This window comes from Melopsittacus undulatus, chromosome 4 (genome assembly GCF_012275295.1).
Source record: "Melopsittacus undulatus isolate bMelUnd1 chromosome 4, bMelUnd1.mat.Z, whole genome shotgun sequence".
Classification (NCBI taxonomy): domain Eukaryota; kingdom Metazoa; phylum Chordata; class Aves; order Psittaciformes; family Psittaculidae; genus Melopsittacus; species Melopsittacus undulatus.
The window spans coordinates 17,591,733-17,735,911 of NC_047530.1; the positions used below are offsets into that span (position 1 = coordinate 17,591,733).

General features: G+C 40.7%; 3 protein-coding genes and 1 long non-coding RNA gene across 7 annotated transcripts; 2 read left to right on the forward strand and 2 right to left on the reverse strand.

Moving 5' to 3' along the window:
- The first annotated feature begins 25,076 nt into the window (after positions 1 to 25,076).
- On the forward strand, positions 25,077 to 43,267 carry PCNX4 (pecanex 4). 3 transcript variants are annotated; one of them, XM_005149627.3, is made up of 11 exons: positions 25,077 to 25,273; positions 31,086 to 31,812; positions 33,415 to 33,594; positions 33,686 to 34,200; positions 35,036 to 35,136; positions 35,284 to 35,406; positions 35,658 to 36,021; positions 38,625 to 38,728; positions 39,177 to 40,213; positions 40,624 to 40,810; positions 41,172 to 43,267. In XM_005149627.3, the coding sequence occupies exons 2-11, from the start codon at positions 31,124 to 31,126 to the stop codon at positions 41,421 to 41,423; spliced, it is 3,552 nt and encodes a 1,183-aa protein (XP_005149684.2). In that variant the 5' UTR covers positions 25,077 to 25,273; positions 31,086 to 31,123; the 3' UTR covers positions 41,424 to 43,267. The 3 variants fall into 3 exon arrangements, with proteins under 3 accessions (XP_005149684.2, XP_030905293.2, XP_030905292.2); XM_031049433.2 differs by having other exon boundaries at positions 34,061 to 34,200; XM_031049432.2 differs by lacking the exon at positions 33,415 to 33,594.
- Positions 43,268 to 45,396: 2,129 nt separating this feature from the next.
- Positions 45,397 to 65,648, reverse strand: DHRS7 (dehydrogenase/reductase 7). Its single transcript, XM_005149626.4, has 7 exons — positions 65,458 to 65,648; positions 61,185 to 61,337; positions 55,173 to 55,279; positions 53,998 to 54,237; positions 48,193 to 48,315; positions 46,334 to 46,549; positions 45,397 to 45,606 (listed from the first exon to the last, which is right to left on the reverse strand). Exons 1-7 carry the CDS (start codon positions 65,591 to 65,593, stop codon positions 45,571 to 45,573), a joined length of 1,011 nt encoding a protein of 336 aa, XP_005149683.1. The 5' UTR covers positions 65,594 to 65,648; the 3' UTR covers positions 45,397 to 45,570.
- A 4,008-nt stretch (positions 65,649 to 69,656) lies between these two features.
- On the reverse strand, positions 69,657 to 81,290 carry LOC115946588 (uncharacterized). Its single transcript, XR_004549547.1, has 3 exons — positions 81,142 to 81,290; positions 71,774 to 71,857; positions 69,657 to 70,668 (listed from the first exon to the last, which is right to left on the reverse strand). It is a non-coding gene; the product is annotated as an uncharacterized lncRNA (long non-coding RNA).
- On the forward strand, positions 80,841 to 111,212 carry PPM1A (protein phosphatase, Mg2+/Mn2+ dependent 1A). Of its 2 annotated transcripts, XM_034061733.1 has the most exons (6): positions 80,843 to 81,196; positions 95,603 to 96,454; positions 98,506 to 98,623; positions 103,572 to 103,680; positions 106,217 to 106,274; positions 108,396 to 111,212. In XM_034061733.1, the coding sequence occupies exons 2-6, from the start codon at positions 95,621 to 95,623 to the stop codon at positions 108,423 to 108,425; spliced, it is 1,149 nt and encodes a 382-aa protein (XP_033917624.1). In that variant the 5' UTR covers positions 80,843 to 81,196; positions 95,603 to 95,620; the 3' UTR covers positions 108,426 to 111,212. The 2 variants fall into 2 exon arrangements, with proteins under 2 accessions (XP_033917625.1, XP_033917624.1); XM_034061734.1 differs by lacking the exon at positions 103,572 to 103,680 and having other exon boundaries at positions 80,841 to 81,196.
- Positions 111,213 to 144,179: the final 32,967 nt, after the last annotated feature.

A 144,179-nucleotide genomic window follows, 5' to 3' on the forward strand; every position in this document is an offset into this window, starting at 1 on the left:
TTATGGCGAATTTGCACCTGAATAAATCAGATTTACATCCAGTTCTTGAAATTTCAAGGCAATGGAAGACCACTTCCAGAGCTGAACAGGGAGATGTGAGAGCAGCACGGCCTTTGGGTCAGATTCTTTTTGTTTTCTGATTAATTTGGAGCCCTGACTTCTTGGGAAATGGGTCTCAGTGTGACTGGTTTGGTTTTCATACAGATGACTTGGATCTAAAGGTCACTGCCTAGCTGTCACCTGCTAACAGTCAGGTTTGTTCACTGCAGGAGAGCCAGAGGGACCTGAGCAAGGACACAGTACTTTCCAGGAAAACAGGTACTTCTAAGGGGAGGCCAGGGGAGATAAAAATATGTGTTCCTCTGCTTACCTCAACACACACAGCTCAGAAGACAGCCCCTCATGTGTGAACTGGTTGTACTATGCATTTAAAATAAACGCAGAACTTCTCATGCAGCATGAGTACGTGTTACTGATTTCTGTACAAGGTCAATACAAGCCCCCCATAGGTAACAACTGAATTTAAGGCAAGACTGAACAATTGGCCTTAACTAGGGATAAGGGGAAAGAGATGAGTGAGCTCAGACAGTTCTCTGCAGAATCTGCTCAGTGCAGCTTTTTGCTCTTGTGCTCTCTATGTAATTCTGAACCCTACAGAAAGCCCCTTGTATTATCCTGAGTAGAAGTATTCTGTGCCTCAAAGCACCTAAAGTTTCCTAAACATCTTGAGTTTTCTGTAGCATGCTACCTCCACCTCAGAGGGAGAACATTGCTCTGCCACCCCATTACAGGTGAATAGCTCTCATTTCTGTAGACTGTAAAAGCACAATGTGATCAACACAAAATCAGAAAATATATGTGTACCCCCTATAGCTTTGCTTCTTTTTTATTCTCTGAACTTATCTATGCTTGTGAATAATACTTTTTCAAATTTCCATATCTTTCCAGATTTTAAAATACCAACTTTGCCTATCATCAGGCTATTTCAAGAGTAGAATTTTATAATGGAAGCATATTTCTGTTTGAGGGGCTAACTGCACTCCATTTAAACATTTAAACACACTTTCAGTCTCTCCTGGTCTAGCAAAAATTTTCCTTTGCAAATAATAGTACAGTTAACAATGTTAAATGTAGAAGCATCATAAATATTTAGGGCACTCACCTTACAAAGCCTATAGAGAAGATATCTCTGTGTCTAGAAGACATAGCTACAACACTGGACCATGTAAACGGACTCCATGAAATACAGATACAAGTCATGAGAAGTTTCTTAGCATTTAGGTGTCATCTCCCAGAATTAAGTTGAAAAAGATTGAAAGAAAAGGACATGGTTTATTGGACGTGGAAGCACTACATTAACAACTGGACCCGATGACCTTAAAGGTCTTTCTTTTCCAAACTAAACGATTCAATGACTCTATGATTAAATAAGATTTTGTTTGCTTTTGGTACACACTTCTTGCACACACAGAGCATTGCTATCCAAGTGTGGCAAGTGGGCTGCAGCTGAACAGAGACATAAGTTTTGAGACTGTGGTCACATTTCTGTGCTTCTGCCTTATTAAACACTGATTTTGAGCTATAAAATTAAAGGTTATTATGAGATTTTATAATTGATGTTGGAGTACACAGGATGGTGGAGGTCTTCTCACCCCTCCTGACCTGTTTATGTTCATGAGGAGCAGCTTCACCACAGCCTTTGCAGTGAAGAGGCATTAGTGGGATATTACCATTTCCAAACTTGCCAGTGCAGACCCAGACACCAGTGGTCAGACAGTTCAGCAGGAAGACTGTCATTAGTTTACTGACAAGAAAAGGGATAAACCTTCAAGCAAAATCCCAGACAAGGACTTAAAGGCTCGCAACAGAGACATGATCAGTTCTTTGGCTGGATGCCCCCAGGATTGTCTGCATTTACTTACCAGTCTCTTCTGTGGGAAGAATCCCAGAAGCAAGCTATCCTTGGAGCATCTTCGTTGAACCTCACTCAGCAGGCTTACTCACACTGATGGGAATGGCACTGTCTCTGCATACATCATTACTGAATTTGGCCCAGTGAACTGTAGTAGTGCTACAGCAGAGAAGTTTTGACCCTGTATATGACATCCCACTAGAATCAGTGGGATGTTTTGCCTGATAAAAGGATGCAGGAAAGACCCTTAGGGCTTTTCTGACTCCTGGCTCTAAAGAACAGTGAAACCCTTCTTAAGCATAAACACCATTTGCATCCAAGCATGTTGTATACACTTCCTGTAAAATACAAAATGAAAGCTTAGAGCCTGAAGAACACAGACAGATCTGCTACGGAGGCCTCACTTCTGCAACTGTCCCCTGGGCAGAGTTGTGAATGCTGGAGTCTTTGTCTAGTGCCTTCTTACTTAATTTTGTATAAAGTTGATAATCAAAAAAAAAAAACAAGCAAAACTTTGAACCTCCTCATCTGTGCACGCATGCAGACATTTAAAAACTACCAGTACTACCCCACTCCAATAGCTTTTGCCTGCAAAGTGTCATGTTTTTCATCTACCATTTAATTATTCTAAATGGATGTTGCTCTTCTTCCCATTATGGATCTTCATTGCTTCTATGAAACATTTGCATAAAAGGAACTGAATAATTGATAGAGGATGTGAGCAAGAGCTAGCACACAGCTTGGCAGGGGTTTGCTGGTAATCCCAGTGGGTCCAACACATAGCTCATAGCTTGTTTAATGGGATGGAAACTGGCAGGGTTTCCTTGTATCTCTGCTACAAAACTCATCGCTGCTGCACGACCTCCTGTACTGAACTACTTTTCTTGTTGATTTCACTGCTCTTTTCCTCCATTAACAGGAGAATTCTTAAAGGAAGTGATAGAAAATGATACACTTTGTGTTCACGTGCACCATCAAATACTACCTCACTGGACATCTGGTGGGCTTATTCTATTGCTTCTATAAAATAAAAAGGAGCAAAAATCTTAAATGGCTCATATTATTAAATGCAAAGCCTGGGTACAGCTTTCATTTACAAGTTTGTTTGATCTTGAATTCAAACCTGAGTTTGATCTGCTGGCTAGGTAGGGGATTTTCTCCTTTATTAAGAAGTTTTTGTTGCAAAAAGTCTATCAAAACAGTAGAACACATGCTATGCAGATTTTTTGCTACTGCTCTATAACAGAAGTCTTGAAGTCTTCTGCATTTTAGATGTCTCAGTGAGATGACTCAGAATTAATATCTTTATTTCTGAAATAAAAAAGCTGCAGAAGTAATACATCTAGTAAATAAAATACGCTTGGCAGTTGTCTGAGAAATTATCTAAAAATAAACTAAAATAAAATAATTTTTCTTTTAGAGCTTTCCACATTTCTAAGTATATATATATATATATTAATGATAAGCAGCAGTATTAGGAGAGCCTGGAAATAGCTGGAATGATTAGTATTTTGTTCAGTGAGGAGCCGCCCCAGCTGCTCTGACAAGCAAGCTGCCATTTTCAATGCAATCACTTTCGATTCTAAAGCACTTGCTTTGCTTTTAACTTTGGGCAAATCCCTTTTGATATTTCTCTTTTAAAGCAGATGCATTTCCATATGTCCATTAAAGTTTCCCTTATAGCCAGTACAGCATGATGTTCAGACTGACTTCCCTTATTCCTGGTGGGCGATTTGTCAAATGAGGCTGTTTTGTTTATTAAGTATACATGTACATAATATGAAACATACTTAATATCCTCAACCACTGTACAGATGTTTTTGTGCTCAAAGGACACTCAAAGTTTCCCTGATTTAATTAACCTTTATTTTTCTCCCATGTGTAAAACATTTTATTAATAACTACTCCTATTCCTGATAATTATGTTATTCCATGGCTCAAGTGCTACTTTCAAAAAGAAAGAATTTTCAGTATTCTTCAAAAAGAGAAATATTTGGGAATAAAAAAAAAACATTTCTTTTTTACAGAAAATGATGAAAATAACTGATCCAGTATCTTCTGCTCATTCTACCGTTTCTCTCCTCAGAACTGTGCTTGTTATCTTTCAGGGAAAAGGCTTTCTGCAACAAAAAGCTACTGCATGGCATATTTTGTTAATGTCTCAACATTTTATTCCTCAAAATGTTTTACACATCCTTTTTCTATCCTTATAAAAATAAGTAGCAAACAAATATTTATCAGTAGAATCTTTAAATTTCAGTTCTTATTCCTTCCCATCAATTTGGCTGAAAATAGGTATTTGCAAACACTGGTAGCCTAATTTCTTATGGCCTTTCATTTTTTATGAAGTGTTTTCAAAAGACTTCAATCAACCTTAATGGTGCATTTTTAGTTAAGGAAACAGAATGGAGAGAAGTCAATTTAAGCTCCCCAATGAACAACTGTGTACAGAAAAAAAAGCCATAAATGGGTTTAAAAAACAGAGCCAGTACAAGCAAAATGCAGTGAGCAGAGCGCTCAGGGAAGCCAAGATATAATGGAAAGAGTAAAATACTGCAGAGCTTTTTAAACTATATACAATTGGAACAATGGATTGGACCCAGACATCTATGTTAAACTGCTAGAAGATAGGTGAAAAGCAAGCTGCAATTCTGTAACTGGGGCTAGAGAATACTAGAATGGAAGGGCTTAAAGCTGAAGCAAATGAATGTGGGGTAGTTTAGCAGCATAGAAATCAAGTCAAAATTGGCATATTTCGCTGTTTAATGTACCATGTGAAGAACCATCTCCTGGCTTTCTCTATTAAAGGACTATTAGTACCAGTCTCCTTAATGAAGCTGCTTTTATGCCACCTGTGAAATAATAATACCTTTTTTTTTGCATACCTATTTTTACCGAAATACTTTAAAAGCATTGCATAATTAAGTAATGTGGTCTCTGTGGAATACATTATATAGCTACAAACCATATAAAATAGGAATACACGTGGGAAACTATTACCCAGCAATTGTTTAATTGTCTCCCATTATTTAAACATGGCATTAATAATACATATATTTTTCCAAAGCATCACAACCTCATTGGTAAAAGGGTAACTACATAAATATTAAAAATCCAAAGACTAAAATAACTCAGTCCTGCTAAACCAGACTGATCCATGCTCTCAGTTCTATGCACCCCACACAAACTACTGTACAGGGTACCAGAGGTTATTATTACCCATCTCATAGTGTATCAGTTAGATTTTACTTTGCTTTTATGCATGCTTACGGTTGAGCGCAGTTGTTTTTAATGTCTGCCTTGCAATGTGATTCAATCCATTTGGGTAGCTTAACGCAAAGATTTCACAACGTACACAGGGATGAGTAGCACTACAGCAACGGACATAGTACTCATTATTCTTTTAACGGGAATGTCAACAAGAAGAGGAATTAGAGAGGAAATCGTTGTAACTCCAAAAGAACATCTGACTAACCACTGCAGATGACATGTTTTTTCCCTTTTTATCCTCTTCATGATCCATAAAGCAGGATTTTTCCAAAACAATTAATTTGGTTGCCAAACCCTTCTTAATTCTAAGGAGATTTAAAACTCATCTACTTGGAGTCTGTCTCATGGAGCTAGACCCACAACCGGATTACAAGCTATTCCATCATATGGCTGTTGTTAGCCCAGTTACTGCTATAGTATATAATAGGACTGTTTAAAAAAAAAAAAAAAGAAGATATATAAACTTCCAAGTCTTCCTTACACTAAGCTCACTGGCACCTCTGCATTTTATTATTTGTGCTACTTTCTCAAGCATGATCTACAGTCCCCAAAATTAACATCAAGGCTCTAAATTAAACAAGTTCATCAATAGCAATGGGCATTCCAATCCTACAGCAAACCTGAGGTTTAAGTTGGTAAAATAGCTCTTTGTGTCTAGTGTTGGAGAGCATATGGCAAATTTCCACTTAACAGGAACCTTGGTTTGCAAAACAAACTAAGTCCCGTGTTAATTCTTTTAATTATTGTATGTGTGTGTTTGTGAAAACACAATCTATGTGTTGCTTCTTTAGAGAGAATTAGTGACCTTAAAAAGACAAGGCAGACTTTTGTAACATCACTGACTTAGAGCTGGGATCATGGCAATGTTTTCTTTCCCTCTGCTGGAGGTGCATAATGTTCTGTGCTCGACCTTTGCAAACCAGGATCAGGGCAAGAATTACGTAATGTCTACACCTGATAGCTGTGGTCTCAGGCTGCCAATGACCCCAAACAGAGCCCTCCTGAATTCAACACAACCCCCACCTATCTTTGTGCATGCTACCTTTAGGTGGGAAAATGGAGGAATGTCCTCAAGTCTTGTCCCAAGATGTCCAGACATGCTAGTTTAGATGTACTGCTGAAGTCTTCAGATTAGGATTTCACTGTAAGGTATAAACAATTTGATTGCTTTGCTCACATCCTCATCCTGTAGGTTCCTTCAATGTATTTCTTTTATTTATAATATGATTGCTATTAAGCTTATAGGCATAATTGTAGAAGCCCAAAGAGTGCAGCTGCATGCCTACCTCAATGCAAGATTAATAGGAACTGGTCTGAGAAGAGCAAAGGTCTTAGGTGAGTGCATTAATGGAAAAGTGTTTCTACTTCCATGAACTTAAAGAATTATGTCATATACTAGTATCCACTAAGGATGCTGCTTTAAACTTTTCCTTCACTGTCAAAATACACTCCTGGTGTGTTATTTTGTAATTGCCCCATGCATGGCCTCACTCAGATCCCACAGCATTAACCTAATCATATGCATGTGTGAGAACAAAACTTTCAGATCAGTAAATACACTCCAGAAACCAGAGTTTCTGCTGGTGTAATTTCTTTTTGTTCCTTTCATGCACCCAGCAACACATCAGTGCTCTTACTTGGCAACATTTTTCTACTAATTATTAATGTAGCAAATCTAAATAATTCCAAAACCTAGAAACTTATGCCTTTTATTAGTTCATTCATCCTGTACTTTTCTAACCCAGTTTGTGACTGGATATGACAGTGACTGCAAAAGATGCATTCTCTTTTTTTTATTATTATTTTTTTGTGCTGGCCTTTTATAACTTTTATTCCCAGGTTAAATATAAACTAACTTCACAGCAAGTGCAACACAAACAAGAGTAGCCTGGAACAACTCCAGAATTGACTGCCCAATATACATCAACACTGGCAAAATACATACGACAACACAGTAATTTGAAAGAAACAATGAATTCACTACAGAAGATGGAGTAGAAGTGGTGTTTGACTTGCAGCTTGCACTGATTACCGCAATACAGAATAAAGTGCAATCTGGAGAGAGTATCTTTCTGGGAATACCCTATCCATTTTGCAAACAAAAGGGATATAATACTCTAAGTCAAAGGGATACTCATGCACATGAAGACAAACATTCAAATTCCTATATAGCAACCCAGTTTTTACTTGGAGTTGAATCATTTAATTTAACCATTTAAAGTTTAGTGTGCTAGGAAATACAGCGCTTAAAGATAAATATTTAAATTCAGATAAACTCTTTTAAATTATTTTCTTCGGAACTAAAAAGCACTGGTATCAGATTTTCACCTTTGGGTTTCAGTTTCCCAGTCTGTAACAGGAATCCAAATTTATCCTGTCTAGTAAATGTCTCCTAGTCCCACAGCACCCCTACTCTGACACAGATCCTCTTTGGAGGGGGAAGCTGAAGTATGAGTTTGTGATGAATCCCAGCTTCTGAATCTAAGGTTAGATTTCTCCTCCCCATTCTTAAGCAGCAGCAAATATGGCACTCCCTCTTGCTGCTCCACTCACCAGTGTGTGGGATCTGTTTTGCCCTACTACAGAAAAGCACAGTGAATGCCCCTTCTCCACTTCCTTCTTCTTGCGCGTCTCAAGCCAACTTTACCAACATTAACTAACAATACCCCCCCCGGACTCTGGTTTGTTCAGAAACAAACTGTGGCACTTCATAGAACAAAAATCATTTTTAAAAACATCAGGTTGACCAGCTGTTTGGAGTCTCCCAATAAGGAACACTGCCCTCGGAGTCCACACTTGATGCTCCTACAGTCTCTGCATTGCTCACCGATCTGTCATCTGCCTGCATGGCATGCCGCCCCCTCTTAAGTTGGCCTGATCTTTATCCGGGATACGAAAGCAACATGGATTTGAACTGACAGTCTCAGTAACTGCAAGTGTCACTTCATCTGCTGGAAGTCCCTCTGCAGTGACAGCATTGTTTTTCTTGCTAGACTGCAATCTCAGGTTGGTATTTCACTCCCACTGGCCTTTCGGCTCTGTTTCAAAAGCCATCACAGAGATATTAAAGCAGAGCCATAGAGCTACTACTGGAAACAAAATAAAAAATGTTGCATTTTTAAATATATCATTTTAATGTACATGTGTTCCTTCCAGTTAGGAGTTACATGTTTGAGGTACCTGTAAATGTAAGAAAATTACCGTGTAATACAGAAACTAAGTCATGAAACTCTGTCTTAGTGTGACAAGGATTGCCCCTAAATGTAATTCTGATAAAGCCGTTTTAAAACAATCAGGTTAGGACCCAACTTTGTACTCATTAGTTGAGCAGTACCACGCTCCAAGGAACTCCCACTGAAATTAATGAGCTTTCTGCTAGAGACATACATGTGATCCTAGGTATCAGGATAAGGTTCCTTATCCTTACCCTGATACACTTATGTGGAACTACTGCAAAACAGCATTCACTGTATCAGGATAAGGAACCTGTTTTGCAGTAGTTCCACATGAGAATGATCTAGCTGGACTTGCTTTCTGACACCACACTGGGAACAGCTTCTTTTGGGGGCATCACAATTTATAAATTACTTCTACAATCCCTGACTCAGGAGCAGCCTTTTTCCTTCTCAAATTCCTTTTCATTTTAGTGAGCACATTTGCTCTGCAGCCCTCACAAATCAACAAGACATTGCTTTTTTGTTTTCTCCAGAGATCTGGGTGGCTTATGTACTGAACTGGGGAGAGCAAGTATTGGATCATCATTATAACCACAATTTATCTCTCAGTCAGTTGTTACATAGTGAAATGTAAAAATTTTAAATCTTTAATCTGGAAATAACTGATTTAGGTTCTTGTTTTCTAAGATGATCTGGTTTAAGCAAAGTTGATTGTATCTGACTGGAGAGATCTTATACTAACTTTCCATTAATTAGCATAATAGCACACTTACATTTGGAAATTTTTAATTAAAAAAAAAAAAACAAACAAAAACATACAACCCCCGATAAATAAAAATAAGAAAAAACAAACAAAACCAAAAACAAACAAATAAACAAAAAACAACTCCATAAACACAAAACAACTTTAAAAGAAAAAAGTGCCTTACACAAAGAAAACAGTAAGATGAGATTGACACTGACACTTTCTTGGAAAAACTGCTGTAAGTCAAAGCTTGCATCACTTCAGTGTATGCAACACAGCCCCTTCATCTTACAGTTTTCACGACAGTGAGCAGGGAAGTCAGGGCTGGTTAAGGGAAGGTTTACTGGGCACCAACACAGGCAGGCAGCCAAAGTGCATGATTCCCCTTTGTGCCTCTGCACTACAGCTTGTGACGGGGCAACAGCAGTAGCTAGGCCACTGCTTGCTCCCCAACAGGCAGCCAGAGATGAAGGGAGATGAAGGCAGAGTGGATCCAGAGAAAGCAAGCGGCACTTGGGACTGGGCATCCTCAGGGTTCTAGCTCTCCTAGGTTGCAGCAAGGAGGAAAGAGACACAAGCAGTTAGCTGGGCACTGCTCCCAAGATGGCACAACCAGGCAGTGCCTCTAGTACACATCCCTTGCCTCCAGACCCTCTGTTTTGTTCTTGGGGTTTTTTAAGTACACAGTCTGTCTTGTATATGCATCACATAAAAAAATCACTGATGTTCTAGTAAGTAACTTAATTCAATATGCTCATCTTACTTCCCATTTACTTCTTACTCATAACTAAAAGATTAAACACCAGCAAAAGTATTACACAGATGACATGCAGATGCACATTTGCAGCAGGGGAAATGTAGTCACTTAAATTGGTATTTAAGCATGTTAAAAAACTAAGGTGCTCATTTTTAGGCATCATAGCATATTATGACAAACCAAAAGAGCTACAAGAGCTCTGAAAGTTCACTGCACTCCTGTCTTTGTGAAGAAGGCTACAAAACTGAGACCACTTCTGTACATCAGGAGACTTCTGAATTATGTACTGAAACCTCTCCATGCTTAACAGAAAGTTCTTGAAAAAGTATCACACATGAGCTATACATTCTGCATAGGGATAAGGTTATAATTAGACATTGATAATTATATCCCACTTTCCCTATTTTATTATTTCCATTTTACAGGATTTTTTCAGCTTCCTTGTATTCTCTGTTCTTTTGTTACTATAGGGTCTCACTAAGATTCTTCTTCAGATTAAGCTTTAAAAGAAAACACATGCACAGCATAGCACGCGGTTTTCTCTACAGTGCAGAGAAACAACATGAAATCTGCAGCGGCAGAGAGTCATCCTAAACTACCCTCGTACTTACACTGGTATTCAGGCTCTGTCAGTCTTCCTCAGGGGCAGTAATAATGTTATAATGGGATCTGGAGACAAAACTGTCAAATTCTTTCCAAGACAATCTTCCAGGCTCATCAGCATAGGCAATCATTTCTTTCACTTCTGGAGTAATAGGAAGATTTTAAGCAGTATCTTTTGATTTGAGTTGGACTTGAAAAATGACATAGCTGGGGGCCTTATTTGAAATGCAACGAGACTGAAACGTAAAGTGCAATTTCCCATGCAGTCTGCAGAGAGAATGAGGCACTTGTCCCAGTTCTCTTAATTGTCTCTGATTGCTGTTTGTGTAGTACAGTCACTTCCCCATCTTCGAAATCATCTTCAAGGGCTCCAACATTTTTCACTTCACTGTTTTAAATCAAGCAGGACTAAACATCCACCCATTCAACCATTATGGCTCTTTTATGCTATTTATGTGGTTTGTGCTATTAGGCTTTAAAATTTTATTTAATTGGCCTTAACAAGTACTTAAGTAACAGGTTTGAGGACACATCACTGGGACTCAGCATATGTTGATTAAGGTGTGCTTAACCTGACAGTTAATATTTTGTACCATTTTCCCAGCAGCCGTTACTGTTATGGAAGAAGTGCTAATTTTCCAAAAATGGTCAGAGCTTGATTATTATGTTGGTTCTTTATTCACATGGCTTCATTATTTTGTTGGTGCTGCTCTGTGAGAGATGAAGTAGTGCTATTATTTCTACTCCCAACTCCTTTCAGCCTTTTGCAATCATTTAGGCACATGTGTGACATGACTCAGAGAAGCAATTGTTTGCCTTCAATGAGACTGCGCAGATAAATATACCCCAAAAAACACGCTGCTCACCTTCACGAGAGAGCACAGGATTTTCTGGCATCTGCATGGGAAGGTGAAAAAGAAACAGTAAAAATCACAGTCCTATGTCCCACCATATCTTCTTTGTTTAAGTAAATAGCTTTTATTCACAAGAGAAGTTCTGCCAGCTGGAAGTCCTAAAGCCTCTCTTATTTTGGGGGAGCCCAAAGCAGCCAGGAGGGAAAGGTATCAGAAATTTCGAAGAAAGGCTGCAGGTGAGTGGAAGCCAGAGAGGCCACTTTGGCCTCTAAAACTGTAAAGTCTGTTCCAATTTGTGGCTGGAATATTAGAAGCTAGTACTCCCTAGTTATTCGACACAGCAGAAGTCCACTTTAGCTTTCTACATCAAATTATTTATAAAGTCAGCAGGAGGTGGAGATAAACTATTCATTTTGTGCGTATCTATGTAAAAGGAACTCTCGGGAGAGATCCTCAAGGTCCTACCAAGAAAACAAGTGGAAACATTTTAAGAATGGGAGGAAGCATTTATAATTGAAACACCATAGTGTATTTTGATTAGTTAATTCTACCAGAATAAGGATATCACCTTTCCTTAGATGAGTGGGTGCACAAAGGAGAGCAGAGGAGGGTATGAGGGCTGGAAAAAAATGTGACTATCACCCCAGCATATTCTGCCAGCCTGCTGGACCTCTGTGGCCCCAATGCTCAAAACATCTTGACCTGACAGGAGAGCACCCAGGTACACATGCTACCTCTCTCCTTCATTTCTTCTCTAGCTGTCAAGGCAATACTACTTAGCATTGTACCACTACCAGCTTCTTGTGGAGATGCACCTAAAACACCACCTCCTCCAACCTCTTACTCATCAAAAGGGTTTCCAAGACCATTTATTGAGTAGCTTTTGTGTCCCTAACAGCACAGGTGCAAATGAAAGGCAATTTAAAAAAACTTTCACAATGTATCTAATTTGGACACAAAATCAACACATTAAAAGTCTTCCAAACTCTAAAAATTTAACATAAAAGATGGGATGGAGGAGCAGCTGTTGTGACTAATTCATAGAATCATAGAATAGTTAGGATTGGAAAGGACCTCAAGATCATCTAGTTCCAACCCCCCTGCCATGGGCAGAGACACCTCACACTAAACCATATCACCCAAGGCTTCATCCAACCTGGTCTTGAACAGTGCCAGGGACGGAGCATTCACTACCTCCCTGGGCAACCCATTCCAGTACCTCACCACCCTAACAGTAAAGAATTTCTTCCTTATATCCAGTCTAAACCTCTGCTGTTTAAGTTTCAACCCGTTATCCCTTGTTCTATCACTACAGTCCCTAATGAATAGTCCCTCCCCAGCATCCCTGTAGGCCCCCTTTAGACACTGGAAGGCTACTATGAGGTCTCCACGCAGCCTTCTCTTCTCCAGGCTGAACAGCCCCAACTTCCTCAGCCTGTCTTCATATGGGAGGTGCTCCAGTCCCCTGATCATCCTCGTGGCCCTCCTCTGGACTTGTTCTAACAGTACCATGTCCTTTTTATGTTGAGGACACCAGAACTGCACACAATACTCCAAGTGAGGTCTCACGAGAGCAGAGTAGAGGGGCAGGATCACCTCCTTCGACCTGCTGGTCACACTCCTTTTGATGCAGCCCAGGATACGGTTGGCTTTCTGGGCTGTGAGTGCACATTGCTGGCTCATGTTCATTTTCTCATTGACTAACACCCCCAAGTCCTTCTCCACAGGACTACCATGAATTTCCTTTTTGCCCAACCTGTAGCTGTGCCTGGGATTGCTCCCACCCAGGTGTAGGACCTTGCACTTGGCATGGTTAAACTTCATGAGGTTGGCATCAGCCCACCTCACAAGTGTGTCAAGGTCCCTCTGAATGGCATTCCTTCCCTCTAGCATATCAACCGAACTACACAGCTTGGTGTCATCGGCAGACTTGCTGAGGGCACACTCAATTCCATCGTCCATGTCAGCGACAAAGATATTAAACAAGACCGGTTCCAACACCGATCCCTGAGGGACACCACTCGTTCCTGGTCTCCAACCAGACATTGAACCGTTGACCACAACTCTAAGAGCAGCAGAGGAAAATCAGAGCAAAACAAAACCCTTCATTGACAAAATCTTGCTCCCCAGGTGCCTACTGGTTCAGGTGCCTCAGAAAATCATGGCTGTTGTGCTATCAGGAGGAGAAAAGGTTTCACACCACTCACTTAGCCAAGCAGAGTTTCATTCATTGCCCCACCATGTTGGTGGACCTTGAAGGTGCATAGTCTGTGAGTGTAATACCTCCAAGGGTGCCACAGCCTCCACTCACTCTCAGACTGAGTCCAGATCAAGCACCCTGTATTCATCTAGTCTGAAGGTTATACTGTAAACAAAGAAACAGAAATTTTGGTCAAAGGGACATAGCAGATTTCACAGTGACTGCTGCTGTTTGGGAACCTGGAAGAAGCAAGAGGTCTTAAAGAACACATACTTTAACAAAACACAGCAATTTTTTTGTATCTATACTCCTGAAACCCCCATACCAGCATTGAATGGGATCAGACAGGAACAGCCTGGAGCGACTCAGGATCCTGTGAAAAGGTGAATGCAGGGGATGCACAGTGAGATTAAATATATCCTGCTCAGCAGTAAGGGAAACTACTCATAAATAATTGTGCACCCATGGTGTGCTCATCTCTGACAGGATGCTCTTGCTCCAAACACTCAGCATCAACCTTATCCCACTGACTCTTGAGGACCCACAGTATTGCCAATCCTTGCTCCTTGATGGATTTAAGATGAGGCATTTTGTAAGGAAAATCTGCTGTCACCTAGCAAGAGATATTTCAAGACCAAACACCTCATAGTCACTTTTAAAGAGAAACCTACAGTTTGCAGTCTTTCACAGTAAGGTGGTGATCACATCCAAAGCACCTGGCTTCCTCGAACAGAAGGGACAGGCACCTCACTCACAGACTCTCCCCACAAGCACAATATCCTCTAGGTGACCTGAGCCCAAAGGTTCGTCTTTCTAATATGTCAAGGTCTCCTAATCCATTTTAGTTTCCAAACATGTCAGCATTTCCTGATGCATTCTGTGCTCAGCTTCAAGACCATAAGACCATATTGTGGGAAATGTGCTTCCTTACTCCTTTGACCTTGCGATGATCTGTTGTTCACACTGCAGGGATATGCACCTCTGTGGCCTCAGGCACTATGAAGTAGCATCCCCTGCACTTTTTGTGTCGTCTCTAGTGCTTGATCTCACAGAAAAGCTGGACACAAAGAGATTTGTGTACTTTTTTTAAATGGGAATAAAAAACCTCGATCTGATCTTGCATGAATTTATAGCAATTTTTTTTTTTTTGTTAAGCAAACAGCAATTTCAATTTCTCAGCTTCTTCACCAGGGTCTGTGTTTCCAGTTTGTGCTCCAGCTGCTGTAAAATAGCAAATAAAACTGGCTGCACTCCTACCTCGAGAGGGCACCAAGAGACAGTTGAAAAAAGGACAGAAGCAATCAAGCTTTACCTCAGGCACCAAATATTTCGGTCATGAGGATGTTCAATTACAGTAATTAGCAATAATCACATAAGCAACAGGAGCTTTCCTTACCTCCCATCACCCCTCCAAAGAATGAAGTCTGCTTCATTAAAACCTATGCTTCCTCCTTAATCCCAGGAATCAATTTATGGGTGCTTCCTTCAGAGACCTGAGGACCTGCACTCACCACCATGGCTTCCCAAAGCTGCTGCCCAGCGTCTTAACTGCAAAAGAAAAAACATATTATCATTAATCATCTGACTTCAAAATTGAAATTTTAAAAAGGGAAAAAAAAAGTCTAAAATGTTAACAGGATCTATTAAGCAAACCAGAGCCCATCGTCAGTATGACTACCACTACATTTTCTGCAGCAACTCTGACCTACTTACAAGAGATGAACACTGTTTATGAAGCAGGATTTGGGTTTTGTTTTTTAATAATTATGTTTTCCGCCTATCACCTGGTATCCAACCAGGTTACCCTGACAGTACCTAATTTCCAGGGGCAAAGCTGAAGTTACCAGTTTTAATGAAGGTTAAATGAAACCCCATTTTTTAAAGAAATGTCCACCTTTTTATCCTGGAAGCATCTCAGTCTGGTAACTCAAACACAAGGCCATTCTTTCACCCTCTGATCCAAAGCATCCCAGTGGAAAGGTGCAGGGCACTGTACTTGCAGGACATGCAGACAGAAAGGCAGTCCCAGGCAAGGCACTCAGCTACAGCCGGCCATGCAAGGAATGGAGCTGAGGGGTTAATATCTGCAGTCCAGACCTCTGTGCACCCAAAGAGATTCATACTGCCATGCCATGAAGACCCTATGCCATGACCTGCAGAAGTGAGAAGATTAACTATAAATACCCAAAATGAATTTTATCAACATTTCTACTTCCTTTCTTTGCTACATTGTCTTTATAATGTTGATATTCTAATTGCATACCTGCTTGTCAAATCTAATTTCTGGTGCTATTGATAAATTTGCAGTATAAAACCTGAAGGAAACCAAAGTAGTAAATTAAAAGTAAGTAGGTTATCTTCAGTGAGCTTGGGTAACGAAAGGGAGGGTTTTGAATGTGCTTAGATTTCTCAGTGTGGATAAAAGAACAGGCCTGGGTACTCCTGACTTCCAAATGGGCTGAAAATACAAGCTGCCTCTAACACAAAAGCATAAAAGCATATTCATTACTGACTCCCCAGAAACCAGCTTCTGATGTCCTTAATGCACTGTCTGAGCCATCCATTGTAGACTGGAAAGTCTAGATTCAAGGTAGGGACTGAAGTAACAAATCTTCACAGTTGGGCATACACTCACATCGTGAATTGATGACTGTCCAATGTGAATGGTAAAAGCAAAGGAAGAAACTGGAAGTTCTACCAGACTGCTCTGTGAGGCTTTAGGTCCCTCTGCCCCCAAAATAACAGGCAATATGTTAAAGGCAAAGAAAAAAAATTATATATTCAGAACATTTTTCAATCTTCTGGTTATTCCAGTCAGTGACATTTCCCAGCCAGCAGTTTCCTATATTTTGTACACTCAGGAAATAACATGGACACTGCTTCCTCACCATGGGTGAGCTGAGCACAGAGACCATAAGGCCTTGTTGTTGGAAAGAACAACCTTCCAGAAAAAAAACACAGTATACAGATGAAACTATGAATTTCAGTTATATAAATATACAGAAAATAAATGGTTCATTCATAACCAAGGGGATTCCATTTACACACATTTATTTTGGGGCAAAGTTGCTATCATTTAAACGAAATTTTAGGACTCAGATTACAACATGGAGAATTAAATTACTGCTGTTCCTTTCTTCTGCATAGGCTTACAAAGCTCACCATTGTATGGATTGCTTTTGTCCTCATTTCAGATTTCTGGCAGCCTCCGGAGCTCATGATGATGATAATCTGATGATGGTAAGATCCTGATGACAAGTTCTTACAGATATGAGGATCATTAGTTAAAAAATAAGGCAACTAACAATATGTGGATCTTGTGAGAACCTCAGGTATTTAAATCTCCATCACTCCAGCACTATTCTGGGTAGTTTTTTATAAAGGCTTACAACAGGTAAACAGCAATCTCACCAAGTTCAACCAGGAGAATTGCCAAGTCCTGCACTGAGGGATTAATAACTCCGAGTACCAGCAAGGCTGAGAATAACCAGTTGGAAAGCAGCTTTGCAAGAAAAGCCCTGGGAGTCTTAGAGGACCCCAAGCTGACCATGAACCAGCAAGCTGACCTTGCAGCAAAGAAGGCCAATGGGTCTTCAGGAGGTGAAGGGAAGTGACCCTTCTCCACTCTTCAGCACTGGTGAGGTCCCATCTGCAGTGATCAATCCAGTCCTGGGCTCTCCAGCCCAGAAGAGACACGGACACACTGGAATGAGTCCAGCAAAGGGCGAGGATGAGAGTTCAGGGACTGGATAACCTCTTGTATGAGAAAGAGCTGGGACTGTTTAGTGTTAAGAAGCTCAGGAGAATCTTATCAATGTATATAAACACCTGATGTGAATGAGTAAGAAGATAGAGCCAAACTCTGCTTGGTAGAGCTAAGTGAGAGGACAAGAGGCAATGGATATGCACTGAAACAGGAAACTCCATTCAAATGTATGAAGTTTTTACTGGGTATAAGGTCTAACACTGGAACAGGTTGCCCAGAATTTCAATCTCCATCCTTGGAGATATTAAAAATCTGACAGGACACAGCCCTCAGCAACCTACTGTAGCTGACCCTGCTCTGAGCAGGGCTTGGACCAGATGGCCTCCAAAGGTCCCTTCCAGCCTCAAAGCTTAGGTGATTCTGTGACTGCCTAGCTAGTTCTCTTCCCAAGTTATTGATGTGTTTTGCCACAGGAAGAGCAACAAGCTGTATCAACAAACTCTTGCCACTGGAAAAGCTGAATTGATTGCTAGAATCACACCAGCCAGCTGGAGTGAATGTGAGTTTCTGCTTGAAGGCCTGCCAACATAAACATTATTGTTGCAGAATCCGAGTTCCAGCCGTGGGCTATATGCCAGACTTCTTAATGTGCCTCAAGAATATAGACATCATTACCACAGTACCACAGTATTAGGACCCCAATAAGAGCTGTGATAGCAGTGGGAAGGGCTGGCTGAAATGGTGGTTGAACCTGTGCCACAGGCTCTGCTGCACCAGAAGGGGTACCGATGCTTTAGACCAGCCAGAAAATCATCCTGTGACAAACAAGAGCTATGAACATCCAACAGAGAGGCCTGGGAGAGCTGATTTTCTTGTACTCCGGGGAAAAGTCTCTGCAACTGTCAGATCCTCTGGTCCATTTCTATTCTTCCACCTGAAAAGCAGCGTTTCATGAACATCCATTTAATCACTGTGCTATTCCGTGACTGCAGGTGGAAGGAGAGTAATGGCCAGGCAGAAGGAGGTAAGGCATAAGCAAGATTGAGCACTGCTGGGAAGGGGTAGGCTGGCAGCTATGTATGTATTTACTGTGGCAGGAGATGGAGAGAATGAAAGGGGGCAGTTGACTCTTGTTCACACTGCATGGTGCAGTGCGTTCCCCGCCACCATTCAACTTGCTGTGTCCAGCCCCTCTGGCTAGTACAGGGACATTGTCCCAGCTGGAACACTGCATTCAGCTGAGCCTCAGCATGGAAGCATCCAAACCTCTTCATGCAGGGGAAATAGGAATGGAGAGAGAATGGTCCTTCCCTTCCATTTCCTGGTTAAATGATGAGCTGCTTGGTCAAGACAAGGGAGATTTCATTGCAAACCTTGCCTATTTGGCAGAGTGGTTTTGTAAGCTCCAGTTCCTGGAATACATTTTAAATTTTTTCAGGCCTAATGACTTCAGAAAAAACAACGTAGATACAACTCCTAAGGACACAAAGCTGAGAAGCATGGCTCCTCCCATCTCAAAATCATTCAGCCTAGTTTTTACATCTGTCACGTAAGTCAGAGGTGAAGATCTGCCTAATTATTTACTGAGCATTTGCAGATGAAAATACTATTCTGAAGTACATCAAGCATATTCCAAAACCAAGTTTTAGGCCTAATACTGTGGTCTGTTATATTAATCACAGGAAATTATTTTAACATGAATATGGTTATAAGTTTGACAGATTTAATTGCAATGTTTGCTTGCCCCCTTCCATATAGATGACATGAAATTAAACAAACTGGAGCTAGATATTAAAGGATGACTTATTTTGAAAAATGACTGCACATTTTTCATGAAGTTTGACAAGGTTATTTAAGTAGATCTGCTCAGGAACAAGATTAATCTTTACGCTGGCTTTATTTTTCATTTTGTAATATATTATGTCTCTCAGTGTTGAATTGTAATTTAATTCTAACCACAACAGTATTTTTGTTGTACACACAATAAATTAACATCCAAGAAAGGATGTCCTCTGCATTTCGTTACTGCTCAAGCAATTTTCACTTCAAAACATGTTATTCTTTACTGTTTTCTTGTCCAGTTCTGCACATCAGATGTCTGTAATTTTCTTCCTCCAAACTGCAAATACAGCCTGTTTATCTCTCACATCCAAAACAAGAGCACAAGAATAAAGGTTGACTAAATTGTTGCTCAATAGAACAAACCCTCCGAGATCCAAACCTAGCAAAGTTTGTAAGCATATATTCAATTTTAAACATGTTAGTATTTCCATTGCCTTTGAAATAATATGGTTTATGTTAATGCTCATATTTCAATTACGCACAGGCTAAAGAACTCACTGGAGAGAAGTCTGAGCACCTTCCTAAGCTGAGCAGACCTACTTCACTAAATGCAACCTCTGTCTTTCAGAAACTAAATTTCTTTACAGTCTTTATAAGGTAAAAAACTCAAGCTTCAATTTAAGATTTAAAATGAGTAATAGAAATTGGACATACATATTAAGTGAAATTTCAGGTATAAGGTCTTCTAATTTGCAAAAACAACTTCACTAGAAGTAGTTCATCCTCAGCAAACTACCTGTGACAAGTCAGAATTTCACTGATAAGCTGCTCAAATACTCCATTGTCTGTTCAGAGGTGTATCTAAAAATTCATCATGCCCGGTCCTTGAGGAAGAACAAGAATTCAATTCAAACTGAAAAGAGGCAGTGCTGGGAGAGGTTCTGACATTCAGAAAGGGTAGGCTGATAACAGAGAGAAAAATGACAGACTCAGTCTGCACCATTACTAAAATTAGATCATTTCTTTTGTTCTCCTGAACCTTCTGCTCTATTTGCCAGGAATCATATTAGCAACAGAAACTGTGAGAATCTGTCCAATCTTATTAGAGAAGCTGGACACAAAGAAATTATGAAAATCTTTTTTAAATGTACCTGCACTTAAAAAAGGCAGGCTTTTAGAACTCTGCAAGACTAGATCCGAAAACCTATGTCAAAAGAACTGGACATCAAACTAACAAAGCTTAATTAACAGTACTGCACTGTGCTGAGCACAGAACAGTATTTTACCATCCGCATCTATATATACTTACTGGTTTACTACTTAGGAAAGTGCTGGACAGGCTTAAAAAGAAGCATGCTCTTATCAAAAGCAACCAGTTCACCCCAAACGTACCTCTCCCATCTAAGCTGACTTTTCAATGCTGACACCCAAGAGTGTTGAAAGGCCAGCTCTGCTCTGGGGAAGCATTTTGATGGCTGGCAGTGAAACTCTTCCCTGTGTGGGAGATTTATCAGCAGATCTAACCTGTAATGCTGTACAAGCAAGTGATGATTCTGCTGTATACCAAGACACCATAGCCGAACTCCACGATATTGCGGGAATTTCACGTGAGAATCTTCACGCTGTGATCTTCCCTCACTGGTCTGCTTTTTTTAAGACATAATTAGAAGCAACAGGTAAGGACTAATACTTTCAGCCAGGCACATAAGGGAAATGCTCATCCTTGGGTGATGGGATCAGACTCCCTCTCTAGTCTGATTTTACTAAGATAGCAGATAAAAGTTCTTCCATAGCCTTGTTTGCAGGCTCATGGTTATGACATCTACAGAATAGCACATGACTCTTTCAGGCTTAGAAGGCCCTTAGCCTCCTTTCTCTGGGGTGGGCAGCCACCTGCCTACTTCACTAAAGGCAGTTCCTGGCACCACACCACTGCCTTTTAGTCCTTCTTAAGCAGGTACCAGCCCTGTCCAGGGCATCACTTCCCCAAAGGATTCAAGACATTTTATGCACAACCACAGACCAGATGCACTAAGCTGCTCAGACCTGCTCCTGGAGCAATGTTTCCTAACGTCAGCAGCTACTTAAAGAGCGTCAAACTATCCTCCAGGGACACCTATTTTGCTCTGTTCCCAAACTTGCACAAAGCCCAGATGTCTCACTTAGATCTCTGAATTAATTTTTTAGGTCAAGAATATTTTTTTAAGTCATTGCGAAGTTGGATGCAGGACAGTGGTGATCTAAACCTAGTCTTTAACAACTAGCAGGAGAGCATATGACCATTCTTAATTGGGTGAAGTGCTCAAGGACTGCTAAGGTCCTTCAGCTCCAGCAGTAAAAAGTTGTGTAAAAGACTGTTGCTGGAGTGAGGCGTCTTGCACATGATCTGTCTTTATTTATTACCACAACATCCGCAAGGGCATGGACTGTGGTATAAATGACAACTGTGAAGTCTGTATGGCCACAGGACTGTTGCACCCTGTCAGACTAAAAATACAGAATATCCCATAGTCAATCCTGGGTTGTCACTTCTGATTCTGGTAGTAAACAAATTTGCAGTGTGTATTTCTTTCTCTGTCCCTTTCTCCTCAGATCAGTGATAAATTCCCAAAACACAGCAATTCAAAGAGACTTCCAAGGCAAGTGAGTCTTTCCCAAAACAAAAAATATCTTACTAGATTGCTTTCTTAATCAGGACTTTATCAGCACTAAATTTAAGGAGGAAAAAAGTAAACAACAAAAGAATTCAGCTCACAGCTCCTTATTTTTAAGAATATCCTATGCAAACTAAAAGGAACCCTGTAAACTCAGACTGCTTTATACTCCACTGGGAGCAATTTTGGAAGAATACAGTTCTTATAAAATCCAAACTACATTATACACAAAACTGATACAAAATACTTTAATATTGCTTTAAATGTCATAGTAATTGGCTAAGTTATCAATTCTGAAATTAGTTGAAGTATATGTTTAGCCCCCATACAGGAAGGGTAGCTGAACGGGGGTTGACACTTGAGTTGATAAAACTCATTACATGGATGACTGTTGCCCTTAAGCTCTTAATGGTAGTTCAAAAATGACATCAAAAGCCTTTGCCCTCAGTAACATATACTTAGAGGTAGGAAAGGAGTACTTTTTCATGAAGTTTATTCTAAAAGGATAAAGTCATCCATAAAGAAGCAAGCTCCTTAGTCTGCTTTCCTGCCAGCCTAAGGCCATATTGTTGAAAGTCATTATTTCCAAGGGAGCCACAGAAAAGTAGTCACGGATAACACACATCCAGTGTACACAGCTTTCCAGAGAGCTACACAGATAAACACAAGATGAATCCCCTACAGGATGCAGAACAAAAAGACTGAGTAAAATGAGGAGTCAGATTTCACTCTGACATCGCGTTGGGAATGCCAGCCTACAGACCTCGATGTGATAATAATTATAACTTTGGGCATCAGGAAAAAGATAATAACCAACATCCATGATCTGATTTGGAAGTAATCTTTTTTTTTTTTTACCTAGCACTAATTATCTTTAAAAGAATAATTTCCTACAAGCTCTGTCTTTGCTAATAATCACTAAATAAGAAAAAGAATCTGTTTCTCCTACCCTTATAACTGTACACAAAGATGAATTCCAGAACAAAAATCACTTTTTGGTTTATCTTTTAAGATGAGAAAGGCCAGTAAGAAAAATATTTGCTCCTGCATGTATCTTTATAAACAAAGTAAACATTAAAAATATGGAAACACGCCTAATTATTATTTGGAGAATCTGGGCTAATAGCCCTTTCACAAACTAAAAGCAAGCAAGCTAAAAGCCAAGTCCCAGGTGTGCAAATAGTGTATTATAATTTTAAGGACATGAGGAGTTCCATTAATTTCAGTGGGATACTTCACATACTTGCAGTTACACATTGTGCTATGCATCTGCCAAGGATACTTGGAGGCTGGCAGAATTTACCTAGAACATTTTACACTGTTAGCAGGTTTTAACTTCTTTTATATGACTGAAATTCTTAGAACTCTTAAGAGAAATAAAATAGTATGCTCCCTCTCCAGTAAATAGCTTGGAGTTTGCATTGACCAAAATTCAGATTTATTATTTTGAGCAAAAGCGAAATCACAGGAAATGAGGACAGGTAAGAAGCCTCCTCTGAGTTTTGAAATACAAGTGGCAGAGCTTGCAACGAAATAAATCCACTGTATGTTCTGCTTCCCTACCCTCCCTCCCTTCCCCCACCCCCCCCCCCCAGCATTGTCATTTAGGATTTACCTATTCAAGAAAAGAATCATCATCTTTACAAAACTGTAACTGACTTGGTAAATTTGGACAGGATCACACTTGTCAATCAAAAAGTACACACCTGCTACTGACCTTTACTGAATTGTACAGATACACTATTTACCTTGGAATATCTGTGACATATGAACTCTTAAATTTAACAGGATTGCAACAGATACATTTGAAGGACAGGGTGAGTAAATCTTAACTCAAGGATCCTAAAAAAAAAAAAAAAAAGCATGTTTGGGTTTTTTTTTTTAAGATACTTGTTATTTGTCTTCCAGGAGGCTGCCCCAATGAGCTTCATTTAAAAAAAAAAAATACAGTAAATCAGCATTTTTCTTTGGAAGTGTTTCCACTGGATATCTCAATCTAACTGCCTTTTTATTATTTCTGAAGAATAAACATTAACAGGCTTATAAAAAGGCTATGATGCTTCTGGTAAGAACTGATTACAGTGAATCACTATATAAATTTTTACAGTTGTATTCATTATGGTTATTATCTGTGCTACATCAATTCTAAGCACATGTCTGTGTGTTACACTAGGAATTCACATTAAAATGAATATAACTGTAAGAATTTATATGGTGATTGATGTAACACAGATATTAAGGTAGACATGCACACCCTGGTGTTCTAATGAATCTAGTGAGTTATACCTTTTCGTATTATTAGACATGAATTATATTAAGCATGCTCACTCTGTTACATATTCTCAACGTTTAATGGGAGCAATTTGAAGGGATAAGCAGTATTGCAGTATTTGGATTTACATTCCAATTTGCCAGTGAATGCTTGTTTATTTAACCTAGAAGAAAACTGAGAATGCGTTTTCTCCTACCTGTGGCTAGAATCACTGTTCTCATATTGGATTAGCTACATATAAACACAGAAGGACACATTAACATTCAAGGAATATTTTAGAATCAGAATGCTGTGGATTATTTGTACTAAAAGTTTTAATATATTAGAATGTTGCATATTAATGTTGAAATAATTACAGAAACAGACCGATTGGGTTGGGTTTGCACTTTTGCTGATGTGGGAAGCCTACGAAAACGACCTAAGAAGTGATGAAAAAAACAGCCACTGAAACATCCATTCTACCTCTCAGAGGGACACTGGGAAACTTAAGAAACCAAAGACGTCTGGGTGAGAAGCTTATCAGCTGAAGAGGGATCAAACCCGAACAGCAGCTCTGCTGGAAGGCAGAACCCGTGCCAATGGCCAGAGAAGGCCCAGGAGTCACAAGATCCGACTGGCGCCTCTGCGGACAGGCATTTTATTCACCCTTCCCTTTTCTTCACCTCGGGGACCTGCTGGCAGGCCACAGCAAGAGAAATGCCTCACATCTCATTTTACAACCGAAGGACAACCGTTACGTGTGGAAAGCCAAGCAGTGAAAACCCGTACTGCTGAAGGAGGCGCTGGCAGGGCAGCAGGGGGCCGCCGGGTTCGGGCCCCAGGCTGCCATGAGGGTGAGTGCAGCGAGAAGTCGGCCAGCCCTCGTCCTGGCCGCCGCTCGCAGCTCCTGCACCGACTCCGCCAAGGAGACGCCCGGCGGGCGCCCAGCACCCCGCGTGCCGGGGCCATTTCCCACAGGCGGCTCAGACCCTTGTCGAGACTCTTTGCCACCGGCTGCCTCAGGCGGGCAAAATGGCGGCCCTGGCCGAGACGAGGGAAAAGGGGGCGGAGCCGGGAAAGGGCTGCCCCGGCAATACCGGGCCTCACTGCTGCCGTTAGCCACCCCCTCCTCCCCCTTCGCACACCCTGCCGTCCCCAGCGGCAACGGCAGCGCCGCGGCGGAGGCGGCACGACCGTGGAGGAGGAGCGTCCGGCTGTGGCCTGTGCCATTCATACTCCCTCAGGACAGTCGTGGGGTGGGGGGGAGTGTTCCGTCATCTTTCCTTCCACCGCAGGCTCAGCCCCGTTGCTCATTTCCCCCCACCCCGCAAAGCCCCTGACCTGCTCCGAGCCCGGGCCGGAGGTAGGTGCCCGCCTCGCAGAGGCTCTTTACCGTGGCTGTCTCTCGCTGGCCCCGACCGGTCGCCGTCATGGGCAGGCACTCGCTTATACCCGGGACGGCAGGAGCCGGGGCGCCGCAGGGCCCTTCACTGGAGCAGGGAGAGGCGGCAGGGCCTCCCCGAAGTGGGGAAGTGGCGGTGCGGGGGAAATCAGGGGCCAGTTGGGGGAGGCAGCCTGTCCCCACTAGCGTTGTCCCCTCCCAGGGGTGCCTCGGAGGACCCGGTGGCGGCCTGCCTTCCCCTCCGGAGCTGACAGTAGCAGAGGCTGCGCTTCGTTGATTACTTTGATTTCTTGGATGGGAAGCGCAGTGGCTCTGGTGGGAGCCCCTGTGGCAAGGTGCAGAGGTATCTCGGGAAGGTGATCTGCCGCCCTTCCCAAAAGGTGGTTATGGGATGCTCTTCCCAAAACTGGATGGAGCGTGTTGGCCTAAAACTTAGCATCCTTGGGGGAGGGGCATCAGCCTGCTCCGTCTGGCTCTTTTATTTGGAGCCATCCTGCAGCACCTGTGTACTTCAATCATGGAGTAGAGGTGCATGTCTGGCATGCAGGTGGGCATGGGGTGCACCAGAGTTTGTCTGAGCAGGGCTCCCCTATGCCTCCCATGCTGGCATTCCTCCCTCCCATGCTAGCAGGTGGTTTATAACCGTTGCTTAGTGTTGCATGAAAAGACCTGAAGACCACCGAGGTAAGTATTTTTAAACCCTATGTTCTTCAACAGCTTAGATGGCTGAGAGCTGTACATGTGTTTTGTAATCAGCTTGAAATAAAACCAAATGCACTGAGCTGATCCACCAGCAGTGGATGTGAAGGATGATGTTTGTTTAAACAAAAGTTCGTGCCCTCCTGTGAACTTCTGCATGAATTTGAGCAAGATTAGCTTTGTTCCCTTTTGTGATGAGGACATATAGAGGATATTGAAAGGGGGAACTTGTTAAATTACATTATGTTATTAAGTCCTTTTGCCATCATTGTCATGATAGTATCTCACACGGATCCCTGCTGGTGATGACAAACTGTTGTGTGGATTGTTTGGGTAACCAGGCAAGTTGTCAAAGTCAGGCCAGTCCTGTATGTTAGGAATGTGTATTGAAGCCAGGTCCTGTAAATGCTCACCAAGTGCAGTCTTGTTGCTAGGGCTTTGCATAGACACAATGAGACGCTCCGGAGTGCTTCTGACATCCTAATGTGCTACCTGACTATTTGGAAGCCAGGATAGTCGAGGATATCGTTTCCATAGTTTGTGAGCTTCAGTCTTGAGATTTTCATTTATAAATAAATGCAGTTCTTTTTATGGCTTGCTTTGGAACATAGCCAAGAAGAACTATATTGTTTACGTGCATAGCTTTTTGTGTCTCACACAAAAATGTCTATTGTTTACACAGAAACTGTAAGGGGAATGTTTTGTTAACTTTTTGTTAGCAATATAAATAGTCAAACACAAACGCAGACTAGAACTTGAAACCAAAATAGTCCTTCCTAGAGCAGAAAAACAAAGATGCCAGAAAACTTGTTTTTCAAGAAAAATTATGCACCTCTTGGGTCTGTTTCTTTTAAAACTTGACTTCTAGCGTTTGTGCACATACAGATCTTCTACTTCATGTAACTTTCACAGCAACTTATTTTCATGCCTAAGGTACCCATCTAAACAGTGTTTCTAAGCAAGATTGGCTGAATTGTTCTAGGTTTGTTCTTTTTAATTGCATTTGAAATTTGGTTTTAGTTGGGTGTGTCCCTGTTACATTTTCAAATTCCTGAGATGACTGTGATAAATTCCTCTCTCCATTGTCAACATGTGTCTTTTCCATTAAGACTGAGCTGCCTTCCCTTTCTTTTAGGAAACTTTCAGTGGCTTTTAATAGTATGACCAAAAACCTTCAATGGTGTCAATATTCTGCGTTCATTATTCTGTGTGTAAAAATTCCAAAATGGAATGGAATTACAAAATGGAAATAGAAAACTCATAGCCTGCAAGGAGAGATGTTACATAGGCTGTGGGGCCCTGCTTTCATTGTGGAGTGAATTGCCTTAGTGGACCCTGAATGCAAATTTCCAGTTGTGATAACACATATGAATGGCCCTTAATCTCTTACTTGTGCTGGTTTTTAATTTAGTCCCATGATGACCAGCCTCTACCTTTAGCCAAACAACTGACACCTGCTTAAATGTAAGGATCAGGTTGTTCTTGGGAGCACCTGAATGCAATCGGTATTGTAGAAAGAAGGGATTACAGTAGTTTTGAAGCTCCGTGGCAGCCGCATGTTTCATTTTTAATATCTCAGCAATTATGTCTAGTACATTTTCATCGTATTATACAGGAGCAGTAGAAGAAAGTCAGAATTTCAGTACTTCCACATCTACTGCATCCCAACCAATCTTTTTCTTAGAATTATTATTGGAGTGCTTTAGCACTGCATTTTTGTGCTGTTTTTTCACCCTGTTTCTTAGCTTGAGTATTTCTACCTGTCATTCATGGATTCTTACTTTTGTGACTACAAGAATAAAATAATATTTGAATATCATAGTTTCCATTTATATTCATTATTTCTACATTGCCTGATCCTCTAAATGAATATTCATATTTGCTTTCTATTTGATGATTCATAGTAAATAGCTACAGGTATCTATTTTATTTCCTTTTTTCAGCTTTGTCCATTGTCATATAGAAGCATGTATGCCAATTCGACCAAAACTCACAAGTATTGTGTTTATTTTTTTATTTTATATGTTTTAGGAAGTGGAATGTAAACTGTTTATTTTACGCATTGTGTAGTACTTAGTACAGTGAGACCCTGTTCTGCAGCTAGGCTGTGTAAGGAGAATAGTGAAAATGCTGATGTGGAAAACGGTTTTTAATGTTTCTACTAATATTTTGGGGTTTTGGTGTTTGGTTTTGGGTTTTTTTTCTAGTTTATTTCATAAGGTTTTGCTTTTTATGGGGACCTCAGTGTGGCTGTATTCTTGCACTCTGTCGTGGTTTAAGCCCAGCCAGCAGCACAGAACCACACAGCCGCTTGCTCATTCCCTCCACTTCCTCTGCCTGCTCTTAGAGAGATGGGGAGGAGAATTGAAAGAATGTAACTCCCACGGGTTGAGATAAGAACAGTCCAGTAACTAAGGTATAACACAAACCACTACTGCTACCACCAGTAATAATAATGATAAGGAAATAACAAGGGAAGACAATACAACTGCTCACCGCCCTCCGACCAATACCCAGCCTGACCCCAGCAGTGATCTAACCCTTCTGGGTAACTGCCCCCAGTTTATATAGTGTGCATGATGTGCTGTGGTATGGAATACCTCTTTGGCTAGTTTGGGTCAGGTGTTCTGTCTCTGCTTCTTCCTGGCTTCCCCTCCTCCCTGGCAGAGCATGAGACTCAAAGTCCTTGGTCAGAGTAAACATTACTGAGCAACAACTAAAAACATTGGTGTTATCAACGCTGTTCCCAGGCTGAAAGTCAAAAACACAGCACTATGCCAGCTACTAAGAAGGAGAAAAATGACTGCTACTGCTGAACCCAGGACAGTATCCACCCCTTATTCCGTACCATTCACATCATGCTCAGATCTCACATTTTTCAATATACCATCACTTTTGTCTCATATATACATATATATATATATATATATATATATATATATGTTTATCTCCATCTGCACACACACAAAGAGAGAAAGAGAGATCATTCCTTAGTGCACAGACCAATCCCTATAAAGCTGCTGAGTTCATCTGGTCCATGATGTCGGGCTCCATCTCTTATAACAGTCTTTTAGAGCAGGAGAGGCTGTGTGCAGTGTTGGGTTGTTGCCTGCTGATGATACTGCAGAAGTCATCTGGTTTCATCAGAGTTCGTTCTTTGTTGGAATGATGGTTGGAGGGAAGTCAGGGCCATCCACTGGTGATCTGAAGACATCTAGTTGGTGGGCTATAAAAGTATTACATAGCAGGCAACAGCATATAGTTGAGTTCATTGGCTGTTTTCTCCTAAAATCAAATCTCCTTGAGGTCCACATCAGACTTCTCCATCTTCCCGCATTACCCACCAGGTATATCTGGGTCTCTGAGCAAAAGCAATCCCACGAGTGGGTTTGCTGTTACCTGAAGTAGGAATAACCCAGATTGCCTTTCCCAGCAAATTCCTTATGTGACCACAGGAACTTTGTCCCCTTCAACAGTATGTAAAAGTTCTGACTGGTCTGGTCCAGCCCTGTTGGCAGATCCTCTGGTGTTGACCAACCAGATGGCTTTTGGTAAGTATGTATCCCAGTGTTTGAAAGTCCCACCATCCATTGCTCTCAGTGTAGTTTTTAACAGCTCATTGTACTGTTCAATTTTCCCAGAGGCTGATGCATGGTAGGGGATGTGATATACCCACTCAATGCCATGTTCTTTGGTCCAAATGTCTATAAGGTTATTCCAGAAATGGGTCCCATTGTCTGACTCTGTTCTCTCTGGGGTGCCATGTCACCACAAAATCTATTTCTCAAGGCCCAAGATAGTGTTCCGGGCAGTGGCATGGGGCACAGCGTATGCTTCCAGCCATCTGGTGGTTGCTTCCGCAGTGGTAAGCACATGGTGCTTGCCTTGGCGGGTTGGTGGGAGCGTGATATAATTGATCTGCCAGGCCTCCCCATATTTGTACTTCAGCCATCATCCTCCATATCAAAGAGGCTTTAACCATTTGATTTGCTTAATTGCAGCACATGTTTCACACTTGTGAGTAACCTGGGCAATAGTGTCCATTGTTAAATCCACCCCTTGATCACGGGCCCATCTGTATGTTGCATCCCATTCCCTGATGGCCTGAAGTGTCATGGGCCCACTGGGCCAAAAATAATTCACCCTTACGTTGCCAATCTAAATCCATCTGAGCCAATTCAATCTTAGCAGCTTTATTCACTTATTGGTTGTTCAGGTGTTCCTCAGTGGCCTCACTCTTGGGTACATGGGCATCTAGATGGCATACCTTCACCACCAGCTTCTGCACCTGGGCAGTGATATCTTGCCACAGTGCAGCAGCCCAGACGGGTTTACTTCTGCATTGCCAGTTGCTCTGCTTCCATTGCTGCAACCACCCCCACATGGCTTTTGCCACCATCCATGAGTCAGTATAGAGATTCAGCAATGTCTAAAGCCATCTGGATGGCTTTCACCTCGGCAAACCGACTCGATTCACCCTCTCCTTCAGCAGTTTCTGCAACTTGTCGGGGACTCAATACAGCTGCCTTCCATTTCTGACACTTCCAAAGCACGGGAGGGGCCCAGTAGACTAGATATTTGCCCATACAGTCCCACACACCCTGCCACTCATGACTGAATGCAGGACACGCTCACATGGCTGTTTACTGAAATCACTGATTCTTCTGTTTGTATATGGTGATCCTTACCAGGATTAATTGGAACTAGAGGTCTACGTCAAGGTATGATTAGAACTAGACCAGATGGAAGAAAATTTCATTTTTAGGAAAGTTTTGTGGTGTGGAAATGAGTTTGTTTTATTACCTCCCAAGAGCAGACTATATGCTTTATTTGTTGCCTGAAACTTCAGATTAAAGCACATGTTCACATTTCAAAATAGAGTCTTTTTCCAGTTCCAGTGTTTGCTTTGGAGTTGTAGCAGATTCTATGGGTGCTTTCGGATGATGTCTAACACTAACATGTCAGAATTCCACTCTAACTTGGTAATTGAAGATAGCACAAAATAATCCCCTGGGTAAGTTCTGAGTTCCAGACTCAGTAATGTTTCCTTCTTTTTCCTTCTGTTCTCTTACAGGAAAAATGATATTTATCCAGCATTCCTGAGTAATAAGAATGGGTCCAGATGTACCTCTGCTGAATGATTACAAACAGGAGTTCTTCTTGAAGCGCTTTCCACAGACTGTGCTGGGAGGTCCCAGGTTTAAATTAGGCTATTGTGCCCCTCCTTACATATATGTGAATCAGATTATTCTTTTCTTGATACCATGGGTTTTGGGAGGAGTAGGAACACTTTTGTACCAATTAGGCATTATGAAAGACTACTATACCGCGGCACTCTCAGGAGGACTGATGTTTGTTACTGCACTTATTCTTCAGATGACAAATCTATATGCAAAGCAGAAAACAGTGACAGTAGAAAGAATGCAAATTCAGAATACCCTAACAGATGAAGATGAGTTTGAATTTTCCAGCTGTATAGGTTCAGAGACAGTAAAATTTATTATTCCTGGCAAGAAGTATATAATCAACACCGTATTTCATTCCCTTCTGGCAGGGGTATTGTGTGGGTTGGGAACTTGGTATTTGCTGCCAAACAGAATAACCTTGCTTTATAGCAACATTGGAGGAACTGTTATGATCTTTGTATTTGGATGGCTCACTATATGTATAGGAGAGTATTCATTAATCATAAATACAGCTACTGAAACAGCTACTTTCCAAGCACTGGACACTTATGAAATCACTGCTCTGATGAGACCTTTCTACATTTTTGTCTTTATTGCAGTGGATCTTGCACACAGGTAAACCTAATGCAGCATTTAGCTAATTAAAGTAATGGGTATTTCATGTATTTTTGGTGAGAAAAATGAAATTATTCTTCTGAGGAAAATCAATTTTGGTATTTTCATCAACTGTAGAAACTCCAGAGAAAGAAGCAAGGAGAATATATGGTAAAAATTGAGGCATTACACTGTGCATGAAAAGTCGTTCTTAAATTTTTATAGCATTCCATGTAAATTAAGAAGAGTGGTTAGAGCAGTTTCTAAGTAGGGGACAACTAAAATTATCTCCTACTGTGTCAGTTTCAGTGTTTTTGTACCAGAGCATTTACATCAACATGCTTTTAAAGCATGTGTTTTGAAAACACATGTTGCTGACCTGGAATCATAGATCTAAACACCACAAACTTCAGGACTGCTGGGTTTTTAGCCAGGTTTCATCCTGGAATATTTTCTAATTTAGTCTCTGCAAAGTGATTGCAGAGGCTTTTAAACTACAGACAAAAAGGAGTGTGAATTTGGTTTCAATTAATGGATAAGCAAATGTGAATATTGCTATATCTTGTTATATGGATTTTGAACTTGGATTTTTAAATGCTTTTGTAATATACAAGAACTATGTCGGTCTGCAAATAGGAGACTTATATTTCCACTTCTCAGATGAGTGTCTTAGATGAAGTTTTTGTAGAATCTCTTAAAGCGAAATTTTTTAGATTTACTCTATGCATTCCTTCTCCCTGTCAGGTGATATTTATATCACTTTGTCATATGCATATTTTATGGTTGAGGCACTTCAAATGCATGTAAAAAAAAAAAGGCATGTTTGATTTTACTTGCCTTGCATTTGGAGATTTCTTTGTTAACAGTTTTACCCTAGTTGCCTCAGATCATAGTCTCAGTAGTATACCTGTGGCCTTGGACCCCAAATTCTTTTAATTTCCTGAGGAGAAAATTCAGACATTATTTAAATTCATGACAAAATTCCTTTAAAGCTTGCTTATTTATTTATTAAGAATTAGACAGAAACCAAATATATTACCTTTAACTTAAGTAGCTAGCTGGTAAACCATATATGACTTAGAATTTATGCAGATTTCTAATACTGATGTTTGTATTTTTACAGGAATATTTCAATAGTTTTATGCAGAAAATAATGTTTTATATTCCTAAAGAGAATTTATCCCTTGATGCACAGGCAACATGCCAGTTTTCTCAGAGTTAAGGCTTACCTCTTGGGCCTTGGACTTGCATAAAGTTTCACTTCAGTAATTCTGTAATTCTGAAAGCCTTTTTGCACAAGTATTTCTTGAGTGTATTATCACAACAGTATCAAAACTGTTACGATACTTACGTCAGGTTATGCAGATGAGTTAAGGGAAGGCTTCAAATCTATTGAATGAAAAATTAGCCTGTGTTCTGGTGTTCTAATTGGCATATTACTGCCCCAAGCATAAATGTATGTCCTTATTTTTGCTTGTAAAAGATAATAATTGAGGTTTTGTAGATTGAATATGCAGTGTTTATACTTCTGGATTTGCTGTAGTACTCAAAAAGTCTTCCCACACATTGGTTGTATTTCTTTCACAGAAGTCAAATACTCTTCTGTTTGATTCTTTTATCCAGGTTTGCTGTCAACGCACCCATTCTAGAACAGACAAACCAGATTTTACACATTGTATTTCTCTTTCTGCCATTCTTTTGGGCAATGGGAATTCTGCCCCCGCTTGATGCACTTTTTCTATGGGGAATGGAACAACTGTTGGCGTTTGGACTAGGAGGTTCACCTATGTCAAGTAACACAAAGTAAATGTTGTTTATATAATTGTAAAATATATCAATATTGTTTATAACCTTTTTCTTTTCAAGCAAATCTTTTTTATTTTCTCCTTCACAGGTTATTAGTAATGTTTCTCATTTCTGCTGGAACAGCAATAGCATCGTATTTCATTCCCAGCACTCTCGGTGTGATCCTCTTCATGACTGGATTTGGGTTCATACTGAGTCTTAACCTAAGCGAGATTGGTTTTGCCTTCAAACACACCATGGTCAGCCATTTAGCCTCCAGAAAATCTAAAAATATGCACAGAGGTCTTAGAATACAATTTGGGTGGAGGGAATTTATTTTTTATTTGACTGTGTTGACTTTTGCTCTCATAGAAGCTAGCCTGCTGCATCAGTTTGCAGGCTTTTCGTCATTTTCCAAAGGCAGTCCTCAGGCAATAGCAAGTTACATTCTGATCATATTACTTATAATTATGTGGATTCTTAGAGAGATTCAGAGAGTATACTTGTTTGGAGTCTTCCGAAACCCCTATTATCCAAAGGATGTCAGGACTGTGACTGTGTTCATGGAGAAGCAAAGAAGGCTAATGAAAGTTGGTGTTGTCAGGAGGATTTTGCTAACACTAGGTAGGAATACGCACTGTCTGTTGTTTGTTAGATAATGCTTGTAGGAAGATTGAAACAACACTAGAATTACTGTATGTGCAAGATTCTATGAATGACCTGAGAAAAAACAAATAGATGGAAATATTTGTTGATGTTTTACTCAGTTGTGCATTGAGGTTGAAATTACTGGATCAGGATATTTAAAAGTGGTCAGTGATGTATTATTTATTCCTTTTTTAAAGGGTAAGCCAAAAAACTTGAGCTTTTAAAAAGTCCAGCTTGGAAACCAAGGCCTTTTAAGGAGCTTTAGTTATGAATAACATCAGTACTCACTTTTGAAAAAATGGCTCCTATAGATCTTTGTAAAAGCCACTTGGAAGCAGTTGAGAATCTTCAAGGTGACTGAAGACTTGGTTCTTACAACTTACTAGTAAAAAGAACAGTCTTCTTTCTGATAGTTAGGGACAAACATATCTACTTTGGGGGAACTAAGTTTTGATCTGAATTATTTAATTTCATAAAGAAGGACCAGTTTGGGGAAGTGTATTGATAAGTGCTGTTCCCATGTTTGTTGTTTTTTACTTGTTCAAGTCTTCCTGTTCTCTTGGGGAAACAACAACAAAAAAGAATAGCAAGTAACAACTAAGCATCAATATAAATCTTTGCCATCTCAGGCCATTAGCGCAAATATACTGTCTGATAGCCTCAAAGTGTAGTACAAAGAGGAGTTGTAATAATGGAGGGAAGAGTCCTCTTTTTATGCTAAGATTTCCATTCTGAAATAAGACTGTTTACCTCTGTGTTTTTTAATTATGGATTTGAAAGGAAATCAATGATTGTTTTATTTTAATTACAGTGTCTCCCTTTGCTATGATAGCATTTCTGGCACTAGACCGGTCGCTACAGAATCTTCATTCTGTGTCTGTTTGCCTTGGATTCACAAGAATATTTAGGATGGTAATTTGAATTTTAAATACGTTAGCCTAAGAAATTCTCTTGTATGTGATTTAAATATTAAGGTGACTTGGAAGGAATATTCCAGGTCATGAAAGCAGAGATAGATAAATATATTTTTAAATGTATGTCTAATGTATCTCTATTTAGGTCTGGCAGAATACAGAAAATGCCCTAATGGACATAGTGGTTGTGTCAGTAGCACAAATGTTCGTGTTTAATCCAGACCTCTGGTGGAACAGGAACCTTGATACAGGAATCAGACTCTTGCTGGTAATTGTCATAATGTAAATCTGAGCTGATAGTTGTCACAGCCTTTGTTTCCTTGCCCTCCCCTATAAGAGAATTAGAGTCCAGAACCTAGCAAATAGAAGCTAAAAAACTGTGTACCATAAAGTCTAACACCAGTCAGTGATAATCATGCTTCATTTTTTTAAATTAGTGTTGATAAGGCAGCTTTGGCAGTGCTGAATACATTATGATACAGGATACAAATAAACATTCTTGTTGTATATATCTTGCAGGTTGGCATCCTACGGGATCGACTGCTCCAGTTTGTCTCAAAGCTGCAGTTTGCCATTGCTATTCTTTTGACATCATGGACGGAGAAAAAACAACGCCGTAAATCCACTGCCACCTTAATCACACTCAATGTCGTTTTCTTCCCAATCCTGCTGACCTTCATTGCCATCTCTGCACTCCTTTCTTCTCCCCTGCTGCCGCTGTTCACATTACCAGTGTTTTTGATCGGATTTCCCAGGCCTGTCCGAAGCTGGCCGGGACCTGTGGGCACTACAGCATGTGTTTGCTCCGATACCGTGTACTACCAGCAGATGGTTCCGAGTCTGGCAGTTGCTCTGCAGTCTGCACTAGCAGCCGGGAGCCTAGGTAGGTACACTAGCAACACTGTAAAGGAATGGAGCTAAATGTTTTAGGGAACAATTTTACTGAAGACCAGGAGATTCATAGCATCTTTTTAAACCACATTTCACAGCATAGGTTAAAGCTGATGTTCAGAGATTGTTCAATTGAGGAGAAAGAGAGTACTTTCATCCTTCTCATATCTCCATTTGTTACGTTATTTAAAAAAAATCAAACAACCTCTAGTTTATCACTGAAATAGGAGAAATTAAATGGTGATGAAATGGTATCAGTCCTAATTATTTTATACAGAATAAAAAAGAATAGTATGCATTCATCCCACCTAATTGGAGGGAATAAATCACATTCTCTTGACCAAAGAACCAAGATGTTCAGTCTAAAGAAAAGAAGGCTCAGGGGAGACGTTATCACCATGTTCCACTTTTTAAAGGGTGGCTACAAAGAAGATGGAGACTCCCTTTTTACAAGGAGACACATGGAAAAGGCAAGGTGTAATGGACATTCTCAGGTATAAAGTTACTCCCAGAGAGATTTGATCTGACATTAGAAGGAAAATTTTCACAATGAGAACAATCAGCCACTGGAGTAATCTCCTCAGGGAAGTGGTGGATTCCCCAACACTGGACATTTTAAGATTTGGCTGGGCAGGTGGCTAGACCATCTAGTCTAGGTCATGCTTTGCCCAGAAAGGTTGGACCAGATGATCTTTGAGATCCGTTCCAACCTGGTATTCTGGAATTCTGATTCTTAGACAAGGGGTAAATATCTACATAAGCCTCTTAGAAAATGACCTGTGACTAGAAAAATGGACTAATACTTGAAGGGAGTGGAAATGAACCTTAATGACATTTTTCTGAAGACTACTGGTGTAGAGAAAGGTATTAAAAAATAAAGCTAAGAAACTCTTCTCTAAAGAAGAGACACTTCAGTTTGTCTACTGCATATAGAAACCTAGGTATGGTTTTTATATATATATATATATATATGTTATGTATCTTATATCTATACATAATTTCAATATATACACATTTTTAATATATATCCCCATCATAACACCATAGCCATCATGACTGTGGCGGCATGTATGCCCCAGAATAAATAATTTAAAACACTAGTCTTCAGGGGATGAGAGTCTTCTCTTTAATGGGAAAACCTGTGAATTAATGTCTTCAAGCAAGAAAAAATGTGGTGTTCTCAGATGAGCTCAAAATGAAGAGGTACCACTTTGTGTCTAAAACCATCCTTTTTTCTGTGTAAAGTAGTTTTAGTAGCTTTAACAGCTAGCAAGAAAATAATTAAAATCTTTGCAAAATCTTAGCAAGAAAATGCACTTCATTAGCTCAGTGGGATAGAAAAGGTTACTTAAATTTTAACTACAGCTTAATGGTTGGTTTCACTGATTTCATCTTACAACATTCTAAATCTAAAATTCTCTGTGCAATTGAGTGGTCACTTGGATAAGAGAGACAGCAGAAATAGGTCATAAACTGGCAGCAAATGGAGTGCTTAAAAACAGCACCATTGTTTTGGAGAAGCTGACAGTAGGGATAACTTAAGAAATACACCAGTTGCTAGGAAGTTCGGCATTGCACTTCTACTGAAATAGATAGAAGAGAAAAAAAGTACCTTTTTTTTGACATGTGTTATCTGATTTTTACAATGAGAGCCAGGATGTGGGGGTTTTGAGTACCAATTACTTTGTGTGATCTGAAATTGTTCAGGAGTTGATGTCAAATTCCAGTTTATTTTGTGTGGCTGTACTTTTGGTGATGTCAAACAATACAGTGGCATCAGATTTATTCCCACACACAGAGGTATTTCAGAAAGACTACAGATGATTTCTACTGTATCTACTGTTAGTGTTCAATGTGTATGCTGCTAATTCACACATCTTTAAAGATTAGCAGGTGCTCTTGCTTTGCCTCTATTTATGTATCCATAAAATGGGTGTTATATTGTGTCACTGGTAAGCTGACTCTTGAAAAGAATGATTTACACTCTGGATTTCACATCCTAAGGGATATTTTCTAATCATTCCAGAATATAGACAAGTCAGTTTAGGAACTGGTAGTGTAGGTAACAAATTCCTTTGAGTTGCAGTTTTATTTCTTCCCTAACAAATGAACGTCATGCTCCACAGCAAATAGGACTGTTAAGATACTCATGTGCCATGATGATTCTTTAATGTGTTTGGCAGTCATAAGAATTTCACATCTCTAGGTGACATCAGTGGGAACTGTGTGGTTGGAAATGCAACCAAAGATGGTCTTTAACCATTAAAGTCATCTCTACAAAGGGAACTGAGGGTGACGTGACTTAACCAGAGTGCAGTGTGGATCCTGTAGTCCTGCAGTTTGGAGGGGTTCCAGGTTTTCCACGACTTTTTCAAACATAGCACTGCAATTGCAAGATTGAGCTTTGAAGCTACTTTCTTTAAGATTCCAGGGTAGTAGTTTAGCTGGTTTGAACTGATTTTGATGTTGATGCAGAAATATTTTGAGTTTGCAATTGAATTCTTCAGTTGGCCTGTAGAAAAGTTTTCATCAATATAATACCACAATAATACCATAGATTTTGAGTTGTTTTGTTTGTTTTCTTTCCTTGTCTAGGTCTCTCTCTACCTGGATCACATTACTTGTGCCGCTTTCAGGACAGACTGATGTGGATATTGGTGCTAGAAAAAGGCTTCACTTACTGTGGGGTTAACATTAAGGTAACTGCATGCTGAGGACTGCATTAATGTTTCTGAATCATAAAGATGTTTTGCGGTATAACATGTCAGCAGTGTAACTAATTAACCTGATGCTCAAGTTGATTAAGATGTGGGTTATTGCTATAGTAACTAGTTTTGCAACTGATATGCACTTAACAGGTGTGAATTTTGTTATTATCTAGTTTGTGACACATTAATAAGCTGGCTAATAAGATCTGTTTGAGGTGAAGGTTTCTTTATTTTTAGATACTAAGCTGGGTCTATTATTGTAATGAATGCTTTGCTATTACTATTATCTCTAGTTAGATTTGTAGGTTCAATTGTGGAAATACTGACAATGGAATGTATCTTCTTCAGAAAAAAAATTGCTGCAAGAAACCAGCTTGCTGGCATTTAAGGATATGAACTGGTGAAGGCTAAAACCAAATTATTTTTGTTTATGCTTTAGGGGTTAGAATTGCAGGAAACATCCTGTCATGCAGCTGAAGCTCACAGAGTCGATGAAATTTTTGAAATGGCCTTTGAACATCAGGAGCACACAAAGATTCTCTCTCCTAATCACCATTTTGGACACATTTTAACTCCTTGTACTGTTCTACCCGTGCGGCTGTATTCTGATGCCAGAAATGTGCTATCTGGAATAATTGACTCTCATGAGAATTTAAAGCATCTGAAAGATGATTTCATTAAGGTGCTTGTATGGATGCTTGTTCAGTATTGTTATAAAAAATCAAAAACATGGGAAAGCCCAGGCAGTGCCAACAAGAGCAAAAAAGGATCATTTTCAGAAAACCAGCGTAAAGGTGCAGTAGAAAGATCCAGTGCTCCGAAGGAAGAAGATAGCTTTAGTGTTGATACAATTGAGGACTGGACTGATGATAGTGATATTTTTGACCTTGAACCCAGTGGCAGAATGAAGGACAGAAAAGAGCCTGGGCCATTGGGAGATATACCAAAAGTACATCTGTCTATTCCAGGATCTGTAGAAACACGGGGCCAGGGCATCCCACAGGAAATGTCACCAGAAGACAAACTATACAGGGCTGTTGTGCTCGGGCTTCCTGCTGTAGACAAAGGGAAACAGCAAGAAGTTTTACCTCGGGTTGAATTTAGTTGCTCTTACTCAGAGCTATTGAGCATCCCCGAAGAATGGAGAACAGCCCCGGTTCCACCTTCCAAAGTAAATGAAATGAGGCAGAGGTTTCCAGAAGAATGGTACCACTTCATTTTGAGTCAGCTGGACTTCTTTCATCTGAAAGAAAAGCCTTACAATTTACCTGAAGCCCTTATGAAAGATAAAGCTTTGAAAGACTTATACATTCATGGAGTATTGTCGTGTTGTTTTGGTCTGTTTGGACTGGATAACACCGTGCCTGCCCCAAGCCATGTGTTCAGAGCATACACTGGTGGTATTCCATGGTCTGTTGGTTTGGACTGGCTAACCAGCAAACCAGAGCTCTTCCAACTTGCATTAAAAGCATTCAGGTAAAAGAAAACATTCCCTCAGATTATAAAATTATTATAGAGTCCTGCACTGTAAAAGTAAATAACACTTCACTAAGAGTAGTTCATATTAAAATCCTGTTGTTTAAATACATTTGTAGCTTCTTCCCAAATAAATAGTGCCTGTAGCTCCAGGCATTGGAGAGAGGGATATGGAGATTCTTTCCTTCCTCCCTTCCCTGCAGAAGCTGCCTCCAGCCCTGGAAATTCGCTGTGTTAAGTGGGGAAAAATCAATCCATTTTCATTCTCCCCATAATCTAAGAAAATTGTGATGGAGTCAGATGTTTGGCACTTTCCATTATCAGGGAGCAGGAACAGCATTTGAGGTGAATGAAAGATGTTTAAGTATGTTTATGTTTAAGTTTAAAGTATGACTTCCGGTATCTTCCAGATATACCTTTAAGCTGATGGTTGACAAAGCAAGCCTGGGTCCAATTGAGAACTTCAAAGAGCTGGTTAACTATCTGGAAGAATATGAGAACGATTGGTACATTGGACTGGTATCAGATCTGGAGTGGCAGCAAGCAGTTCTTCAGGAAAAGCCATACCTTTTTTCACTGGGGCATGACCCAAACATGGTAAGCAGAAAAATTACTAGTAAACAGGAGTTTGGGGTTTTTTCCCCACCGCTTTTGTGTTTTTTTCTTGTGTGTTCCAAAACATGAAGGCTGGGCAAAGAAGTTCAAGTTCATACTGGAGAGGAGTTCATATCACCGCTGTTGAAAGCTCACACTGCTTTGTTCTTCAGATGCAGCTATATTTCCTGATTATCTTTCTAGACTGAAGAACTGAAGCGAGGAGACTAGTTTACACACTTTGCCATTTTTAAAGGGATGATACTCATAGTATGTAGCCCTAAAGCTTCATCTAGTGCTTTAGAACCAAAATGCTTGGAGAATGTACTGAGTGCTGAATGTTTTGATCTGTTTGTTCTTACAGGGAATTTACACTGGGCGAGTTCTCACGCTTCAGGAGCTGCTAGTACAAGTGGGAAAACTTAATGACGAAGCTGTCCGAGGTCAGTGGGCAAATCTGTCCTGGGAGCTGCTGTATGCTACAAATGATGATGAAGAACGCTACAGCATCCAAGCACACCCTGTCCTGCTTCGAAACCTGACTGTGCAAGCTGCAGACCCACCTCTTGGCTACCCCGTGTATTCCTCTGAACTCCTGCATCTGCCTTTGTTCTAGAATGTCAGTAGCACTTTCTTTTTTAATTGTTATTTTGTATTTGCCATCTGCATGTTGGGAATCCAGTGTTTGTGTAACATTTATACACTGCTCTCGCAGTGGCGCTGGGTGGCAGTGCCAAGCCAGTGTACATGATTTGCACAGAAGTGGTGCTAGCCAGGACCTTTGGCAGGCAGGGAATTTTTAATACTTTTCTGGCTGCTGGAACATGTGAGACACCATGTGTGGCTGATGAGCCAGGAGATGCTGAAATTCTCTTCTCCAGTTTAGAGAAGAGCAGCATAATCCTGATCATTAACTATTTTTTAGTGCATTCTGGTGTATTTTTATTTCTTCTTCTCAAGACAGGTGACTTGCACTGACAGGTTACAGCTCATTGTAGTACCATCAACCACAGAGTTGGTAACCAAGGTGTACATACAACTATTTATATGATTTTTTTTTATTCTTGCCATTTTGTACTGAGTTTAGTTTTAGCGTTTGTTATAATATATGACTTCAGCTGATCTTCCTTGGCTGCAGTAAGTTATCTCTGTGCTTTAACAAAGTGAGTTGTGAAGGACGATTTGTACCAAAGTACTTGTTCTGGGGGCAAAGAGAATTTGTATATTAATGTGTCGGAATGCACACTGTGTTAACCTGTGTGACCTACTGATGAAGTAAACGTATAATTAGGGGAGGGAAGGAATTTAAGGCCAAATGCATTAACTTTATTTCTTCTTCCAATATCCATATATTTTATATATATATGTGTGGTGTGTGGGTGGGTGTATATGTTGTTTGCAGCCTACTCCACAGCACTAACCAGTCTTCCACAAACACTGCAAGAATTTGATAACGGGAGGCAGGATGGAAATGCAGCTGTCCGTGCCAGAAGTAATTTAGTTTTTTTAACCTTGCCACAGGTTAAAACATCATTTGGTAGTTGGTTTGTAACATTACAGGGCTCCTTGAAAACAGGTCTGGGTCATCTCTCCAGTGGCTCATTTACCCTGTTTGTTACCACCAGTCATTAGCAGGTAAGTGTTTTCTCTGTAGATTGGTAGTTACAGTGTAGTTACTGCTGCTTGTGCTGCCTGGGATGTAGGTCGTTGTCTGTCTTTAACCTGTAGAATCAATATAAATCAGATCTGCTCCATAACTGAACTAGTACTGGTTTAGAACACCCAGTGTTGTATTATCTGGAGCATGTTTATGACTCCTCACCTTTAAGACGTTTTTGTATCAGGTAACATTTGTCACAGAACTGTGTACTCAGCTGTTTGCTGCTCTTTAGATCAGTAACCATAGATGATTTTTTCAAAACATGCAGATGGTGCAGTGGACTTCAGAGGTGGTAAAGAAACCCCTGTCAAACTCCATGGTATAGCACTCTGAGGTACAGGATGAAATCCACACCAAACATTAGTGTAAGCAGCTTTTAGAATGTGATTGTCTGGCATACAGGAGTGTAAATAAGAAAGCACTGGTAACCAAAAATCACCTTGCTTGGCCATGAGCTCTATCTAGAAATAGAGACTCATGGAAGCCGATCTGGAAGGGCTTTTCGAAAGCTCCCATTTCAGCTCCTGCTCAAAAGGAGCTACTTGTGGGAAATGTATAACAAGATTTAGAACTTCCAATACCAGGAGTATCATGAACTCATCAAGTAGTTCACTCCACTTCTTTGCTGCTGTTCTTGCAGCAGTTGTTTTTTCCTAAATCTAATTGAACCTCCCTGCCTCTGTGTAAGCCTCTTACTTGTCTTCTGTACGGTCACAGAAAATTTTATTACCTTTTTTTCTTTGCAGCAGCAGTCTTTCATTTGAAGGTAGCTGTATTTCAACCCTCATTCTTTCTCTTCTGTAAACTGAATAAACTAATTGAGAAAAAAATGGAGTGTGCTGTTATCCTTTCCTCTTGTTTTCCTCTGGTTCTCTCCATCTGGTACCCAAACTACTTGAAGAGCATTGCTGGTAACTGGCCCTGGTGTTCCAGCAGAGATCCCGGTTGGTACCATATGGAGGAACAGACTTAGAAATGTGCAAAATTCCCGTCTGTGCATGGGAATGTGGCATCAGGCTCCAGTGCAGTGTAACATCCTGGGCCCTGCTGTCACAGGCAGTGTGTCCAGTTTGCATTTTCCAGTGTGTTTTGCAACAGTATGAATTCGACTGGCATGACTTTCTGGAACCCTCTTCAGATTATTTTGGCACAAACACAAGTTACAGCCTCTTATTCTGTATCACAGATACGTGCAGCCAGGTGCCCCTGTTAAACATACTGTTTTGTTTGTGTGTTCTTGAACTGTTTCTGCTTTGTTCTGGAGCATTTATTTATCAGGAATTTAGAGCATCTTCAAACCTGGCCTTCTCTCTCATACATGCTGCACTTTAGATTACCAACGCAGTACTAGTGCTGGACTCAGTGTCTAGGACCAAGCTGACAACAGCCCACTCCACTGTTCTCCCATGTAACCACTGGAAACCGCTGTTTTCTAATGAGGTATGTGCATCAGCTTTACTTAATTCTCATGAACATCTGCTTGCTTTAGAGGTTGCAATGTTCATCACACAGAGGTAAGGAGGAGACTTCATCATGGCTTTGGAGAACCAGTTTAAAATCCTGACTGGAGGATTTTCACCCTTTTTTTTACACCTTTACAAAAAAAAAACCATTAAGTATTGGAGACTGCCTTTGTCCCAGTTGTGTACCATAAAGCAACAGGAATCAGTTTAGTGGCATGAAGTGTTAGGGAGGTAATATTTGCAAATTGCAAATGCTTTTGTTCTTTTTGGAAAGTTTCTGCTTTTGGAATTTTCCTTGAACATCAGCTTCCTCTCTTAACAGGTAATTTTGTCATCCACTGCTTCCCGTCATCTCTGTTCTCAGACTGGTGGTGATCACAGCATGGTCCATGACAGCAGGTCTGTGCTCAATGTGTCCAGCAGCACCTGGCCTCAGCTCAGGCATGAGAAGTGAGCTCCCCCCTGGGCACAAAGGTTCATGCTGTTTGGGAAAGGAAAAGCAGAAAAACCTGGATGTAGACTGCAAACAAGCCATCTGTAGGGTGCAGTGCTGCCACATCTTCTGTGGATTAGGGCATGGAGACAAAAGCATGTGTGTTGTATTTAGGCACTGCATTTTGTCATGCAGACTTGCTACTGCCTCCTTAGCGTGTTCCACAAACAACAGCATGCGAATTGAACCTTTCTCTTTCCCAGAAGAAGGTGAGACTAGATCCTTGTCACTTCATTAGTCTTTAATTTTGTCCCTAGACAGTTGTTTCTATCTTTGTTGAGTGTCACACTGAAAACATCACTTTTGGCTTACTCTTTGCTGTAGCTGGAAAGTGTCAAATTCTAAACAGATTGTTGTTTTATTATCAATGATAGAAGTAAGAATTTTTCTTACTTGGATAGTGTGTGGCCTGAGGTATGTCTGAACATACCTCAGAGGATACTGTCAGCAACAATATCACCAAGGTTGTAGCTACAGGTGAGTTACCATTACAAGAGGTATTCCCTGCTGATAGCTGAACTGGGTGGCACTGGGATGGTAAATCTTTTAACAGCAGAGTCCTCAGTTCCTCCTGGCTGTTGCTGTCCAACACACATCCAACATACATGTGGACACTGCAGTGATGTTGATACCCAAAGGTTAAATACAGCTAATTGTTGTGGCAGAAGTAAAGGAATTTAGCCCTAAATATGCATTTTGCTCTCAGTAAAGAGGAAACACAATCTCCCTTTCCCGAAGGAACACTTCAGACACAAACTGCACATCCTCACCTGTTGTTCTACCTGTGGGCTTTTTTTTCTTTCCTCCATGTCCATTAGAAATGAAAGTGACAGAAAGGGGATCCTGTGGGCACAGAATTTTTAGCTTGCACAGTAAGTGTTTGCCAGTGTCATAGCAGCAGAAAAACTGCCTCTTCTGCCTCTGTTCCTATAAGCTTAAAACTTCACCCCGCAGTAGTTTGACATGAAACAGGTATGTTTAAAAAGACTTTTATTTAGCCAAGTGTATATCCAGCTTGATATATGTGTCAGCTTACATGATGACAAAGGTACAACAGATGATAAAAGCTGCAGTTTGCAGTCATACAACATGAGAACAGTTTCTCCACCTTAGCAGAAGAGCAATAGGGTTTTGTACAAACTTCTCCTTACTTCTTCTTTCTTGAATAAGAGGCATCGGCATCCTGGAGTGAGAATACATCCAGTCAGTATTTCCCACCCTGCTTGCTTCAGCATTTAAGTCCCTCACCCAGAACGTTATTTTGCTTGAAATGGCTTGTGACAGTGGGCAGTTACAGTGTGGAAGCAGGAAGTCTTAAGCTGCATGTGCCACCCTTATTTTTGCATTTCCTGCTTCTGAATTACTTGAACATGGGGTTTTGTACCAAGTTCAACTAAACCACAGTAGGAGTAAATACCAATTCTGTTCTGAAAGAACAGAGCCCTGTACTGCACATCCATCTTCAGGGAGGAAAATGTGAACAAAGAGCCCCAACAGACAGGGGTATTACTTAACATACTCCTGGGAGGTGCTCAGATTACATGCCTGATGTAAAAAATAGCTACAACCAGGGATGTGTTTTCAACTGTCTTAAATCTAAGTTGCATTCAATAATTTATCCTAGTGCCTTATAGCTCAGCTCTGTATTAATGGTGAGCTCTGAACGTGCAGCCCATGTGGGGAAGAATAGAGCAAGACTTTCTGACTTGGCTGTGCACTGCCAATGCTACAGTAACACTGGACAAGCAGGCATGTGGCAATGGAGTCTGGCCTGGCACCAGCTGCTGGAGAAGTGAGGAGTGAAAAGAGAAATTGATCCAAAATGCAGTCCCAACATTCCCATGGCTAAAGAGTCTATCAGCAGAGTAAAAAAGGCAAATAAGCATGGAGAGGAGAAGAATAAACCCTACCATTCCGCTCTTGAAGTTCTGTATCCTCCTCTTGCCCATTCTGTTCATCAGCCACCAGGCCCAAGTGGGCGCATACTGCCAGAGATAACAAACAGCCAGGTAGGGGTGGTCGCTGATCCAGGCCTCCTTCAGGTCGTTGGCTGTGCTCACCAGGGTGAGACGGACACAGCGGTCAGTCGGCATCTTGTGGGACTGGTCACCACTGTTCTCTATGGACTGGAGGGGAGAGAGCAAGGAGGGATTAGACCTGGATCTCTGTGAGCAACAGAGGGAAAGGAAGGGCTGAGCTCAGTGCCACAGTCACACTCCTCTCAGCTTTTTCACTTGGCACAGGTAGAATAATCCAGCCAGTACAGCAGAGACTGGCTCTGGGGAACCCAACCCTCACTATCCTCTAGTTTTCATTATATGCTACAAGTTGCTCAGTAACTGGGTTAGCAGATGAGACCATGTTCCACATTATCTTAAATATTCCTGCCAGCTCTGCTGTGCAGGCAGCCACCTCAAACAAAAAGCAAAGCAACAGGCTTATCCAGCGACAGGGGTGTCTTGAAGTCCTGTGCATGCATATCACTTACTGGACTTAAGCCATAGCCATGTAAATTCATGTACAAGTCACTCTAGTAATAACAGACTGCTCTACCAATCTGTCCTTGTATTTCCCAGAGCAAAAGCAATTCTGATCTAGATTTCGTCTTCTTCCTAAGGCTTCTGCCATGCTGAAATCTGAGGAATTTGTTTTGCAAGCTTTCCAGACTGCTCAAAAAGCACATCTTGTCTTTCACAGATGTATGAAGTTTTGCAAGCCAAAAAATCCTTTCAGAACTCAATTCAACCACAGGAGATTTCCCCCACCCCTACTCCCCTCACTGGTGGGTTATCCCAAGCTTTAAATTGACTGCACTTATGACAGATTACATTTTGATGTATCATAGTAGCCATTTTTGCCAGCTAATTTGTTAGGCAAAAAAATTAAATTGGTTATTAAAAGCAATTGTGCAGTTGGAAGGTTTTGCTTTTTCTCCCTGAACAATAGCTAACAGGAAAGGAATGCATGCCTTGCCCCAGCTGACTGCAGTGGCTTTGCCAACAACAGCATCAACCGAGCAGGGCATGTCAGGACTAGGGCAAACAAAAAGCCACCTGGGCAGGAAAGGCAGTATTTTGCATGCAGAACTGCATTGACAAAATCCTGCCTTTTTCCCCTGAACAGCAGCAGTATGGCAATTTTTACCAGACTGAGATTCTGTGTGTTGGAAGAGAGAAGGCAGAACAGCTCTCAAACTTTATTTTCATTTGATATGGACTTGATACCATGAATAATTACAAGACCATATATAGTTCTACGCTGACCAAAGCATTTCTTGGTAAGAAGGTGAGGTCAGTGTACGCTAGGAGGAGATAAAGAAAACCATGGAAGGATGTCCTGGGTTCAGCAATAGCAGCCATTTTTCTCCTTCTTAGTAGCTGCTGCAGTGCTGTGTTTTTGACTTTCAGTCTGGGAACAGTGCTGATAACATGGATGGTTTTAGTTGCTGCTCAGTAATGTTTACTCTGACCAAGGACTTCCTGAGTCTCATGCTCTGCCAGGGAGGAGGGGAAGCCAGGAGGAAGCAGAGACAGGACACCTGACCCAAACTGATCAAAGAGGTATTCCATACCAGAGCACATCATGCCCAGTATACAAACTGGGGGCAGTTACCCAGAAGGGTTACATCACTGCTGGGGTCAGGCTGGGTATTGGTCAGTGAGTGAGTGGCTACGTGGTTCTGTGTTGACGACTGGGCTTAAACCATGACAAAGGACCACTGATCCTGCAGCAAAAGTCAGGTTTATCTCAAACAGAACTGTGTCCTTACCTTTGCAAGATTCTCCGTAAAGACGTTTTGTATAATCTTCGACTGTACAGGCCCTGGGCATATGTTAATAATGCTGATCTCTGGATAGTCAGTCAGCTCAGTCCGAAGAGAATTAAAGAAGCCCTAGGAGAAAAGACTAGGATGTAATCCAGCTTTGCCATGTTGCCACATGTAGCAAGGCTTAACTGACTATATATTTACACAGTGACTCTATGCTGTAAAGGTAACAGTATTCCATTAAAAGCAATCCTACTGCTTTCTTTGGCTTTTCACATCCAGTGGCTGATATCTGCAATTACAGACACTGATACGTGCTGCTGACCTCTCAAATACACAGTATTTTCTCTGAACTACAGCCAGATGCTGCTGTCCCTATACAGAGGCCAACCCTGACAGCCTTGGCAGTGGAAGCGCCACCAACTTCAAGAACTACAACATTGTGGAAATCACCTCTTTCTGGTGAATTGCTCTTTGTGGTGTTTCTATTTTCAATTGTTTCTATTGAGTAAGTGGCACTGGTTCCATGTAAGAGGAGGAAAACTTTTCAGCATATTAAGTCAAAGATGCATCCTGATATTTTTAGGAGGTAACTCTACACTGCTGAATTCACTGCAGAGTTTGATATTTGCATTCACGTAGTTATAAATCTTATTTCAGCTCAGGAATACACTATCAGTGTATCTAGGTTAAACTATAATTACAACAGCTGCAAGTATTTCTTTCCTTTAAGCTAACAGGATAAAAGTTTTCTTAATCTCTGTAGAAGTTCATATTTAGACAGCAACTATTATAGGGAATGTGACCAGTTCAGGAAGGTGCTTCCTACCAAAGCTGCTGGTTAAGCACTGCAGAGATATGATTCAGCAAATACCTTACTGTATCTTATCTTCAACCTGGGTAATGACATTTCCCTTTTTATTCTAACACACAAATTTTTATCACAAAAGTGTGAGCACAGGCTGATGAACCTCTCCCAGTGTGCTAAAAATGTGTAATCTGTACCCCCATACATCTCAGGAAGAGGGCTGGCTGACCCAGAGCCCTTCGGAAATTGCAACACAGGGCTAACATCAGCCAGAAACACTCCTGTGCTGACACACGTCATCATCTGGGGCTATACACTAAAGCCAGGCCTCAAGCTGCACACTGGTGCACACATATACCCAAGAACACAGGTTCTAATTTCCCAGTTGCTGGTGACTAATTCTAGCTTATAGACTGCATACATGCCCAGCTTTTTATAGTGTGTGTATATAAAGTTAAAAGTACCTGCAGGCCCTGACTCTATGGTATCAGACCTTTACAGCATGTTATCAAAGCCTAGATATGTGCAAATTCCAGAGGATTAAATGCTAACATTAAGATACGTACGACCAGGAGTCTGCTTCTGGACACGTGGGAAAGCATGGGAGATCTGCCAACCACACAGCTGTTTTGGGTTAAAAACACAGGCCCTCCCCTAGATTGCCTCTTGCACTGAAAGAAAGGAGCTTTCTCTAGTCCTGGTGCATAACTTTGGACATTGCACCAATACGCTAGGCTCTATTCCTGTCTCCAGGCTAATACTACAGCCCTGACCTGCACTATCCACATAGAATCATAGAATAGTTAGGATTGGAAAGGACCTCAAGATCATTTAGTTCCAACCCCCCTGCCATGGGTAGGGACACCTCACACTAAACCATATCACCCAAGGCTTCATCCAACCTGGTCTTGAACAGTGCCAGGGACGGAGCATTCACTACCTCCCTGGGCAACCCATTCCAGTACCTCACCACCCTAACAGTAAAGAATTTCTTCCTTATATCCAATCTAAACCTCTGCTGTTTAAGTTTCCACCCATTACCCCTTGTCCTATCACTACAGTCCCTAACGAAGAGTCTCTCCCCAGCATCCCTGTAGGCCCCCTTCAGATACTGGAAGGCTGCTATGAGGTCTCCACGCAGCCTTCTCTTCCCTGAGGGGTCTTGGGCCCACTTATCTCAGGAAAGCCCCCTTAGTTCCCAAGTCACAGCACAACTTCTGTGACAAGACTGCGCCAGTCCTGCTGAGGAGAACATAACAAGTGTAAAGACACCAGACCCCAAAGGGGAGAGGGAGGCAGCTTGTGTCACGAGCATGACCACATGGGTAAGGGGAGGACAGAGTTCTGCTCCCTGTTCACGAGTGCTTTATACCCTCCTCACCCAGCACTGATGGGAAGCCCAGGCTCTCCTAGAAGCACAGCCTGAACAGTGCCCTATGCAGATGTCCTCCCTCCTTTAGGCAATCATTAGTTAATGAGCAGGACTGAGTAACAGCTCTCCCAGCCCACAATCCCCTGTCCCACCCTGTGGATCTGGGGTGGTGAGGAACAGAACCAAGTTCCATTTTGCCTGAAGAACACAAACACAAGATGTACTTGTTCAAATATCTGAAGGAGGCTTATAAGGATGCTGGGGAGGGACTCTTCATTAGGGATTATAGTGATAGGACAAGGGGTACCAGGTTAAAACTTAAACAGGGGAAGTTTAGATTGGATATAAGGAAGAAGTTCTTTGCTGTAAGGGTGGTGAGGCACTGGAATGGGTTGCCCAGGGGAACTGTGAATGCTCCATCCCCGGTGTTGTTCAAGGCCAGATTGGACAGAGCCTTGGGTGACATGGTTTAGTGTGAGGTGCCCCTGCCCATGGCAGGAGGGTTGGAACTAAATGATCTTAAGGTCCTTTCCAACCCTAACTATTCTATGATTCTGCTTCCAGGAGTTGAAAGGGTTTGTGTCTAGGAATGCTGTGATAGAAGAGGAAGCCAAAAACATCACTTGGTCACTTGTGACAACGCACTACATCAGCTCAAATGCTGGCAGGCTTCTGGGATCCAAGTTCTACCTAAGAACAGACACCTGCCTGCAGCCCTGAGTACCCACTAAGGTACACAGAGCTGCAGAGGGCACTGGCTGCAGCACACACCACTCTCCCCCTATTCTGAAGGGAACCCTGCTCACCTGAGCAAGTTGCAAGGTACCAAAAACTGAGCACTCGTTTATTGAGCTTATGTTATCTCTGGAAATCACCTTCACAGCAGCTGGAGTACACAGGGCTGCTGAGGCTTTTTTTTTCAGAGCGCTGTTTGAGTTGCACTGTCAAAGTCAGTGCAATTTTTATTAAAGGGGTTCAAAGCCAGCAAATGTGCAATGCATGCAGCTAGAGATCACAGCTAAGTCCTGTTTCTGCTCTGTGGCCATTCTGCTATCCCCCTCCATTTCAAGAGGTTTGCATGCCCCCTCCTTTCCCTGGGTCTTTCTAGCTTTGCTACCAAATCCTGGGAGATGCTAAAGGCAGCAAGGCTGAGCCAACTTCTGCCATGACAGAAACATTCAGAAATGTTTCCCTAATGACCAGAAAACAAAGAGAGTAGTGGCTGCTGCTCAGTGCAGTCCATGTGCTTATTAGACAAGTTCGTGATTAAGGAGTATTTTGAAGGCCACTGTTTCTCATCCACCCCACATGCCTTCAATTACATGAATTGCAATTAGATGAATGGCACATGATCTCCATGAGCACCATCACCACCAGGAGGGAAGCTGTACCAGTCACATGCAGACTCCTATGGCCTCAACTCATGTTCTTCTAGCACTCCCAGAACTGAAATAAAGGGTAATTTCATCAGTAGAACATTGTCATGAAGAATTCCAGTTAGCATGAATCAAAGCACGATTGTATCAACAACAAACTTTAATTCTTAAACAGAATTCCTTCCTTCCTCCTCCAACTGCTATTTAAAAGAAATTAAACAACACTACCACCCAAAAACCACAACCAAAGCCAAATAAAAGGAAGAAAAAAGGGATTTTTTTCATAAAAGGTATGATTAAGATTGTATAAGATTGCAGCAGTAACTCTGTCAGCTGTGGTGAACTCCAAAGCATGAATTAAAAAAACTCCAAAACCATAATAGATGAATTCATGTCAGATAGGCTTACATATTTAATACCTGTTGGCCAAAATGCAATCTTCATTTCAATAAGATCTTAGAATATGGGCTGATCCATGCTGGGAAAACGCAACAGGAAAAGCATCACTTCATGCTTTGTTACATGTTTCCCCTACCCTCTCTCTTGACATTTCTTCTTGGTCATCATCAGAGCTGGGTATTGGGCTACCGGAGAGGCCTGCCATTCCAACAGATTTCCCTTCCCTGAATTTACTGGTGAAGTTTGATGTTTAAAAAAAAGTTTTTCTAGTTTTTGAGAGTTCCATGCCCACATCCAGCCACGAATCCAAACTGACCAGAGACTCTCAGAGCCTTTCTGAAATCTACTTTGCAAATCACTTGTTTTAATACCTGCAACTCTGAAAGCAGAACTGTTCTGAAAGAAAAACATGAAAGGAAGCTTGGAGTCTGGCCTGGTTACTGAGCAGGGGTAGAAGCTAACAAAGAGGCAAGTAGTACAGTTAGCTGATTTTAATTAAGCCAGAAACTCTCTTTAAAGTTTTGCCCATATTTTCCACCTTAACAAGAGATTCAGAGTTCTGAGCTGTTTTGGGTTTTTTTTTTACAGCAACATGTGAATTCCTTGTGCTCTGCAACTAATGAGCCATGCTTAAACCAGCCCCACCACACACAAAAGATAATTCAACTGGAAGAACACATAATAAATAAAGGAGCATAAGGGGAATTCATGCTTCTGCTCCTTGCATTCTTCTAATTTAAATCTACTAGACTTAACCCAAAAGTTGGCCTCTAATGGGCAATTTCACAACTAGCATTCAAATGGAGAGCAGCAGATCCCTCCCCATCACTAACTGAAAACTATTAGCAGACACCTGTCACTGTCTTTTACATCTTCATTCTTCCAAGAGACTGGGGGCTTTGCAGTGTCAGCCACTTGTTACATTTTTATTGCTGTTAGACAAACCATCAAAGGCCATTGATCCCATAGCTTAAGCAATGTTATTTACTCAGATTATGTGCTTAAACCCAGCAAGGAGTAAAAAGGTGCTGTTTTCTCAAACCTGTGCACAGCAAAAGCTTATTTTACTGAGGTCAAAACGTACATAAGCCAGAAATCAAACAGTGATGAAAGACACACATCTGAACAAATCTGCTGTTTAAATAAGCAATTCCTCTGTGATGCAGGCAGTCTTTTTCCCCCAGATACTTTTTTGAGCTCTTCAATGTTTTTCTGCACAAGCGAGACTCCTGTCAAAAACTCTCTCCAAGCAGTACTGAAAGTTAAGCGGTATGCCCAGGATAACTCCCTAAGAGGCAATGAGCTGCTGGTTCTTCACACCACAGCAAGATTCAGAACTGTTGAGAAGACTCACTCAAATGTTCCCCATCAGATCAGGAATTCTGATCTCTGAATAGTCTGCTTTACCACTCACCGTTCTCACTTTACTGTCCTAAAGACTGCCAGTAGCCTCAAAACTCTCACCAGTGACTTTTCCTTCTCCGTAACTGAATTAGGATGAGAACATTAGAGTTTCTAGATGCAACACAATAATCCACAGATTTAGGTATTCCTTCCTCTGAAAGCCAGAGGCTAAGGTCTTGGGTTTCTAACTAGTATGTAGGAGTTAAGCCCAACTAAGATGACATTTGAATTTTAGTTAGTAAAATAAATTTACACTGGGAGCAGACATATTTCACATTTCAGAACAAATAAATTCCAAATGACTTTCAAAACCTGAAGAAATTACACAATGATGTATGCAATTACAGGTGACACTTCTGTTCTCTCTGTAGAATAAAGTCCTTTGCTATGGCACTGACCTATGCTGGTCTATTACACAAGATTTAGTTAACCTCAGAAATTTAACTTACCTGCAGAGCATGCTTGCTGGCACAGTATCCAGAGGCAAGGGGAGCTCCCATGATACCCATCACACTGCTCACAGTAACAATCTTTCCTTTTTTCCTTTGGATCATGTGATTCAGGACATGTTTTGTTAAAGAGATTGTACCCAGGTAGTTGAGCTCTATTATGGCACTATAGACATCCAGGTTTGTATCCACAAACAAGGAGCGCTGGGAACGTCCACCATTGTTGATCAAAACATCAATCTCAGGAAAGATACAATGATAAATTAATAGAACACATCTCCTTTAATACCTGTGCTTTCTCAGGCAATTGTTAAGTGGCTGTTCCCTTCCCTCTAGTGTCATCTCTACCATACACCAAGTATCAGCTGCTGAGGAAGTTTCTGCAGTTGCTCCCCCTCAACTAGATATCCCCTTTGAATTGAAGGCTGGCTCATTTTGGGGTGAGTCAACACACCAGGAATACAGTGTTTGATGCCAAACAAGGTTAATTCCTAGTATAAGAGCACTGGCAGCTGAAAACTTTTTCCACACAGCATTTTTTAACCTTACTGCACTGCAGCAAATAACACTTAACATTTGGGTCCTGCAAGGTGACCTCTGAAAAGTTTTGTGCAAAAGTAGAAACCAGCTAAAGAACAGAAGAAACAAATCTGGTGCCACTAATTTCACAGTAAAATCAAGTGATCTAAAGGCTTAGCTTGAAGTTTTGTACATTGTTTTTAATACTGGCTAGATCTGCTGCTACTGCCTTAACTCTGCACTCTGGACTAGCAATCAAGAAAACTTGGCACCAAAGAAGGCAAACAGTTGTGCCTGACAATCAGTTTTGTTCCACATGGTTCTGAGCCCAAATTATATGCCTTACTGAAATTACAAAATAAAATTGTGTCTGGAAGGCAGAACATTTAAGCTCTAAATTACTCCAGTTGGCCCAGAAATTCAGTGACATCAAGCAGGTGAATTTTTAGTTCTTGGCAATGACAAGTTGATTATTTATTCATTGCTGCACCTCTGCAAAGCCTGTTGAAACCCATAAACAAGCAACAGAAGGGACAAAAATTCAGGTACTTTTTGGCAAGTGGATTTACCATATGATAGAAGTAAAACATGAATATAAATGCAAGTATAGGGCATAGGGAAAAAAAAAGAAGCTTAACCCCAAAAGCACACCTTACCTTGCCAAAATGCTTAAGAACACTGTTGGTTGCAGCTTCATGAGAGCTTCTATCAGTCAAGTCAAGACGCAGAACAAGGATATCTTTTTCATCCAAGCTGCTAATCTCTAAAAACAAACAAAGTAAATGGGAACCACTAAGACTACTAATGTAACAACTGTGGGAAATGTAGTGTGCTTTTAAACACAAAATTTTTCCTAAAAAGAACTCAAGAAGCCATAACATTGAGTTAGAAATAAAATGCTTGCTTTGTTTTCATTTTGATCTCCACACAGAATTTATTTTTAATCTGTTCCTACCAAGTCTTTTGTTTCTCATCATTATATTTTTGCTTCTGAAAAGCTTGACCTTGTATAGCTTTTCACTCAATTCCCCAAATAAATTACAATTTTGGGGAGTAACACAACCAAAAATTTTCACCGAGACATTCAGAAGCCTGACTTATTGGCAGCCTTGGCAACTTTACCTGTATGTTAGCTGATCAAGTGTGTTTATATATGAGTAGCTATGAAGCAGAGTCCAGAGAAGTTAAGACTGTTGAAGAGTTACGGAAGGAAGTAGAAGGAAAAGGGTTTTGTTTAACTGACAGCTTTCAATATATCCATCTACTGAAATAAAAGTCAACTGTCAGCAAGCCTTCATGTTGAGCATTTTTACCACTGTCGCTTCAGAACAACTGACCTTTTCCACACAAAATATTCCTGAGCAATGATGTGTGACCCTGGGGTTTTGGGGCAGATGACTCACAAAAATAAAATCTTTAAGGTTTATCTTTTCAGGGTTTTTTTAGCTACATTTAACAGGATTCTTTTTTTCTACATTTTTAATGTTAGCTTGATAGTGCTACTTTTGTTTCTAAATTGATTCCTAGCCATAACTAAATGTACCTACTCCTCTTTAACCAGCTGCCCTCCTCAGTGAGCCAAGGGCTCTGACTTTTCAATTACTACTTCTCACATACACAGGTAAGGTTGAACTTTACCTTTACAGTGATGTACAAATAAGGAGGTTAGTTAAATCTGTTAGTTGCTTCTGTTCAAAGGTCATTAGTATTTAAGCTATTAGTTAAAATAAAACTATCTGTCTGGTTTAAAGCTGCTAGTATTTCCACTTATTGCTCCCTCCAACCATTCCATGTGCATCTTCCCCTCCATTTCTTCCAGAAATACACCATTAAAATCCATGTAGTTTGACCCCCTCCCTGAGAGACACTCCTCTGCCTCATGCTCCCTCAAGCAGATATGCACAGTTAAAACCTACTGAGATAAGGCATATTTCTGCTGTGGATTAACAAGACCATGTAATCAACTCAGCCAAGAAAGTTATACAGGCAGGGGAGAAAAGAGCAAAGGAAGAGACAAAGACTGCTGATAAGGAATGAAATGCTCTTTTACATGACGTAAGAAACTTCAGAAAATACCAAACCAGAAGAACAGCTCTTCTTTTGGAGCAATCCGCAGTCCAATCTGACTTCCATTCCCAACACACTCAGACTTGTATACCTCTATCACTTTCCCTAGTTCTTGTCCAGGGTGAGGAATCTTTGCTCTAGTCATGCCTCACAAGCAGCTTTTACAAAACTTCTGACATTCTTGTTACCCTTCTTCTATGTGTGTACTGTCCACTCATCCCATTTTTAATCTGGCAGATGACCCGAACCATCCACAGTGTTGAAGGCATATACATGTCCCAATTTATACATTGTCAAAATTATCTTCTCCTTTCCTTTTACCCCTCATATTCCACTTCCTTTTCTGCCTGTTACCAAAACAGTGTTTCTAAGGGATCAATTATAATAACCCAGAAAAACACTTGCTCCTAGACCTTAGTTTATAGCTCATCATTTTACGCAAATGCTAACATACTTCACCAAACACCCTTTAGGGATGTGTTTCAGCTGCAGTGTCAGTTGCACACAGCCATCAGCTCTCAGGTGCAACATACTTGAAACTGAGCTCTCAAAGCTCAGTCTACCCAGAATAATGGCCACTTTCACTCAGCTGTAAAACAGCTTTATGTTTTCTGTAGGTCCTTTAAAGTCTCCTTACATAGCAGTTGTACACTACATGGCTTCTGGTTGGGATCAAACTGCCCAGCCACCAAGCAGCAGGTCTTCTGATAGTCTCCTATTAAAGCAATTAAGGGCTGCCTCTTCACTGCTTATGGCACATTAAGTTCTAGTTACTTTTTAGCTAAAACATGATTATAATCACCCAAAGCCAACTTGCTTTTCAAAAGACAGCCACCTAAGTAATGTTGACTTAGAGTAGTATTTTGTTACAACATCACGTATACACCTCCTTCCCCCCAAGATCCCCTAGAGGTTTACAGATTAACAACATACATGTTAATCCAAGTTAGCAGTTTCTTGTAACATGATCAGTATTACTCAGCATAGGGCCTTTATTTTCCAGCTCTTCAGCATTTCTTCTTCTACCTTTTATTTCTGTCTTGTATAGCGCCCTTTAATAGATCATGAGCTTTTAGCAGAGGCTGAACAACATAACCTCCTGAGGTCCATTCCAACCTCAATTACTATGTAATTCCACAATTCACAGACTGTCATTCATTGAGCCTCTCTATATTTAAATCCTATTTGAGCTTTGTCAAACCAAGAAACATCTCCCCACCTATTTTTTTTTTTTTTTTTACTTTTTAGGGCTTTTGAGAGAAAACAGCCTCCAACATTACTGGTGAAATTCAACTCATGCTGCAGAGAGGGGTTGGGGGAAACACAGAAACCACCTGCAGGAACCATGCAAGCTATACAAGCTGTTTTCTTTCCCTCCTGCAGAAGTGCAATGTAGTGTTAAATTGGCATATGCATGACTCAACAGGTATTACCATAACTTTCACAGTACGTTCCTTCTCTCTCTGTTTTTAAGCAGTGCAGAATGCATAAACATGTATCACAGGGTGGTGTCTCTAAATTTTGACCAAGATATACATGCTGGTTTCTGACATTAATACAAAAATCACCTAGTTACATTGCTGTTATGTACAGCATCTACAGCAGGCATGTTAAAGCCCATTAGCTCAAATTATGCCTTATAGTTCAGCCAAATTCAAATTGATGTTACATGCTGCAGCTCAATCTTAATCCATCCTGCACTACTCAGACCTTACAGAATACTCCTGAACTGAGTTGCAAAAAGAAAACATGCAGGTGGAAGCAGACACTAGACACCCAGGAAGCACATGGACCCGCTGCCCAAACATGCACGGATGGGATCAAGAAGATCAATTCTCAGAGTTGGAACTGGTGAGGAATGTGAAAGGCAACAAGGACTTATAGGTACAGCACCAACAAAGGGAAGACAGGAGAGGGAGCTCATTGCTGAAAAGGGATGGTGAGGAAGTGAAAAAGGGCATAGAAAAACATCAGGTACTCATTGTCTTCTTTGCCTTAGTCTTCACTGGCAAGATCTCCTCTCAGGTCTCCTGTACTCCTAAGGCTAGACTGGGGGAAAGAAATACTACCAATGTCAGAGGAAGACCAAGTTAGGGACAAACTGTACATACAAGCAGGGCAATATACACATCCAAGATTCAAAAGAACTGACCGATGTCACATATCTTTGGGAGGTACTTGGTAAATCAAGTTGCTCCCCCTTAAGTGGAGAAAACCAAGTGTCACACAGCCACTACACAGCCTAACCTCAGTTCTTGGCAAAATTATATGACAATTCCTCCTGAAAGCAATTTCCAAGTACATGAACAACAAGAAGGTGAATGGGAAAAGCCAGCATAGATTTAGCATGAACATATAATGCCTGACCAACGTAACTGCTTTATGTGATGACTGGCTCTGGAGACAACAGGAGAGCAGTGGAGGTTCTTTACCTTGACTAAGTAGCTTCCTATGTTGTCTTCCACAGCATCCTGGAAGCTACACTGGGGAAATACTAGGGTTCTAGGCGAGTGGATTACAATGCCAATGAAAAACAGGCTGGATCACCAGAGAAAAAATAATGGTGACCACCCATGCAAAGTCTAACTAGTGGCCAGGGGTATCCCTCCATGATCAGTATCTTTTAATGTCTTGATTAATGACCCAGATGATTGAACAAAACACAGGTTTTCATCAAACTTTCAGTTAACATCAAGTTCAAAGGAGCAGTTGCTGTGCTAGAGGGTAGGACCGTCATTTCAGGGGTGTTTTAACTAGCTGCAAGAATGGTCTGACAATCCTCATTAAGCTCAATAAGTCAAATCCAAAACTTCACACCTGAGAGAGAATAATGCCGTGCAGTACTGCAGGCCAACGCCCAAATGGCTACCTACCAGCTCTCCAAACAAGACATAATGTCCAGATGGAAGGACAACAGCAAGTTGAATGGAATTCAGCAATTAGCTCTGGCAATTACAGATGTTTGTGGGTCACACTAGCGAGAGCAGATTGAGGGAGGTGATTTTTAAGGGCCTCTACACAGCGTTCTAAGACTGCATCTAGAGTATTGTGTGCTGTTTTGGACACCACTAGCTCAAGACAAATACTGATAAACTGGAGATAGCGTAAGGGGCCACTAAGATGGCTAGGGCGGGCTACGGCACATAATAAAGAAAGGGGTTGAAGCTGGGTTTACACAGTCTTGAGAAGGATAAGAGGGGAAGTGGCCATATTACTCTCTTCCACTACTTAAAGGCTGGCTATAGAAAAAGTGGAATAACAATGTCACTGACCTAACGATCTAATCTGACCTATAGTTACAGTTCAGTACCATATACTTGCAAAACACACAGCTACATAAGATTATAAAGCCAGTATATACCAGAGCTAAGACATTTCACAGGGTCACTTAAAAGTCAGCAGAGGCAGAAATCACCTTCGATAAATTGGTTCACATGTATTTAAATACTATTTCTGAGTATTCCTTAGCATATCGCACTCTCATACAAGTGTTGTCTGAAAATGCATAGCCATGATTATGGCTCCTGCCAGCCTATCTAGTGGGGTTTTGCAATGTCAAAACCAGCCACAGGCGCAAATGTAGTTGTGTACTTCTACTGACCTCTGAACATTGCACCATACAGCACTGGAATTTTGCCCCGACAAACTACCACTTAACCACACGATATATAACTACTTGAGTGAGCTTTTTAAGCATCAGAAAATAGAACTAAGGAGCTGCACAGTTTTGAAAGCTCCTTGACAGATTTTTGGAGTATGCCAACTTTTAGACTTCTAGAAATGCTGAGATGCTAACCCAAGACAAACACTTCATTATTCACTAGCATACATTCCAAGTAGACTGTGGACATTCTATTAACATTGCCAGGAATGAACTGTGATAATACAGTATAAAACACTGCATACTGAGCTATGGAGGATAAATAGATTGATAAAGGTATGTTAATCACGTTCAAAACCTCTGTTTATCAGCATGAATTGGCTATCTCCTTCACTGTTGAGCACAAAAACAGAAAGGAAAAAGAGAGATGGGAGAAATGAAAGCCTACTGACTCAGTAGGCATATGAAAGATAACTGGAATAGTTTAACATTCTACTTTACATTTGTTCCTCTTGATCTACAGATCTTTTCTTGCACTTGCTCAGAACAACTTCTTCTGAACATTTTTATGAATTCCTTCTCCAAAAAGGAAAGTCAGTTGCCAGTCTGCCTGTACCAGGCACAAACCTGAAGAAAGAAGACTTCTTAGCAGCATGCAGCCATATGGCTTGGTTCTTAATAGGATGATACCCATGAGACTGTTTCCTCCATTTCCCACAGTATTTATTCCTTTTCTTAATCTAGTATTTTACAAGACCATTTGCAAATGATCATGAGATATTTAGGTAACACTGGCTTATGAAGGAACTCATAATGCAAGGCTATACAAGGGCTTCTCACTCACAAAAAGAAAACACCAGCTTCAAAGTACAGTGAAGCTATGTATAAAGTTTACTTTCACCATGAAATTAATTCCTGTAATAAGTGGGTTAGTACCTCTGCAGCAACTTCAGTACAGCAAGAGCAAAACTGCTCACATGAAGCAGTAAGTTGTACTTACGAAGGCATTTCTTCTTCACTCTTTCCAGCTCATCCTCTCTTCTTGCTGAGATGGCAAGCAAGGCTCCTATCTTTGATAGCTGGTAAGCCAGTTCTTCTCCTATTCCACTCGAAGCTCCTGTCACCCAGACAACCTTTCCACGCAGTTCATTTTCTATCAAAAGAATCAAGACAGCAGTTCACACACTGTCAATGCTAGTAGAAACACAAAGTCACTGCAGGGGTATAATCTCATAATGTTTTTAAGAAATATGTTTTTTTGGAGGGCCTATTACAAAATCCTGACTTCTTTATGTTTTGGTCACATGTAGTTGTGACATTGTTTGTAGCTGTTCTGTTGCCACTTGAACTTTGTTCCAAGGCTAACATAAATAAACACTGCTTATTTGACCTGATAATAGCACGGCATTTCTGCAAGCCATACACAACATTGTCACTAACATCACCAAGAAGAGCTTCAAACGAAAAGGGACAAGAGAATTCTTGAAAGTAACAGGAAACAGTTACTGTATCACAAATCTAAACAAAAGTCTATGCAAACCTTTCCCAACAATGTTCTACCTCAAAAATGTTCCCAAGTAATTGCCAACAGATTAGTACTATCTGAACAAAGACAATTAACTGTAACAAACCAAAAGGGTGTTCATCCACTTTGGTTTGTATCTGATGCAGGTTAGTTCTCGCATTGGACAGAGTACAGCACATCGAGTTCCCAAGGTGTAAGCTCATGTGTGAATTTTCCATGTACTCATAGTCTCTGCCCAGGCACGCCTTTTCAACTGGTAGTAAAAATTACTCAATTTACTCCTCTGCTTATATGCCTATTCCGCTCATTTGCAATCTTCCCCACTTCATGATACACCTGGGGACTGGGAAGAGGCTTAGCTTTCCAAACACACATCCAAAATAATCAAATACAACAGATGCCTGAAAAACACCCACTTAATTCCAGACTGTGATTTAAGGATTTGTGGATGCCCCATTCCTGGAAGTGTTCAAAGCAGGGATTTAGATAACCTGGTCTACTGAAAGGTGTTCCTGTCTGTGGCAGGAGAGTTGGAACTATATGATCCTTAATGTCCCTTCCAAACCAAACTATTCAATGATTCTATGATGAACGATCACTAACATCAGAGCACTTTCCAGAACACACTGCCTAACACCTATATGTGTTCAAGATTAGTTAATGCTAGTTTTACTGAAAATCTGACTCAAGTACTCAGAGCACTGACAGGAGCTTTTCCTTCTATTTTTCAAGTTTGTAGAGAAGAACATTCCAACAATATTATACCAAGAAAGTTTTCACGGTATAATTCAAACAGCAGAGCCAAATACAGTTCCTGAGAATTAAAGCCAGCTCTACTCTTAAAAAAGGCCAGAACAGCACTTCTCAGCTCACTGAAATTTACCCACTCTTTTAAGTTAGCAGAAGTACTTCTTTTTCACTGTAGCCACAGACTGGAAGTGCTTTTACTTCCTGCTTACTTCAGTGATCAGTTCTGGTTCTCCCTGCACCACAGCGCGTTTCAAATTTCTGCTTTCAGAGTCTTAATGACACAAATCCCATGAAGAGACCAGCACCAAAATGTTCTATCCTTCTGACAAAGGCAGACAGCACTTAAGACTAGCAGAGCTCAGCTGGAGCTTGTGGGACTGACAGTGAGTACTGTTCATCTTTTTTTAAGCTGACTGTATTTTAGCCAAAGAAAAACCCCTTCTAAAACCAAGCTTGGATGGTTTGGGGTTCTTTTTTTTAAAAAAAAAAAAAAAAAAGAAAAACAACAAAACACCAAAAAAACCCCAGTAACAGCAACAATCACTTTCTAAGCGAGAGATGTATTCTAAGGTGGGAAAGTGGGAAGGAGTGGTGCTGAAGTTGTAGGAATGACCACAGTACTATTCATTATACCAATCAGCTGCTGTCTGTAAATCTTATTCACACTCTTTCCTACAGTTTTATTCCAATACATTACAAATTCATTGAATTAACCACAAGAAACATGGGGGCTCATCTCTCCTGTTACGTTTTTGGCAGAAAACCCATGTAAACAAAACACTATGTGAACAAAACAACACATGGACATAGTTTGAACCCTGCTTACCACACTCATCTATCTCCTCTTGCTACTGAAGACAAATCCGCTACCCTCTACCACTTAGTTTCACTGTTCCCAACCTGTCTTGGGCAGCTTCACTGCAGTTACTCAGGATCTTGTTTTGTGGGCAGAATAATTAACTGAGAAAAGGAAAGTTTTCCACTGATTCCCCAGCACTGACAGTTACTAAGCACTGAGCTACTGGGAGTTAACATAACGGAAAAACTAGCTCAAATGCCAATGTAGAACAAGTATCAAACCACCAGCTTGCTTTGCCATTAATGTCCTGTTGCTACTGGAAATAAGCTTAAAAATTAACCTTGCCAAATTAAAAAAATAAAAACATATTATACTAACCATTAACTACTGTGTTACAAGGTCTAGCACAAGAGAGGCTGAACAGAGTAGTACCACAAGTAATCCAGGAAATGCTTTTGTAGCTCTATTTGCGGTTCTTTCCCAACATTTTACAGTTCCTGTAGCACAAGGTTGCCATGTCCTTTCATTTATGAAAAAACTTTGGGGTGAGGAGATTTAAAGGAGAACATTCCCCCACAGGCCTAAAGAACCATACCATTACTCCCAGCTTTAGGAGTTGGCTTTCAGATACGTAGGCTTTTGCAGATAAAAGGATCCTCCCTGTCTTGATAATATTACTCTGCCTGTGAAAACCTACCCTTTAGAGTGACTGCTGTTCAGTTAATGAAATACACAACCCATCAGGAAAGTTGCCCAGCACCCAGAAACCCCTGTCTCCTGTCCCCACAAGTATTTAGAAGATGGGAAGCAATACAGCATCTGACAGTGATACAATCCAGAACTGAATTCTCCTTCTAGAATTGAATGATTGAAATAAAACCAGTCTAACCTTTCTCCATAATTACAGTTTACAGCACAAGAGATAGAATCACAGAACCACAGAATGGTTTGGGCTGGGAGGGATGTTAAAACTCATCCAGTTCCAACCCCCTGCCATGGGCAGGGACACCTTCCACTAGAGCAGGTTGCCCAAAGCCCCATCCAACCTGGCTTTCAACACTGCCAGGGATGGAGCAGCCACAGCCTCTCTGAGCAACCTGTGCCAGGGCCTCACAGTAAAGAGCTTCCTTCTTACATGTAATCTAAATCTATCCTCTTTCAATTTAAAGCCATTACCCCTCACCCTACTGTTGTCTGAAAAACAGATTTGTGCCCAGCATGCAGTAAACCAATTCCACATGCTCACAAGAGATACTGTTTATTCAGGCCTGTGTGGACTGTTCCACAAATCAAGCACATTAATGATGGCTTTCTTCTGTGCATTTATACACAAAAAGCTACTACAAAAGTAGTACACTCCCAGTTACAGTGGTTGTTTGTAATCTACATATAATTGTAGTATTTGCTGTGATACTTCTAGATCCTACACATGCTCAGGGGAAGGGCCTCCACCTGGGCCAGGGTTTTTTTTGAGCTGTGGGTGTGATTTCATTATAAACAGGTCACTCAGACAATTCAAAATGTTAGTTCTCTTGTCAAATCAGTTAATCGAATGGTCACTTTGGATGTTGTCCATTGATCCTTCAAACACAAACAGAATCTGAAGGGGCCCATAATTTCCTTATTGTTTTAAGAGGGTCACTTGGTCCCAGGCCCAAGATGCAGTAACTGACTGTGGGTACCAACTGCGGGTGCACAATACAGCAAGCAATGTATCTTACTACTATCACTACAGGCCCTTTATCAGCCCTTACTTCGATATTGTTTCTCAATCACATGCTCACCAAGCAGCCTGTTCCTCCACATACTCATGCCAGAACTGGATATCTGCCCAGGAACAGTACAAAACAAGCCTTTTCGGGCCAAACAAGCCAGCCCTCCCCATAAATCTGCTGGCGCTCACTATCCTTTGAAGCTGCTTTTAGAACTGCTTTACTGCCATGATAACCACCACACCTTGCTGGGTAAGGGCTGGAAAACTATGCTTCGGGGTTATTCCTACATGCGAGTCTCCAGCCAGCTGCTGAGGATTGGTTCTACCAAGAATGAGGCGACTTCACCCCCACCGCTGAGGTGCCCTTTCCTCCCCTCCCCAGTCGCCGCCACTTCCTCTCCCCTCACGGGTCGCCACAGACCCACTACCGTGTCCGACCCCGGGCCACCGCCACGCTCCCGGCGGCTGCTAGCGGGCGGCGTTACCTGGCTTCTTGCCCCGCCACTCGGCCCACAACAACGTGAGGTCGCCATCGGCCCGCAGCCAGCGCAGCACCTGCACAAGCAGGACCAAGAGCGCACCGCCGGCGAGCGCCAGCAGCAGAGCACCGCCGCACGCCATGGCCGACACCGCTGACCTGCCGGCGGGGCCCCTTTATCAGTGCAGCGACGCGGAGGGAGCCGCCCCGCTGCCTGGAGCCAGCGCCTGCCCCACGGCAGCGCCGGCCCCTTCCCCGCCTCTCGCTTCCCCTTTCACCCGCTTTCCCCGCCGGGAAGGGAGGACAGCCCCGCTGTCCGTGCGGTGTCCAGGCCGAGGCGGCCCGGGCTGGAGCAGTCAAGGCTGCAGGGGAGGGGCCGTGCGTGTGACAAGGGTGAAGGTCGTTTTCGGGGTTAGGCGCTCTGATTTTCCCTGGACGTGGCCCCGAGGGTAGTGTAGGGGAGTGTTGCCCGGCCTTTCTCTGCTTGTCAACAACGCTGGCCGCTGCACGTCTGATGTTAAGAGATCAAAAGCCAGTGCCGGCCTTACTGAGGAAAGCTTCACGGCTGACCCTTGGGGACAGCAGCGATTCTGGTCACCCCGGAGCTCCGCGGCGGCACCCAGCCTAGCTGCAGCACCCCCGCCCTGGGCACAGGCGATGTGCATCCCTTCCGCAGCGTGGAGCCCTTCCCCGCCCGTGTTCCTGCAGCAGCCCTGCCCTTGGACGTGCCTCCCGCGGTGCCGCCTGCAGAGGCACACCCGGTTCTCACATACACCCGCTCTGGCCAGCGTTTCAGACACTGGGTTTAAACCCTGGGCTCCAAAATTCGTGGTGCTGGAGACCCACAAGTGCTAAAAACGCAGGGACTGCGGTGTTTATGGACATCACATCACTCTCACCTACAGCTCTTCACCACTGCATTGCTAGTGTTTATGTGCAGACAAGAAAAACTCTGTTGCTGTTACCTGAATGTTTAAAAGTCTTTCACATCAAAGGGTACAAATATAAAAGGGGAGCCCATAATAATTCTCTTTGCTCTTTGCCAGGCACGGGACAGAAATGCATGCAGGCCTTATGTAGGATACACTTACACTAGATACTAGGAAGAAGCTCTTCCTTGTGAGGGTGGTGAGGCACTGGAACAGGTTGCCCAGAGAAACTGTGGCTGCCCCATCCCTGGCAGTGTTCAAGGCCAGGCTGGACAAGGCTTGGAGGAACCTGGTCTAGTGGAAGGTGTCCCTCCCCCTGGCAGGCGGTTGGAACTGGGTGAGCTTTAGGCCCTTCCAACCCAAACCATTTTGTAGTTCTATAAAATGAGTGCATTTTCAGAGATATATGGGTGAAGTGCTACCTCTTTGAACGTTCACAAGGGGGCCTCAGATGACTTGATGCCGGCTCTGGTAATAATACTGCAGGAGCATGAGTATGAATATTTTCCACGGTACCACCATGCAATTTCTTTGATCTATGCTAGAGTAAAAGCTCCACAGCAATTACCTGAGATTATTTCAGTGTCTGTGTAAAATCTCTTACTTCACTGAATTATTTATGTGGGTACAATAACATAAAAAAGAATAGCAGTAAGTACAGCAGCACTATATTCCCTTTTCCTGTATTTCCTCGTCCATTGTGAGAAAAACAGAACAGCTTCTAAGGAGAAAAGCTCTTTGCTTTATTTAGGAAAATAAAACCTTAGGGAGAACCCATAATAAATTGAGTGCAAGTGAAATAAGGTTATCTGCTTCAGAATGCTACCTATGCCATATGGTTTAGTGTTGCTAGAAAAGGAGACACGCAAACACACATCCAGGCAAAGACAGTCACACATAAATGTAACGGAGTGCCAAAACTCCTTCCTACATGCATCTGTCTGATTAGACAATAGGTAAGTACCTTCTTTCTATAGTTTTTATTTCATATCCGGTTTAACTGCCACAGATTATTTAAGAAAATGTCTCTTTTGTAATAACATTTACTGAAAACTGAAAAAATAATCTGAGGCAAGGGACAGCCATTTGAGCCTTTTAAATGCAATCATAATTTTGATCGATGCTGGTCTGAGGTACAATTCTGCTGTCACTACGTCAGTGACATGTTTCCATGTTTGTTACAAAGAGCGTGTCCTGGATTCAGCAGTAGCAGTCATTTTTCTCCTTCTTAGTAGCTGGTGCAATGCTGTGTTTTTGACTTTCAGTCTCGGTACAGTGCTGATAACACCGATAGTTTTAGTTGCTGCTCTGTAACATTTACTCTGACCAAGGACAGTGGTGAACAGCTGTATTCTCTTCCCTTGTTATTTCCCTTATCATTATTGGTCGTAGCAGTAGTGGGTTTGTGTTATACCTTAGTTACTGGACTGTTCTTATCTCAACCTGTGGGAGTTACATTCTTTCAATTCTTCTCCCCATCCCTCTGGGAGCAGAGGGAGGAAGGGGAGGGAGCAGAGTGAGCAAGGCTGCATGGTTATTTGTTGCCAGCTATGCTTAAACCATGACATGCAATATCAATCGTGGCATACCACTTGTCTGCCTTTCACTCCAGCTCATACTGAAGTTCTAGCATGTCCAGTATGGCAGCACTCAGTGGTGGTGTGACTTCATTCAGGCCACAATATTCTACTGTTAATCTCCACTCTCCGTTAGACTTTCACACTGGCCATATGGGGCTGTTAAAAGGGTGAGTAGGTCCTACTGATCACTCCTTGGCTCTCCAGTTTACGGATCAGCTTATGGATGGGAATCAGGGAGTCTTGGTTGGTGCAATATCGCTGCGGTGCACTGTTGTGATTGCAACTGGCTGCTTCCAAAGGCTCAGGGACTGTTTTTCTCTTGCAATTGCTTTCTCAGTTCCCCCTTCCCTTGCAAGTGATCCCAGCTGCTTGGCTTCACTGCTGTACTTGTTGCTGGGGTTGGTGTAGCTGTGCATGGCGCCAGAGTAGCTGTGCTGTCTGTTGTGATTGGAGTTTGAGTATCTACTGTACTTGTCGCTGGGGTTGGTGTAGTTGCTGTACTTGAGTTGGAGTAGCTGCATTATCTGTTGTAGCCAGAGTTTGAGTAGCTGCTGTACTTGTCACTAGGGTTGGTGTAGCTGCTGTATTTGGAGTTGGAGTAGCTGCATTATCTGTTGTAGCCAGAGTTTGAGTAGCTGCTGTATTTGGAGTCAGAGTAGCTGCATTGTCTGTTGCTTTGCCATCAGATCCAGAGACATTTTTTTCCCTTTAAAGGTGCTGGATGGTGTTGAACAGGGCTCTGTAACCATAGGCCAAGCCCCAGCACATTGCCATGATTTGTCCCTCTCTGGTATGACCAGGATGACAATACACCTTTTCTGGATTTTGCACTTCTTCAGTGGTGAAATCCCAAAGTACTGGAGGGGCTCACTGGCCTAGATACTTGCCCATACTCTCTCATACACCCCACCACTCATGACTGTCCAGCCTCAGGGAAAATCTCTTGGTCCTCCTATATCATCGTCAAATCCTAGACAAGGCCCAAACCCAACTCGGCTTAACTTCTGAGATCAGACAAAATGGTCGTGGGTATAAAACACTCTGTATGTGTGCCAACATGGTGATCCCCATCACAATTAGTAGGCAGGTCTCAAGAGTACCCACAGGCCATTCAAAACCTTCAGAACTCTCAAATGATGCTGTAAACGGTCTGATGGGGGGGCTGGGAAGGTAAGGGAATGTCTTGTTCACAGGCTGACTACCCGAGGAGGGGAAAAAAGATGTGTAATTGCTAAACACTTCTGTTATACATCTCCCAAAGTATAGAGGCACTGACCACACTGGGAACACAAGCCAAATCAGTTTCATGTCTACTGTATTACAAGTCATTACCATAAAGTACAATGAAACAAGAACCTTAGCTTAAGGCCCCCAGCTGATGAACACTAATACAGCAAATACCAGCTGTAAGTAAGGTATGACATACTGGAACTGTGAGATCAAGAGCAACAACTCTGAGAGCCAATAAATCAGCACTGTGACAAGTGACTATTAATCCAAAACAATTAATCCTTATCACAAATACGATTAGACACACTCCAGTCAGATCTGTTGTTATCTCAACCCTTCGTGCCCCACGTTAGGTGCCAAAAAGAACTGTTGTGGTTTAAGCCCAGCTGGCAACACAGAACCACACAGCCACTTGCTCACTCCCCTCCACCCCTTCCTCCCCCCTGCTCCCGGAGGGATCGGGAAGAGAATAGAAAGAAAGTAAAGATACAAATATGTAAGGAATTTTCCTCAAAGGAATAACTATAGTTAAGGCTAGAACACAGCTGAACAAACCATGTTAGTTGACTATTATCATAGGTGGATAACTGAGGGAAATAAAGTATTTAATGTTTTTCTTTAAAAAGAAAAATAAAAAAGCTTTGTTTTCTTCATATAGAACAAACCTCTTGTGATGGTGAAGAGGCAGACTTTGTCACTGATACATACATTCCAATTCTTAGATCCCTGTTGTGAATCTATCCTCCTGAGCTAAGGGTTCTAAGGTCACCAAAGTCAATCACCTTTCCACATCTGGAACTTTCCAGTTACATATTTAGATATGTAAAACAATATTTATTCCATTTAAATATATTGTGATGAATCAATAAATGTTTCTTTCTGCATGGACCCTCTGTACTGGTACTGAAAAGACTATTCATGAAAGAAACTACCAAAACCTTTCTCTCTTGCAACATTTAATATTAAGTGAGGGACAGGAGGAGGAGAAGGTGGTGTCCAAAAGTCTGATTCTGCTGAACTTTGTCTCCCTGAGCACCCACTGTAGTCAGCAGAAACTAACTCCACTGTGGGGTGGCCAGGGAACATGCATTAAGAACCTGCTCTGAATCCTGCATTTAAAGATTTTCTCTTGCTCCATCCCCTTACACAGAGGTATCTTATGGAGTAGCTTATGTGTTCAGTAAACACAGGGAACCAGTCCTTTAGCAGCTGTTAGCCAACGACAGAATCAGATAATGAAAAATCCTTTCCTAGTCCCCAAATATTTTTTCTCTTCATTATTAGCACTACTTTTTTGACAGGTTTTTAATAATTTAGTTTCCCTAAGACAGTTAGTTTCAATCTTCATTTTCATTAACATAGTCCTCTTTCATTTTAATAGAGAAGGAAATTAAAGTTTATTTCCTTTTTTACACTTACATTATCAATTCCAGCACAAATCTCATACTTGCTCTCTAGTTCAGGCACCCTCTGCTGGTTCTATGAAAGTAGAACACAAAATAACAGAGAATGATCATTGTCAACATTTTAAAGAGAAAAATCCAGATTTCTGTTTCTTAACCTTTTACTATCAGAACATAAATTAGGAAAAAGATCAGTTTGGGGCATATAAACTGTTCATGGGGAGAGATTTTTAATTCATTCAAGAAAGTAATTGCATAATCAAGCATGTGAACCTGTGGAATTCCTCAGGCAAAAAGTCCAAAAATGAACATGGCCTAAAAATCTAATCATAGCCTGACCTGGCTCTTAGCAGAACCCTGTGATAGGCATTTTAATGATGATGTTCTGCAAGGAGATCTAGAAGGATACACTACTGTGGATGGTTTTTTTTCCCTGTGTATCTCAGCAAAAGTCACAGGCAGTAGCCCTGCTTAGATAATACATATTTTAAGGAGCCAGTGATAAGGAAATACGTGGCTAAATATTAGCTTCCGTTCCAGCAACACAATAAAACAGAACCCTGATCTAATTATTCATCTCAGAAAATCCCTGAGTGTCAGAAAGGTAAATTAGAACCTAGTGTTTTCTTAATTGGCTGAAGGGTAGGACATGCTGATATTGGGAGAGAGAAAGTTTGGTGCAGCTGGTACTCTAACAGTCTCTGGTACCAAAACCAAGAAAAGGCAGCTCTAAGACCACTCTCAATACTACCAGCATCTAAGCAAGTCTCCTGCACTGCCCAGCACAGGACATATAGGTCTGTCAGGAGGGCCCTATTCCTCCTCAAGGTGTGTATGATGGTATGCTGCAAGAAGTTTTGTTTAAAATCTACAGGAACACAAACCCAAGATGTGTATGTTTTGAGGAGCATTTCACCTATTCCACTTTCTGAAGCCAACTTTTACTTGACATTAAGCCTCAGTGAAAGCAGCCTTTGTTGAGGATCCATACAGTTTTCTGTGTATGGTAGCACAGGTGTCAACACAAAGAGGTTTGGGAGAGCTGCAAAATATAGTAATGTTTTATTTTGCATAGCTGAGTTTTCTAATGAGGTTTAAAAGCATGTTATATGTCACAGCAACAGGCAGAATACTAGCTACAAGTATGTAAATCAAAGCTATTTAAGCAATTCTCCTGGTACCTTTTCTGGGTAAGTAGATTCTTCAACATACTGGAGACAGTGCACTGGAGGACCACCAAGATGAAGAGAGATGTGAAGAACCATCTTTGTTGAGCCATAAGAAATGAAGGAAAAGGGAGGATTTTAATTGCTGTCTTCAACTGCAGACTCTTCAAGGTGTGTAGTGATAAGAAAAGAGACAACAGACAAAAATGGCAATGTACGAAGTTCTGACTGGAAACAGAAACAGGTGCCCAGAGAGGTGGAATTTCCATTCTCAAAGATATCAAAAACTCAGCTGGACAGACTTAACTAAGTCCATCTCACTGTACACGTCTTGTGCCAGGGCTTGAACTAGATGACCCCCAGAAGTCCCTTCCAACCAAAATTATTCTATGATTTTATGAAAAGTGACTGCTGTATCATTACTCCATCTTAAATTGATGGAAGTTATTTTGACAGTACTAATGCTTCCCTGAGCAAATAAGAAATATAAACCCAATCCAGACACACTGATGTCAGTAGGAATCTTTAGTTTAACTTGAAAGTCATTGGAACAACTTCAACGCTTCTAGGATTCATGTTCAGAAAAGATCCTAAAATTCATTTTTGTCAACAACACTAGAAATTGCATTCGGATGGTGGGGGTTTTTACTGTAGGTTTCACAGCAAGATGCACATCAGCTATTTTTGAGGATTCACAATTTCTGCCTAGAGAGCAGCAGAATGAAATGTTTGCTTAGTGCTTTGCAGGTACATAACCTAGCTTTTCAGTTTGCACTTACAGGAAAATTCGTATTTGCTAACTGTTACTGGTCATGAGCTTCTCATGTAACATGGGTTCAACTCAGGTGTCCTGGTTTGAGCAGTAGCAGTCATTTTTCTCCTTCTTGGTAGCTGGTGCAGTGCTGTGTTTTGACTTTCGGGCTGAGAACGGTTGCTGATAGCAAGTATGTTTTGAGTTACTGCTCGGGTGTTTGGTTTGTTCAATGCCTTTTTCTGAGCTCATGCTCTGCCAGGGAGGAGGGGAGGCCAGGAGGAAGGAGAGACAGGACACCTGACCCAGGCTAGCCAAAGAGGTATTCCATACCATAGCACATCGTACCCAGGATGTAACTGGGAAGGCCCGGAAGGGCTGGAATCCTGGGGGAGGGAGGAGGTATCGGTCAGTGCTCGGTCGGGCAGGGTGGGGTGAGTTATGGGCTGGTGGCTGGTGAGATGTTGTGTTCTCTTCACTTGTTATTTCCTGTATCATTATTATTTGTAGTAGTAGTAGCAGCAGTGATTTGTGTTATACCTGAACTATTAAACTGTTCTTATCTCAACCTGTGGGGGCTACATTCTTTGATTCTCCTTCCTAACTCTCCAGGAGTCAGGGGAGCAAGGGGGGGAGTGAGTGAACCAGCTGTGCAGACTTGGTTTAAACCACGACATCAGGTCAACTGCTACTTTTGTGCTGAGACATTGTCTATATTAACTGAAATTTATGTCATAGAATGGCAATTTTGTGACCTCTGTAGAGTGAGCTAATGTTTTCATCAGGCTGCTGTGAATTAACATTGCCACTGTTTTCCCTTTTCACCTCATCATTTTTCTCATGGCTGTAAGACAAGCTTTTTTCCTCTTCCTCATCTTGGCTCTAACAAGATATTATATTGTTTATTTTGGACATAAAATAAAGTAAAACCTAGAATTACAGAATCATAGAATAGTTAGGGTTGGAAAGGACCTTAAGATCACCTAGTTCCAACCCCCCTGCCATGACAAGGGACACCTCCCACTAAACCATGTCACCCAAGGCTCTGTCCAACCTGGCCTTGAACATCACACACTCAATCCCACTGTCCATGTCACTTGTCATGGTTAAACTTCATAAGGTTTGCATCAGCCCACCTCACAAGCATGTCAAGGTCCCTCTGAATGGTGTTCCTTCCCTCCAGTGTTATCACCCAAACCTCACAGCTTGGTGTCATCAGCAAACTTGCTGAGGGCACACTCAATCCCATTGTCTATGTCACCGACAAAGAGGTTGAACAAGACCGGTCCCAACACCGATCCCTGAGGAACACCACTCATTGCTGGTCTCCAGCTGGACATTGAGCCACTGACCACAACTCTTTGCGTGCTGCCATCCAGACAGTTCTATATCCACCAAGTGGTCCACCTATCAAATTGATGTCTCTCCAATTTAGAGACAAGGATGTTGTGTGGAACAGTGTCAAACGCTTTGCACAAGTCCAGGTAGATGACATCAACTGCTCTACCCCTGTCCATCAGTGCCATAGCCCCATCACAGAAACATCACAAGGGAGTAATGAGAATGCAACACAATAAATGTCAAGCACTAGCCGAATATTTTGATTATTCATATAAAGGTTAAAAAATGAAAAAAAGAAATGTGTTCATAAAAATATAATGTATGCCTTCACACACACAAATATAATGGAAACACAGGTTTATCTTAATAAATACATGTGTGATGTACAATAAACTGAAACAATCAAGAAAACATATTTGAAGTCTTTAAAAGAAGACACATTCCCAAACCTCTCAAAAAGTAGCTGGCCTTCTAATCCAGTAGATAAACTAATATTTCCCAAAATGGAAGGATACCTTTCTGTTTAGGGTGGAGACTTGGATCATCTCTAAATAGCATCCATGGTTTGAGTAATACTCTGAGAAAAAGCTGTATTGTGGAACAACAGCTGATGGAGTGTGGGCACACGAATTATGAAGGGCTGAATAATCCCTGATTTTGACTTGCACAACCCAGGCTTGAAACTGAGTGAATGACAGTGAACTGTTGTGGACTGGCTGCAAGGCAGTGGGCATATTGTTCCCAATCCCGATGTTTTAGCATTAGAAGATGGGATTTATGAGGAGTGCAGGCCACAGTCCTAAACCAGCAAGTGCCTATGTGAAGCCTGACATGAACTGATGATGAAGAAAGCTGTGGGTAAAGAAGCAAAAGTAACAGTGCAAGCAAGATAAGAAACTGGAATGTGTTAAGACACAACAGTGAACTGTTCACAAGTTTTGGAGACCAGGCTCTCATCCGCCTAATGTACCCAATTGCATCCTAGTTGCTGTACATGTATCCACTAATACAGCAAGCTATTGATTATGTATCCAATCTTAATACAGCCAGTTATTGTGTATGTATCAAAGTATAATACACTGAACCATTGTAAGCAGACGCAGAAACTAACATGGAAATTCTAGCTTAGCCAATAGCTATTTATAGATAGGCAGGTGGACAAACTAATGTAACCAATGAAAGAGTGTTTAGTAGCACATGGGCTATCAGTAACTGTATAAATATAGGCGATCGTGATCAATACAGTGAACAAGACGTGTAACTCATATTGAGTCATCCTCTTGATCCTGGGTTCCTCCGACACTGTACCACATGACTAGCACTTAAATGTTTTACAAAAGAACATATGCTAAAGTGACCTGCACTTCATCTTTTTCTGATAGGTTCCTCCTCCTGAAACTCTGACCCTGACCTGCACAACAAGCATATCCTTTTTACAGTGGTAATGCTTTGCTAGTATTTTGTTCTGCACCATCCCTAAAGAAACACACCACCATGGATTGTCACAAAAATGCTAAAAATGAAAATTATACTTGTTTTGCTTTTCTAAGAAAACCATCAAATATAGCTTATGATCTCATACCTATTTTTCTCATGTCCCTTATGCCAGCAAACCTGAAACAATGTCTTTAGTTTTGACAGTCATACCACATCAGCACCTATGTAATGAAACTAAATTTAAACTTCAGTTATGTTGTCAACTAAAAAAAGGCGTAAGTGGTAAAACCCAGCTCCAGAACAGGATTAACCTTAAAATCCTGGACTCTCCAGAATCCTTGGCACTGTGGAAAACCTATTCTGAAAAATACTAAGCAAGGTTCGGGTTCGGTTCTGACATGTTGCTTTTAGTGTAATTTAACTGTTTAATTAACATACACAGAGAATTATCTCTTCAGTTGTGTTCCAACTAACAGGTTTATTAAGAGACAACTGATTCAGCAGACTTATATGAATGAACATAGCAAAAAGTAAGTTGTGTTTGGCTGTACAAAGAAGGCAACTAGATCCAGCTATTTTAACAAAAAGTACTAGTAATATGAAAAAAAATGAGTTTACAGAATATAAATTTTATCCTCTCATCAGAGCTAATCTCCTTCACATCTGGAAATTTCAGTCTTTTTCGAATTTCAGAATCTCTTGCTCGAATGTTAATAATTATAAGACTCTAAGAACATCACAAGACTCTGGATGACTCAGTATGAAGTATTCTTATGCATCAACAGTCTGATATGTAATTCTAGCTGTGATTGCTAAGCTAATTTTTAGATTAAACAACTGACAATTGTAGGCAGGTCCATTAAAATTCACTGGGATAACAGCTGTTTTTACAACATGCTAATGACTAAGGGTTTGATCCTGCAACGCTGAGGTCAATGGAAGCTTTGTCCCCAACTTCAGTGAGGATACAGGCCTTCATGCACAGATTACTATTAGCAAATGAAGACAGCAACTTACATTTACCCTCACATTTTTAAAACAGAAGAATCATCTAGTGAACAGAATGGGCTAAAGCCTAGCTGATAAAATATTCTGGTTGTTTTCTACTTCACAGCTCGTCTTACAGCAGAAGATCTTCTCAAGAAAATTAAACTTTCAGCAATTGAACACGAAGATGTAAGCACTGACCACTGATAGATGAAGATGTAATAAGGTGTATCCCCTTCAGCTTGGAAAGAACCGCAGAAAGGTGCCTATGCTGGAGTCCTGTCATGCGTCAATTCAACCCAGCCCTTAGAGTACTTCAAACCAACTTCTGTTTTGTACTGATGCTGCTTCAAGCTGGTTGATGGTTTCTGCATTGAAGAACAAAGCAGACAGTCCTAACAAGACCACTTACACAGTACCATCAGGAATGCAGTATATGCACCGCAGGCAAAATGAACTGGCTTACTCTGGCAGGCCATGCCAGCACTCCTTCAGACATCAGACGTGTTACATAAAAAGAGGCAAACCAGACAAGTTCAGGACAAACAGGACAAAAAAGACAAGACCTTTCAATTTCACCTACTGAGGCAGCTGAAATTCTGAGGAAGGGGAGGGGGACTCAGTATTTAAATGGTTCTCTTTTTTCCTCTCATTTTTCATTTTCTTTAAAATGCTTGTAGACTATATTGACATTCTTTTTTAATTTTGCCATTCCACATGAAAAGCGAAGTTTCCTGGCTACTGGGTCTTCAGTGACATTTTGCTACACATAGAAAGAAGCATGTGAAATGCAGGTGATTTGATCAGCTCTGAAAACCTAGACAAACTGCAGTTATCTTCCTGAGCTGCCTGAATTTCTGTCATCTTACTTTGGACATCTTTGCAGAAAATTCTGAAGAAATTGGGAGTGCCATGTTTTTCCTGTATTTCACATAGAAAAATAGAACAGAAAACTAGTGGGACAAAAATAATAGCAATCATCTAGAATAAAGCTTTATATTAATTTTCAGCATAAAAGGATTTCCACTCTAGTGATAGTTTGGTCTTTACTGCACTTTGCTCCTACTGATTTTCCTGAATTGCTTCAGCAAATTCTCACTAGAAAAATAAAACTCATGACCAAGAACTGCTTTCTTTCTCTCACTGCTAGAATAAGAAAACCATGTTGCAATGCTCTAATAATTTTGTACCTAATTTTGTAGATTTAAAATTACTAACATTTGTTTTTTGATAAATGTGCTAATCATTTGAAACTTGTTTTAAAAAGCTACCAGCAGAGCATAAATTTCAGTTTGGAAGGGCCAAAGTGTGGCAGTTTGCACAGCCCTTTACAAGACTTCAGCAGAAAGCAATTGTATCGGAACTGCTGCACTTCAAGAATGTGGGATGTTAGCATATGATATGATGTTCTTCAAAAGACCAAAGTTTTTGTGCCATCTCTTAGGTAAGTTCAGTTTGGTTACAGGATACACCCTAGGTGTGTACTTTTGATGATTTAAACATCACATGTGATTATTAATCATAGCTACAGTACTGGCATTTTATGGAGTTTCCAACGGCACGCTGCTTTCACAGGTACCTACACATGTCATCACACAAATGTGTTGCAGGTATAGTAACAAGAAGACATAAAGCCTGAAGGAAGTTATCCATCTGGTGTTTATAGATATAAGGAAGAAATTCTTTACTGTTAGGGTGGTGAGGTACTGGAATGGGTTGCCCAGGGAGGTAGTGAATGCTCCGTCCCTGGCAGTGTTCAAGACCAGGTTGGATGAAGCCTTGGGTGATATGGTTTAGTGTGAGGTGTCCCTGCCCATGGCAGGGGGGTTGGAACTAGATGATCTTAAGGTCCTTTCCAACTCTAATTATTCTATTATTCTATGATTATACACAGCTGTTGTATCCTAATTAAAGGTGATGTTTGAATTTCTTGTAAATATTTCTTCTCATTGTCAGTACAACAGGCCAGACAAAAACAACAAACAAAAATAAGAGCTACACTTTAAGAAAATACTGTGGTAATTTGATTCCATCCAATTTCCCAAGAAAATGTAAATACAAAATGACAGCAGCAAACTCTCTGCTGTCATTACATTCCAGCAGTGTAAAACTAGGGCATCACAAAAGAAACCCAAACAAACCTGGGCCATGTTTTCATTCACTTTTACTTTAAAAAAAACCCAACAAACCACACAAAAACACAGCTGAAGGTAACAAAATCTAAATTAAATCCACAACTGTATATAACTCAAAAGTCTTAGGAGATTTATTAAAGTGAAAAAAGAGGATGAAAAATTAAATGCAAGTCCAGAAATTAAAGACGCATGGCACGTGCCTGCAGGAACAATCCTGCATAACCTCTGCCTTGTCTGTACCTTGTAGAAGGGTTTTGGTGGGTTGCTTGTTTGTTTTTTGGGGGGAGGGGGGCAGAGGGGGAAATGCAGTTTTTTAAATCTGAACTGCATCAAAATTGTAACCAATTACCTTTGGATACCAAGAGAGGTTCAAAATTGCATTGGTTACGATTATGGGAATTACCTACTCATGACCTTCCAAAGTCTCCCATTTCTTCTGGAATACACTATATACATTCTGCTCTCCCACAATGTATTTTCAGAATATTTTACATTTAAATCTCCCTAAAGATTTGTTTCCACTAACAAACTTTGCTGCATTTAACTAGAATTAAAAGGTCTGGTACAGCCGACACAACATCGGGCACTACTGAGTAGCGTTCAGTACCACGCTAACAAACGCCATTGGGATATCAACATACCGTTCCGCCACAGTCAGCAATGAAAACTGGCGATTCTGTAATCACACCAAAACAGAGATGATTTATCTGTTCCAGGAAGGCCCTACAAGGATGAGGTTTTGTTGTATTTGTCACAACTTTTTTAGTTAGCTCCGGGAAGGGCTTTGCTGGTTTTGGAGCCTTACCTGCACAAGAGCCCTCGATTAACTGCCTGCCTGCAGCCGGTGGCTCACTAGGGATGAAGCTGCACCGATTGTTTTCTCCGAAGACTAAGGGCACATAACCAGCAATATGGGACTTTCCAGACAATCCGTTTAGGGAAACCTTATCACAGAGCTGCTTACTCTGACTGCTGTTAACGATGGAAACTACCTAAAGCAGACGACCTTCCCGATTCTTTAGCTAAGTACCCACTTCACCTCTGGAGTCCTCTTCACTATCTCTCCCTCTGTGGGCAATTCTTTCTTCACACCCTCAAAAACTACCATGCGTTCCTAATCCTTCCTTTAAAAGTACTCCGCCTCGCATCCACCACACCTCAAAATACCCCAAACACGTGATTTAACCCTGGCATGCTGGAATTAGCCACACGGAGGACACCGTCGTTTGCCATCGTCCGTCCCCCGTCCCCAACCACCCCTCTCGCAGCCTCATTTGAGTATCCTCTCCCACAGCCCAACATTCGTCGTCCTCCCCCTGTCGCTCCCCCAGACAAAATTAGAGGCTTGTGTAACAGTTTCTTCTCTAAATCTGTTCTCTGCAGACTGGCGGGGGGAAGACGCTCCCCGAATACACTCCCGTCCTTTTTGTCAACACGCCAGCCTTCATCAAAAATCACTGAAAATCGCGGGATTAATAGATTATTAAACCCATTATGCGTTCATTAGTGGTAATCCGCTGCTGATTTTGCCAGCGGTTCCCCTTCCAGCGGGGCAGCCTCCAGGGGTCTGGTTTAGGCAGCTAAGAGGATATCACAGCACATCCCTGCGGCGCTGCGGTCGCCCGCGGCTTCGGGAACGGAACAAGAGCAGAGCGGCTTCTCCAGAGCCCGTCCCCACCGAGAAGCAAGAAGCTCTGCACTCCGCGCCCGCTGCCTCCTCAAGGAGACGAGACACACCACTGCGGGCGATACCACCTGAGCACCGCTGCCTGCTTGCCTCCTTCCTCGACCGCAGGCGAGCAGCGGCAATGAAATAATAATGCTGCCACCGCCACTACCACGGGATCGGGACACAACGACACACACTTCCCAACACCCACCTCAGCCTCCCACCTCAGGAAAGAGGACGGTGCCGCTAACGTCTTCGCCCCTTACCCCGCCCAAACTCGTGCCTCCGCGCATGCTCGGTGCGGCACAGTACGGACTTGGGGCATGGGGCAGAGAGTGATGTAATACCTGTAACGGCCGCACCGCTATCCCCCGTGCATTTGCAGCCCTCCCAGACCTAACATCCGGGTATCCCTCCCGCTGCGCCAGAGGCGGGTTTTTCCCGTGAAAACCGGTGTTTGACGCGTCCTTGGTGTTGGTCTAAGTTTTGCTAACGGAAGAGAAAGGGGGGGGGGGGGGGGGGGGGCATAAGGAGCGCGGAAGCCGGCGCGTGCGTACGCGCCCCAACAGCGAGGAGGGAATGGTCGAAGAAGAGCGCGTGCGCGCGCACCCACTCCCGCCTCCCCTCCCTCTGCAGCGCGCGCGCGGCTGCTGCCGGCGCGCCTGCGCGGAGGGAGGAGGCAGAGGCGGCGGCGCAGTGCGCGCGCGTATGTGTGTGTCCGTCCGCGGGGGGCGGAGAACGCTCCGCCGTGGTGCGCGAGTGGGCGCGGAGCTCGGGCGGCGAGAAGGGGCCGCGGAGGGGGGGGGGCTGCCGGCGGCGGCCGAGCGGCGGCGAGCGAGGACGGGGGGAGAGGAGTGAAGGCGAAATGAGCGCTAGGCTCCCCCTGGGCACAGAGCCGCCCTCGACAGCCGCCGCTTGTGAATGAACTGAGGCAAGGCCGCCCGCCGAGTGCCCCCCTCCCCTTCTCCTTCCCCTCCTTCCCCTTCTCCCCCGGCCTGCCCGCCCGCCGGCGGACCCACTGCGGCCGTCCCCGCCTGTCCCCGGCTTCCCTGCCTTCACGCACCTTCGGGAGAGCGGCCCTGCCCGCCACAGCCGGCTCCGTCCACCGCGGCCGGGGGGTAAGTAGCGCTGCGCAGTGTGAGGCCTCCGGCGGGCCGGGCTGAGGCGTGTTAGGGGCGGCGGCGAGGCTGGAGGGGGCTGCGTCCACTGCCGCCCGGGCCATGGGGCCTGTAAACATGTGGGGGCGGACGCGGCGGGAGGGGGCAGGCCCGGAGGGGGTGGAGGCTCTTTGGTAGCCCTGCTGAGGAGGCAGACGCCATCCCCGGCGGCAGCAGCATGTACCGGGTCGGGGCGGTGAAAAGGAGTGAAATAGGAAGGGAGGCGGAGGGGGTGCGAGCCTGATGTGGGATGCTGCTGCTAGGAGCCATTACCCCCCACACCTCCCCCGGGGCCGAAGGTGGCCTGGCCACGCTGCGCAGCCCCTGCATTGCAGCCGGCTTGACCGAAGGGTGGGGGATGGTACGGCAGCCCCTCGGGCATGGGCAGGGGTGGAGAAGGGTGAGCAGATTATTTTGGGCCTGGCTCAGGTAGCATCAGCTACCCCCTCCCCCATTTCCTTGGCCGATTCAAGAGTTCATTTAATAATGGCTATAAACAGTCTTCTCTCCCATCACCACCCAAACGCTTGGGGCACGCCACTGGGGAAACAAAAAAAACCCAACCAGCACGCATCTATTTATAAAGCACCCCACCCTAGTAAGGGTCGGAGCATCAAGCACTCCCCAGATAGTGACATTACTATGCAGCGGGCAGTTTTTACTTGCCAACGCCTTTCACGCGTTTAAAGTTTTGATAGAGATTTCTCTGTCTTTGAAAACAGTGTCGTGAGCTAAGGTTACACTGATGAGCTGTGATCTACCAACGTGCGTGTTCAAAGTACATAGCAGTATGACACTGTCCTCGAATAAAAAGTTATCCAGGGATGTACTGGATATTTGGGCTTGCATGTTGAATGCCAGAGGTTCTGAAAATATGTCTAACCTTTTTATTACATTAGCTTGTGTCATAGTAGGTATGATGCAGCTTTAAGACAGGCTGCAGGTTAATAGTTTCAGAATTGATTTCATAGACATTTCTTAGATAAGGTGTTTATATTTATTTAGTACCATTACAATATTTCAGTACTATGTATGGCAAAATTTTGCTGTTGCAAAACTAAGGTTTACCATAGTGCTTGCAAGAAATTAATTCATTCTTTTTAGTAGTACATTTTCTTAATGAGAAGGTGCTGGCCAGTCAGCTGGCCAGTATGGTAACCTTAAGGTTTAAGGTCCTGTGTGTCATACAAAGGAATTTTTTAATTGTTTTTAATCAGAAGGCACTTATAGATCATGAGAGCAGTAGGGGATACGTTTTCCTTAGGTTGTGATGTTTAACATCAGAGCAAGTAGAAACATTCTAAAGTAGAGGTTCTAACTCTTGTGATTCTACAAAATTATTTTCCAAGTAGGAGCTGATGTAGCACTTTCCTGAGCCTGTATATATACTGTTTCAATGGTTAGGTGGCTGAAGCAGGATTTGTGAAGCACTAGTGAAATTAAAGACAGCTGCTGGTACTCAGGACTCTCTGTGAATTGACAAATGACAAAAAATCATGCAAGTTCTAGCCGCATTTCTTCTCTGATAGTTTCCCTCCTGTTACTATTCATAGTTTCTCTATGAATAACATCAGAGACACAGGGTAGGGGGAGGGAAACATGGATCAGGGATGTTTTACATTTTACCTATTAAATCAAAGTAGCAACTGAAGGAAAGGAAGACAGTTCTGATAGGTATACCAGCATTTTTCCTTGGGGTAGGGACAACTGCTCCTAAAGGCTTCTCTTCAGGCCTTTCTGGATCTATCTTTTGTATATGAAACTGGACTAAGACTTGCTGATCCATCATGCCAGTTATTAATGTTTTCCTCATGGGCAGATTCCTGATAAAACCCTCAGATAAATGTAGCTTGTCTGGAGAGAGCTGGTCTGTCCTCTCACAATCTGGCGCAGAAGAGTGTTTTTCTCAGATACAGGCAAGTCCTAGGTCTGGTTTATGGGTTTAGTGCTTTGGTTGGTGGTTTTCTGGTAAATCTCTCTCCATGACGTACAGTAGAAAACTATACTTGTTTTCCAAGTATTTACTTAACTGTCTATAGGTGAACTTGAGATACTTTTGAAACTGAGAGATGGAAATGCCAAATGACTGGTGAAACTTGCAGGTCTAAACAAGCAGAACTCAGAGCAATTTGAGTTAAAGCAGAATAAAAAAAATGTTTTTCTATAAAATCAAGCTGGTTGCTTCTTATCTGGAGCACAGTTTATTCAGTGAAGTTGAGTCATTCTTGCTGAGATAGCATTTTAAGAACTGTCGTTAAAATGCTTAGATATTTAACTCTGGCACAGTATAATTTGCAAACTTATGTAACTGGTATGTTTTTGAATGCAGCTGTCAATAGGGGATCTTATTGCACTTTTCCTTTTTAGTGGAGCTAGGGAATACAAAACAGCTGCTTTCACCAAATGACCCAAATATAAATTATTTCACAATAATGTATTTGTTACTAAAATATTGTCATTACTATTTACTTAATTTTTACATGTTCAAGACTATTTTGATGTAAAAATACTTTTTTTTCCTATGTAGTTGGCTTAGCAGAACTATATTTCAATTAAGTGATTGAATAATGCAGGTTGTGTTATTAAATAATCAAATTTTGGAATGAGATGTACTGTAAAATAATTGTACTCATTGTCTCTGCAGACCAGCTCACTTCAAAGACTTGAATAGTAACAATGTTTGAAGTCAAGACAATTGTGACTTGTAGTTACACCTGACCCAAACATCATTCTTGCTATTGCAATGTGGCCTTTTGTAATTTTTGCTCATCTTTTCTCATAAGTTGTACCTCACTTTTTAACTTTAACATTTGTGTATCATCTACAACTTTTTTAGATGATGCAACCTGTAGTCTTATTTGTTCTTTGGAAAAGAAAGCTCTTTTTGTGTGCTGCTTTGTTGCTGAATTCTTAGTGATTTCTCTAGTTTTAGTCACATGATCAAAATTTCAGTAAAAATACTAGGATAAGAAATAAACTTCTATAAAATTTAAGCATGTTTAACTACAGTACTCCTCCCTGAAAGAATGGAAAACTGTGCTAACAATGTCATCCCTGAAAAAAACACCAGTGTTCTTGGGATATTTAGAAGATCCAGGGAATGTACCTAAAATGTGATATTTTTTTTTAATGGCATTTTGTGCACATGCCATTAGGCATGCATAAGAACGATTCATGTATTTGAGCCATGATGTGGTGTGCATCACAGTGGAGATAGCATTATCTTCTTGTAGCTTCTTTAGGTTGCCTCTGTTGCTATCTGTGCTAGAACAAATCAGGGTTTATTAAGATGCAGCACTGCTAGAGCAAATAATTTAAATCTTAAGACTAGGAGGAATGTTTCTACCAAGGAAGTTGTAACTGGGACAGGAGAAGAAAGCAAGCATGATACCATGAGCGTGAGTAGACTGATTTTTGTTTCTGGCTAGAGCTGGTATTTGACTGTTACTGGCGTTAAACCAGTGCTGTAAGATCTGCTTTTCTGTATTTCTATCTGCTATAACGCCTGCTTTTCTATATTTCTGTCTGCCGTGGAAGGTCTGCTTTGCTGTATTTCTGTATGCTAAACTCCTCTATGTTAAATTGCATACTAAGTTACAGATGTCTGTCAAGTCAGTGTTATTTTTTTTTTTCGTTTGTGTTTGAAGTGAATAAGCCTTTGTTTTACTGAGTGTTCATTTTATTATTTTTTGTTGTTGTTTTCATGTACTGGTAAAACTAACTAATGGCTAGTTCAGCTTGCTAACTGAAGTCTCCAAAACACAGTGCTTGTAAATATGTGAGACAGTTGCTTATTTTTTTTAAACAGCTCTTCTAAAAAGATGCTTATACATGACTAAAATAACAGAATAAAAACTGCCTTCATCTACACGTAGTTCTGACACGTAACACTGTTTAGAGTGTAAACCTTACAGCAGAGTGCTAGCAGAAGAGCATCTAAGAGTGATACAAAGCACAATGGTTAATCAGGTTTCAATATTGAAATGTAGAGTAATCCTAACAGTTTACATATAGAGGAAAAAGTATGTTAGCCTCTTTATTGCTAACATCCTAGTTTTCATTTCAGGTAAAAATATTTTAATAGATAAAAAGATCTCTAAAGTCTTTAAGATAATAGTTTACAAACCCAAAGAACTCGAGTGTAACATGACTTGTATTCTGATAGCTGCAGTTTAAATAAAGCAAAGCACTTGAATGTGCTTATGCTGATATGCCACATAGAACTGAATTATGTGGGACTAATCAAACGTATGATGACGCTCTCAGGCTTAAATGCCTTTCTAGATTGTGACCTAGAGGATGAAATGTGCTTTCATGTTTGGGTCTCAGATGTAATTTGATAGATTTTCTGTACCTATGTATACAGTTCATTTTAACTGCCAACTGTACATATCATCTGGAATTTGAATAGTAGTCTGTATTCTTCTTAACCATATATCATAGCTATTTGTGCATAAAATTATGTTGATTTTTTTTACTTATACTATTAAATGTGGTAGCCATGAGAACTGTAAACTGTGCTTAAGCTCTCTGTTTGGAAATGAGCTTAAGGAATTGTTCAACTGTGCTAAATTAAGTAAATCCCAGTCTTCAGAAAGGGGTCCACAATGCAGAAAAATGCGGGCATGTAAGTGATTAGCATTGTAGGAACATTTTGTGAAGAAAGAATCAGTTTCTATGAGTAAATAATTTGCTGGTTCCCCTAGTCTAATTATAGTATTTGGACAGATCCTTCTTTAAAATCTAGTATTTCTTCTCTCTGTAAAGAACCATTCTGAGACTGCAGACTGAGGCCCTGTATGCTTAGGAAATGCTATCATTAGTAGTACTTGTATTTTGAAGAACAGATGAATTTTTCAATGTCCTCATTTGGTGACCAGAATATTTTGAGCTGCAATGGTCTTAACCTTGGACTCAGGAGAGCACCTTACTGCCTTGTTCATCATGGGCAAATCATTCAGCTCTGCACTGGTAGTGATAGAAGTGAATTTGGAAATTGGTGTGACCCTCAGAAGAAACCCTGTCCTGAAAGTTACTGTATGCCTAAAAGGTTAAAGCAATAGGGTTTTTTTCTTGGTTTCTGTTTTTATGTTTTTATGTAGTCTCGTGGGGGGAGGGGGAAATCAACTTTATTGCAGCAGTCATCCTCTCTCCTTGTTCTTTTAATGTGATAGTACATGAGGGCAAAATAGCTTTGTAAATAAAAGCTCTGTGTGTATACGAATGAACAAACTCTGGCTTTTCCTAAGCTTTGAGGATTTGACTTCCAGGTCTTAATGTGATTCTGGCATAGTTCTGATGTCATTTCCTTGCAAGCAAAGCCAGGTTACAGCTGTACACTTCAGAACATTTCCTATTTTATTCGTGTTTTATTCCCCTGTGTAGTCATCAGGCCTTTTATGTGTTCTGTATGCTGCTTTTCTTATATTCTCACTAGAATAGTGGTAATGTTGCTGAGATTAGAACCAGAATCCCACAAATATTTTCATGTAAAATGAAGGGTATGGGAAATTGCTTATGTGTCTGAATTATTTTTCTGGTACTGAATACTTGGCTAAACAGGAAATTTTGGAGCCTTCATGCAAGCATCTTCTTATCACTGGGCACTGGTTGTGTTTTCTCTGAGTAGTTTAGTTTACTCCCAAGCACTATCTGTATTAACATTTTCATTTAGGTTTTATTCTTCCATGCTGATAAATAAATTACTAGTAAGACATATCAGAAATAGGTGGCTGATGCTTACTGTTGAAGTTAGGAAGATCTGAAGTTTGAAAGCTTTAAATAATTATTTTTAATGAACAGTGACCTTGGTGAACAGCTGGAGGTGCAAAGACTAAAAACTGAAGAGGATATGGTGTGATGATTCCATGTGTTCAATTTTGTTTAAGGTATATGGGACTATATTAACTTAGATTTTAAAATGTTTGTGGGAAGTTTATTAGTAAAACAGTATGACAGAAGGATGGTGGGATTCTGTAAGAGTTTGTACACGTTACCAAAGGTGACAATACTGAATTGTGCCAACTGTAAAAAAGTGGCAGTTTACTGAACTTCATCACCACAGATGAGAGAGTACATTTTTTTTGCTGTATTTCAGAAATGGTTTGATTAATGCACTTGGTGTTCTCTTGGTTTTTTAAATAACTTATTTAAGGCTCCGTTTGTTTTTTGGAGTCTCAGTGAATAATCCCATTGGGACCTTTTCCCATACAGCATCTTCTTCCTAGGTTTAACACTTCAGGTAAAAAAAAACTGACAAAGACAAATTTGTAATAGCTTCACTTCATTCGAGTGGCTTTTGAACAACCTGAACAGTCCTGTTCATTTTAATCAAGAAAGGATTATTCTAAGCATGTCAGAAAGGATATGAGCAGTTTGGTTGGAATTCTTATTTTCACTTGTTTGTATTGTGTTTTGTTTTTTTAAATTTGGATCTTACTGCATCTCATTGATACATAAAATGAAGAAAGGCCTTTCTCCTGGCTTCTGTCTACATAGGCTGCAGCTTCTTTGAATCTTCTAGTTCCTTTTTACAGTGCTTGCTTCAATGGGGCTTTGAATTTTGGCTGGAGTCTGCAGGAGCTAGTGTGCTATTAGCACAAATTTTCTAATCTCTTTGTCTAAAATGCATCTTTTATTGATCTTTCAACACTTTTAAGTAAGAATTTTTTTTTTTAATTAAGTATAACCAGAAAGGTGGTGAGCTGAACACCAGCATGGGCATGTTTTCTGCTTATTAATGCTTTCAAGCGAGGACCTTGGCTTTTTCATTCTCATGCTGTTCAGACAGCAGCATATGAATTTATGCAGAGCTACCTCATTGATTTTCATAGTACTTGTTAATGCCACTTGGGTTGTCTACATAGTTTTTCATAGTGATCTGGCTTCTTGTACTTTGATGCTGCTGCCTGGTGGGTTTTTTTGTTTTAATTTTTTTTCCCTTATGCTTTTCCACCTCTAATTTGTAGTGCAAATATTTAGAAAGAAGCATGAATTCTGTCTGGGCCAAAAAATACTAATTTGTCTTCTCTATCCTGATGAGTAACTGATACTTGTGGTTGCAAGTTGTATCTCAAAATCAGTGTAGTGATTTTTGTTCCCAGCAGTGGTCCTAGTGATTTTGGAAGGAAGCTATTTTCTTCAGTAACTGACTATATTTCAGAATCAGAGAATCATAGAATAGTTAGGGTTAGAAAGGACCTTAAGATCATCTAGTTCCAACACACACTAAACCATGTCACCCAAGACTCCGTCCAAACTGGCCTTGAACACTACCGGGGTGGAGCATGTTCCTTGGGCAGCCTGTTCCAGTGCCTCACCACCCTCATAGTAAAGAACTTCTTCCTTATATCTAACCTGAAATTCTGTTCTAAGTTTGATCCCATTACCCTTTGTCCTAGCACTACAATCCCTAATGAAGAGTCCCTCTTCAGCATCCTTGTAGGCCCTCTGCAGGTATTGGAAGGCTGCTATGAGGTCTCCATGCAGCCTTCTCCAGGCTGAACAGCTCCAACTCTCTCAGCCTGTTTTCATACAGGAGGTACTCAAGCCCCCTCATCACCCTCGTGGCCCTCCTCTGGACTTGCTCCAACAACTCCATGTCCTTCTTAATGTAATGAAAACAACTCCATAAAGAAATCTTGAAACTACATCACCGTGTTTCAGATTTTCTCAGGAATAGCTTGTTAGATGAATTAACTGTTTCAATGTTCAGGGCTTTCTTTTTCAAAACTCAGATTACATGCATCTCCGTAAGAGAGAGTTTGAAACTCAGCCAGTGTACATTCATATTGAGAATAGCAGCTCCTAGTTTAACCTTGAAACAGGTTTTGGTGTCTGCAGGAAAGTTACATAGGAGCAGAAGAAGGTGTTTTAAGAAAGCTGGAACATATTGTTGGAGGGAGGATGTTAACTTGGAAATGGTTACCTTCTGTGTTCCAGAAGACTTTTGGAGACTTCAGCAGTGCTCTTCTAAGTCCTACCTACCCTGCCATACAGAGAGATGAAAAATAAATTATAATTATAGGAAAACAAATGGGATAAAGTATTTTGCTGCTTACTACTGGGAAGCATTTCATAAATCTGTCAGCTCTTAGCAAGGACAAAGGATTTTAAGTGGAAGTTATGTTGGAAAAAAACCTCACAAAACAAGTTGTCTCAGTGAAATGGCAGTGTCTGTGGAGCAGCTATCAAGAGGTCAGAGCTCAGTTGTCTGTGTCAGAGGTACAGTGATTTAGTGTTTTGTGCTGTAGTATGAAGTTGTACATGTAATCACTGTCGTGTATTAATTACAGGGAGAGAGGGAGGGTAAGTGGGTAAAGGTTGAAACAATTCATACTTTGCCTTGTACACACAGAGTCATTAACTTGCTTTTCAAAACCTGTGGGGTTTTTTTGGGGGTGATACCACCTGTGTCTGTACAGATGTTCTTGCCTGTCTGAAGGCCTGTTTCTGAGAGCTTGGATATTTCTCTTTACTTTCTTTAAATTAATGTCTAGCTGTCTACCTTTTCCTATTCTCTTTATCTACCACATGCCGTAGCTCCTACATCTGTTCTAAAGCAGAAAAATTGTTATTACAAACTTTCTTACCGATATATGTAGTTTCTTCCTATGTTCTTCTATTCTCAGTTGTGTTATTGAATTATAGTGCAGACTACGCTTGCATCTCCAAGAAGCAAGAATTCTGACGGGGAAATTGTGTGTTAGTCCATGTTTATTAAAAGATCTTAATTTATGTATTTTATTCTTTTCCTAGACAATTCATATTTCCTAGTTGGCCACATATTTCTGTGTCTGAAAGTACACATTCAGAAACATCAGCTGTAGTTTTGAGTACTTTGATGTTGTTGAACCATAAATGCCAGAACTTGGTCATATAGCCTCCAATAGTTTTTAAACAGTTTTATTGGCAAGAAGCTTTTTCATGACTTCATTCAGCCCATGACTGTGGTGTAATTATGTCTCCCCATCTGCGTGTTCTGTTTTATTTTAGTCATTCTTCTGATCCCCAGGATGATCTCTGACATGTTGTTTATTAACACATTAATTGATGCAGGCATCCACTAAGTACTGTCAGTTTTTCATCCGACAGGCACTAACTTCTGAACATGGTTCCATGTAATTTGCACTGTTATGTGCTGACTGGTTAGTGCATCCAGTGTGCTTGGGGGAAGGGGGGAGAAGTATCATGATCAGATGGAAATTGAAGGGATCAAATGCTCCTTTTTTTTTTTTTTTTAATCCACCCACCCATTCAGTAGCACTCTATAATTTGGTCACTTGGTCTCTATCCTGTAGTTCAAGTAAAGGTTGTAATCTTTCTTTATGGTGCTTATAACAACATACAGGGCATAATGTCAGTTGGAGAATTGTTGTAGGAAATAGGAGTGTGGGGACATTTCTCAACTTAGTTTGAACAAGCACCCATGACTTAAGCATGGTTTATATAAGCGACTTACACTAGTGGAAGGGGTATAACTCAAACATTGTTTTAAAAGGATTATTAAATTAGAAATTGTTGAAGTGCAAATTTCAAATGAGGGTGCTTGGTTTTCTTGGACAGTATGATCAAATCCTTGTCTGAATTCCTTGGAAAAATAAATTCTCTTTTGCAGTGGTACATGGAGTTACATTAGCTGTTGTTTGTGAACAATTCAAGATTTATGTTCATTTGAACATTCAAGTAAATGAATAAGCAAACAGCAAAACAGCCAAAATTATTTTTGTGTGATCAGGAGGCCTTATACTTGTGCTGTCTGGATAGCACAATTTGAGGGACAAATGAAAGGGGCAAAGAGGTTTCATGCATTCCAGTGATGTATCTGTGGTTGTCCATGGTTGTCCATGGTCCGGTATACTAATTACCTTCATTTTCTTTGCCACTCTGTTCTCCAGTGGCATCTATTTTCAAGGAGTTTAGCTGCTGACTCTTTGGCGTGCTCCATTCATTATTTCAGTTTTGTTTCTAATGCTGCAGTCCTCTGAATTTTGTCCCTCTTGTGTTTCATCCAAGATCTTGTTACTTGTGTTGATTTTTCTAGGCCCTGTACAGTATTACTTTTCTGTCTGCAAATTGCTACTTGAGAGTTTTTCGTGCACTTGCTATAAAGGCTGTCTTCAGTTTGACCTCCACAAAATCACATCAGAGGTCATGGTTTAGATGCACTCATAGATGCATAAATGGGTCCCCTGCCTATATATTTACATGTAGGTTTTACATGTATGGGTCTGTTTTCACTTTCAAGTTTTGCTCAGAAGCCTCTCTTCTTCAGAGCCAAAATCCAGGAACTTTGCTGAAAGCTCTTCTCTCTTAGGAGTGTGTGGTGTACATTTGCCACTAAACTTCATGTTAAAGTGCATTTTCTCTTACTTTGGCTTTAATAAGTGTAGGAAGAATGTCTTCTTTAGTATGTATGTGCATCATTCAAACAGCCTGAAAGTTGAGCATTTCAGAGTGGAGGACTGGTTCTGTCTTCCTCTAGGAGACTGCAGTTTTCTAACATGACTGCAGAAATGTGTGTCTGGGTTAGACAGTGCAATGGGAGGAGTAGTAAAATTATTTAAGAAGAAAGGTTGTAAGATTAGGACTCCTGTTTAGGAAGATGACTAAAGAAATGTGGGAGAGCGTGGATGGATTTTCAGCAAAGAATGGCCACGTTTCCAAGTCAGCAAGTGCCTATGTGGAGTTCCAACAAGAACTGAGAATGAATAAGGACGTGGATGAGGAAGCAAGAGTAAGGGTGCAAGCAAGATAAGAAACTGGAATGTGCTAAGATACAAAGTAGTGAACTGGTAGCAAGCTTTAAAGGTTAGGTTTTCATGCTCTTATTTGATCAATTGTATACTAGCTGCTGTGTGCTACAAGAATATGTATCCAACCTTAATACAGCGAGCTATTGAATATGTATCCAATTATAATACACCAAGCTATTGTAAACAGATGTAGACAACAGTATAAAAAGGATAGATGCTTTGTAATAAATGGCTTTTGTCTGATCACATCGATTTCTGACTAAGTCCATTTCTGCAGCAGGAAAGGGCTGGTATAATCCATTTTGGGAATCTTGCTTTACTGCACATCGTGCAGGCAGACTGTTCTGGGTCTAACTTCTCTCTTTAGTGTTATTACAAGTCATGCCGTAACTTAGGTGCTGGCACTGCTGTAAGTTAGTCTGATTTGCGTACAGTTATATGCTTAACTAAAGGTGTTGTTTCAACTAAATCAGTTCAGTGCACAAACCACCTCCTGAAAGAACAAAGAAAAATACCAGCAATTTAGGTAGACAGTGATGAGTGAAGGATGTTTCTGTAGATATGGACTTCAAAACAGCCTAAGAGATATTTTAAGGAGGCAGCACTTTCTAATGTCTTAAGGTGGCATGTTTTGGTTTGTTGTTTTCTTTTTTTTGGGGGGGGGGGGGGAGGGATGTGTTTGTTTGGGTTGTTTGTTGTGGTGCTTTTTTGTTTGTTTGTGTTAACCAAGACTTCTTAAATTCCTCAGGCTTTAGCCACACATAAAGGTATGGTTGGAGAAGTAGTAGGTAGCCTTCCAATTAATAAGAATTCACAGGTTGGTCATATTAAAACTCACGTTTTTCTGAACAAGAATTGAAGTTCTGGTTAAAACTAAAGGCTTGGTATATTCATCATGTCCATGAGTAAGCTGTACTTTCTTTTCAGATACATATGAGGGCTTTGAAAACCCGACCTTACTCTCCTACAGGTTTAGACCTGTATTCTGGTGGAAGTATGGTCAGCTAGAGTATTTGCAGAGAAGGCAGCTGCAGACTGTTATTCTGTTTTCAGAAGTTGAATACTTTATGGTATGGGCTGTGAATAATTTCCTCAGTAGAAGTTACATGACAACATTGTGGTTATCCTTCTGTCTGGCTGTATGTGCATCTATGGTGGGTTGCTTGCACCCTGGAAAGGTGTCAACACCTCACCAACAAGGCTTAATTAAGAATAGCAACCACTTTCAGTTTACCTTCTGGGAAGAGATAAAGCAACTTGATTTTTGAAGTTTCTTAACTTCTTAACTTTTGAAGTGTGCTAGCAGTTTTATATGAGTTGATGCAACTGCTTATGATCTGACTATGTATTTTTAATTGTGATTTACATGACAAACCACTGAGGACAGATAGCTTCGAAAGGACATCTCTGAATATTATATATTTAGTGATGTGATAAATTAGAAAGAAAACTGCCTTTTTTTAGTCCGGATTTGTCAGTGCTTGTGGTCAGTTTAACTATATAGTTATTAATGCTGTTTTATTTTGTTTTAAACACAATAATGTAATATGCTTCACAAAAACATGGTGATTGCCAGAGCAGACCCTGCTTTTTGAGCTCTAAATTGAGGAGAAATAATTTTGAGTATCTGCATTTTATTTTATGGTCTCTTTGACAATGAGAAAGTGTTAGGTGTTAGTTTAAACTCTGCTGCTATCAGGGAATGAATAAAAAGTATTATTCTGCAGAATAATTCCCTGTTTGATTTATGGCAGCATTCTGCAATTGTTTTGATCACTCTGACTTCACTAGAGTTGCATGTGAAGATAAAAAAGTCTTAAGTCGTATTTTTTTCCTAGCAACTGCAGTAATGTGAACCTCATGCATGTGCTTAGGATACAAGACCAGTGAACACTATATTTTGTTGGCTAGTTATAGTTTGCGTGGGCATCAGTGTTATGTGTTCACTTGAGAAATCACAGAACTTAAGAGCAGGGGTTGGGGGTGAGAGGTAGCAGAGGTGTACTGCTGCTGACATCTCTCTGTACAGCTGAAATATGTGTGTCTTTGTTTTTGCTAACAAAGCATGTGAGCCAAAGAGTGTATATCCAGTCCCTATGCCTCACACTTGAATCATTGTTGTGGTGAGATCAAATATAAACATTTCTTGACTGTTTATTCTAACACAGATTTTTTTTTTTTAATGGTTGATAGTGTCTGGAAGATATAAATGCTTTTTTGGATATACAGTGTCATAGCTGGAGTTGTATTCCGGTAAAAGCATGTTATCAAAAAGCGGTGTTATCACTTAGAAAACTGATAAATGTGTTTCGCATAGAAGTTTAAACCTTCTAAATCTCCTAGTATTTTTGTGCTGGTGCAGCTGCTTAATTGGGGCCTCAGGTAAAATCTCTTTCAGGGACTCTTCTCCCATTTAATTTTTGTCTCCTGTCTTCAAATAGAAAAGCTCACAATGTTGTTCCATTACCTTGTATTGTATAATCGTGATTTGCACACTCTTTGTTGCTTCCCAGGGCTGAATTTGCAAGTATGTAAAATTTGTGACCTAGTTTGTATGATTTTTTTAATAATGAATGCACAAATAAACTGATGTGGATTATAAGGGTGGGTTGAGTGGTTAGGGTGTGAAAGCCATGAAGATAAACCAGTCAGTTTATGCTGCCTGCAAATAATAATTCTTATTCTCTTAAGCATGAATATTTGCTGCATCATATCCCAGTGAAGGGAGGTGGAGGAGGATGGGTGTGCAGCATATTGGTCTGACTTGAATAAAGAAGCATGGATTTACAACACATGTGATTTTATTTCCAAACAGATTTCCTTAGACTTGTCAGGGGCAGTGAAGTATGAATACATTAAGGGTTTAAGTAAATCTGCAGCACAGATATCTGAGAAGCTTGCTGCGTAATTTAACTGAAAATCTAAGGATGAGCTTTCACAAGATGGCTGAGCCAAACTAATGGCTTGCTGATGCCTAAAGGGACAGCTGCTCTGTTCCTTCTGAGTCCTGCTCCTAGTTATCCAGTGTTGCCTCTTCCTTTATGTAGACTCTGGCATCATCTTGATGATTCAAATCATTTTATGTGTTTAAAAAAAAGAGAAAAAAAAAGGCACCAACCAAGAAACCCCCAAACCTAACCATTTTGCTTTTGTTTCCACATCTCCATTGGGGAATTGGAGTGTCAGCCAGGACTTTATGGCCAGCAGGTAGGGATCTAGGGAGTGCCACTGTCCTGGACTTGTTGAACTTTTCATTGGCTCAGTAATCACAGCTATTCAGATGTGTGCCAGTTAACAAGTCCTCTTTCAAACTAATTTCATACATACTTAGACAAGAGATGTTTGTCAGAACCATGAATGATAGTGGAATGTGAGTTTTTCAAGTAAAACAGCTGAAAATACTTTTAAAATATCAAAAGTGCAGTTCAGCTAGTAGCAGTGTCCTTGTTTAAGCTGGATGAAAGCTATGCAAATTTTACTTGAGAAGCAGAAAAGTCACCTTCTGTACTTGTATTTTTGTCATCTTAGCATTATTTGGGCTATTATTTAAGTTTCCAATAGAATGTTTAAACAAGATGTTTAAGAAATAATTCTGTTTTGTTTTTATTTTTAGAACTGAAGGAAGGCCATCATGGGAGCATTTTTAGACAAGCCAAAGATGGAGAAGCATAATGCCCAGGGGCAAGGGAATGGGCTTCGTTACGGTCTGAGTAGTATGCAAGGCTGGCGAGTTGAAATGGAGGATGCACATACAGCTGTGATTGGTTTGCCAAATGGACTTGATGGATGGTCATTTTTTGCTGTATATGATGGGCACGCTGGATCACAGGTTGCCAAGTACTGCTGTGAGCATTTATTAGATCACATCACAAGCAACCAGGATTTTAAAGGGCCAGATGGGCCTCCATCTGTGGAAAGTGTAAAGAGCGGCATCAGAACAGGTTTTCTGCAAATTGATGAACACATGAGAGTCATCTCTGAGAAGAAACATGGTGCAGACAGAAGTGGGTCAACAGCTGTGGGTGTCATGATTTCTCCCCAACATACATACTTCATCAACTGTGGAGACTCGAGAGGTTTACTTTGTAGAAACAGGAAGGTTCACTTCTTCACGCAGGATCACAAACCAAGTAATCCACTGGAGAAAGAGCGTATACAGAATGCAGGTGGCTCTGTAATGATTCAGCGTGTGAATGGCTCTCTTGCAGTTTCAAGGGCACTTGGGGACTTTGATTATAAGTGTGTCCATGGGAAAGGTCCTACAGAGCAGCTAGTCTCACCTGAGCCTGAAGTTTATGAAATTGAGAGATCAGAAGAAGATGATCAGTTCATCATACTGGCTTGCGACGGTATCTGGGATGTTATGGGAAATGAAGAGCTGTGTGACTTTGTAAGATCCAGACTTGAAGTCACTGATGACCTTGAGAAAGTTTGCAATGAGATAGTTGACACCTGCTTGTACAAGGTAGCCAGACTTGAGAGAAGAAGTTTACTGTGTTTTCACTATTAGAAGTTTATGAACAAGTTCAGAATAAGTGTTGAGTCCAGTCTATAAGTATCCGATAGTTTATGTTAACATAACTTTGACAGTAATTCCCATGATTCCCACAACAGTGGTGATAGAGAAGAACAATAGAAACAGTACAGCTTTCTGGGTGGTTTTGCTTAATGAGTTTAAAATCATGTGCAGTTACATTGTGATACTGGGAAATTAAAAGCTGATGGGAATTTATGGGCAAGCCAAGGTTGATAACTGCCCTTTTCTGTTTCACAGCATACTTTAAGCTTAACTCTTAAGACTTAAGCAGGCTAGAGAATATTCTTTCCCTTCCTAATCTTCCCCTTCTTTCTTGGGCATATAGTAGTAACATTACTGTCACAGCTACAGCAACATAAATGCAGAATGAATGGACCTTGACTTCATATTTTGCAGTTTAAAATTTTTTCTTGATTGTATGAAGATCTGACTTCCTAAGTTAGTTTTTATTCTGGTTTAATGGCTGTATTTTTTTATTCAGCTTCATGTGGTACAACTCTGAAACTAGCTCAGGTAGAAGACCATGGAAAGGTTTTATTTAACACATCTGTGTAATTTTGTCTACAGTAACTTAATACTTTGTATTAGTAAGTTGCAGGATGGTGCAATTACAGAGTTTCATAGCTTGACACCTGATTTTCCAAAGGAAAGCTTTTTATAAGGGCAAGTAGTGAAGGACAAAGGATAATAGCTTTAAACTGAAAGATAATAGATTTAGATTAGATATTAGGAAGAAATTCTTCCCTGTCCGGGTGGTGAAGCACTGGAACAGGTTGCCCAGGGTAGCTGTGGCTGCCACATCCCTGGCAGTGTTTGAGGCCAGGTTGGACTGGACTTGGAGCAACCTGATCTAGTGGGAGGTGTCCCTGCCCATGACAGGGGGTTGGAACTATGTGATCTTTAAGGTCCCTTCCAATCCAAGCCAGTATGTGCTCTATGAAAAAGACAAACGTTTTTGATACTGGAGAGACAAGACAGCATCTTAATTCTTGCCACATGGCTAAGAGGGTCATTGTTTCTGCTTTGAAAAAACATTATTGTTTTCCAGCACTTTGGCAGGTTGATAATACACATATTTTTGTTTACAATTTTCATCTGGTGATCCTGAAAACAACCTGGGAAGGAGCAGTGGCTTGTGAATGCTGTAAGCTTTGCAGTAGCCAACTGTCAGTACATCTTCATGTGCTCATATACACTTGTTTTAAACACTGGCTTGTTCTTGCTTACTTCAGCAGTTTTAGTTGATGTTAAAAGTTAAGCATATGGATGCATGCGTGTAAACGAGAGCACAGGGATATTGAAAGCAAACTGTTACTTTTCATAAGCAGAATGTGTTTGTATTTTAACATATTCAAGTATTAGGGTTCTGTTTACTTGGAGTTTTAAATCTTTTCATTTCAAAGAATGGTTTTGTAAAGGCCTGGGCCCCTTCCAGCTGGTCTTTTAACTGATTCTCTCCCGTGTAACTTTTTGTTTTGAAAGAGAAGAAAGGAAAAAAGAGGGGAAAAGCCCCTCAAACTAATAGCTGTGGTTTTAGGTGGAAGCACTGTCTGAATTCAGCACTTCTCTAGAGCTTTTAAGTGATAATGGTTTTGTTTACCCATCTAATATTCAGCTGTTTTCCCAAAATGATTGGGTAGTACTTAAAATAAGATGGAACACAACTTTGTAATTACACAGCACTCCTTAGTAATGTCTGTTTTTCAAAGACAATGGGGCTGTCTGTCATTGGCGTGTAGTCTTCAGACCATAAAAGAGCGAAGAACAAAATGATGTAAATTGTGCTGAAAAAATGGACAGACTTCTGGATTTTTTTTGAGAGGGTAGGAGGAAATTAAGGAGAATGATAATATTAATCCATAGTAGTAAAAGTTGTATTCTAATACCTTATGACTTGTCAATTTTTATGTGTAAAATGCTTTGATATGTATTTAGCCTGGTGTGTATACGTTCTCAAATAATTTTTTCTTTTCCACCAGGGAAGTCGAGACAACATGAGTGTGATATTGATCTGTTTTCCGAATGCACCAAAGGTATCGCCAGAGGCGGTGAAAAGAGAGGCAGAGTTGGACAAGTACCTGGAAAGCAGAGTAGAAGGTGGATCATTTAAAAAAAAATAAGTAACTTTGTTTCTAAACAGACCCCCTGGCCCCTTTCCCCTTCCAGCAACTAAACTTTTAACAGATTCAGGCTTTTTAATAGACCTTCAAGTGCCATTGGCCATCTAGTGTGCATTCCTGAAAAAGGCACTCACAGTCATGCTGCATGTCCTAAAAAAATCTGCTATGAAAGTGCAGCAGCCTGTAGTCCTGAAACTTACTCAGAACAGCAGAGAAATAATGCATTTGTGCTCTGTGTTCTTCATGAGTCCATTGACAGCGCTAACTTCTGACCAGTAAATCCTGGTTCCTTTTAAATGAGTTAAATGAAATAATCAGAATACCTTGCAAACTGTGAAGATGGTAATTTCAGTGCCATTTTTCTGGATAGTTATGTACAAATCAGCCATAATATGATCCAGTTACGATAGAGTTACAGCTTGATTGCTGTCATCTTTAAGGCACCTGCTAACATACTCATTTATTTTAAAGTACATCAGAAATTTATCAAAGCTAATCTTTAAGCATTCATGATGAACAAAAGCTGGGAGCTCATATTACGCTGGCAATAACTGCAGAATTTTGCTTCAGATTTATATTACAGGAGTTCTTAAGCTTTAAACTGAAACTGCAAGTCTTAACAAATTTTGGGTGACCTAACTGAAAATTATATTTGAAATCAACTTGATTTAAAAGATTTCTCATTATATCTGCATTTATAGTGCCTTTTGATATGTAAAAACAACCACAGCTTGGAGTTTGTTTCTGAAACATAAGACAAGCTGTATGCATTATTTACATAGGTTAAGTCTATTTTTGATGTGGACTTCTCTAGACCCATATGTTACAAGTCTAGTTATGTGTATTTACTTCACAAGTCTTTAACAGCACACAGGGCACAATACACAGAGTTCTCTACACCTATGGTATTGGTGATTACTAAGTTAGAGGAATATATTGTGCACTTTTTTCCCCTCCTTAACTTGTATGAGGATGACAGTGCAGCTTCAGAAATTCCACAGAGAACTTTCCTTCATGGGAGTTCTGGGCTTAGATAAATCAACGTGCAATTTTAAAACACTTTCTGCCTGTGTAGGTGTTCCTTCGGAAAGTACCACCTTTTTTAAAGACCTCATTCGCCATGTCTTGGCAAACTACATCTGTTCTGCCCCTGAACAAATGTCCAGAAAGACATTTCTATGTTTTAAGCTAACACTTCCGTAATAGGAGAAGTTGGTGCACAGTAAGCAATAGTGTGAATCTTTTTGACAGTGTAACAGGAATATCCAGGTGCATGGTAGCACTGCATGAGTTCAGTGTCAGATGGCTTTCTCTATTTCAAAGCAGTGAGCAGTTTGTCACCAGGCATTTGAAAAGCTTACTATGTATGCCCACCCACAGAATTTGTGAAGAGCAAGTGTGCTGTAAAGTCACACATTAATTCACAGCATGCTAACTCTCTCCTCTTTTGGGCAAGTATTACCTTTGTATCTTAGATATTTTGTGTGAATTCAGACAAACCCAAGACCTACAATATGAAAACACAATCAAGGCTGCATCTTCAGCTGGCCTCATTGTACCCCAGGAATATATGATGAAGAAAGCTGACGTTTTTGTACGAACACTTCATTTTGTAAATGAAGAACCTAAACACTGGAACTGTGTGTGATTATGGTACATACAATGAATTTGGCTGCCAGTACTTTGCATTTATACAAAACAAAATTTCAAGAATGAGCAACGTTTGATACCTGTGTAGAGGCAGAAGGATTCTGTATGTAGTTATAAAGCACTTTAATACTAATTTATAGTGATGATGTCTGAGGAGTTTGAGGAAATATATTGTACTTCCCCAAAAGGGTTTTTAGAGTTATCCTCAATCTCTTGTTTATTCTTGCACAAATATATTATTTAAATTAATAAATATGTGTTAAACACTATTCAGTCCATCAGTGATTTATATCAGCTGAGTGGAGAATTTGGCCTTTTAGACTCATGAGGGAAGTTGAGAGGCTGAACTAAGGCAGAACTTCAAGACCAGGAATTGATTAACCTTGTTACATTGAACTTAGTAATTCTTAGTAGTTAATTGTTTCCTGGTGTGAGTGGATAGTGCAGTATGGCTAGTGAGGTAGGGCTGCTGCAGGATCTGAAGCTTTCAACACTACAGTGAATAATCTTGCTGTTATCCTAGGATACTTTAAGAATGGCAGTGCTTAACTTTAAAAGTGTAATCTGCAGCTGAAGGAACTAGAAAACATAAAGAGTACTTTTATAAAGATCTCACTAATCTGTAACTTCAGTTTAAAGTTAAAACAGAAACTGGGTGAAAATATGTATCATGTATCTTATGCATTTCACTACTCAGTGTAGTCCAACAAGTGGTGAGATTTGATGCTTACTAATGTGCCTTTTTTTTTTTCTCTCCTGGCTGTACTTTTCCCTTAACCTAGAATATAACTTGATACTTTTAAGAAGCAGTGCAAATTTTAAGATTGAATGGGGTTTAGTCCTGGCGGTCATCTGGAATAAGGAGAGGCAATTCAAACTTAGAAATGTGTAAAGTTTTCTACTTACCATCACACCTAGGACTCTCCTTTTACTAATTCTGATGTGTTTGTGGTCCAGATTCATAGCTGCAATAAATAATAATGGAAGAAGCAGCAAGTGTGGAGAAGCATCTTTGTACCATTACTTGCAATAAATCAGTGTTACTCCTAAAGTATCGTGTGAATTTCATGGTAGAAGTAATCAGTCATTCCAAAATGTGTTGCTATTATTTGCACTAGTATGTGTTATTGATGTGTTGACTCTAAAAAGAAAGTTGTCCAAGCTTTTTTTTCTCTTCTCTCTTTTATTTTTTTTACATAAAAACATTCCATAATAGATAATCCTTGCAATATTTATACCTATAGAAAGGGAAATAATTTTAAATAAGCCATTATATGTTCCTTCTCATATTTTTCACAAAATCAAAGCTCTGGCTTTTCCTTAAACTTTGTGTAGGGTTCCCATTCAGAATATCAAAAAAGGAGATATGTTTTGAATCTTTCATTTTAGGATTGTAAGTACATTTTTCCAGTACTTGATGCCACGAAAATGTGTAGATTTGAAAGTAAATTAAAGGTTGGGGGGAGGGTTGCAAGATGTATTGAAAGAAGATAATTCCAATAAATTCAACACAGCTAGCAGACCGACTCCATTTGTTGTGTCTTCACTGTTCATTCAGTCTGTATCTGTAGTTTTATCAAAATACAAATGTATTCATTTAGTGGAGACTGTATGTTAAATGTACTGCAGTTACAGGTTGTGAAACTGTGTAGTATAGGTAAACTATAAATTCCTTATTTTTGTACAGCAGAACTTTAGCACTAGTACAATGTAGAATATATTAGATGTTCAAAATTGCACAATAAAGGAACTTGGCAAACCGAATCTGAGATCTTTGCTCTTTATTGAAATTTAAGAGTGTTAGATTGTTTACTAAATACTAGATGGTGAAACAAATTTTGGCTATAGATGTTGAGGAAATGGCAAATTTTTGAGGTGTCTGTGGTATGTGGTGTCGTTTATATAAAAAGCAGGTTTGGAAGTAAATTGCTTAAAGCTTTTTGTTTGCAGAGTTTGACAGTGGTTGAGGCCTAGACAGTGCTTCCACTGTACCCGGCAAATAATTTGCACAGCCTGACTGCAAAATAGATCTAATGCTTTTTATAAACACACAGACCTGAAAAACTTACATGCACAGAAAGTAAGTCACAATTGTTGTGGGGTTCCTTTTTTTTTTAACAAAAAAGGACTGGGTACATGTTGGTTTTTAAAGTTTTTAATGTGCCTTATCTCACAAATCAAATTATTAAAATAGAAATGCTGTATGCTTTTCTGCAGTTATCATTTAGTGAAAAAAACTGAATGCTAGAGTATTCTTCGAAAGTGGTACTGATGAATTCCAGCTACTCTTCAAGCTGCATAAATACTTATTACATGAAGAATAGTGTGCATCTACATATGTGTATGTATGTGTGCATGTATGTGCACGTTACGGTGTGTGCTGCTGTATTCCCTTGAAGATCAACAGCGCCAAATCTTAAAAATTCATCTATCTTGTAGTTTCTAAGAGCTCACGTTTACAGAGAAACCAATGTTCTTTAAATTTCCTAAAATCCCTATTTAAAGAGTGAGTCCTCAGAGGTGTTATGGTCTCTTGTTCAAATAGAATTGTGTGCTTACCAAAAAAAAGCCTAAAAATGTTAAAGACTGAATTTCTCTTAGCAAATGTGACTGTGGGTACAGTACAAATTCTCTTCACCCAGAAGTTGGAGTGTATCAGGTTTTAATAACTGCCCAATGTTCACATATCCCTGAAGTGAGTTGAGAACAGAATTGTCTCTTAGATGTGATGTCCCAGCTTTTAATTTGTATGTAATAGTTCTTAAATTAGCTTGTTGCTGTAATGCGGTGAGGTACGAGTATTGGCTAACACACGTATGGCCATGGGAGTTATTTTTAATATGTTTTAACTTTTTGATTTTTGAAAATGCTATGCAATAGTCTTTTACCTTCTGTTGCGGCAGTAATCTTTTACCTTCTGTTGCAGTGATAAAGCGCAGGACATCCTGCTGGGTAGATACTGCATCTTCTGTTATATCTAATGTATAGCAGAAAAGCCATTAAAAATTTTTTTCCCTGCTTTTATTAGGTAGCTGTGTACTTCTAAAACCAGTGTGCATGTTAACAGTTAGGAATGTATGTAAAATCTGTTACAGGTTCTTTTTCTTACCAAACCAAAGTTAACAATTACCATGTTGAATATAGTCTGTCACTTTTTTTTAATATATGTATATATATTTACTGAAGTTAAGCCGCCTTTTTATAAAACTAAGTGTTTCAATCTTTTTAAGTTAAATTTGGACTGCACTTACAAAAAAAGTACTTCTGATTCCCAGAGATCATAAAGAAGCAGGGTGAAGGAGTCCCAGACTTAGTCCACGTGATGCGTACGTTAGCAACTGAGAGCATCCCAAACCTCCCGCCAGGGGGTGAATTGGCGAGCAAGTGAGTTCACATCAGTGTAAATGTGGTTTTTCATTTAAATCAAAACTTAACTGTAAGGCCACTCTTAAAAGCGGGGGGAGGGAAAAAGGTTAGAGGACAAAAGGTGATGACCTGTTCTTCAATTTGTGTTAGCCAGATTTTCTGAATGGACAGGACAAGCATAAGAACAGAGTTAACTATGAACCGCTACTAAAATTGAATGTCAAACTGCTGCTTTGGGAAGGACCAAGGGTTTTTTTAAGGGTGGCCTTGAGTGTGTCTGTTTTCTGTAATTAACTGGGTTTTCTGGGTGGGAGGTTACATTTGAAGGTGCAGATATAATGCAACTGACATATAATAGCTCCTTGGGTATGTAGTTTCACACTTTGAGAAGAAGTGACATGCGTATAATGTTTTGCTTGGCAGCTTTTTTTTTCTTGTCTGTAGCTAAAGCAATGTTGTAATTGCTTAAAGTTTGCTTTTGTATCTCTCTGCTGTGACAAATCTGAAAACTAGACAGAAGTCTATGAAAAAAGTTGGAAGTTAAATTTATACCCTTATATGGGCTGGCTTTGTCCTCAAGGAGTTCAGCATTGATGCTTTGTAGCTTCTCAAATAGATATTCAGTCTTTAAGGAAACAATGCACTTAGCTCATTTGCACACCCAGGCTAAGTGCTTCTTGGTTCAAAAGAGTTTTTGTGAACCTGTGCTGTGTTAAAATGGATTGGGCGTATATGTTGCAGACTATTTTTAAACCTTCAGAATATTATTATTGTTACATAAAAACCATGAAGATTCTAAGTATGTAATTGAGTAAATAACTGTAAAATGACTTTTACGAACTAAAATTGTTCTTGTATGAATTGACTGATCAGGAAGAGATGTCAATTTTGCGTATAATAGCATCTTAGGGTGTGTTGAACTATTGATGAGTCATTTACTCATGAAGTATGGCATACAAATTGATTTTTCTCAGTCTCCTCTGGCTAGCAGTAGTATCATGGTTATGAGGTGGTGCTGAAGTGACTGACTTCCACTGGATTTTGTGTCTTAGTGATACTAGTTTGAATAGGGATTGATAGAAGTATAGATTTAATTGGATGTTAGTGTAGCTCAAAGGACTACTGTCAATTTGGAAGAAAAATAATGCTTTTCAAGGAACCTTTTATTTGTAATAAAAGATACATACTGCTTGAAAAATAAGGAAAACTTTCAAGTTTATATGTGCAATGTACTTTGTGTGTAATTGCTTGGTTTTATTGCTTGAAATTCAGTCTCTTCTTCCATGCTGTATAATCATTCGCTATATCCACTGTGATGTTTCTACTGCTGCATGGTAGTTCCTGACATTTTAGTGTTATGAGATTATTATAAAGCCTATCATCTGCTTTTTTTTTCCTGCTACACTCCCTTGTGATTGCACTGCATGCATTCGTGAGCAGTTAAAAGGTTGTTCTTTGAAGTTGGTTTTGTATCGCAGCTGTAGTCTGATACTGCCTCATACTTGGTTCTGCAGAAGGGGATTTGGAAGAAAGTTGCTTTTGAAGTCCAATCTGTAATTCCTGTGTTTTACTCCCCTCTTTCCTTCCTACTCTTTTTTCTTCCTGCTCCCTCTCCAAGGTTGTTTCCTTATTATCTGGGTAAGGCAAAGGCTCCCTCTTCCTTCAGCCTCACATTGTTGGGGTTTTTGGTTTTGAGTGTCAGTTTTAAAGAAAACCTTTGCACCGTGTGTCACAAACAAAACCGCAAAAAGTGTTTCTTGTTTACATGTTAAGTGCAGTTTTTCTATGAATATTTTATAAATCTTTTTCTTGTCAATATATGTATTAATATTAGAAAAGTCAAGAATCCCAGAGATAAAAGTTAATTCCAGGCTACCTTAAATATGCCAAGCAAATTTTTTTTAAAGGACAAAGTTGACAATATTTCTGAGGTTTTTAAGAATAATTTTTTACCAGACAGAATTCTGCTCAGTCTGAAGATACAATACATAGAACTGCTGTTTGCATTTTACATTTTTTGAGAAATGTAGCAGGAGAGTATTGGACATACTGCTTCATGGAAAATACATTTTGGAATGTAATATGAACAAAAATGTATTTCAGAATGCAATTTTTGTGCGTCCAGAAAATAAAAAAACCCTACGGTTTATTAAAGTGCCCTAATATATTATATACTACTGCAGCGTTCATCAGACACACAAATGACGAGGGGATTCAATGTCCATCAAGTGTTCTGATGCCCTTTCTCAAAAGTCAGGAAGTGTAGCACCAGGCAGCACTGCAGCCTCACCTGGATGTCAGATTGTGCTCTGCTCCTGCTGAACTTTGAGTGGTATTCAGCCTTATTTTTCTTGAACCTAAAGCTTTTAAAGGACACCATAACTGTCTCCAGTGTTTAATGACACTAAGTGCTAACTTGCAGTGAACTTGATTCTGTGAGTTTAAAACATTCTAAAGTTTACTTTTTAAGCAAAAATTGCACTTAGGGAATTTGACTTAAAAAATGGCACCACCTTAAAATCTTGTGGGTTTTTTTTTTTTTTTTTTGCTCTAGACGGAGTGTGATTGAAGCCGTTTATAATAGACTGAACCCCTACAGGAATGATGATACTGTGAGTATCCTTTCTCTTACATTAACTTCACCACACACACACAATTCCTTTAGCTGTTTTGTAAAGAAACATATTGCTAATAGTTGTTAAAATTTTATTGTTAAAAGCTTCTTTCCCCCAGAGAAGCAGTAGCAATGTTGTACTCTTCGGACTATATTTTTTAGTTGTTTTCTGCTGCCTTCCAATGATAGTCTTAAACCCCTAATATGGTTGATTCATTTGTCCTCTGGAATTTCATTATTTGTTTTCTCTCTGGGTTTCCAAATGCTTTCCTGCCAAATGGTGCGGGCATGTATGGGGTTTTATTCCTTCTTAAGGGGACATTTTTCCAAATACTAATAATAAGATGGCCGTACTCGTAGGTTAAGCAGATTTGTAACTATCAGCTGTAAGGATGTACTAGCTTTCCAAATGGACTGCATAAGTGCTTCTATTCTTAAGCATAGAACAACTGGCAACAAGCATACAGTTTAGGTTCTTTCCTGTCAGTGGCCAAAGTGACAAATATCAACCAACTAAAATATGAACAGTGATCCCAGTTGCAGTTAGATCACTGGAAATAATGCTCCGTCACCAAAATGTGCTGTTTTTCATAAAACAATTAAATAATTCTCTTACCTACCAGCAAAAATTATTACATGCTTAGATGTGAAGTAAGTGAAATGTATCCAGACATAAAGAATTGTATGTTGGCTTTACAACAGGGTGCTAGTTTATTTGGCAGTTCTTATCTCTTTGGCATAAATAGTCCTGAATAGTGGCTGAAAGATGCTTTACCTTCAAAATGCATTCTGTACATACAGAACTACTGGTCTGTAAATGTACAGTACACAAACTACTAGTTTTGTGATGATATTGGCAACTTGGATACAGAAATTTGCATACTGAATAGTTGGCATGCAGCTCCTGAGTTTTTACTTGCTACTGCTTTTATTCTTCATCTTACACTTGAAATAAACATAACCATTTTGGTCTTTCATATAATTGCTCTCCTTTGCTAACTCTGGTCCAGAAGAAAAAGCTGCTGGTCATACCTTTGCAAAGGGTAATTTCAATGATTTGGGGTTTTTTACTGTACCTCTGTGCCAGCTGTTCTTTATGATCTGTAATGAATTCTGTGTGCAAGTTCGAATGAAGTGCTAAGAAATTGTCATATGTGGCATTGCTAGAGACTTAATTAGCCTTTTTTCTCTCAAAGGAGTCAGGCAGTTCCTTTAAAGAGGAGTAATATTTCTACCGCCTTCAATCTTACTAATAATAGGGAAGTGTAACTGTAGAAGCACTAGAATATGCTGTTGTTAAAGCCCATTTTGGACCTTAATTACTTAGGGGAAGTATCAGTTAATGCTGAAACAACCAGGATTGCTGTACAGAAGCAGTTTGCTTCTAGTTGCACTAGAATCTGTTAAACGCTTTTTCAGAGGTGTGGTAGTTACACAAAATCCACAATTGCCCAGTGAGCACAAATGGACCAAATTTTAGAGGTAATCAGATACTGGTTGCATGGTTGTTATGCTATGTAGTGTGACCATCCAGTTACGATTTAGAGCATGTCATGTATTTACTTCAAATATTTTTATGTTACATACATATCTTTGCTGTTTTAGCATCCAAAATTAGGGTTTCCTGCAGTTGCTATAAGTTCACTTCTCTAACTTGAAGTTCTAAGTGTTAAAATTTATCTGAATTACAACATGTTATCAGTTGATGACTATCTTCTGTGCAGTGAGGGAGGGCTGAAAACACAAAAGATGGTATTGATAATAAGAAATGGCATGAGGCATATCGTGCTTTTTTAGCACACCTATGTAGTTAAGGTGTCTATTTTTTGTTACTTCTAAATACTCTGGGAATGTTTTTGAAAGATGTTCTGGGATATTATTTTGAGGCTTAATAAGGCTATCCTAAACCGCTTGGTAAGATTTTGAAGTGTGTTGGTACAAATGCTTCATAAGTTAAGCATATGTGGGCTTTAGACACTTAAATGCTATTTCTGAAAGAGGGGAGGAAAGAAACTCCTAAAGTGATTTAATCCAGACTGAAAAGGGTAAAGACTTATGCAGAAACTTCTGTAAATATGGGCACTCCAGACTTTAAAGGGTTCCTTCTTTTTTCTTTAAGGATTCTGCCTCAACTGATGATATGTGGTAAAACTGCTCATCTAGCTGTGGAGTTCACATTTCATTCTTCAAATGAAAGTGCAGCCCAACCTCAGTGACCCTTCTTAACATCCATCCTCAACCTTAATTAAAGAAGGGAATATGATGTGTTGGTGAGAGTGACTACAGCAGTGCGACACCTAGCCCAGGAACTGATCTTTTTTGTAAAACAGACTTCTGTAAACGTGATTTCAAACCGTAATTCATGTTGTAAATCAGACTCCAGCAATTTATGTTGTATGATTTTGTTTTTGTAAAGTGCAATTGTCTTGTACAAAATGCTCATATTTAATTATGAACTGCTTTAAATCACTATAAAGGTTAGAAGAAATGTTTGGCTTGTGTGATGCAACAATATATATCCCTTTAATTCATGTTGTGGTTTTGGATTGCAAGGAGCAGCAGCCTAGCCAGCTAGGTGTTCAAGAGGGGCACAAAACTGTAAAGACAAGTTTTTGTTTTATATGAAAGCTGTCTTGAGTTAAAGGGAGTTCTGATTTTAACTTCAGTGGGAGTTAAATCATGCCCTATTAATAGTATCATGTTCATACACGTATGAACCTTGGGATTAGAATGCCTTGATTCTTTGCACCTCTTTTTTCATTAACCCTTACCTGAAACTACTAATCACTGAGCATGAACAGGCAGCTTTCTACACACAGTAGGAATCTGCAGCATTTTTACAATCCTGATTGGCTGGGTCTGCTGCTGTTCCAAGTAAAATAACTTTGAATTCCATTTTATCAATAAAGCTTGATATAACAAACAGAAGTTTATCCATAAATGTGTAATTCCTTTTTTCCTGCCTTTTAAAATGTCAGTGCCATTGTAGATGATATTTTACTTGTAGAAGCATATTTTTATTAATAGGTAGCCCATTTTTAAAATGGGAAGGATTTTGATTATTGCCCAAGACATAGCCATATGCTAAAAGATGATGTGGGATTAATCCATTACCCTATTTTTTAAAAGTGTGGGATTTTTCAGGCTTTTTGATTGTTTGTTTGGGTTTTTTCTCCCCACTGAAGGTGTGCATTGATTTGAATTTGCCTACTGTTTGATAAAAATACCTTTCTCAAAGCCTGACAATCTTTAACATTTTATGGTGTGTATTTTTAATTGACCCACTTAGAATGAGAGACTAGTGGTTAAACAGTACTTGTGATTTGAGATATAGCATGTTGACAATATTTAACTGTTTGTTGTTTAAAATTCTAATTTAAAATTTTATAAGGTAATAAACTAATTTGATTTAAGCTTAGCTTTTTCCCATTAAGCATACAAAAAATAAGTTTTTGAGTCAGTCGTGTTTGCAAAACTGCTGTTTGTGCACCTTGTATTGTCTTTTTGGTTGAGAATATTGTATTTAATATGTAGTTTACTCATTTAGTAGGCAGATTCCCAAAAAGGAAAATCAGTAAAACAAGTAGATTGTAACATTTACTGCAGTTAAACAGAATCAGAACTTGGTGTATAATTACTTTTTGATAGGAAAATGTAGTACAATGCATTTTGCTATATTTGTCTTTCCCTAACTTTGAAATATACATATTTGTATATATAGCCTTAAAACTAATGCAGAGTTAGGGAACACTGAACAGTGAAAAAGTAACTTATAGTGTCTTGGAACTAAGTATAGTATATACCAGCAAACTTTTCTTTTATCCCTCTTGTCTATGTGGGGTGCTTCAACGTAACTTCATTGTATTCAGTTTGTAATCTGTTCAAGCATGAATGAAGAAAACATAAGCACTATTTGTATTTATAAATTTATAGCAATTTTTGCTTAAAGAACCAGTTCCTTACCTACCTATGAATAAATGCTTAAAATGTCTAATTTTGTTGTAGAGTGCAAAACTATAATAATGTTAACTTATAGCTTCACAGGCACCTAATTAACAGGCATATTTAATAATACATGGCATATTAGTGCAAAATGCTAAACTTAATTTAGGACTAGGCAGATAAAGTTCTGTCCTTTTTACGTAGAGACTAAAGTTTAATTTTGGAAACTGCAAAACTTTGAACTGGACTGTGGAACCTTTGAGTTTTTCTGAAGGAAAACTGTGGTGTAAAAAGCCATACTTCAAACAATAATCACTTAAACTGTCTCAGTGACAAATGATGTATTTGAAGCCTCTTCTTGGAGGTCTCCTAAAGGTTAGAAAGAAAATATTTCTGCTATTGCTACAGGCGATGTAACTAGGTTTGAGGGTAGCAGAAGAAAGCCCGTTTCAGGCCTTTCTCTCTCCCGCCTATGTTCAGCGTTTTGATGAGGTCAGAGCACTGAATCTACTATGTATGCATAAACACTGCCATTTTAGATACAGATTTTGATTTAAAATGTATGGATTAAATATATCAAGCATCCTAGGAAAGAGGCAAGCTGTACTTTTCACTGCTCTGAAAAGAAAAAGGCACTTTTGCACCTTTGTGCATCTCGTTCTTGCACCAGAAACTTTTTTTAAATGCTAAAAACATTAGCACCTCAGGGGCAAGGCAGCAATTTTTTTTTAAGTATTGTGTGCTATTTATTTCCCTCTTGGAAAAAGATTCCTGTGTGACAAAAATGAAAATTGTGTGATGTTAAAAGATGTATTTTTAAATACATGTTCAAATAGGATGGTCCCAATTTGCTTGTTTTTAAAAGGAAATTACATTTGTAAAGCTACTCTGCTTCGTATGCCATGCAACTTTGTTTTCCTTCTACATATGACAGCTTCACTGGCTTCAGTTTCTGTGTGTTTTGTTATAGTCAGATTAAATGTTTCACTGATCATTCTGGGAGAATACCTGTACTGCTTTATAGACAACTGTTTTAAATCTCACTAATTCAGCATTGAAATATGTTCAAGACAGAAGCTTCTAAAATGTGTTTTAAAACCAGTGTTGGATTAACTAAATGTAATTACATTAAGTAGGGTCCTAGATTTGCAAGGCTTTGTAAATTGGTTGTGTCAATAGAGTTCCTTTCACACATGATGGGGCATAAATGTGCAGGTCCAGTGCAAGTTATGAAGCCAGGGCCTTTCAGCTGGCACCACAAAGACCTTGATGTGTGGTCATCACTCATTTTAATCTTCCAGAAGAAATCAAAATTGGAGAAAGGAATTCCGTATGCTTGTTGTTAAACTACACTGAACTGTGGTAGTCTAAGTTGTGTCATACTAGCAAGGTGCCTGATGAATATTAAGCAGCAGATGAGTAATGGTAGCACTTAACCTTAATAGTTCATGCAGATGCTAAAGCAAATAATTTCAACACGTACTTATGATAAACTGACTTTAATGTCCATTAAATTGTTTTATTGCAAAGCTGGTACTATTTTAGCTGTAGGTTAAAATCAGAGCCATTTTGCTCATTTGAAGAATTGGATACTTGAAATGGTGATTTAACAAAATTGGGTAACAGTTTCCATTTCAGTTGATTCCCTGATAAGAATCCCATCTTAATTTGATACACTGGGATAAGACAGACTTCCTGTTGCATTTCATTTTTTAGTAACTTATAAACTAAGGATATGGTTTCATGATTAGCTTATAATCAAAACTAAACTATTGCTCAGTTTTCCCCTTCTGGCCTTTTTGTGCCACTACTCATGCTTATGTGGCCATGCAGTTGGGAGAAAGGCAAAAATCTGTACTCTTCAGCTGGGTAAGTTGATAATCCAGGCACTGGATGGTGGTCTGAAGGCAAGATGCAGTTGGGGAGACAGGACTGAAAGCAAAGGAAAGGTTGCACCAGCCCTTCTGCCACAGTTTGGGAATCCACACCCTAAAAGCAGATAAGTGATTGACCTGCATAGGGAGTATCAAAGCCTTTGCAGACCTTTCTTCACTCTACTCAAGACAAATATTTTGCATTGATAAACATTCTTTTTCTTAAAATTGAAATCATGAGACGGGTTTTAATGTCATATTGTGTATGAGTTCCATGCTGACAAACTTTTCTGTTTGCTTTTTCTAGACATAAGTACCTCTGTCCTGTGGGGTAGACAGTATGGCTGCCACAAGGTTAATGATACGGTTGTTACAGTTTACCTTTGTTCAATGTACATCAGGATTTCATCATTCTGAGATGTTCACTTCCAGCTCCACCTGCCCCTTCTTGAATTGATTTTATACACAAATTACTTGGTATATTTAAACTTGGCAGTGTCTGAAATGGTCTAACCGTTAGCAAAAGGTTATCCTTTTGCTCATCCTTTGGCAAATATGGTATTTTAATATAAACCTGATGTACCTTGTATAGGTTCAGAAATGGCAAAATTTCGTTAGAGCTACAGAGCTGTACCTGATATTTTTTTCCTGTAGAAAACAGAATTGTTACTCTGTGACAAGCTTAGTGAGGTGTGGAAATAATATGTCCTGGGTAACTAGTGTAGCTCCTTGTTCCTACCACTACATGTGTCCGAGATTATCATATCCTGAGCCTTTATATCCCAATACAGGGTGTAGAGTCTGCTTGGCTGGATGCATTTTTTAACTCTTTAAATAGTAAAAAGAGGCTCCACACATGAATTTCTGGGATGCTGCAGTGCATAAAATGAAAGTGATTGCTGCTGTAAGCTGTACAAATGGAGCAAAAGTTAAAAGTAACAGTCTGAGGCACCAGGTACCTTTGACTTGACCTGTCTGAAATACTGATCAGAGAATCCAGTCTGTTGGTGAACTCTTCCTGAGCTATCTCTGTGGAGTGCTTGCAGTCTGCAGGTATCTGTGGACACAGGCATGCACCTTCTGGAGTACTCTGAGCCTTATTTTGCTTAATAATGCTACTTCATAAATGAGGTAGTAGTTACATGGGCTGTGGCATTTGTTCACAGAAGTTTGGGAAGCTGTAGGAAAGCTTAATGCTTGTCTTTATTCTCATGGACCACTAAATCCTTTGAAGGAATATACAACATGCTAAAAGTTGAGTTTACGTTATTTTCCACTGACAGTTTATTTCCAGAAAAATGTGCAAATAATTCTCTGTTTACTTAATATGTGGAAAAATGTCTGGAGCTGTAATCTGATTGTGTCAGAGTTGTTGACCTACAGTGACCTAAGCTGTGTGCATATTCCTTGCTTTATGTGTTTATTTGACTTTCCTCTGAGCAGCATTAAACCAGATTTTGTTTTCCTCTTCCCCTCATGTAGACACCCTTCTATGGTCTTTGCTTCCAAGCTAAGAGAACAGGAGTGTTATATAGTGTCTTAGGAAGGGATTTTGGGGAGGCTTGCTTTAAATGCAGCAGTGACAAAACCCCTAATCATTGTAACCCCAAAATTTGGGGAAGTGGGATTAACAAAAATACCTTTTATAAAATTAATAGTTCTATTCTGAAAGTGTCAAAACTTCAGCAGAGGTAGAATGACAGGTCTGATTCCTAGAGTATATATTGGCTTCTGCCTGGCCAGATTTTCATGCTTAACTTGTACTGATTCCTGCCCAAATCCTTTTTAAAATATCACTGTTATGTTCCCCTCTCCCCCACCCCACTGCCCTCCCGACCCCCCCCCAAGAAAAAAAGAGAATCAAAACCAATAGCTGTTACTGCTGTGTAACCAGCCATTTATTTGCAAGGGTGAGTGCTGTGTCAGAATGTGTCAGTAATGTTTTCCTCTAAGAGCACTATGTTGGCACTGGATAGCTCTGAAGAGCTGGGGGAGTGTGGTGGTTTTACAGCTAAAGTAGACAGGACTCTCCATATACGTTGTGAGTAAGGTCCTAGAGTTAAAGGAGGTGCCATTGTTTCTTCTGAGAAGTATTGTTGAGAATCAAAAAGAAAACTGAGACTGGTCACAAAACATTCTATACTTCTGTCAGTGCAGTACATGTATGACTGTAAGACTAAGGCCCACAGCTTAATTTCATACGTGTTATTGAATTCAACCCAATGTGAGCGATAGGAGTACTGAGTAACCAGTTTTATTTTCAGGCTGAAACATTGGATTTTTGTCCAAATAGGGAAAAAAATCAAATCAAGATATTTTCCATGGAAAAAATTGGGCACGTACTCAATTTTGCATCCCAATGACATGGATGGAGCCTCACTCACAATATATAGTTTGCACATGTGTTGTTGGAGCCTTAACTGTCCCACTTTGGAATGAAAACAAAATGTAATCTTTATTCAGTTTAGGTTTTGGAAAAGATTTTCAAAGCCAAAGTGAAGAAGGTGTTAATGTTAAAGCAGAATATTAGGTTGATTGGAGATAAAAGAATTATGAAATTATTAAGTCTGCATTTTTTTCTTTTAAAAGTTCAGAAGGACACAGTTTAAGAGGTTTGGTCTTTGATGTAATGCTTTTAGCTGTAAAGAATAAATAAAAGGATTAAATACAAATTGAGTTATCCAGGATAGAAAAACAGACCCTAAAAATCTAGGAATAAAGGTGCTAAGTTTACATAACATTATTTCCATGTCCAGTGATGGACTTATGGAAGGGATCTTTATTAATATTTTTAGGGGGCCTTTTTATTCTTGTTGAGTGTTTGATGCTAGACTGGCACGTCTGCTGCAATTTGAGATTTCCAGACTCTTAAAATGGAAACTGGGCATTATTCAACGGAGTCCCCAGTACACAAGACGTTGCAGTACCTGTTAGCATGTGTTCTGCAGGTTAATGCCGTGCAACAGTTTGGTGCTGAAGGATGGGATTTCCTGTCTTGTGTTTTATTGCTGATGGTGTGATTTGGAATGACTTTGAATACAAGAGTTAAGTTGTATTTATTAGCTGGTTCTCTTTGGTGCCAGGAATCTAGTTTTTGGAGTAAGTGCTGAATTATGCAAATGTCCATGGCAAATTGTGCTTGGTAGTTCACTACTCGGAAAACTAAGTTACTAGCAGTGAAGGGTTAAAACAAAACGAAAGCCTCAATTTTCGTAGCCAGGGAATACTGGATATTTGAGAAGTGTGAGGTTTGATTTCCAGGGTGGCTGCTTTATAAATCTTTCAAAGCAGAGATTCTGGTTTCTAGCATCTGTCTTGTTACTAAGACCATGTACGAACATGCTGAATTAGAGAGTGTTCACCTGTCTTCTCGCAGAATTGACTCCACATTGTATCATTAGTCTTGTTTGTAGTGACATGCTGTGCCTGTCTTTTTAGAAAATTCATGACCTCTTTATATCTATTTTGTGGAAAGTGTAACTTTTTTCATTGATGACCTGTATAAATGTGTTAAGAATTGAGAGATTTAAGCTTGAAAAGCATGTTTGCAGATTACACAGCTTCGTTATGGAATTTATAAATTTAACAGAGTAATATACAAGAGCATAACTATTTTCCTTAAGTAGAATGTATAACAATATATAATAAATTATTCTCCACATAGTTCATCCACTATTTACAGTTTTACACAATTCAGACTGTGTGTTTACAGAAAGTTCAATAAATGTATATTTTGTACTATGTACAGATTCCTGGTCCCAAAGAAAATGTGTGAACTTAGTTTCTAACTTAACTTTTGAGATTGTACCTTTTTTTCATTTCTTTTTTTCTTTTTTTTGGGGGGTGGGGGGTTTGGAATCAGTTGAACAAACTGCGTTATGCCTGTCAATGGTGGAGGCTTGCACTGGAGAAAATGGGAATTGGAAATATTTCTAATCTACAAAACTGATTCCACTAAATAAAACAGGCAATTACATCATGTGTGTGTATTTGACTGGTATGCTATAAATAGTTTTCACACCTGTTTTACCATCACTGATTTCCCAACTCAGGCCTCTTCAGTTTTCTTATTCAAGCTAGTTATATTAAAATGGAATATTGAGAGCTTATTTTGATAATTTTTAATTACAGTGATCAAAATTCTCCTTTTCACTGTTTTTTCCCCTTAAATGTTGAAATTCCAGGATAATGCAGCATGCACTTAGCTCCAGCCATGGCATTCTGCAGAGGCTGCCTGGTCTGGTGCTTTTGGGAAAGCTAGGGATTGCTCAGAGTGCCCAACTGCTGAAAGAACCATGTCACAGAGGAGCAAAATATATTTGTATCTTTTGCTCTGATTCAGGACCAGGAAATACAGGATAGGCTTCTATAGGATTTTGAGGGAAAATGAGCCTATGTATTATCTGTCCACATTTGTCTTCCCTGGAAATCTTTATAGACAGAGAGATCCTGCCATGGACTATACAAATTAAACCAGGGGATGGAACATGAGGTTGTTCTGCTATCACCTGTGACCTGGAGCAAACTCGTCTTTTCTAAGGATTCAGCCCCATCCCTTTAAGGATTAAAAATCAGAACTGCTGAGTTGTCTTGCAAAATTAAGGAATATTCTCTGTGGATTAAAAAACTTAATTTGCTATGGTATGAGTGATTGTTATCCTTGTTCACATTAATGGAGCAAACATGAGAGACAGAGTGTATTGTTTTGTTTTCTAGCTCAAAGTTTCTAAAAAATATTTTTTATCTCTTCTAATTGAAAATCTCCATTTTAGTGTATTTTTCCTCAAAGCCAAGGAATGGCATACCTCTGAATAGCATTACTGGTTTGAAATAATTTTTTTTTATTCTTGACATGTAACAATTTTAATATCATTGGAACTATTTAGGTAAAAATAGCTGATTAAGACACAATTCGTTGTGGCTGAATTTAATAATATTTCTTTTACATGGGCTAAATTAAAAGAGGTAGAACCCTGAAGCACCGTTAAATCATTTAATTGATTTCCATTTTAATTTCGGCAATTTTTAAGAATATAAGATTTTCCTATTATATGAATTTCTGACAGAATGAAGGTGAATTTGGGAAAGAGTAGCAAGAAGTATTGCTTACAGATACCGATAGAAATAACTAAGATAATTATCTCTGCAAATATGTGTATGTGAGGGGAGGCTCTCGGAGTTGAGCGAACTTGGTCTATGGCTTTCATTTGTGAGCTTGCAGGACTGTAAGTTCAATATAATGAGAATTCATATATTGACACAGTTAATTTGTACTTACCAATTTCAGTGCTAACTTTCCAATGTTTTTACTGAAAGTGGGAGAGCTTATGATTATCTGCAGCCCTTCAAATATTATATTTACAAGCCGGAACTGAGAGATTTATTTTCTTTCCACAACTAGCAACTTTTTCTGGTTCTTCCACTTTAAGAAAGTATTTGCTAGCCAGATTTGTCCTTGTTGGAAATTAAACCCTTGTTAAACAGGACTGAAAGCTTTGCTGAGACCTAACACTTAGACGTGTCTTGAATTAAAAGTTTGCTGAATAGACATTTAAACCAGTTTATTTGTAAAGTAGAGCAGTTGTGAAGTAAATAGACAATAAATGTAACCTGTATGTGTTTCCTTGTCTTCATCTCTGCTTCTTAGTAGTAGACATGTCTGTGACACTGTCTAGTCCTGATGATTCTCTTTAGGAGTATCGTTTTGCCAAAGCTGCATCATGGCTCATCCCCTCTACTTTAAAATTGTGGTGTTTGCTACTGGTTCATGAATACCAAGTGTAGCTTGGTAAGAACAGTCACCTTCCTCTGAAACCTGAATCCTGTCCCATAAATTATAAGAAGGTACAGGATAAAACAGCTGTGTCTAATGTACTTCAACAAAATAATTGTTACAATTGTATGTTGCAAACATTTAAAAAAAAACCCAAACCCACAACCAAAAACATTTACAGAAACAAAAGCTTTTCTGCTCTGTTTTTAAAATAACCTGTGGAGGCCCTAGACTAAAATCTAGACAGTAGGAATAGGGTATCTGGACACGGCTGTTCTCCAAGTCTTCTGTAACTGGCCAGAAGCCTTTCAAAGTCTGCCTTTACAAGAGTCATCTCCTGGTTTTGTAGTGCTCGCTTCTGTCACAGATATAGTGGGAGTCTCGCCTGAAGAATATGAAGTTACATGGCCTACTTAAATCAGTCTTAATCCCAATATGTTTATGTTAAGTATCCTGAAGTGTGCACTTTGGAACTGTCTTGGATTTTTTTGCTGGTTTTGCATTGTTTTGTTTATTTGGGAGATTTTAATGCTCACATTCAGCTATCTTAAAAGACTACTATTGGTATAGGAGTAAGTGAAATCACCTTCTAGTTGGTTACTGTTGACTCCCAGTAATGAGCTGGAGCCTGGCAGAGTATCAGGAATCAGTTTCGGGGTGGGGAAACAAGCTCAAACAAACAAAACCCAACAAAACAGAAGGCTGACTTCAGAAGGCCTTTACTGAAAAAAGTAATGGTGAAATGGACAGCATGAATCAAAATCACATGAATATTTAATTACAGAAATATATTAGCATGTTGCTTTGAGACTTCAAACTTACATGAGTTTCAATATGAAAACTTCATTGTTCTGTTAGGAAACATTAGTAGGTGGCCAGCCTAATAGGCTGAACCTCACCCTTATTTCAGATGTTAAGCTGAGGGCAAGAGTCTCAGTTTACCTGTGTCTGAAAACCTTGGCATGGGCATGAGTAGAGTGCTAGAAGAAAGCTGCTCAAGGCCACAGCCTGGCTTTTGATAACTAATCAAAGCTTTCATATTAAAATTTGATAAGGGGCTATACTCTTATCACCTAGGTAGAATGGAACCTTTAGCCTAATTTTTGTATTGCCCGTGTACACAAATTGGTTGGGTCTTGTTCTGTGGTTGGTTCTTGCTTTGCATGCAGCGAAGCACATTCCTTCTGCCACCTCTCACATACACCTGATCCCTTTGATTTCTCTTCCCTAACCATCTCTTTTAGCCTGAAGCTGCTGGACTATTCTGTAAAAGTCTTCAAATTCTCTGGGTGTTGTAATATTCCCTCTTGTATCTTCTGCGCATTTTCTACATCTTCTTGTATTAGGAATAGTGAAACCTTTCTTTCTATACCACCTGGTCTAATAGGTTTTGAGGCTCTTAGGTGCACTGCTAAAAAGCTAAATGCTTTTTACCGCGTCTACAGGCAGCTGATTCTTGCTGTAGTGTGAATACCTTGTCTCAGCTTATCTGACCATGCATAGACATTTTGTCCATTTCCACTCAAGTAGGTCCTGTGTTGGCAGAGCCCTGCAGCATATGCTGAACATTCCATTCTAGCTGAAGCCAGTGAGCTTCTTGCATGCTTAAAAGTAAGCCCATTCATATGTTTGTGGCACTGAACCTACAATTCATTTCCTCTATCATTGCTATGGGCTTTTCTGAGAGAAGAAAGAGGAAGACACAATTGTACAGTCTACATTAGTTAAGGCAACGAAAATTAATGGAGCTGCTTTTGACCCTCTTTTGTCTTTATTACTTCAGTATTGCTTGACTTCAAAAGATATTTTTTTTTGCACTAGTGCCTTGAAAATGTGTTTAGTCTGGTGAACTGGTACTGGTCTGTCATGCTTTTCACATTTGAAGAGTGTGTGCTTTTAAGCAAGGTAATCCCTGTGCTCCAATTTGCAGTTTTATACAAGTAGTGGTCTCCAACCTTAATCCCAATTCACAGAATTATAGAATCATTGTTTAGGTTGGAAAAGACCTTTTAGATCATCAAGTCTAACCATTAACCCAGCACTGCCAAGTTCCCAGCTAAACAATGTCCCTAAGTGCCACATCTACATGTCTTTTAAACACCTCCAGGGATGATGACTCCACCCTGGGCAGCCTATTCCAATGTTTGACAACTCTGTTGGTGAAGAAGTTTTTCCTAATATCCAATCTAAACCTCCCCTGGACCAGCTTGAGGCCATTATCTCTTGTCCTATCACTTGTTACTTGGGAAAAGTGACCAGACCCCATCTCACTACAACCTCCTGTCAGGCAGTTACAGAGAGCAATAAGGTTCCCCCTTAGCCTTCTCTTCTCCAAACTAAACAGCCCCAGTTCCCTGAGCCATTCCTCATCAGACTTGTGCTCCAGACCCTTCACCAGCTTTTTTGCCCTTTTCTGGACCCACTCCAGCACCTCAATGTCTTTCTTGTAGTGAGGGGCCCAGAACTGAAGACAGGATTTGAGGTGCAGCCTCACCAGTACCGAGTACAGGGGTATGATCACTTCTCTAGTCCAGCTGACCACACTCTGGTGCAATTTCTTCATCCTTATCAGCTTAAAAATTTGTTTATATGGTTAGCATAAATATCTTTTGTGCTTTAAGCAATGATGGAGAGAGCAGACTCAATGCACATCACTGAACCAGATCTTTCATAATTCTCCTGCTCTGATGAGGATGATGGAAACAGCTACTGGAAGCAGTCTTTCCCAAGCAGTAACACAAGAACACTCATTTTTTTCTGTTGGAGCATCATGAGTCTTCATGTTGCCACTTCTCTGCTACCCAAATCACATTCAATGGAGTTTGGATCCTCTGCTCACCAGGAGCAAAATCCTTCTTTCTTATGCGCTTATCATGGCTTACACTGTCAAAGTAGAACAGCTTTAACTGGATAATAATTACAAATCCTGAAGGATGCAAATTAAAGCACAAAAAAAGGAGGCATTTGCAATTGGATATGCCAGATAAAATTCACCCCATACCACCAGTCCTTAAGACAAAGGCAGTGGGCAGCCCAAGCCTTCAGGCCAGCTGTCTCTTTTGACATATATTTCATTAGGCAGTTGTAGTTCCAGAATTACACACATTCTTTGTCTATTACATTGTAACCCCTAGCACAGATGGTGATATTTTTTCCAAGGGGAGAAGGAGAAGTGGGGTTCATCTATTTTGATCTCATGGAAATCAATCGTTTATGAAAAGAAAGCCAATGTTTTCCTCTCCTGATCTGAAGAAGAATAGCTGGGCCCCTTTTGCAAGCCATGGTGAGGATCTTGGGCCAGAAACCCTTGTACATATTGTCTCAGGGAAGATGTAGCTGTTTTCCTTTTGCCATGCATGGATAGGGTCATTGACTCCATTCAGCTGAAGGCTGCCTCTAATCGATTTTCAAACCAGTCTGAGGTCATTGCATACTGTGCCCTACGGCATCCCAAGGATTTGTATACTGTGTGCTTTGACCTGATTCTTTTTTCCCCTCTCTCCCAGCATCCCAAGGTAGATCTGCCATGCTTTGTTGTCCCTTGCAAGCGTCGGGGGGGGGGGAGGGGGGATTGAGGGAGGGTGGTGTTAGAGACTTGATTTGATATTTTAATTAATGCCTAGAAATCTGCATGCAGCTTTTGGCTTTCCACTGCCCAACCTTGGTGTCATTGCCCTGAACTGCAGCCTTGATGAGGCCTTTGCATGATGTGTTCAAACTGGACCTGTTCTGGCAGCATGTTCACAAAAATATTTAGGAAGCCAGAAGACCAGACCATGGGTCTCTAAGATGGTCTCTAAGAAAATACACATTTTGAGTCATGTTCCTTGCTCCATCGAAAGATGCACACATAAAGGCATCACTTTGCATAGATCCCTGGTCTAAGCCAATTAACTGACCATTCTAGAGAGCTTTCTTATTCGTTACACTCAGCTCAAAATATTTTGTTTTCCTTTGATACCTGCATGAGTTAAAATGTTTACATGGATCTGTCCGTGCATGTGGCTGGTGCTTTACAGTCAAACATAAACAGAAGGTACTAATGGAATACTTCTCACAGCAAAAATTTAGAAACAAAAACAGTTCATACAACTTAAGTGTAGGGAAAAGTTACAGTGAAAAGAACCTTTGAACAGGAAACGATGGTAATTGTTATTTCTCTTGATTAAATGTTAATTAGATTGATATTTGCACATGCTGCATACTTATGGTTAATATTTGGTAGAAGTGTGAAACTTTTTAAAATATAGTTTGGCAAACTGTATAAATATTTAATATGGTTTGTGTTTAAATGGAGTCACCCTGCTGTCAAAAACAGACATAAAAAGTCTGAAGACATTACCCAAGCATGCCTACGTTCCAGTCTCATTTAGCAGCACAATCTCTAATTGCAAAAGTGCTTTTGAAAACTATATTAGGAATTTTCTCCACTAGCAAATCAGCTATTTTCTTTGCAGAAGCAAACAATGGAGAAGTGACCTAAATATGCACAATTATGCAGAAAATTTTGCTTCAGGGCACAAAATGGAATTGTAGGCTGGGTATGAAAGTTAATTTGAATTTCAGACTGAGTCCCAACTGTTGCAGAAGGGGGAGTCAAAGGAAACTGTGTCTGAGGGATTTTCCAGACTGCTGTGAACACTGGATTTTCCTGCAGTAATTTCCTTTTTATAAATGAAACTGGTAAATGCTGGTAAAAGAGGTTCTCCCAACTGACATTTTCTCACTCTCTTTCCTCCTGTACTTCACATAATTGTCTGCCTGTTCTCAGGGAGATGTCCTAGAATAGGACAGCCTCTTTCACCGGGTTAGTGGTGAATGCTGGATCTGTGCTGTTGCCACCAAGTCTGGCTGCTGCAGAACTGGGCAATAGCAAATGTGGCTGGTATGAAGATAAGGTCCAAACATCCCAGCAGTAGAAATCTGGACAAAAATTTGATGGTTGAAATGCGGCACTTGTGTTCTCTTTCTCTTAGCAGACAGTGGATGGTTTCCAGAACAAAAAGTACCAAAGAGAGAAACAAGTTAATGAAAAACAAAACTATCCCATGTAATGAATGGGAAGAGGCCAGAACTGTCTATTCCTCTCAACTGATTATAATGCAGGATGATGAAAAAATAGCAGAGGAAATAGAATAAAAAATGGAAAAAATAAAAAAAGTTAACAGAAAACCAAATAGGATTAATAGAAAATTAATGAAAAATCAAAATCTGGGGTCTCCTATTTATCTACAAGCTAAATCTGCAGTCTCTGATAAAAAAAAAATGGCATTTGAAGTATGCTCCAAAAATCAGGGTGTTGCAGTATGGTAAACCTACACCTTCAGTCTGCAATGCTTATTACTGAGCAAAAGCTTTCAGCTAGAGATGTCAAAGCCTTTCCAAGTGGAGATGACTCTAATTTCACTCTTCAGCTGTAAAACAGCACTTCTTCTGGGAGAGTCAGGCAGTGAGAGGTGGTAGCATGGGACAGACAGACATGCTGTTGTCATGCCTGGGACCCAAGTGAACCCGAAGGCTCCAAGAATGCTGCAGTGCAACCTTTTACCCTTTTCTGTGCTCTTCTTTTCAGCAGCTGAGAAAAACCTCCAAGGATAGTTGTGGGGTGACCTGGGGAAATCATGGAAAAACAGGTAAGCAAAAGCCTGGTACAAGCTTGCATATTGAATGGTGGGCCCATTCCCTGCAGTGCTTGGGATCAAGTCCAATTTGGAGATGAGCAGATTTTATTACTTTTTTTATGCTATTCCTTTCTAGTTTTAAATAACTTGTCCATGGGAGAAATACCTACTACATCAAACAGCCAGGCTGAGACTGTTATTTCAAATGCCCTAGAAATGTCCCTCAAAAAAGTTATTTTCCAGTGCTCCTGGTTTTAACTCAGTAGCAGTGAGTGCACAGATGGTCCTGGGCATGGCCAGGTGTACTGGGAGCTCTCCAGGTAACTGCAGGTTTATAGGGAGAAGGTGGAGGTGATAGGAAGAAGGGACAGATCCTCATATGCCCCAGAAGGAAGCTAAACTTCTCCCACACTGAAAGCTAAATCTTGGCACTCTGCACATGCCTTGCTCATGCCTTAATTTCTTCAGGAATAATTATGGTTGGCGCCACTTATGTCTTACAGTTCATACAGATGGAGGATATAAAACCCCAGTGATGTCATGTCTCCATCCGAAACATCTGCCCACTTCATCCTCCAGTCTGTGGGTAGGAGGAAGCCAGGAAAAAAAGGCTTTAGGACATTCCTCCTGCAGGTGCAGCCAGCAGCATACTGTTCTCCAAGCCTGTTGTAAGCTGCTGCTTAAGGGGTGTTCAGAGGAATCAACTTCAGTACTGCTGCCCTCCCCTGAATTTCATTTTGCAATAGATTAGAAACCCAAATAAATGGAGAAAATACAAAAAATCAAATTGTGTATGTGCAGGAGCACATCTGAACCTTCCCTTCACCCCTGGGAATCTCTCCTGCAGCGCTGCCTGTAGCTTCTGATTTAATGGCCATGCAGTTGTCAGTGGGGGTGAGGTTTTGTGGTGGGAAATCTTCAAGCATCTGAATGGCAGCACAGCCCTCTGGGGTGTCAACCACTCCTCCAAATTTCATGCCATTTTCAAACCTGATGAGGGGGCACTCCTTCCTGTCACCCCGGTCAGAAATTAAGAGCTTAAACAGTATTGGCCCCTACATTGACTCTAGGGGTACACCACTTTTCCAGGTGCAGCATGTGAGTTATGGTGTGGTGACCCTTCCCTGCTGCACCTTCCTCTGACCCCCAGCCTCCTGATTGGTGGTCAGACTAAAAGCAGTGGACTGCCATTTTTAAAAGGGCAAATCTGGAGCAGGATCACAAAGTACGGCCAGAGTATGCAGTGTATGAATTGGGAACTGAAATTGCTTCTGATAAGAAGTGACCAGGGTTCCCCCTGCCTCCACTCAAAGTCTAGATGAGACAGCAGGGGCTGGGGAATGTAGACTGAAGTTGAACAAGCAAGAATTTCTCCCCTGTAGCATCCAGGACTCTTATCACACACGTTTTATTATTTAGCTTATCACACATGCTTTCCAGGGAAGAGAAGCAATGAGAAGTGATAGGAGAGTCAGTGTTTATCTGGCATCATGTCTCAGTATTTTTATTTGCATCTCTGTGTGGTCCATGACCTTGGGATTTTTTTCTGTGAGGGAAAGACAGGAGACACCTTTGATTTAGATCATGAGAAGAGATTGCACTTGCAAGCACCTTTGCATGCAGCGGCATGTATGCTGCATAGCCAGGGCTAAGGGGGTAGTACTCAGATTCCCTTCATCTTCTGGTTCACCTGTGCCTGCACTTACTACATTAAACAAAATCAAAGGACAGAGCTGCAAACCAAAATAATCCCTCTTCTCACCTTCCCCTCATTATTGTTGTCACTGTTTATTTGTTTTACAGAGCCCAAGGGCATCTGTCATGGATCAGCCCTGGCTAGGGATGGTTCCTGACCGCACACAAAGGGACAGGTCCTGCCCGTTGTGGGTGCAACAGGCAAATTCCAGGAGCTTCAGTGAAACAAAGAGGCAGCATTATGAGATGGTACCACGAGACCTGAGTTTTCACAGCATTTCTATTACTGCACCTGATCCTGAATGTGGCCATCAGCAGAGTCTGGGGCAGCTCCGTGCACAAAAGGCCAGACCATGCAGTGTAAATCAGTCAGCGATGGGGCAATCTTCTGTTAGTGGCTGGGGAGGGAGGGGGTAAGTGCTGCTTCACTTAAATACCCACATCAGCACTGAGGATCCTGCCAGCTAAAATCTTTCACTAATTTCAACTTCAAGTAATACCAGCAGCATCTATGCTAAGTAACAGCACAAAGCAGCGTGGCTGCACACAGCTGTGGGCTGCTGCAGATGTAGCTGCCAGCATTGCTGCCACGCTCACAGGTTTTATATGACCCAAGCCTTCTGTCACCAGAGACCCTGCAGGCAGTTCTGTATGGGCACCTGGGGTTAGAGGCAGGGAGCACTAATACCCTTTGTTCAACGGGTAAATTCTATTTCCCTTTCCATTGTGCCATGCCTCTTGTCAATGTAACGTTACACCCAGGGTAGGAGACTTGTACAAAGAAGCTTCAGTGAAGGCTGGCAAATTACAATCCTTTACTTGTGAATGGGAACGTCGTAAGAGATGGGTTGAAGCAATGCACCTGGTGTAAATAATTACATGCTTGAAATGGGGAGAAAGGGCTGAAGGCAAGCTAAATGCCAGGTAATTGTTTTGGATGGCAAAGGAAGGACTTTTCATACAGGAAGAACAAATGCCCTGCTCAGGAGTCTGCTGGTGATGGAACGATTAATCTTTTCTCTTTTCCTCCTTATTCTTTCCTTAACTTTCAGGGGGTTTTGTTCATCCTCTGCTACCTCCCCCTTTTGCTCACATTTCCAGAGCAACACCTGGATGCAGGGCCTGCCTTAGGAAAGGAACCCCACAGTGGCTTATTCCAACCAAGATTGTATTTCAAATAACCTGTGTTTTCCCTTTTCCAAGACCCTTTTGATCTGCAAGCTGCCCTTAAAATGATTGAAGCAGGAACCTAAACACCAGTGAATTTGCTTTACCAGCTACCTGGGCTGGATTTCTTAGACCTGCAGCAACAATGCTGTGCTAAACTAATGTTGTAAGTAATGGTGATGGTCCCTAACTTGTACTGAGATGTGTATGCAGCCAAGCTTACCATAGCAAAGCTCTTCTTTTTGCTATTTTCTGTGCTTTCTGCCCCTGCAGGAGTCAAACAAGCTCATATGGGTGAAACATGGAGTACAGAAGCATCCTGTCTTGGGAGAGTGATGTTGTACTCTTTCTTTTGAGAAAGAAAGGAATATGGGATTTTTAGGGGTCTCTGCACAAAGCCTCATGCTCAGTAATGTGTGTGCACACAGGCAGTCACCCCTGTTCTATGCCTCATCCCCACACACGTGGGAAGAATGATGTAACTGGACTCAGGGTTCTCCAGTCCTGGGGATTGAGTTGCAGTGAGCTACACCTTTTTTTCCAAATGCTGTTTTCAATTACATCAATCCAATGATACCATTTCAGTTATATATGGACTGATCCAGAAGCTGTTGGTCCTTGAACAACAATCCTGCATCTCCAAGAAAGATCATGAAGAGTTGTTACAATGCTTCCATGCCACTTCTAAACACAGTAATACAGGGGAGGACACCCTGAGGCCAAATACAGAAAGCTTTGGTTGACTTCCCAGTGGTGGAGTAGCAAAAAGCTGGTTAACAAAACTCCCTGCTTGTGTTCGGGCAAATCTGCTGTGTGGTGCTGCTTTTCCAGGTGAATTTTTTGATCCTGAAATGAGCAACATGATAGAACAGGCATCATGGAGATAAGGCTAATAAGGGGAGGTAACTCAGCACATTAGGAAGAATTATTTATAACCCCTTAAACCAGAAAAATGTGAATTCTGAAACTAACCCCTTAATTTCCATCTTGTCTTCATTCCTTGGTGTGCTTGGGTTTTAAAATTTTAATATAAAACACCAGAATAATAACAGTCATCGAACTCTTTCCCACTGTGTGATTTTTTATTCATCTCTTTATCTGTTATGGTTCTTCCTTCTCCTTTCCCCTCTCCCCCAGTAATCACCATAACTCAAGGGGAAAGAGTCAGGATTCTGGCAAAACCTGTTTCTAACTAAACAAGTTAAATCCTGCCCCCACTGACACCACTGGTACATTTGCATTTCTTCCATTTGGGCCAGAGTTTCACCAAATACAGAGCTTAAACTCCCGTTTTTGTTGATTATTTTGGACTGGACATCACTGAATAAAAGAATTTGGAGGAAGAGGAAAATTGCAGTTAGGAGGAACCTATTACCCCAGAGCAGGGGTAAGAGCATGGAGAGCCTGAGGCCTGGACCCTTTGAAACCAGAGTCAGCAACAGGAGAGTAGTTAAAAGTTAGGGGATCACTCTCACTGTCCTCAGGACAGTGAGAAGAGCATGCAGTGAGCTCAGTGCCCTGCACTTCAAGAGAGCAGACTTTGGCCTCTTCAGGAACCTGCTCAGTAAGGTTCCATGGGATATAGCCCTAGAGGGCAGGGGACCCAAGACTCTTGGTTAATATTCAAGGATCACCTGCTACAAGCTCAGGAGTGTTGCATCCCAACCAGAAGGAAGTGCAGCAGGAGGGTCAGGAGACCTCCTTGGGTGGATAAGGAGCTGCTGAGAAAAAATCAAAGAGGCTTATAAAAGGTGGAAGCAAGGACAGGTGGCCTGGGAAGAATACAGGGATGTTGTCTGGGAAGTTAGGGACCAGGTTAGGAAAGCTAAGGCCCAGTTAGAATAAATCTGGCTAGGGATGTGAAAGGTAACGGGAAGGGATTCTATAGGTATGTAGTGATAAAAAAAAAGAGTAGTGACAATGCAGGCCCCCTCCAGAAGCTGTCAGGAGAGCTGGGTACATAGGATTTGGAGAAGGCTGAGGTTCTGAATGACTTCTTTGCCTTGGTCTTCACTGGCAAGTGCTCTGACCACACTGCCCAAGTCTTGGAAGGCAGATGCAGGGACTGTGAGAATGAAGACCTTGGGCCCACTGTAGGAGAGGATCTGGTTCGAGACCATCTTAAGAACTTGAACGTACACAAGTCCATGGGACCTGATGAAATCCATCCGCGGGTCCTGAAGGAGCTGGTGAATGAAGTTGCAAAGCCACTGGCCATCATATTTGAAAAATCATGGCAGTCAGGTGAAGTTCCTGATGACTGGAAAAAGGGAAATATAACCCCAATTTTCAAGAAGGGGACAATGGGTGACCCAGGGAATTACAGACCAGTCAGTCTCACCTCTGTGCCTGGCAAAATCTGGGAGCAGATTCTCCTGGAAGGCATGCCAGGGCACATGAAAAACAACAAGGTGCTTGTTGACAGCCAGCATGGCTTCACTGGGGGGAAATCCTGCCTGTCCCATTTGGTGGCCTTCTATGATGGGGCTACGGAACTGATGAACAGGGGTGGAGCAGCTGATGTCATCTACCTGGAGTTGTGCAAAGCGTTCGACACTGTCCCACATGACATCCTTGTCTCTAAATTGGAGAGACATCAATTTGATAGGTGGACCACTCGGTGGATAAAGAACTGGCTGGATGGTTGCACGCAAAGAGTTGTGGTCAGCAGCTCAATGTCCATCTGGAGACCAGTAACGAGTGGTGTCCCTCAGGGATCGGTGTTGGGACCAATCTTGCTCAACATCTTTGTTGGTGACATGGACATGGAGGGATTGAGTGCACCCTCAGCAAGTTTGCTGATGACACCAAGCTGTGTGGTTCGGTTGATATACTGGAGGGTAGGAATGCCATCTAGAGGGACCTTGACACACTTGTGAGGTGGGCAGATGCCAACCTCATGAAGTTTAACCATGACAAGTGCAAGGTCCTACACCTGGGTCGGAGCAATCCCAGGCACAGCTACAGGTTGGGCAGAGAAGAGATTCAGAGCAGCCCTGTGGAGAAGGACTTGGGGGTGTTGATTGATGACAAAATGAACATGAGCTCACAACCCAGAAAGCCAACTATCTAGGGCTACCTCAAAAGGAGCGTGACCAGCAGGTCAAAGGAGGTGATCCTGCCTCTCTACTCTGCTCTCGTGAGACCTCACTTGGAGTATTGTGTGCAGTTCTGGTGTCTTCAACATAAAAAGGACATGGAACTGTTAGAACAAGTCCAGAGGAGGGCCACGAGGATGATCAGGGGACTGGAGCACCTCCCATATGAAGACAGGCTAAGAAGGTTGAGGCTGTTGAGCCTGGAGAAGGCTGCATGGAGACCTCAGCAACCTTCCAGTATCTGATGGGGGGTTATAAGGATGCTGGGGATGGACTCTTCATTAGCAACTGTAGTGGGTTCAAACTTAAACAGGGGAAGTTTCGATAGGGTATAAGGAAGAAATTCTTTACTGTTAGGGTGGTGAGGCACTGCAATGGGTTGCTCAGGGAGGTTGTGAATGCTCCATCCCTGGCAGTGTTCAAGGCCAGGTTGGATGAATCCTTGGGTGATATGGTTTAGTGTGAGGTGTCCCTGCCCATGGCAGGGGGGTTGGAACTTGATGATCTTAAGGTCCTTTCCAACCCTAACTATTCTATGATTCTATGATTCTATCAGCTGCTTTACCACCTATGGCTGCCTTATTCATTGTGCAACATCTACCTCTACAAAGCATGCTTCAATAAAGAGTGGTTTTGAAAGAAAAATAATCCCCTTTAAAAGCATTGTATTGCTTTTTTAGTTTAAAAAGTCTGGGGAAGCAGTGGGGTTGGGGAAACCCAGATGTTTCCACACTCACAAGGTTATTTAGCTCTTGTCATGCTCTGTTTCTTCATGTAGCCATTACGAGTGACTAATGCAGCACCACAGCGCTGAGCATGGCTCTCCCTGGGGCTGGGGATCTCATGTCAGGAGAGTACAATCCAATTCACATTGAGATGGATACATTAAATCTTTTTACTCAATGTCTTGTCAAGAAGAGCTGATCTGCCTGCTATCAAATGCACAGAGAGTGCCCCAGCCCATAAAAGCAGTTTTCTGTGCTCATTGATACAGAATAGATTGTCACTAAACCTTTCAGGCATTATTGTCGGGGTCAATAATACTGATCTATTTTAGCACAACAGGGAGGGTAAAAAGGAATTCTGTCAAGATATGACCTTTAAAAGACCTCGTCTCTGGAGAATCAAAGAAAAACCTGTGGAAAGGATGTTATTTTGTTACCTTTGGGCTTATCTGAACTGGGAGTAATTGTACATGTTTAGTAAGAAAACAGCTCATTAAATTATTTGGTTAGTAGCAAGATGTTCCAACCAATAAGGCAAACAGTGCACTAACGTGGTGAGTTCAGTTAAAGGTGTTAAAAAATCATTTTGCCATCTGTGATTTTTAGCAGTATTCAGCTAGATTTTACTTAGTGGAACACACAGATTAACACATCCAACTGGGCTCGCCTTTTCCTCCCACTTCTGTTACCCAGCACTCCCAGTTTGTCCCCAAACCATCCAGTTTATCTGCACAGCAAGGACAGTGGGTGCCCCTACACAGTTCTTGGGTCCTAAGAGGGGTCTTTGCTCACCGTGGAGCCATGAAGCATTTGGTGGGGATCACACACTTGTCTGTGTTGAACAGTCTTCAGATATGGAGGCAAAGCAGAGGCAGTGGCAGGGGTCCTACCAGACTCACTGTGTATGCTGAAGGCAGTTCAGGTATTAATCTCAGGCTAGGCCAGTTCCATTTGTTGATACTGACACAAGAACTGACTTCTTTATCTTCTATACAGCACTTCTCAGGTCCATGAGGTTGGACATGAGGGTAAACACTTTTCTCCAGTTTTCTGTTGGATGTAAGCAGACTTCATTGCAATTTAACGCTGCTATATATGGCTCAGAACATGACCTTGCAACCTTTCTTTAGGTACACAATTATTTCACCACTGCTTTTCTTCCCTTTGTCAGAATGAGGAAAACTGGGGATGGAGTCACATGTCTTAACCAATGACTCATTGCCAAGTGCTTTAATTCATACATGTTAAGTGTCTAATAAAAGACCCGATATGCAAAATCACCAGGCTAGCTAGCCTCACTTGGGAAGAGCTATAGGTGGGAGAAGAACAAGTGTATAGAATGAGCAGTTTTTCCAGCCAGCATAAGTAAGTCGTTGCCTACTTTGCTTCAGGGAGCTAATTTTTCATGTGCCACCAACACTGGCTTTCTCGCTTGACTTGATCTGTATTGTGGCATATGCAGCAAGCCATCTCCCTTCCTCTCTTACATTTATTTTAGGCCAGTATAAATGCATTTCCAGAAACCTGCAGAGAAGACAGTCTAAAAGTCCTTCATGCATTCTCTTAAATAACTGGGTTTACGCGGTGTGCTCAGGGCTGTCAGCCTGCAGCCAGCAAGCAAAATCCCACGTGCTTCTGATACCTAGTGTCTACCTTAATAGCAGACCACCCTGCTTGCCTTGGCCATTCCCTTCCACATCTCATCTGCAGCAGTAGCAGCAGCAATCATGGGTCTCATGTCTCTAGTGACTGGGTGGGGGTTTAAGGTGGCTGTTTCCAGCCAAAGTTTCCCAAAGAGATAACACATAATACTTTCAACTTCCTTTAGATGTGAGTAGATTAGGGCTACAGAAATGCTGGCAGAATCCATTATAGCAAGTGACAGAAGTTCCTTTCACCATCCCAGGTAGGAAATGCAGTTACTGGGAGCATCTGTATCTGCATGACGTCTGCACACAGGTTTTGTCTGAACAGTTCCTCTCTTTTTGTCATGAGGCCTCCATGAAATCACAGAATCATAGAATCGTAAAATCATAGAATCATAGAATCTTAGAACCATAGAATCATAGAATAGTTAGAGTTGGAAAGGACCTTAGGATCATCTATCTAATGTTAGATGGTGATGACTGAGCATGGGACTCCCTTGGAATATGAAAGTTTAGTCATGTAAAAAGGGAGCTTTAACCATTCTTTTACCTGGAAGTTTCTGGTTTCCTACCAGTTCTAGCAGAGATCAGGGACTGCAGCTGTGTGATTTCTGCTCAGATGGGAAGACCAAAGACAGCTGGGATCTTCTCTGTTGTACAAGGAACAAAGTTGTACTTTGACAGAGTTCTCTGGAGTGGAGAATTTCCTCCTGCTTCTCCATCTTTTGGTATAAATGTGATACTGGATACTTAGAACTGTTACAGCATTTGTCTTTTTGCACAGTTAGGCAGTAGTGCATGATTAGGGACTTTCTGCAAGAAACTGGCTCAAGAGATCACAGTAGCACCCTGAATCTGAGGCTGAAATTAATTTCCATCCCAACTCCTTTGTTCTTGGTCCCTTAAATGTCTCTGGGAAAAGCTGGCCTCTACTTGTACTGATGTTCTTCACACTTCAACTTGGACTTATCCTAGCAAAATCCCATGGTTTTCACATGCCAGGTTCAGCTCCAGGCCGTATTGTGAAACTCTTCTCAACTTCTGGAGCAGGGCAATGACAGCATTCAATTGGAAAGTATTTCTTGGGTCACTGTCCTGGATTCAGCAGTAGCAGTAATTTTTCTCCTTCTTAGTAGCTGCTGCAATGCTGTGTTTTTGACTTTCAGTCTCTGTACAGTGCTGACAACACCCATGGTTGTAGCTGCTGCTCAGTAATGTTTACTCTGACCAAGGACTTTGAGTCTCATGCTCTACCAGGGAGGAGGGGAAGCCAGGAGGAAGCAGAAACAGGACACCTGACCCAAACTAGCCAAAGAGGTATTCCATACCACAGCACATCATGTCCAGCATATGAACTGCGGGCTAGAGCACTGCTTGGGTTGGGCTGGGTATCGGTGAGCGGGTGGTGAGCAGTTGTATTCCCTTCCCTTGTTATTTCCCTTATAATTATTATTAATGATGGTAGCAGTACTGGTTTGTGTTATACCTTAGTTACTGGACTGTTCTTATCTCAACCCTTGAGAGTTACATTCTTTTGATTCTCTTCCCCATCCCTCCGGGAACAGTGGGAGGAAGGGAGGGGGAGTGAGCAAGCAGCTGCGTGGTTCTGGGTTGCCAGCTGGGCTTAAGCCATGACAGTCACAGAGCTAAATTTTCCATCACAGGGAATCAAGTCCTGCAATGCTGTTGGTAGACAAAGGCATACACAAGGAAGGAAATGGCTATTACTCTTGGATTATCTCCTAGTGTATAAATGGACAGTCATATAAATGGATGACTAATTCAGTGAGTAATCACAAGATAGTAATATTTCCACAGTTTGGGAATGTTCAGACTATGTTCTGTTTGGTGTCATCTGGATGAAAAATGGTGGGTTTTATAGGTCAGCTAAGATACAGCCACACAGGAACACAGCTTTTGATAAAGGAAGCAAACATGTGCAGTGCTGCCTAACAGAAATATTCCATAAACCCTATGCATTATACTTTCAAAAGAGAGACCATATGTACAATTACATTATAAAGTTTAACAGGATCTGTGAGCCCTGCCAGTGTCCTGAACCATGAAAGCTACAGATATTTATAAATGTCAGCAAGATCTCCAGTGAAACCGTAACATTGGTATTTACTTCAGGACTTCATTACTATTTATTAGTGTAAAAGATCATGGATTTGAAAGTATAAATAGACAGAGGAATTTTCTGTGGACAGCAAAAGTGTGATTTGGAATATATATGTCTGAGAAGTAAGTGGAATATCTGATGCATAGGAAACATTAAACAAAGGCTTTTTCTTGGAAATCTTTTCATACGCTCTAGTTCAGTTTATATTTCTACCATCACAAACAGGGCCCAAGCACGGGCAAGGAGGAATTACATAACTTCTGTTTACATTTCCATTATTTTAGTTGATGTATTTAGAACAGTTTGATAAATTAGTCATGACTCTTGGTCCAGTTCACAAAGTTTGTGGCCAGTTTGCATTCCTGTGTTTACAGCACTTAAAATGTGATGCACTTATACTTGGGGCACTTGGAAAATTATCTTTTGATTGGACCTAACCTATGCCGAGTGCTTCCTGCTCACAGAGTGCTACAAACCAGGAATTCAGTGTCCAGAGCGTGGTTCCTGCATCAAAAAAAAAAGAATTACATCGGGGTTATGCAAAATGAAATATTTGCCTTGTTAGGGGAGCTACTGGATGACTGCTGTCTCCCTCTCTCCCATTTGTACTAAAAAAAACCCAAGGTGACCATTGTGTCATTCAGAGAATTACACTACAGATCTAGTCACACATGGATACATTTGGTTGTATTCTTACTGTTTTTTTTTAACTAATGAGATATCTTCTGCATATTTACTTAAATCAAATTAAAAATTCTAGTAGGATTGATTTTAAATCCAAAATTATCCTTGCCACTTTTTCCTTTGCTACTCATTAACCACATTCTAAGGGGATGCTCTCTTAGTTCCTTGGAATTTCTAACTTGCCCACTAGTTTATATCAGTTCTTCAGTTCATCTGTCCCCAGAAGTAAAGAAGGTTCAGCTTCAAAAAGTGCAAAAGAACTTGTCATTTTCTCTCCAGGTTTCCAGCTGCTTTATCTCCTTCATATTATCTCCCTGACCTCACTGTCAGCTCTCATGTATTCTCCACAGTCCTACAAGCAGTAGCAGCTCGTGACATTGCAGCACAGTGTCACAGCTCTCCCTGACTTCACGCTGCCCCCCTGCCCCCATGCCAGATGCTGCTGGCCATCCTTTTCCATGATGCAACTGCAGAAGGCTCCCTACGCAGCAGAAAAGCTATGAGCAGCTGGGGACTGCCACAACACAGGTTCTTCTGTGGTTCTGCCCAACTCTTGGCAGTGCAGGGCATAACAAGCTGTTGGTCCTCCTCTTCAGCTTCATATCACACAATGTGGCATGCTGTGATGGATGGCATCGGCTCGTGATTATCTTCACCCCTCAAAAGGAGCAGGAAAACTGCACACAGAGCTCCTCTTAGTTTGCCATGGTCAGCAGATTTCAGCACCGTGATCTTCAGCACAGTCTTAAGCCAAGAGTTCCTGATTTGCAAGCAGAGATAACCCTCCATCACATTATTGTGGACCAACCAAAACCACACCTCCACTGGAGAATTTTAGGAAGTCTCTGGACTTATAGGGAATATGTTAAATATGCATGCAGAAACACTCCACCAGCAATGGCATTCTTGAGCTCCTGTTGTATTAAAAGGAAAGCAGCAAGCAAAACAAAGTTAAACAAGTAAGGCACAGATGACACCTTCATAGGCAAACCAGTGTCAGAGGAACAGGGAAATGGTACGAGATGCTTTAAGACTAACACACGGGACACACAGCTTTGAGACCCAGAGTTCAGCAGGGCCCCTGCGTAAAACAGAGAGAAAGATTAAGCTGCAGTATCTCTTGTCGAATATCAAGACAAATATCAAATAAATAAACAGTCACTGATTCAGCTATATCACAATGTTGTTAATCCTGTAGATTTTGTGAAGCTGTTCATAGAAAGGTGGTTTACAATTAACAAAATTAAACATTTCCATGTCTATAAAATTTTTCATGTTTAGTTTCCTTAGTTTGAGGAAAATTATTCCAAGGAACTTTGAAGAAAAGACAGATTTGCATCAAGTTAAATATTAGATTCAATTAAAAATACAAATGAGATTTGTAGCTTAAAGAAACCATGACTCCTTTTATAAATGCAAGCTGCTGTCTCAATGAACAGAGGAGATGGGATGAGGGTGAGGCCCTTCAGGTCAATTTCTCCCCTCAAACAGGACCAGTGGCTCAGGGGGCTGAGCAGATGTAGCTCCCTCAGCAATCTAAGGAGTCCAGCCCATCCAGATAGCACTTGGCCTGTGAGCAATTCCATTTGGATGACAAAGCCAACTATGTTTGAGAAGATAAGGTGATAGAAGGAGGTATTTGGGGTCAGGGGTTGTGCAGCAGCAGAAGGAAGAAGGGATGCTCTAATCTGGATGCAGAAAGAAAGGCTGGATTGCAAAAGATGGTTGAAGTATAAAGTGCTGCAGAGGTCAAGGGAATTAAGGGATGGTAACAGTTTAATGGTATACTTTATCATCACATCCATCGTGTGTTTTTATTAGCGTGCGCTTGACCTAGTGGGAAGAAACACGTGTTCAACCAGGGCCTGGGCTGTGGCACAATGCCATGCATGCAACATGGGTTATGGTGCTGTTCAGCTATTAATAGGTAAATTTATTCATGTTTGCTTTTTTTTCATTATGAATGGGTAATAAAGCTTATTTATTGCTCTAATGACTACAGAAACAAGTGTTAGCTATTTTCTGAGACCACGAGTATTTCTACAAGTGACAGATGACTTTGTTCTGACCTTGGGCTTGGGACAAACGTTTCATTCCAAAAGATGCACCCAAGAGGTAGACGATGGGAATGCTGCCACAAAGCTTGTTCATAGCTGTCAGATTCCTGAGGGCCAGAGTTTCTACGTATCCCTTTTAAATATTTAAAAATAAAATAAATGGAAAAGCACTGTAATCTGGGCTTGTTGGCTTGTCTAAAATAGAGGCAAGTGCAAATATCTTGACTATAGATTTGTAAATAGGGCCATGGCACACAGTAAAGAGACTATGGAGTGTTTAACATGCTACTTTATTCAAATCAGCAAGTCCCATTACAGTACATTACTGTAATGTCTTCTGTCAGAGCCATCTTTCTTTGCTTCGTTAGACCGCTGTGTCTCTCAGACACACAGCTGCTGTTTGCATGAGGTATTAGCAGCTCTCTCTCAGTGAAAGGTACTATCGGCATCAATTATTTCCATTTCAGCTGTGCTGTGGTAAAAGTCAGCAACTGCACACTGCTGTTCAATTCCTGGTGCGCTCTGCAATCCAGACAGTAAATGCTGAAATACCTACCCCTTATCTCTTCTAGTTGTTGTTACTGCAATCTTGAACCATAAAATATCATTTTGTCTGTAGGTGTTGTTTTTAACCACAAGTGGAAGAAATGCATCACTTGCTGAAGATGCTTTTGTGTCAGATTATAATCATGATCTCTGACATGTGGTGAGAACCAGGAAGCACAGTGGAGAAAGACCAAACATGACCTTGACCTGTATCAAATATATCTACACTGCCAAACAGATGTAGACAGACTTTTTCAAGTGATTAATGCTTTGGAGAATTTTTATTAATACGTTTTTTTTGTTTTCTTTTTCAAAAAAAGAAACAACTGGAAGCCTCTTTAAAAGGCTTGAATTTTGAGCAGATGCCTCAGCAGTTCATAAAAAGCCATGTCATCCTATTGTCTTACAAGCTAGGAGCTTGGAAAGTTCTAGTTGCTGCACAGAATTTTGGTCCATGGCTTTGGCTCTCTCACACAGGAAACACATGGTCTTTGCCTGGATTTAGAGATGACAGTGTGAAGTGAAAGCAGTGAAAGGCGTAACACTTGCAGACACTTCTTTGCTAGTGAGTACACTGTCTAGGTAAGTCTTGGGTCTTGGTCTTTAAGTGTTGAACAGAGGGGGCTCAACTCAGGCTAATAACACAACCTCTCTTCTTCCCTGCCGTCAAAACCCTCTTTAGAATCTGCTTCCTTCGTGGGACCTTTTAAGGCTGACTTTCCTAGCGAGTGTGTCTCTACAAGGCCACACAGTAGGTGATGTTACTCCAAGGACTGTATGTCCCTGAGCTAAAGTGTGAGTGTTGCAGGGCAAGGACCTTGTGATCCCACAGCTCTTCAAAATACCATTGCAATTTACAGCAAATAACAGCAACAGAAACAACAGCAATAATAAAAAAGAAAAATAATAATAGTACTAATGACTTTTAATAAAATGACCTTAAAAGGCACAATACAGAACTAAAGAGATCCTGATCTAGAGACTACTGGAAGCCTGTACCTAGACTTAAGAGTAAATTTTAGGATGCCTTAAAGAAGTCTGCAATAGAAACAATTCAAAGTATCTTTGAATAGATTGTTTTTCAGCAACTTTCATCAGAAAGGTATAACCACAAATAAAAATACCTCCTGTATACAAACCTAGCTTTTCCCCAGCTTTGACAGTTACATGATTGTGGTTGCGTAATTGTTTCCCAAAATGAAATACTGATACTTGTATTTAAAGTGGTTGCAACATCCACTTTCACCGTCAAGCTGATATCACTGAGATGCAGTGAAAGTGCGCAGAAAAGCATCATTTATGGATAAAATTAATGAAAAATAACACCAAACTTACATTAATTCTAAATAATCCCTGGAATTCTCAGTAATTAAAACATTGCCTCCTCCAAAGCATGTGCACTGTTCTGCCATAGCCATGTACTGAAAAATCTCAGGTTTAGAGAAACACCTTGAGAGAAACATTAGAGAAATCCCCTCAGTGGAAATCAGTCATTTTGCACAGCTCTGTAGTAGGTGTGAAGAGAGATTGATTTATTCCACACAGCTTCGAAATGCAAATGAACTTGCAAAACCTATAGTCACCACTGCTCTTTCTAATATATGCTTCCTATGTAACTGTAATATATCGTAGCCTATTCATTAAACTCCAGTGATTAAAAAGCCTTCTTTTGCAGTAGCTGAGATTAGAGTCGGCTGGGTTTCCATCACAAGTTTCTTTTTATTTATATTTTTGTAATTAAGTCTGTGGCTTTTAAAGCAGAAATAGATTTTGGAGTATCATTGTATGTAATGTTGGTACTAAAGCAAAGGCAAGCAATGCAGACAGGTTCCTATTAATAGCAGCTCATCCGCAGCAACCCAGTGAAGCTGGGGTAGCTTAATCTAAAGGGATTTCTAAAGCCATTGTTGCAAGCTTCAAAACTCAACACAAGAGGGCTCCAGTTCCTTTTGTCAGGAAAAACATGCTCGTTGATGAAAAAAGCACAGCAAGGATGAGAGGAGCAGCTCCCTCATGGTATGGTGTTAGAGCTCGGTGACAAAGAGCAGCACCTAACTGCTGGCAGAAGATGTCTTGTCTGTGCATGGCTCGCCGTTCCCCGGAGGATGGAAAAAGAAAAACCTGGGATAATCACATTATTATATATTTGTGAAAATTAATGAAAACGTGTGTGAATGAAAACGTTTTGTGCTCAAACACTGACAACTTAGGAAAAGATCAAGATGAGTTCACCCTGATTGCTCCATGTCTTGCAACCTGCAGCCTGACTCAGTCTTTACCTCCTCTTCAGACACCTGACCATGAGAGCATGACCAGGCAGGATGTGAATAATTAGGATGATAATGACAATAATATCTAATAGAACTACATATTGATTATTAATTTGAAGCACTGCATTGAAGTATGGCCATGTATTCAAAAGGATTCATAGCTGGACCTTGCTAAAGCTCACAGTGCATTCATAGCAACACCAGTTTTAAATACTTTCTGAATGTTCTCAACACTGGACCAGTAGCACGAAGAGGAAAGCCCCATTTCCAATTGTACTTGCAGGAGCTCTCTAAATTATCTTCATTGTCACGCAGCCCTGGTCAGTGGTTTGCTCATTAAGGTCTGTGTTCTGCACACCCCTAGCACCAGTTCCTGAAAGGTGAATGCTCTGCCACCTTCTGCTGTCTGAACTGCAGAAATCACCTTTCTGCATTTAAAGGAGCTTTTCAGACCTCTTAAACTTCTTCCTGCTGCTCTGACCCTTTAGTATACTAACAAACAAGTGGTAGAGAGGGCTCTTGCTGAAGTACAGGTATCTCACCCACGATGTATCCCCTCCTTATATGCTTCGATGTATGAATGAATGAGTGTTGGCACAAGGCAGTGTATATGCTCAGGATTTTAACATGCTTTTTACAAGGAGGCAACTCTTGTGTCTCTGATGGGAGGGATTATGTGCACTTAGCAAGTTGCTGGTATTATGACATAGACATGTGCACATGAAGCTTGCATGGCTGAGTGTGTTATGTCACAGGCCATATCCTCAACTGTGCAAGCAACTGCAGAGCCATTTCACTGTCAGACCCGTTAGCACTTCATTCCTTAAGAGCTTAATCTTGCAATCCTTCCTACTGCCAGTAGCCCTTACTCATGAGAGGAAGCAGATCTTCCACTTCAGCCCTTGTAGCCCCTAAGCTGCTCCTTGTTCCTAGAAAATCTTCAATGCCAATACCATCATAAGTGTTGTTGCTGTCATGTTCTTTGCAACTGTAATATTTATTCACTGGAAGCTACCTCATTCTCTCTGACCTGTCTCTTAAATGAAGATGGTGGCAAACAACCTCCTGGCTTTGGTTCTGCATTGTCCAAGTACCTGCATCCTGCAAAGCACTGAATACTGTCATTGGGTCCAGGCAAAGGCTGAACCATGGACCAAAAGGTTAATCACACACACTGACTGCACTGCCACTCTCTGAAAGTCGCTCCCATGCTGAATTCCTGCACAGAACTTGGCACTGTCCAGGGTTTAGCTCTGGTAGTCAACAATTTGCAGGGTTTCATGGCACTAGTTATTAACCTTTCCAATTCAGTTCTGTGCAGTCTGGTCCCTTAAATATCACCCCTGTCTAAACTACATGCTCTGGCTCTCAGAAAATCCATATTCATAAGGAAATTCAGCTTTAGGAAATGCAGATGTTGCAACATCTGCTTTTACTTGGACAGCATGTTAATGCAATTGGCTTCCCAAAGCTTTACTGTATGGGAAGAAATGCACATGAGAGCTCAAGGCACTGCTGTAAGCAACAAGTATCTTTTTTCTTTCTGGCATTAGAATTAGGAGACAAAAAGTTTCATGGGTGGTCCCCAGTGAAGAGGGGAATCTTTTCTTTTCCTTTTCTTTTCCCTCTTCCTCAAATAAGCAGGAAAGAATACATCGCTTTCAGTAGGCAGAATGTCCCTATCACTTTTAATTGCACCTTTCAATGAATTTACTAGCTGCTCCTTTGCCATTTATTAGTCAGGGCCAGAGTGTGAAAGGTGGTTATCTGGAGTGTGCTCTGGGAGGCTGAACTTACTGTGAGGTTGGCGATATGCAAACCTGAGGCTTGTTTGACTACACTTGTGCTCAGTCGAAGAGGTATATTTTTGCTCTGCAATAAAGCCAGGAAATTAAATGAGATTTAATTTTCTTGTTTCTTAGAGAAAGCGGCTGCCCACATTTGGTTGGATTTGAAGAGAATTGCATGTTTCGTATTGCCTGTATTACACGGTAACACATTTCACAGATCTTCATGTTTCCTTAATGCCTGCCCATGTGCACACCATACCTCCAGGCAGGTATCAGTAACATTATCCAGGTCACACCAGTTTACTTTCCAGTGCAGTCTCTTTAGCTGTCCCCTAGAGCTGGTTCCCATCCAGTCACACTGCTTTATAACCTGGTGACCGTGGGAAAAGACTTCTTTAGCGCTCTGATGTGTCACAATGTTCCCAGGAACAGTGAAAGTCTGTGCCCAAGCCCAGGCAGACTTTCGTTCTACGTGAGGAGCGGAGCAGCTGGCCCAGAGGTCAACCAGCAAGGCTGTATGGTTGGCACAGATGTGGTTTGTGAACAGAGATGGAGTTTCAGGAAGCTGGCTCTCTCCTTGGCTTTGCTACAGGCTCCCTTTGGGGTTTTGCCCATGGCACACAGATACCTCCACTGTCTCTGAGCGCCAGGTACTCTGGGCTTTCTCTGGGACATTTTGTCTGATCAAGTCTTACAGAATTAGATGCTGGCAGATGGAAAAGGTTCCTGCTTCCTCTTCTTGACCTACTTCAATGTTCGTCCCATCACAGCAGCCACAGAATGGAACAGGCACTATCTCACTGTACAGTAGCACAAGCAGGTCCAAAGCTTGTCCTGCATCGTGGAAGTGTAACATTCTGGATTGTCATCATGCTTACCCTGCTCATAGCCTTCACAGGAAGAAACCTCTGCCATACTTATAGCTGGCCACGCATAATATTTGCCCATATAAATTCAGCCCCATGAAATTAGAATGTGTTCACTCAGGGCTGAAGTCTTTCTACGCTTGAAGCAAATTACCATTAACTTCGTAACAATTTTGAAGGGTAATTTCCTGTTTGCTATAGTATTGAATTAGCAACATACACAGGACCTGCACTCCCAGTGTGAATATGACTTGGACAACACCTCAAAAGAGTTATATAAGAAAGCAGAAAAAGATTGACGGGTTAAACTGACTTGTACAGTCAGAACAGATGTTATTAGTATTGAAAATGTTTTCAGATGTGCATTTCTTCCTGGTAAAGTGAAGCATGTACGAGTGTGATTTTAGCATAATTGATCAAAACCCCAAGATTGTTTTAGTGTCAGGCAATGGCTTCAAGGGGGCTACAAAGCCCATATCAATATTATAGCATTAGGACATCTCTGATAGAGACCAGCCTGTGACACATTGCAGGCAAAGCCAAGGGGTACTCTGGCAATCTGCCCTCATTTTGGAGCATCGCTGCCCTTAGCTGAGAAAGAATGGAGAGAGCTGCTTAAAAATGTTTTCCTGTCTTCTTTTCATGTTCTTCAAATGTCAGCTTCCCTGACAAGATTTTTGTATGTGCTGCAGTAACATTTAAAAAATTGAAACTTCATTGTATTTATAAAAATGTGTTTATATTTTATACATAGCGACTTTTTAGTATTTTAGTGCATTATTTTTCAATTTCATCTGTCCTGGATGCACGTTCAAATGTGCTTCTTCCTCTTGAGGATTGTAATTTTTGCACTATGGGGAAAGAAGGCTCAAAAGAATAAGGTTTTTCAGGCAAAATAGCCAGAGGATAATATCTGCTTTCATAAAACTCTGGACATTCTGTTTGCCATTTCCTAATCTTATTCCTGGTTTTTATGCTGCTGGAGACTAACTTCTGGTGGCAAAGTCCTTGTACAGGAAAAAGTGAATATTTTGACCAATAGCCTGAAATCGCACATTCTTTCATTGAAAACAGTTAATTAGGAATTGAGCTCCAAAGTTAATTTCACCAAGGTCATTCACTGTTCTATTGGGTCCAGTGACCCTGTCTTAAGTAATCACGGCATTAACATACAAGGTTATAGCTTTCTTTTCAGTTGATGACATAATCTCTTTAATTGGTGTCAGGAGGCCTGCTTATGAAAGAACCATGGAAAACACCTATAGACTATAATTTTACTTTCCCCATTCATGGAGCAAATGAAACAAGCCTTAAGAATGTACTAGAGGCTCATTACATCTCCTAGCCTGTCAACACAAAGCCCCTCCATTTCAGCCAAAGCATTAGGAATGATCAATTCTGTTTACTTCTAACTTCAGCCTGTGAACTATTAACCTTTTCAGCAAAACTGGTGAATAGTAAATGTCAGATAATCCTCTCTGAGAAAGTTAAGAGGGTAGATAATGTATTTTAGTTGATTAAAACTTGCATGAACAAAAGTTGAAAATATCAACAGGAGCATCCCCCACGATTCCTTTTTTCGGTGGGACGTGATCCAACTATTCCACATTGACCCCAGTGTCCAATTTAATTTTATCTTTACTGAGATAAAACTTTTCTAAAATTGATACCTGAAAATTAAAATCCTTAGCAGATTTGGCTTAGCAGAAATTCTGCTTTTAGAAGACAAGGTCCCTTCACAGCTGGCTCAGCAGGAGAGGAGCTACACAGAGTTAAGCTACGGCAGGATTTACACAGGTTGTTATAGTAGGTAGGTTTAAACAAATATCAAATTTTATTATATTTACAATGCTCCAGAAACGGGAGTAAATACTTTCATGTGTTCTTTTCATTCTATAGCAATGGAAGTCACTGCTTTGCTTTCTTTTTTTCTTTTTTCATTTTTTTTGGCAATTTGGACTCTTGCATATTTTATGATTGATCCAACTCCTTCACAGGGAATTTTCTTAGTAACTCCTATGAAAACT

Excerpts from the sequence above, each read along its gene's own strand:
- PCNX4 (XM_005149627.3), top strand. The coding sequence starts at position 31,124 with ATGGGTCCAGATGTACCTCTGCTGAATGATTACAAACAGGAGTTCTTC. Across the intron at positions 34,201-35,035 it reads GAGGATTTTGCTAACACTAG|TGTCTCCCTTTGCTATGATA; the intron begins GTAGGAATACGC and ends TTTTAATTACAG. Across the intron at positions 38,729-39,176 it reads ACTGTGGGGTTAACATTAAG|GGGTTAGAATTGCAGGAAAC; the intron begins GTAACTGCATGC and ends TTTATGCTTTAG.
- PPM1A (XM_034061733.1), top strand. The coding sequence starts at position 95,621 with ATGGGAGCATTTTTAGACAAGCCAAAGATGGAGAAGCATAATGCCCAG. Across the intron at positions 96,455-98,505 it reads TTGACACCTGCTTGTACAAG|GGAAGTCGAGACAACATGAG; the intron begins GTAGCCAGACTT and ends CTTTTCCACCAG. Across the intron at positions 103,681-106,216 it reads GGGGGTGAATTGGCGAGCAA|ACGGAGTGTGATTGAAGCCG; the intron begins GTGAGTTCACAT and ends TTTTTGCTCTAG.
- DHRS7 (XM_005149626.4), bottom strand. The coding sequence starts at position 65,593 with ATGGCGTGCGGCGGTGCTCTGCTGCTGGCGCTCGCCGGCGGTGCGCTC. Across the intron at positions 61,338-65,457 it reads GTGGCGGGGCAAGAAGCCAG|AAAATGAACTGCGTGGAAAG; the intron begins GTAACGCCGCCC and ends TTCTTTTGATAG. Across the intron at positions 46,550-48,192 it reads TTACGGAGAATCTTGCAAAG|TCCATAGAGAACAGTGGTGA; the intron begins GTAAGGACACAG and ends TCTCCCCTCCAG.